We start from the raw sequence: 110907 nt of genomic DNA on the forward strand, positions 1-110907 counted from the left end.
CTTGTTTTACATTTATTTCCTTGCATACTAAAAAAATAAAAAGGGATATATTTACACTGGTGTTATGGTATTTTCATTTCACAAAAGTAGAAATCGGACTCTTTTCCAATCCACCACACGCTAAGGTGAAATGACAGCACGGAAATGAAGCAAGCAAGGTGTCTCATCCAAATCACTCAAAGAAGCAAAATGTTTCCGCCTGCATAACAACATTGATTGCTACAAACTGATCCCCACCCCACCCCCCACTTACAAAAGATCTTGACAAACTTGAACAATGGGCCCTATCCAACAAAATGAATTTTAATGTGGAGAAAAGCAAAGTTTTACATTTAGGCAGGAAAAATCAAAGGTACAGATTAGACGAGACCTGGCTCAAAAACAGTAACTGTGAGACGGACTTTGGGATCCTAGTGGATGATCACTTGAATATGAGCCAGCAGTGTGCGGCAGTGTTCTAACTTATGCTTCCCAAGAGCATGAAGCAAACTTCTGGTCCCGACAAAAACCCCTTCTATTAATCTACTGTGAATTCTGTTCATTCACATCCAGCAAATTATTTCAAGGGAGGATTCATGGAGAGCTGACAGGCCAATATCTGCAAAACTTGGCAAGGAGTCTCGGAGAGTCACAAACCAATTAAGTGAACTAATTGTCTCCTACAAACTCCACTCCCCTTTTGCTCCTCTTTTATTTCCTCTGTGAGGGGCCATTCATCATCCACCTGTGGCCTTACTCCCAAGTCGACCACTGTTCTTTAGCTGTTCCCTTCATGTGGCAACTCTGTGCAGGCGCACACTGGGAACAGGCTCCAGCTGTTCATCTGCCTCACTGATGTCTGACTCTGGCCACTGGCGGGCCACAACAGGCAGCAGCCAAAAAAAACTAATACAATCCTGGGTTGTATAAACTGAGGCATAGAATCAAGATCATGTGAAGTATTAGTACCACTTTATAAAGCCTTAGTAAAACCACACCTGGAATACTGCAACCAATTTTGGTCACCATACTATAAAAAAGATGTTAAAACCTTGGAAAAAGTTCAGAGAAGAGCAACTAAGATGACCAAAGGCCTGGAGACTAAAACATATGAAAAACGGCTGCAGGATTTGGGTCTGGCTAGTCTAAAGAAAAGAAGAATTAAGGACGACATGGTAGCAGTATTCCAGTATTTGAGGGGCTGCCTTCAATGTGTGGTTGGATCTGCACTCCCTCACCCCACAAATTTAGGAAAGGCCCTAAGACTGGCAGTATGGATCTTATAAGGTCACAACCATAAGGGAAAGGCAATATTTAAGATACAGGGATTTTTTAAAAAAATGATTCAGATTGCTTCGGGGTACAAACACAGCACCTGCTTGCAACCCCTGAAACCTTGTACAACTTCTCCCGTGATCATGTAACAACTGCAGAGGACAGCCCCCCCCCCCCCCCCCCCAATCCCAGGAACAGATTTAAGGAGTTGTAGACAGAGGCTCCATCCGTACTCTTGCATATATTACAGCAACTTTTTACTTTGGATCTAAAGACTTTAAAAAAAACTTTACTATTTACACGCGTGACGGTTAAGCAGGCAAACAAGATGCAGTTTCGAATATTTAAAAAGCTGAAGAGCTTACAACAGCAGGAAGATTTGAACTAAGCCTAGCATCGCTTCTTCAACAAGCCATGGTTGACAGAAATAAAGGTTTGGTATAGTAACTGATTTCAAAGAGAGTTTACTATTCGGTTGCCTGACAGTGCAATACTTATTGCAGTTTGACATTTCCATATTGCTTAGTGAGACTCTGCTTCTGAATAAGTTTGTGTTCATACGTGTGGTCTTAATCTCTGGAGTTAGCATAGCAACAATGGTAACGAATATCAAATTATAATCGCAAGGGAGGCAAAATGGTGAATTTGAATAACTAGGAATTCTGCTGGTTGTCAACCACAGAAGTGAGGTTCAGTGTCAGGTTTTTTTCTTACAGGGAGTTGTTTGTGCCTGCTGAAGCCTGTAGCATCTGAAACTCTCCAGCACGAAGCTGCTCTGCAAATATAATTTTCCTATCAACTTCGACAAGGAAAAATTGCTCAATGGTTCCCACTTCTGCCATCAGCGCTCTTGACAATGTTTTAACAGGAAAAAGTGTTTTGATATGTTTGCTTTAGGTAAGAGATACAAATTGGCAGGAGCCAATGGCAGCAAGAGCTGCCAACAACGAAGTTGGTATAGTTAATTCCAAAGTCATAAAGTTAAAAAATAATGGAAACATCCAGTGGTCCTGACCTTGTGGGGTGGGAGGAGGAAGAGGAAGAGGAGAAGGAAGAGAAAGAGGAGGAGGAGAAATAATTTGTTAATAAGCCTTTCTAATCATACTTCCTGATTCATCAAAAGAGTTGCATGGCACTGCAAGAGTTTTAAAATAGATTTTAAACAAAATAAAAAAGGACTCAATCCCACACATGCTCACTTGGAATAGGTCCTACTGGATTCAAGTTAAGTTACTACAGAAGAAATCTGCATTGGATTACTGTGTTAAATTATGATTGGGTTCAAACATCCCACTAAGTCACAATGTTGCTTATTTGACTGTGGTTTCATATATTCTGCAAATTCAGCCAATTGGGGCTTATTCAATAAAACCATTGTTAAAAACTATGCCTGAAAGCAACGTGCAAAATACAAAAACAGTCATAACTCAGAGACCTACAAACAGGAATAGTTCCAGAGTCACTCCATGTTTTCTCTTAAGAAGAATATTTACGGGCAATGTTCTATCATCCTCGTCTTTTTTTCTTCTATTTATGCTTCCTACTGTAACCTGGAGAATAGTGGGATAATATTTTTTCCTCCATTACAATCCTGAAAACAACCCCTTCTTAGATATTGCTATATCTGTATCATGAAATACATTATCCACCAACACCAACAATTTCTTCCTCCAAATCAAATATCAGCAATAGAACAGAGGGAAATTTCTTCTGAGCTATATTATAGGAGGAAACATTGTCTCCAGCATTAACACTTTGAAAAACCCTGTACCTGCTATATAAAATTGCTTCTAGTCCCTTAATTGGCTTATTAAGACTCCCAAGCTCATCCCCAGTAGCTGCCCTTAGACGTAGCTGCTAGATTCACAATAAAGTTGATTGAGAAATAAACCGATCATATTCTCATCTAATCTAGCATGATATGCAAGCCAAAACTATGTTGCATAATAGCAATAGCGACAGCATTTAGACCCATCATGGCGAACCTAAGGCACGCGTGACGCAGATGGCACGCAGAGCCCCTCTCTGCGGGCAGGCCAGCCGTCACTCCAGCTCAGCTCCACCGCACATGCGCGTGTGCCTCCCACTGGCCTGCTGGTATTTGGGTCTCTGCAATGCATGCACAGGGGGCAGGGCGCATGCAGGGGAGGTACGCACGCATGCGCAGGGGGTGGGACATGCGGGGGGCATGTGTTGCATTTTGGGGCCTTGCACAGCGCCCCTGTGCCTTGTTTTGGGCCTGGAAAGCCTCCTTCACCAACCTGGAAGCCAAAAATGAGCAAGGGGGGGCAGGGGGCATGTGCAGGGGGCAGGGGAGTACAGTGGGGGGTCCCACACACATGCACAGGGGTGGGTTGATTGCAGGGGGCGTGCGTGCATTAGCGGCGGGGTGTGCGGGGGAGTGTACATGCATTGCATTATGGGTGCAAGACCGCTTTTGGCAGACAGGAAAAAGAGCTGCAGTCTATACAACCTGGATGTAAAAGATGTCTCAGCTCCACAGAAGGGAGAATAGCAATGAGAAACATTTCAAAAATATCCATCCCTAGTTTTCCAGAGAGTGAAAGGAAAGGAGGAGTGAAATAGGTTCAGTCTTGCAAGATTCTGTTAATGTGAACTTGCAATAAAGATATAGCTAGTAGGCTATGCTTCTTGTCTGAACTATCTCAGAAGTGTAAACCTTATGGCTCCATGTATCATATGAATCCAGGCACCGGACTAACTGAGTAAATGGTTACATAAACCATGGGTATCTTTGTTTTGCAATGCTGATTGTGATAGGTAGTCCTCAACTTATGACCATTTGTTCAGTGACCATTTGAAGTGATAAAGGTAAAGGTTCCCCTCGCACATATGTGCTAGTCGTTCCCGACTCTAGGGGGCGGTGCTCATCTCCATTTCAAAGCCGAAGAGCCAGCACTGTCTGAAGATGACTCTGTGGTCATGTGGCCGGCATGACTAAATGCCGAAGGGGCACAGAACGTTGTTATCTTCCCACCAAATGTGGTTCCTATTTTTCTACTTGCATTTTTACATGCTTTCAAACTGCTAGGTTGGCAGAAGCTGGGACAAGTAATGGGAGCTCACTCCGTTACGCGGCAATAGGGATTTGAACCGCGAACTGCCGACCTTTGTGATCGACAAGCTCAGCGTCTTAGCCACTGAGCCACCATGTCCCTTTTGAAAAGATGATAGTGCTGAAAAAAATGGAGCGATGACCTGTATCTGAAATTATGACCCTGCAGTCACATGATCAAAATGCTGGGGCAACCGCAAGGGCACTTCAACTCCCTCTGCCTACTTATATCCCCCCCTCCTCATCTAAGCCCTTTTGGCCAGCTTAAATAAATAAATTACAGCCAAGGAGGAGAAGAGAGAACTTCAGATGTATCACTCATCCAGAGCAAAAGAAGCTCCTAGTCCAAAAGGAGAAAAGACTTGCCAGGATTTCCCCCCCACCCTCCTGCTTTCTGTTTTTGATGTGGTTTGCAATTTCCCTTCCAAAATGTTAGAGAAGATTAGCCGGGGCAAAAGCAACAAGAAATAAAGAAGAAGAGTTACCAGCCAGCAACAACTTGGTACAGAACAGCTGTAAGTCAGCAATGGAACATATGCTCTGCATGCAGAAATCCAAAGTTCGATCTGGGACAAATGCAAAATGTGGCTCGTGCTATATTCCTTTCAGGGCTGAGACTTTGGGCAATCTGGAATGAGAAGGGTGGTATGCTCAATAGGCATACTTTCAAGGCATGAGCTAGTTGTTTGTGTTCCCTGCTCCAGAGTTATAATATCCACTTTTATAACATTAACCGAATTCTGCAGTCCAAGGGGTTTAGGCCCATCTGATCTGCAATATCTTAGGGAGTAAAAAATATCTTGATTTGTAGCTATGCACCTGCTTGCAAAGCTATGCTAATGCTTGTTCAGATGGGTATTTCTAGATCTTCTTCCTGAAGCTGATCCAGTACTATTTTAAAGCTGCATGAACCGCTGGGGCCGCCTTCCTCCCATCCTTCTCAAATATCGATAGTGAGCTAATAATATTAACAGACAAACTCTCTTTATTCTCGTTTGGCTTCGGCTCCCATTTTCTGCAGGCTTGACACTTCTGTCTTCAGCTCTGCTATCTAGGAATGTGTCCACCACCACTTCTTTGGATTCAAACGCAGGCCCACACTGCCTCTTACCAACACTTTGCCGATATGCTTAACCTCAGGTAATTAAAAAGAGGCAACCCGAATCATAAAATATGTCGATCCTTCAGTTGCCAAATTCCAGCCAGGATGGACATCAGTAATGAATGCTGTGAACGGTAATTTGGCAGTATTTGGAAAGCTCTAGGTTTCCCCATCCCTCCCCAGGCTCTGGAGGCTTTTCTCGAGCCTCTGGAAGGGTGAAAACTGCCTCCCCCAGGCTCTGAGGCTGGAAACAGACTTCCTCCAGTAGGCCCATCCCCCCCCCACCGCCCCCCACGAGCCTCTGCGTGGGCCCTGCACTTACCTGGCATGATGAACAGGCTGCGTGGAGACTTCTGGGAGGGGAGGGGAGGGCGTGGCCAGCCAGAGGTGGCATTTGGGGGTTCGCCAAACTGGGCAGAATCCTAGCTAGAGGATCGCCCAAACCCATGCAAACCTCCAGCAGCCCACCCCTGCCCATAAAGCTATGGCTTTTCAAACTGCTCTTCAGTAGGAACATGATAAATAAAAGGCAGCATCCACTGAATTTAAGACATGAGCCTGAAGCAACAACCAAAGCAAAATGTTATAGCTACAGGAGACGTAGGAGGTGTTGAAAATGTCAAATGTTTTATGATCCATAACACTGCTTAAGTCCAATCCAATATTTTTTGGGCAATTATATATAATGAAATCTTAAAAAGTGAAAAATTATTATGTGCTTGTGCACTTTCAACCCTTTGTTCCTTCCCCAGTTATTTCCTCCCTGCTGGAGTCAAAGCAATTATATCTTTGATTGCCCTGATCAAGCTTCTTTTTATTCCCTCTTAGCAATACGACACTCAAAGGAGATGTGAATTCCCCAGTCTCAGCGACATATGCAATCTCCATCTATCTATCTCTGTGACAGAAGCCATGCATACCAAGATGTTATAATATCCCTGGTTTCAAAACAGAAACTGTGATTATAACTCAAGTATGTAAGTACACTGGTATACCTAAGGAGAAAAATAGTTTCACGATGACAGGTTGCAGAGTGCATCATGTGAATTAAGAGTGAGACAGATGCCAGGACACTTGGCTAAAATACTAGTATAGGTCCATCCTTGGTCTCCATATTCTAAATCCATATTCTACAGCGGATTACATGCCAATTTCACATGTAGAAAACAGTAATGGTTGACCATGAATAATACTAAATAGTACTAAATGTGATTATTCCCATCCTCCCTCCTCCAATGTGGTGTCCATCAGCTGTATGTTGAGTTGTAAGTCTTGCATAGCAAGGTCAAGATTTACATTGGTTGGGAATCAGAGAAATTATATTCTAATGCATCTAAGCATCCCCCTCCTTACATCACTGATAAAGTCTCAAATCAGTTGTCCTGGAAGATTTTGTCTAAAATAGAAGTGGACAAATTTTAATTAGCAAAATGAGTTCTGACCAATGAAAGTGGCAGTCAGTCTAATTTTGGACCAGAGGTGGTTATTCAGCAGGTTCTGACCAGTTCTGGAGAACCAGTAGCGGAAATTTTGAGTAGTTCAGAGAACCGGTAAATACCACCTCTGACTGGTCTCCCCATCTATTCTCTGCCTCCCAAACCCCAGCTGATCAGGAGGAAATGGGGATCTTGCAGTAACCTTCCCCTGGAATGGGGAGGGAATGGGGATTTTACAGTATCCTTCCCCTGCTGTGCCCACCAAGCCACACCCACCAAGCCATGCCATGCCTACCATACCACGCCCACAGAACCAGTAGTAAAAAAAGTTGAATCCCATCACTGTTTTGGACCAACTATGATGGAAGCTTTCGCTTTTACTAGGCTCTACTTTGAGGGAGGGACAGCTTGCTGAAAAGCTGTCTGCAAGGATTCCCCAAACGGATGATTTGGGTAAGATGCTTTTGGACATCTAGGTATAGATCTGAGCACAAGCAATAGGTCTGGAGGAAGATTAGCTTCATATAGAGAACCTAATATATTTAAATGATTGGAGGAAGGGATGTTAAGTAGCTTTTTTCTATATTCATTCTGGATTACCATTCACTGTGCTTAGCTGGGAGGAAATGTAGGTTCCTAATAAACCTACTACTGATAACAACAGTTGTAGATGCAACCATTTTTTTTTTGCTTCATCCCTGCTCTGTACAACTAGGAAAAATGGTGTGTGTGTGTGTGTTTTGTCATTTTGCTTTAACTCAATTTTCCTGTTCTACAGGATCATTGTATCAAGATAATAATACTAGCTGTTCTTGTAGAGATATATTCAGTGTTGCTGAGAATTGTGTAAGCTATTGCTAAACATCCTCCCCTACTGGCAAATGTAGGTCTTACTGAGGAACTATATTCTTCTAAAAGGGCTTTCCTTCTGAAGATCAAAAAAAATAATATGTATGTTGTTCTTCACTGAAATAACACTTCCTCCAATATCCTCAAAAATACTGATACTGGTCATCTTCAGTTTTACATAGCAAACCCTATAGAGTATGGACACTTTATGCGTTTGTGTGGGTTTGTGGGTTTGTCTGTGTAAAAGAGGGAGGGAGAAACAGAAAAACGTAAGAATATAAGCACCAAGAGTTTAAAAAATAAAAACCAGCAGAATCAGAGAAGCTTGATGTTCTGCCAGTTCTCATACCAATGGACCCAATCTGTACCCAGAAAGAAGTTAATCATCAGATTTTGCACTTCCCCCAATTTTGTGCTATATTGCTCAGCTCTATCCCAAATATGTAAATGCACAGTAAGCTCTGCAAATGAGGGTATGTATTTAGAATATGCAATATGTATAGAAATTTGCATTTCATGAGAAAATACACTGAATATAGACTGTAAAAAGTACTTATGTGTTAATTTTCAGTAGATATTTTGACAAATTGTGAATTAATGCAGAAATAGAACAGATTCAGGAATAAACAACTGTGAAACCGATTAAAAAAATACGATAGCTATTCAACTATACTGTTAGATATTAGCATATATCGTAGTAAGTCTCCCCTCTGGTCCGCTGCTACAGCGGGAAACAGATATCGTTCTGATTGGTCGAGGGGCGTACCCGATCCCTATAAAAGGGGAACCCTCCGACCACAGAGCAAGCTGGATCATTACTACTACTAATAAAGAGCTGTTAAGTCACTACGTGTCCGCAGTCTGTCTCTCGTTGCCCAGATCTAACATTGGCGACGAAGGTGGGATCGAGGGGCAGATAGGACGAAGAACGCTACCTCCAGAATCTCCGGATTTGATCCAGCCCAGGAATTCGGCAGAAATTCCGGCAGCCATCTCAGATCACCGCAGCGCGGCAAATTCAAACAGAGAAGATGGCGATGCATGCTCCCCCCGCTCCTTTCGACCCAGCAAACGACGAATGGGAAGCCTTCATGATTCGTTTCGAGTGTTTCCTCGAAGCAAACGAATACACGGGGATCACCGACGCGAGGAAGAAAAACATCTTCCTCGGCTACTGTGGAAAGGAAGTCTTCAATACGGCCAGAGACCTCACCGCGCCTACTCCAATACAGGCAGTATCGTGGACGGCGTTGCAACAGGCCCTGCAAACTCATTACGCGCCAAAACCTTCCAGCCATGTCTGCCGCAAGGAATTCAACACGAGGAACCAGAAGGCGGGAGAATCCATCAATCAATATGTTGCAGCCCTACGAAAAGCAGCAACTCACTGCGAGTTCAGGGATCTGGACGAGCACATCTTAGCGCAGCTCATCTGTGGGTTAAGAGACATTTCTCTACAAAAGAAGCTGTTGGCAAACCCGAATTTAACCCTACAGATAGCGCTGAACGAAGCAAGAGCGTCAGAGTCAGCAGAGAAATCATCGGTGACCATACAACGAGGGGCCAACGTAATCCAGCCAGCACCGAGGCAAACCAGAGTACACTACGAGGACACAAGCCCCGACTACGAGAATCCCGAGTTCGAGGACAGTCACATGATGCGGAGCAGTCACATGAGGCCTGGGGGGAGACCCGGATCCCGCTTGCCGCCCTGCGCAAGTTGCGGAGGGAATCACCCCAGGTCTACTTGTAGGTTCAGGAACGTTGTTTGTTCGCACTGCAACAAACTTGGGCACATCGCACGAGTGTGCCGGAGCGGAGTCCCTGCCTCATGGCAGCCACCCATGTACCGCCAACAGAAGCCCAACTCAGGGGCTTGGCGGAATCAGAAAGGGCGCCCAGAGAGAAATCCACAAGTGTATACCCAGAGAGAAAATTCCCAAAGAGCTGAGCGAGCGTATCCCCAGAGAGATTACTCACAAGGAGCTGAGCGAGCGTATCCCCAGAGAGAATACACACAAAGAGCTGAAAGAGCGTTCTATCAAGACGCTCAACGAGAGTATTTTCAGGATGAAGACGATGAGATAGAGTTGACCCAGAGAGAGGAGTTGCGAACGTATCTCACCACAATACATCAGGTCCGCCCTAAGCGACCAAAAAGGCTGAGAGTCACAGTCCTCTTGGAGGGCTCACCCTGCGAGCTAGAAGTTGACACAGGATCAACCCTGACGATTATTTCATGGGCATCCATGAAACAGGCTATCCCTAGCCTCAGAAAGAGCCAACTCCGCGCTCCAGACGTCCTACTGCGAGACTACCAGGGGAACCAAGTCCCCATCGTGGGCCAAGGCACATTCCACATCCGTTTCAAGGACATCGAAGCCCAGCTGCCCGTGACCATCGCCAGCGCGCCATTACAGAACCTTCTGGGGCTTGATTGGTTTGAAGCCTTGGGGTTAGAAGTCACCGGAATCAACGCCGTGAGAAACAGCAGCGCTGATCAGATTTTTAAGGAGTTCGAGGACGTGTTCAGCCCCGGTCTTGGTAAGTATGTGGGTAAACCAATATCATTCAATTTAGACCCCAAAGTGGCGCCAATCCGACTTAAACCGAGGCGAGTGCCTTTTGCACTCCGCCCAAAAATAGATAAGGAAATAGATAAGTTAGTGGAGCAAGGAATCCTTGAGCCGGTGGATCACGCGCGCTGGGAAACACCCATCGTGACCCCAGTCAAACCAGACGGATCAGTCCGCATCTGCGCGGACTATAAATGCACAATTAATGTCGCACTACAACAAAGCGCATATCCTGTGCCTGTAGTACAGCACTTATTGCACTCGTTGGGGCCAGGAAAGGTATTTGCTAAGTTAGACATGGCACAAGCTTACCAGCAACTGCCAGTTGATAGCGCCACAGCGGAGGCCCAAACTATAGTGACGCATAGAGGAGCATTCAAATGCAACCGGCTACAATTCGGCGTGAGCATTGCCCCAGGATTGTTCCAGAGCGTCATGGAACGACTTTTGCAAGGGATACCGGGAGTCGTCCCCTATTTTGACGACATCTTGGTGTCCGCTGCAAACGAGGAGCAATTAAATAAAAGAGTCAGAACTGTTTTGGCCAGAATCAGAGAAAAGGGTCTCCGCCTTAAAAAAGAAAAATGCCAAATTAACGTGCCTAGCGTAGAATTCCTGGGTTATAGAATCGATGGTCAGGGAATACACCCCACTTCAAAGAAAATTAAGGCGATCCAGGACGCCCCCACACCACGAAATCAGACCGAGTTGCAGGCCTTCCTCGGATTACTTAATTTCTACAGCGTTTTTCTGAGGCAGAAGGCGACCGTTGCTGAGCCACTACACCGTCTACTCCAGAGGAACGCACCATGGAAATGGGGACGATCCGAAGCTGCAGCTTTCGCCGGGGTAAAGCGCCTGCTCACCACTGACTCACTGCTTGTCCAATACAGCCAGACCCTACCGCTGGTATTGACCTGCGACGCATCACCCTTCGGAGTTGGAGCAGTCCTCAGCCACAGGATGCCCGACGGAAAAGAAGCACCCATCGCCTTCTACTCCAGAACTCTTTCATCGGCCGAAAGGAATTACAGCCAAATGGACCGGGAAGCGCTGGCTGCTGTAGCTGGAGTAAAGCGTTTCCACGAATACCTCTACGGCCGCGATTTTGAACTAATTACAGATCACAAACCGTTGTTGGGACTTTTGGCAGGAAACCGCCCCACCCCGATCTCCCTTTCTCCACGCATGACCAGGTGGACTGTTTTCCTGGCTGCGTATTCATACAAATTGATTCATCGACCGGGCTCCACTCTCGGACACGCAGACGCACTCAGCCGTTGCCCATTACCTGACATTCTGCCAGACCCCACTCCAGAAGTACCGGTATTGCTCATTGACTGTTTGGACTCTGGACCGGTTTCTTCATACGACGTTGCAAGATTCTCCTCTAAAGACAATGTAATAAAGCAAGTTCAAACTTGGGTTTGGAGGGGGTGGCCGAAAGGAAACGTGGGCCCGGAATTCAAAATGTTTTGGTCAAAACGGGACGAACTCTCAGTGTTACAAGGTTGTTTATTGTGGGGGGATCGAGTTGTTATTCCGTATGTTTTACGTAGAAATGTATTAGAGGCTTTACATGTGGGTCATCCGGGGATTGTTAGAATGAAGGCGTTAGCAAGAAGTTACGTTTGGTGGCCAAACATGGACAAAGAAATAGAGGAGTGGGTGGCCACTTGCGACCCATGCCAGGAATCGAGACCAGCACCCCCGGAAGCGCCCGCCACAGAATGGGAGAAACCTAAAGCACCCTGGTCGCGAATACACATCGACTTCGCAGGGCCATTCCAAGGTCAGACTTTCCTTATAGTTGTGGATGCATACTCAAAATGGCTAGATGTAGTCCTAATGACTTCAACCACGGCAGAGGCAGTCATTAAGGTTCTACGGCGACTTTTCGCCACTCATGGCCTGCCCGACCTCCTAGTCTACGATAACGGGCCCCAATTCACGGCCATGCATTTCGAAACGTTTTTAGCAGGTCAGGGAATTCGGCATGCCCTCGTCGCACCATTCCATCCGGCATCAAACGGACAGGCGGAGAGAATGGTGCGATTCGCAAAAGAGGCCCTCGCTAGGATGGGTCCAGGTGATTGGCAAACACGCATTGACCATTACCTCCTAATTCAGCATATTACCCCAAGCGCAACGACGGGTAGGAGTCCTGCTGAACTACTCATGGGCCGCCGTCTACGGTCTCACCTGGACCGTCTTCACCCAAATTACTCTGCCACAGCTCCCCCAGACTCCACAAGTAAAATTCGGTCTTTCAGCATAGGGGATTCAGTATACGCCCACAACTATGCAGGGGGAACATTGTGGATGCCGGCAAAGGTCATTGGCATCACGGGTCCACGATCGTATTTGCTGGAACTAGAAGATGGGCGGAACTGGAAAAGGCACATCGATCAACTTCGGGGTCGCCTAGCACACTCAGACCTTCGAAACGAAGATGAGATTTCCCTGCCTACAGAAAGTCAACCACGCGAGAGCCCCATCATAGAAAACTACGACACCTGCGAACCAAGCTTGGAACAAGAAAACACGCACGAAGCAGAGCGAACCCCAGACAACGCAACCGAGCAGACTCCAGAACGCCTTAGCAACGAAGGCACAAAACCTCCCGAACGTGAAACAGGAAAAGCACCCGATCCTGCAACCACTTCTAACCAGCCCGAACTACGACGCTCCTCCCGAGCAAGACAAACACCCACATACCTAAAAGACTATGTTACCTACCGCAACGTTCCATCTAGGAGGGGAGGGGTGTTAGATATTAGCATATATCGTAGTAAGTCTCCCCTCTGGTCCGCTGCTACAGCGGGAAACAGGTATCGTTCTGATTGGTCGAGGGGCGTACCCGATCCCTATAAAAGGGGAACCCTCCGACCACAGAGCAAGCTGGATCATTACTACTACTAATAAAGAGCTGTTAAGTCACTACGTGTCCGCAGTCTGTCTCTCGTTGCCCAGATCTAACATATACCTTGAATTTTAAGTGGGTTTTCACAATTCACAGGGTTTTTTTTTCTGTTGTATGTAAATGTTATAAATGCATCTGTTATTTGGACATTTAATAAGACTGCTAATAAGAGTCAGTGGAAGGGAGCCATTATTCAATCCAATATTCTCTCATTCAGGGTAAATTTTAATAGGCACTGCACCCAAATCTAACTCCCTGGAGGTTTTATTTCTGAACAAAAGAACTTTTCCCAAGGTTCCTTAGAAGCCCTTTGTGATGATTTTGAATGCACTTTACTTTTTAAAAGAAATGCTGCTAGTACTATTCGGATCTGTTATGTATCTGTCCTCCACAATCTCCAAGGATACATAACTTGCTTCTTGAACTGAGGAAGCCCCCTGAGGCATGCGTGAAGTCCTTTCCCTACATCTTCACTTTCGGTCTAATGGAAACACAGGAAGACTATAGGAGCCTTGACTAAATAATTAAAAACAGGATATTCATTCACATAACATGTTCCATGAACATCCGACAAGTTTTTTTTTAATCTCACTAGTAAGGCCATTTTTCATACGTGATCATTCCCCCCCCCCCCCCGACCAATGAGAACCAGCTCTGATTCAATTTGAAATGGAGATGTAATATTCAAACAGGATGGGGTTCGTTTCCATTTGAGTTTATACTTCCGCATTCAAAGCAATCCAATTAGATTTGAACGGGGGGGAAAAAGATGTATTCAAAGGTACAAAAGAAAACATCTGCAGATGCTTTGTTTTTTGACAGGATGGAAGGAAAGTAAGCGGGGGGGGGTGAATCTTTTAGATAACATTAAACTGCTTTTTTTTAGTCAGATACTGCAAAAGTTTCGTTATAATAATGTGTCACTTCTCTTAATACAAAGACAGGAGGACCTCAGAGAAACTTCGAAACTATTCAGCAAAGAGACCAAGTTATTTTTAGTGAGACAGAGCAGAAAGTATACAATATAAAAATAGAGCTCTTAAAAACTAGAGTTATGCTAGCGAGCTATATATAAATGTTGTTCTAATTATGAGGTATGGTTATTCCTATTACTATCTTCTATCATCTGGAATTTTTAGATTAGGAGGTACAAATATGATTTATATAAATAGATAGATACTTATTTTCCCATTTAAAGACTTAGTAAGAATGAATGCCCATTCACTTCCTATGTGTGGGGCTTAATTTAATTTCATGTAGTTTAGTTCAGCTTAATTTAATTTAATTTGTTCAATTTAGATACCGACCGATTCCAGACTGACTCTAAGTGGCTCACAATAAAGCCAAACAAGGAAGAATATACCATATAAAATAAATAGAGTAATAATAAAGAACAAGATGAAGAGTCTGGCCAAAAATACCCACATATGCAAACATACCAAACAGCAGCCCCAACCCATCATAACCTACAGCTTGGGAGAACAGCCAGGCCTTTTAGGCTTTCCAGAATGTCAATCAGGATGGGAGTCACATGGATATCAGGGGGAAACTCCATCCCAGAAGGCAGGCACTGCCACAGGGGGGGCACACTTCCTGAAGTTCAATAAATAACAGTTTCATCGAAGAGACTTGGAACCTGCTGGCTTATACTGGTTGGGCACTGGGCAGACATCACAGGAAATAACCAGTCCAGAGGTGGTATTCAGCAGGTTCTGACCAGTTCTGGAGAACCGGTAGCAGAAATTTTGAATAGTTCAGAAAACCGGTAAATACCACCTCTGACTGGCCCCGGCCCCATCTATTCTTTGCCTCCCGAGTCCCAGTTGATTGGGAAGGAATGGGGATTTTGCAGTAACCTTCCCCTGCAATGCCCACCGAGCCACGCCCACCAAGCCACATCACGCCCACCAAGCCATGCCCACAGAACTGGTAGTAAAAAAATTTGAATCCCACCACTGAACCACTCCCTTGGATAACCTGGCTCTGTGACATGTAAGGCTTTACAGGTGATGACCAGTACCTTGAATTGCACTTTGAAGCACACTGGCAGCTAGCAGGAAAGCTCTCTGTGTCTGTGTGTGTGTGTGTGTGTGTGTTGCATTCTGGGCTACTTGAAACTTGAAGGAGTCTTCAAAGGCATCCACATGTAGAATTGTGCAAAGGCCTTCTTTGGCTGCTGGCTTTTGGTATGTGTCAGGCCAGTGATATTTGAGACAAGTTCATGGTTGCTATGATAGTCACAAACCTCCGAGCTACTCCAGATACAATAGCACAAAGTGACAAATTTAAGCCTTGGGTATTCCAACATCAGCCCAGCTCAGGTAGAGAAGTCACTGGGTAGCAGAGAGGACAATACTTCCAGAGCAAACACAACTTCAACCAGAATATCTCACATCAGGTTTTCCATGCAGCAGAACCTCCAAAAGCCTTCAAAGAGTAATGGATGATAACATCCTCTCTGCTCCAGCCCCAGGTCTCAGTCGAGGAAGCACTTAAAACTTGCTTTGTTGCTTATGATTATTGTATTTTGAAGGGCTTGTAATGGAAGTTGAGGTATTCTCTGTATATGTGAGCATTTCTGAGAGGGAATCTGATCTAAACAATTCGTCGTCATCATCATTGTTAGGGATGTAACCCTAGGCTTGGCTTGGCAATGTATATAAGCTATGATTACTTTACTGTTACTTTAAATGCTTAACAGATGTAATTGGCTTGTTACCTCAAGCAGCCATAAGAGGCAGCCAGAATGGTTGTTAGCTTTCTCTCTCTCTGTTTTGTTAGAAGCTGATTGGTGTATTACTGAGGTATTGTGGTTTGTTACTGTTAGTTACTTTGTGGGTTAAACTGAGAATATTGATAACTGACTGACTGAACCGTGTATGACTTGGACTGTAAACTAAACTCTGAATACTTCTATATTTCTACATAGTAAACTACTATATTTTTATACTATTCAGTGTCTCTGTATGCTGTTTTGTGCGTGTTATTCCATATCACTCTCATTACGCTTCTCTGCATACTTGCTCTCCTAATGGGAAGCTTAATTACTTAACAATCATATCATCGGCATCACCAGGACTTGCTATTACATTTTTACCAATCCCAGACTGTGAATCGAATTGAAGTTTAAATCTTTAATAATAACAGAAGAGAAAGAACTGGAGAAGATAACAAAATACAAAGACCTACAAGACTGTGGCAAAGGCAAGCAAGGATAGTACCAATAGTAATAGGTGCCTTGGATGCAGTCCCAAAACAACTGGAGCACCCCTTGAACTCCATTGGCATTGACAAATTCGCCATCAATCAATTGCAAAAGGCGGCTTTACTTGGGGACAGCTTCCATTCTGCAACAATGTCTGTAACACCATCAAACATTGTGATCTGTCTATCCCAGGTCCTTGGTAAGGACTCGATAGGTAGAATGCCAAACCCAATCTGAACATCTGGCTGACTGTGCAATGATCAATAATAATAATGACAGAAAGATTACAAGAACTAAATTATAAGAATAAGTAAAGGCTAGAATTTTGCTACTACATTCAGATAATAGGCATACACAGATGGAGCAGATAAGAAGTCTGGCCCACCTTCAGAAGGAACAGTCACAGTTTTGTTCCTTACACTATGAACCTTGTGATCTATAAAGCTTCCTCTTTCTGTTATGTATTTAAGTTAGACAGTGAATAATATTTATATGTATTTATATGTTAGGGTGTAGGTATATTCATATGCATGTATATAGCACCTCTATATGTTTGTTATGTATGTGTACACTTTTGAGAGCAGGCAAGAGAATTTCATTGTTAATGTGTGCCAGTGTGCCCACATAGAAAAATGACAATAAAGGTTATCTTATCTTATTTATCTTATCTAACCTCATTAGTTGATATGGAGGGGTGTGCAGTCTTGGTAGGGCACCATAGCAAAGCTTGGTATATGCAGGATGTGACTATGACAGAGTTAAGGCTTAATAACAATACTCTATGGGCTTTCCCTCATGTGCTTTCTACCAGTCTTCAAGTTGGCCAACATAAATTATCTTGAGTTTCATTCTGTCCTGACAAATTTAATGTGGGCCGAGTTCTGGGAAGGGATTAGGGGATTCCAGCAGTGCTTAGTACTTGAAATGGCAGCTTAAGGCACCTTTCAAGTTGCAGAGTGACAGGCCGCAGGCATAGGGAGAGATGGAAGATGAACCAGGAGGAATTATCCTGGTGCAACAGGGATGCTTTCTGTCACTCATGCAGCACTTCTCTGTGAGTGTGACCTGTTGGTCAGGCTATTTCTAAACACCCGTTAAATGCTCTTCTAGAGGTGACAAATCTCAGTGGTCTGCTATTCACATTATTGTCGGAACGTCTATCACTCCTCTTAACCCCCAACCCAGTCTTCTGATACTGCAAAATTGCACAATTCCCGGGGAAAAACCAAAAAGTTGGGAATTCTGCAAAGTGCTTTGCTGTCATCTACTGTATTAAAGTACATATCTGCTGCCATTTATGAATGCTTCAGTGCAGTGATTTGACTGAAACTTGATTGAACAAAAGCACCTCTTCAAAGCTTCTATTCTATTCTTTTTTTTTAAATTCTTTTCTATTCTATGCCATGCCATGCCATCCAGCTGAATGGCTTAAGAAACATGGACTTAAGAAACAAGGCTTTGGTGCTGCTTTGATTTTAACGGAAGGCATTGCCCAAATCTCATAGGTTCCCACTTAATCTAGATCTTGCACAAATATTACCCATTCTCCTTCTCTAGACTCTCTCCTTCATATAACATGAACCCACTCCAACTATCACTTCCAGTTTTTCTGTTCCAACTGCACAGTAGCCAACCTCTGCTGAAGTGGGATCTGCACCGGGGCCTTCTTTAAACAGAAAGGAGAGCCTGCTGCAAACAATTCAATTTCTCCCACTCAGCACCCAGTCTACTGCGATTTTCTGATACATTTTTAGGTCAACAGGACACCAAATAAGAAACAAATCATTTCTGGAAGGGAGGAAAAGATAGGAGGGATGAGGAAAATAACAAAGATCAGGCTAAATTTACTACTGGGCTTTTCTCTGGAAAGATCACTGGGATTATTGAAGTGGTGGGAACTGTTCATTAAAATAAAACCTCAAGCAGCAAGTTGTCAAATGCTAGTGTTAGCTGTAAGCAACGGCACGGTTTAGCTTGCAATAGAGCCCTCAACTTGCACGAGGAGCTGCTTAATCAAAGCCGCAATAGTATTGAAGCAACGTTTAAGCTGTAAACTGACTTTGTTTGATTCACAGATGCTACATACAGTGTTTTTTGCGTGGATGGCCTGTGGTAGGATTCCTTTTACTGACTAAAGAGCAACTGAGTGTTATGAGGCCCTACATCAGAAATCCTCAATGTGGTGCACATGAGCAACATGTGCCTGAAGGTATCTATTTTGCCACCTTGTAATTCAAATCCCATCTGGCATGAGACTAGCCAGGCCACCCTAGGAGAATGTGATTTTGGGAATGGATCAACTCTATCTCCACAGAACCTACACCATGCTCTCACCTTCTGAATGAACCCATTGATCAAATAACCTTTTATCTACCTATATTAATGAAAGAAGCCCTCTGAAGTCTAGAAAGGGGAACTATCCGAGTGCTTAGCCCTCTCTCTGCCAGCTTTCTTAAACCCATGCAGATTTCTTTAATTGCATATTTACACTGACAGAAATCTTCAATGGGAAAATAACTGCATGATAGAGCTACAGCAACTTTGACCAATTTAGCCAACTTTCCTGCCGCCTACAAATTCTGAAAGTTGCAATTTCCAACCTTAGGAAAACTAGACTAAACAGACATATAAATCTGACCTTTTCAAAAACTGCAATTTATTTTTCATAGACAGGTCCCCATGACGTACATTCACATTTCATGTATAAATCCCTTGGTTACCTTCTTTGCTGAATCAAGAACAAACTGAATCATCATTCATTGATAACGCTTTATTCTGGATATCGGCACTTAGCACAAACTTTGCCTTGTGGGCCTAAATAGCCCTTTCCAAATCTATGACAAAGATGTATTTTTGTCTCTACGAATCTGCCCAATAAAGAATGGGAGGATGAGGCTAGAACTCAGACGATATTATTGGATGACTTACAGCCATTATATCTGAAGAAGACTCTAATGTTGGGAAAGGTGGAAGGAAAGAGAAGAGGGTGACCAACAGCAAGGTGCATGAACTCATTTGCAGTGGTGATAAGTGCAGTTTTGGAAGACCAGAAAGATCAGATTAGAGGCAAATTGTCATAGAGAAAATCTATGTGATCACTAAGACTCACCCAGAATTTGATGGCACATAATCAATCAATTTATCAATCGATCTTGTTAAGAGCTGAAGGCTATTTAGATGCTGAAAGTTGGAAGCTGAAGGACAGTCAATAACACTTTCCCAACCTGGCTTCCAGTATCTGTACCAGTCCTAATCAATCCTGAGGCTTTATATTGTCTACAAGTCAGAGGCTGATTTTGGGAGCCAGCATTCCATCCTGCATCTGAAAAGAGTGTTGGGACCTGAACACAGCTAGTTTCCCAGCTATCTCCAGGCCGCCAACTACACATTTTTCGTTCAGGCTCCCCAGAGTATTTTGCAAACAGTATTTTTTCTTAGACATACAGAATGCTGGAACTTATCATCCTCCTCAATCTAGTGACCTCTGAGACTCTGGGATTTAGCCTGGAAACTCCAGGCACAGCAGATGGTTTAGAGAGCTGCTGTGCTCAGCATTTTCTCCCGTCTCTGAAATTATTGACATGCCCTATTTTACAGCTAGAGATGCAGATAGCCACTGAGACGTTTGCAAGTTAAGCAGACTCATGATGTAACTAACAGCAGACAACAACAAAACTACTACTTCTGCTTCTTTGACGGGGGAGGAAATTAAATTGAAACAGATGCCTAGCATAATTATCTCTGGTCGTTAGGGGCATTTTCAGATGGATGGCTGCTAACCTTAACTGGTCAAAAGACAAGGTGCAGCAATTCAATTTCTTTATTCTTTGGAATAATGGAAAATTAAGCAGCAATAGAAAAAATGGAAGGGTTTCAAGTAGAGGCCCCTCATAAAATTCAGTGAATCAGGCAGGGCGATAGTGCAATGAACACCTTACTTAGAAGCACTCTAAGCATTTAATCTTATTAGCAAAAAGCACAAATAGCACATTGACTGAAAGGTTGTGAGCTTAAAAACCAGGAGAGGAAAAGCCAAGGCTGAGGAATGATTGCATGCTCTCCATATTACTAGTCTAGGGAAAGGTGAGAAAACATATGCTGGCAGGATAGTTTTTTTAAAAAAACTATTGCACATCAATGATTACGTAGAAAGCTTATCTGTCTGGCTTCAGTCCCAGTTTCCCATAAAGAATATCCCTTTGATAACCTTCTGTGGGATGATGAGGACAGGAGAACTAGATCTCACTGATCTTCCTGGACTTCCCAGTTAGTTTTACATCCTTTGGGACCAGGATTTTAGGGATAGGAATGAAAGGATCCTTTCCCCACAAATTCTTATCTGCATAATAAGTTCTAGAAAAGGATGACTTAGGGACTTCAGCTCTGTGGGTGTTGACTCATGTTTATCTCTTTAACATGGCGCCCCGCCATACAATGAGTTTTTCATGTATTTTGAACATGCAACTTTCATGGCTCAAGACATTACCAGCTGACCTCTGGAAAACTTTCAAATTATCTGTTTCCTCCTCCTCCTCCTTGCAAAAGGAAGGCTTTGCACCTCCATTCACCCCACTTCAGGAATAGATGGCAACATTTCATTGGCTCCTGTTTCCAAAGATGTGGATGCTCCCACCAGAGAAAACACAATTTATTTTCCTGGCCTCTTGGCAGTGAACCACCATGCTTGACTCGGTCCTGGAAAAACTGCTTTTCTGGCATGAAACTCTTCCTGGGTTGGTTACAATTTGTAATGTAGCCCACCAGCAGAGCTGCTGTGGCATTACATAGAGAAGGCTTTATGGGCTTCTCCATAGATTTCCTTGATTGCTTTAAAAAAAAAAACACTTTCACCTCAGGTGCTTTTTGCCAATTACCAGCTTAATATACTCATGCACATAAAGTGATAAATTCATGAGTGATGTACATGAAGGAAAGAGGATGCTGGACACTGTGAAGGGAAGGGGAAAGATTGTTGTGCATTTTTGAAGATTTAAAACTTGGAATGAGGGCAGGAGACATTAAATTCTACATCTGGCAAGCTAGACCGCATTAAAGCTGATGTCCTTGCATTCTACATTCAGCTACTGGGTAGCTTCAACAGAAACGTTGATGGCTGAAGGGACCTTTGCAGGATCAAGTGTTGCAACCAACTCAAGGGTTTTCGTTGCATGGTTTTTATGTTATCTTGATTGTTTAATGTCTATAATTTTACATGTTTTTGTTTTAACTTAAGAGCAAGAGTTTAGTTTACTGTATATGTTTCTACCTGCATTGAGGAAAGTCTGAAGTCATTCCCTTTTTTCTTGTCATTTTTTTCACTTTTTGCCTTTTTTGATCCTATCTCCTCCCCAATTTTCCCCTTTTTATTTTGTATTTTATATATTTTTTTTGAAATGTAATAAGGTTAGGAAAAAAGACTTGCGAGTATTCAGGCAACCCCTTTTTTGAATATTTTTCTTCTCTAGATGATCAGCCCCTTCTTGAGAAATGGGCAGTCTAGAAACAAGCAAGTGTAAAGGGGGCGGGGAAAAGTAAAGTAGCAAAAACCCCACACAATTCCAAATATTTCCTTGTTAGAGATTTGCTGTGACTTATAGCATTACCCTGCCATTGCTGTGGCAACAAATCACTAATGAAGACAGGCTTTATATCATCACAGCATGGCTAGGTGACACTACACTATAAATCATTACCGAGGAAATGATCTCTTGTAATAATGGTGAATAAATAAGGGCAAAGAAATTAAAACAACCCAGTGTGATCCTCCAGATGTTGGACTGGAGTAGAGGGTTTCTTTTATTGAGGAATGGGTAAGTTGCCTCACAAGGCTAGCTCTTTGTCTCTTATCCTCTAATCATGCACCTTAGAGGGGCTCCTAGACTTAGTTGTGCACCAAAACTCAGTTTTTCATCTTGCTAACCTTGTTTCACAATCTTGATATTAGATCATTTCAGTGATCTATATAGGGCTGCCTTTCAAGATGGTTTGGGAACAAAAATTAATTCAAAACTAATTGGTCTTGCATTGAAAAGATTCGACATGAACTGTTCTTCTTTGGCATGTTCATCATATAAAATTTAGGAAATATTTTCTATAACTCCTTGCAGCCTGCTGAATATGTAATATTGGCTATGTAAAGATCAATGCTTGCAAACTGAATATTACTGCATAACACTTATTCCCCAACCTAATATCATTCAGAAGCCTGGATTATGATTCCCAATATTTATAACTAGCATGATAGGCATGTTGTCTGCGGACAATTACTGCCCCAAAATTGGGAATCCCTTTTATACTGAATGGAACATGCTACTGTTAATTAGAAAACATCCAGGCAAAATATATTTTTATCCATGTCCTAGTTTCCAAACCATTTCCAAAAAGTGCCAGCTCTACTCTTTATATGTTTAAAAGGTAGGCCTAAGTTCTCCTTCCCAAAAATGAAAATAAAAAATCTTACTATGTCATTTGAAAATATATAGCTGCTTGTTTCAGAGTCAAAGAGGATTCCTGTCACTCTAAATCTTGCTGTCCCTATAGCATGCTTTTGCCATGCATCTCAAGTGGGACTCTGTTGTGCCATTGTTCCTTCAGCTGTACCACACAATGCTGAAAGAACAACATTGTTGCATTCCCCTGGCTGAAATTCAGATATCACCAACTGCAGGAAAAGCCACTACCAACTGCCACATTATGCCAGAGCTATTCGTATTGTCTGGACACTCTATCCAATATCTTTTTTAATATCCCCCCCTTCCCCAACCTATTGACCGAATGAACACTAAGATGGCCAGAAAGGGTTTATATATTTTGACTGCAACCTAATAATGTGAGAACCCATGTGAATCTGTGGAGTGTTCTTGCAAATATCAACAAAATTTTCAACTGTTTTATTAGTTGACTTGTTGACCACAAGATGGCACCAAACGTTGGTGTTTGCATCACTTTACTGCCATCTAGTGATCACTTGTGCAGCTGCTGGGTAAAGTGCTGAAGAGCTTTACAGTAGTTGTCAAAGGAGCTTTTTTCCTATTTTTCATACCGACGCCTAGTATTTCTTTAAGTATTACTTTTTATTGCTGTAGCTATATTTGCAAATAAAATTACTATTAAAAGAAATCAAACCATCTCTTCCTTTGTGGTACACAGTCTGCTTGGAATGTCCTGTGCCAAGATATCCACTCTGAAACAACTAAAGTCATCTTTGGACGGCCTTGGTAGATGGCTGAAGATGAGACAGAGGCAACGTTGTGAGGGCACATCCTTTGGTAATCTGAGAAGCAACTCCACACCAGGACCAAGAGGCTGAATGCCAGGATAAAAAAAAATTAAATATTGTGTATATGTATGTGTATATTGTGTTTGTGTGTATAGACACATACAAATTACTTAAATTATAAATCGTAATACAGATACATATATTTAAATTATAATACACATACACACACACAGATATACATACACACTTGACTTTTATACAGAAGCTTATGAGGAAAGATAAGCTTAAAAGAAGTGATTGACTCAGTCATCCACTGAGTTTCTCCAAAGTCCAATATTTCAACCATTGCATTGTTAATTGTCGGGATTTCTGCATTATGTGTTTATCATCGTTTTTTTAAAAAGTTCTGTTTTTTTGTTTCAAGTTGAAAGGGGGTCTCGTAAATATTTTAAATAAATTCTCCACAAATGTGTGATTTAATATTAAGCGTTGATTTTATTACTATCACCAACTTTAAAATTCCTGGAGGATAAGGCAATCATTTTCATTACTCCTAATGCCTTATGCTACTTCCAATATCAGAAACTTACCTGTGATTAATTATTGAGAAAACATGTATGTAACCACATTATCCTACATCTTGTGTACTGGCTTTATTGGACCACTTTGAAAAAAATACTATACAAGGTAAGCCTTTACCGTGGTCCAAGAGAAGCAGCAAATTATGCAGATTTTTGTATTATATAACAGGTACAATTAGAATATAATACAATAAAGGGAAACTGATGTACAAGGTTCAGTCTGCTTCCTAATTTCCAACTAGTTAAATTTGTGCTATTGTGTATTAGAAGAATAAAGATATAACATGCACCTGAGCCCCTGGGATTGTGCAAAGAAGGAAATGCAACATTTGTTTTGAAGCTAATGCAGACAGACCTTAAAATTGTTACTATTAATCTTTGGAGTTGGACAAAACATACATCTTTCAAAAGCATATATTTTATATATTTAGCTGAAGGCGGCCTCATTTCATCTCAACTTTTTAGAAGCTTTTGCCGTTTGAGTAGAGTGCATCACTTTTGCACAGCCATATTTTGGGAAAATAAGGCACAAGCTTGTTATGGCCTGGATGACTGCTGCCCTCTATAGGTTTTACTGCATAGACTGCAACAGTGAAAATCTAAAATAATACAAAAAGCAGACGTCTGCCTATGCATGCACATATACTATAGATGTTTTGAAAGACTGAATAACAAATACCAAAAATGTTATGGATGGAAGCAGAATGCTAAACACATAGTAGAGAGGAGCATTCAGTAACCTAAATTTGTACCTAAATATGTATACAGGTTGTCCTTGACATACAACCACAATTGAGACCAGAATTTCCATTGCTAAGCAAAGCAGTTGTTAAGTAAGTTGTACCCAACTTTATGACCTATTGGACAGAGCGGAATCTTACACAATAGATATCATATTCCCCATCCAAAACAGCACCGTTGCATAAAACATGGGGTGGGCAAATATGTCCATCTAGGAAAAAATAAATGAAAAATTAATACTAGTATAACATACTAGTTACTGATTTTTTTCTATAGATTTTTAAAATAATATCTTATATCAGTATTAGGACATTGGTGGAGCCATTACAGTAAAAATAACCAAAAACCTTACATATACAGTAATCCTTGTGGAATTCAGAGGAAGATACACAAATTTACTTCACACTTCAACCAGAATCTCTAAACTCAAATATCAGCTAGTAGGGTGAATTCAGAACTTTCACGGGTATGTTAACCTCATTTCAGAGGTGTCAGTCCTCTGTCAATACTGCTATTGAAAAAGAACAAATTGGGGGAACAAACGGACTAGAAGCCCTGAGTGTGGTCTGTGTCAGCCAAGACAAAATAGGCATACGACAAAGCCCAGCCATCAGAAAAGGAGACACATCAGAATTAGGTGGCCAATTAGAGCTGGACAGACCTCTGATTGTATTATTCTCATTCCCATATCCATTGTAGATGGGTTTTATGGCAAGACTTGGGCCAGGAAAACAAAACACACCATTTTAACAATGGAACTAAACATGATTTCAAGCTACTTCAGATTACCGGGCTGATAGGTTACCAAAGTATTTTTGGAAATCCGTGGAACATGAGGACAAGTCCATAGAGTCTACACTCTTAGTAAGGAAAAGTAGATGGAATATGTTTAAGTGTGTCATGGCTAGGAGGGAGTAGGTGCATTATTTATCTCATCCTACAAAATTAAGTAAACAATACTTGGGTTTATCTGAATAGTTTGGTTTGGTAATTTCTTATGCCAAAACATATAATTTTTGAAATATAAAATTATAACTAACCATAAGCATAAATAGCAATTCAAGGCTCTCTTCATAGAATTCCAAAAAAATCCAACCTCTTACTGGTCTCTTCTGGGGCTTTTTATAAAACAAAATATTTCTCTGCCTTTGCAAGCAACAAGAAAAATTCTTCAGAGCAGCTGAAAGGCTTGTCTACATTCCCTCAACCTTGAGGTCATGAGGCATGGCAAGAATGCTGCAGGGGCAGTAGATCTTGTGGCTCATCAACCTCACCCATCTCATTATATACTTTGGCACACCCTCTTCCAAAAAAGAGAACTTCCTAATTTGGGAAGCACCAACTTGGGTGGTTGACAGAGAGCAGGAGGGAGATCCCTTGCCCTCCCCAGCTCCCAACTGGGGCCTTGTGGACTTGTAAAGTAGAACCAAATAATCTAGTCCCTAGATGTTGTTCTTAATCTAAAAGATTACGTTTATAGTGTTTCTGGAATTTTATCATACGTGTATCTTGCGTATTCAGAATATTTACCTATCTATCTATCTATCTGTCTATCCATACATCCATCTATCCATTCCTCCATCCTAAATCCAAAGAATTTTTCTACACTATCCTAATAAAGTGAGGACAGTTTAGAACTATAATTGTTTAGACTTAACATTGGCAGCCAGTCTTTATTTATGTATCCATATAGCCACTATCAGTTAGATTTCTATTAAGTTTGCATAAATAAATCATATATGTATTTATACAGTGAAATTATACAGTGAAAATGGATTCTTCCGTGCCCTTATTATACCTAAAAGACTAATATTGCAACATTGGAAAGATAAATGTATAGCCCCATTCACTCAATGGATTGAAGACCTGATTACACTTACTATCTATGAGAAGACTGCCTACAGATATAGATTTGGACAAACATAAGGAAATGAGACTCATTTATACAAAGTACTGAATGTTAAAAAAAAAGCATGATAGTCATATAAGTGTATTAGAAACACACACACTCTTTCATACTGTTTGCATTAGATAATTATATATATAATTGTAACTGTATATTGTTCTAATAACATTAAAATATTTTTTCTCTCTTGTATCTTATTTCACTTATTTTTAAGTACGAGAATGTATTTTTAATTTCTTTTTGTGTTTGTTCTTTTTCCTTTCTGTTATTATTTTAAAAGTAATATTTTTAAAAAATAAATCAGCAGACGTGCACATAATTATCCAGACCCTAGCCAAACAGTATATTCTATCAGCATTTCGGCATGTTTATTATGTTAAATAAAACACATACATATGCTGTACAAAATGAAATAGCCTGCATTCCTGAAGAATAATCTTGTTACTATCCATCCCACCAGCGTCCCAATGACCTCCAACATACCAAAATGTAGAACTATAGCTTTAGAAACTCCTGTTGAGTGTCAAGAGATGGAAATAAATGTGTACTGACATTTCAGTTAAGACTTGCAAGACAAACCCAAAATTAAAAGTGAGATAACACAAAATAGTTAACAACACTTTAACAGCAATAGCCACTATACAAATTAAACCTAAATCATTTCAAGTTTGTTTAAAACAAAAGGTGATACAACGTTGCATTTATCCAATCCATAATAGTGCAGTGCTCTAGATTCTTATAAGGTATCCAGTCATTTCCATTTTGTGCAGTTGAATAGAGAAATCTGATTTAGAACTTAAGTGTTTTTGTCCCATTGCTGGGAATGTTTCAGTCAACAGCATCTTCAAATTGGCCGTCCTCTGTCACAGCTTTTAAGTGAATCAAAGTCAACGGTGCTACGTGGTGTAAACTTGGGTCATACAGAGGTTCTTCTTGAACTGAATAGGATGCCTGTCCATTGCCATCCCAGAAACTTCCACAATAGATAATATCATCTAAATCTAAAGAGGCAATTTGGGAACAATGTAAAAATGCACTATATATATTGTTGTACAATGCTGAAGTTAATATATATGTAGATTGCAAAATTACTCAAGCTAAGGTTCTATTAACTTATGAAGAAATGCTTTATTATAAATATTACTATGCTCATTTATATTCAGCCCTTCCTCCCAGGAGCTTAAGCTAATGGCGCTGGGAATGTGCTGTTTTCTCTGTTAAAAGAAAGAATAAACAAAATGTGTTCTTCGACCAATATGATTAGAAAGCTCAGTTAACACACGGAAGTAAATATTACAGCAGCTATAAAGAAAACCTATTTTCTAAGATTCAATAATCCTCTTCATCCAGTTAAGCCAGGAACAGAAGTCATAAAATTTTCGTGTTACAGAAAAATGTAACTAAATTAACTTTACAAAAAAATGTTTTTAATTTCAATATACTGTAAACACTACACATGCTTTTACCGTATTTTTCAGAGTATAAGACATACCTTTTTCCTCCCAAAAAAGAGGGTGAAGATTTGGGTGCATCTTATACACCAAATGTAGCCCCACCCCACCCCACCAGAGGCCAAAAACGTGAGGCATGGAGGCAGCATGGTCTGTGGCAATCCCTGCAGCCCGGAACAGCTGATTGGGGGTATTCAGGCAGTCTGATCCACCCGCCAATCAGCTGTGCTGAATCAGGCTGCAATAAGTGCTGAAGCTGACCTAGCTGGTCAGAGATTGCAGCAGCAATCACATTCAGAAAGCACAGTAACTGATTCAGCAGGATTCAAAATAACAATAATAATATAATACAATGCATTACCAAAAGCAGGTTTTCCAAGGTAGTAGTAAATACAAGCAAAACACAAGCAATTTCACTTTCAGTTCTAGGCTAAGCCAGGCTCCTTCCTATCTCCTTGTTGCTCACACAGCAAATTTCTGAGTCCAAATGGCCCTCATTGACAGACTTAGTTGCTATGCCTATTCATTAGCTGACCTTGTTACCATTTTTTTCCTTTTTATTTTCCGCCCAAAAAACTAAGGTGCATCTTATACTCCGGAACATCTTATACTCCGAAAAATACTGGCCATATTTTATGAAGGGCTACTAATTGACACACTGTGAAATCTTGCAATAGTTAATAGCTTATTTCCTTTCCTTCTCCAATTCATACTTGCTGCCAAAAAACTTCAGCAAGTTCTCTTAAGAAAAAAAGGATCTATGTTTGCTAGCATAAGACTCAGAAAAATAATGCTAGAGACAAGAAAGAAAAAAATGTACATTCCTTAAATGGTAATATGCAACTCTTCTCCACATCACACCAGTAATTTAATATTTTACATAAATGAAGAAAAACGGCAATTAAAAGAAGAAAAATCTTTACCATTTAGAAAAAAATATGTATTTCATCCTTGTTACATTACCTTTAGGCAAATCTTTCTGATAATTATATAAAATTCAGATTAAATTTCTGACCTCTACAAAATTATTGAAAACACAGGATTGTTCTTTAAAATATTAAGAAATAAGACAAATCAAGATCAAAGGAACACAAAAATAATAAGAATAAAAGTATCTGAGACAGTTTGTTCTTTTGCAAATTGAGCCAAAGGATAAAAATGGCACTACAAATAATCCTTGTTTAACAATCACTTGTACATTGACCATTCAAAGTAAATGATGGTGCTAAACAAGTGGTACAAGTGGTACTAACAACAGATCCTCAAAGCTTCAGCCATTTCACCACTCCCAGGGTCATATGATCACAATCTAAGTGTTTGACAACTGGTTTGAAATAAATAGATGCATTATGTCTATCAGTGTGTATTGTTTAAAATGGCTCCCTCTGATCACACAATCAAGGGCTTTCCCAAGAGCATTGGTAAGCTGGAGGATGGCAGCAAGTGACAGTCATGCATGTCAATAAGCAAAGAAACATGGTTGAAAATACTATTTTCTTGCAGGTGAAGTCTTCAGCCTACTTTTTATATTTAATATATGGTTTTTTTTAAATTACTGAATAATCCAGTAGAACAGCATCCCGTGAATCCCAGAGGACCTTTCTTTTTTTAATGGCAGTTGCATTTTTTGTTTTTGAGTCAACCAGACAAATAGGTAGCCCTATAAACTTGAATAAATGCATATATCTCAATATCTACGTAAAATAAATATGTAAGCAGGCATGTTTAAAATAATACACAGAATTATTATTGTTATTATGTTTTTTATACTGTTGGCTTTTTGTATTGCAAATTTTTGAATTGTATGCTAGCTGCCAGAAATCACTATTGCAAGACAGGTAGCCATATAAATATATTAAATTAATTAATTAGTCTATAATACCATAATTTTACATAGTTGACATAACCATTAAATAATAGACAGAACAGGTGGTTAATGAACTATTATGGTTGTCTTCAAAAGAGAGGCAGAGACATTACTCTATATTTCTTATAGAGCACTATATTTCTTACCTGGGGGAAGCAACCTGGGTAAAACACAGAATAAGTTATATTTTTGAAAATATCCTAAATAACTTAAAATAGAATGCCTACCACACATCCTATTTGGAAAAGTGGAACCTTTTGTTTCTATCATGATGACAGTTAAGAGTGAGAATTAGTATTCACTAGGACACAGCCCAATGATAACTGTATTACAGAAATATTGGGATCCTAAATTTAGCAGATTATTGGATATCAGTTTTAACACTTGATGTTATCCTTTTATAAAGCTAGATCAGAAACATAAACATTAAGAGCATATATTTAGAAAGAGGGTTGTATCCTATTACTGTATAACAAGCTAACTTGTTAAGTGCAAAAATACAGTAAATTCCTAGCAATCATTTTTCTCTCCTTTTAAAGGGAGGCAATTCATTACATGTGCAGCAGTTGCTCTAAACATTTACTTATAATTTTAAAGTATCATATATACTTCTGTCTGTTAATTTTTACATTCATAAAATGAGAGTGTACATGTACTAATGCTTTATAGAGTTTCGTGGCAATAATCCTGTATATTTTTCACTATCAAATGCTATTCTTCCGCTTCGAAGAATAAGTTAGTATATTACTATCCTAAAATTATTGTAGATATTGTATTTACATTACATGATTAACAGAAAGAAGGATGGTTTGTATCTTGAATAAATGATTTTTTAATTCAAAACAATTATAAAACTAAAGTTACAGTTCTGGTTAAAAAGAATTTGTGTTTTCAAATAGGGTTTTGCAGAGAACTGTTCTTCACTGAAACTACACAACTAGTCTAAACTTACAGCCCAACTGTGTATATTTAAGAGAAAGTTACTGAAGGATTACTATGGAATCATCATCAATAATTAAAATGGCAATGAAATTAAACTATCAGGGGGGCAGATATTTGTAAAATGTGCAAAGGAAAGAAACTAAGGAAGCACTATAAATATTTGGAAAAAAACTTCACAATTAATGAAAAACCTCAAAAGTAATGAATAAAAAAAGGAGGAGAATGTGGAATTGGCTAAATGGGAAAGACTTTGGATACTCAATCAGAAATTAACAATGGCCACGGCTTATAAGGAAAATTTGTACAAGATGTTTTACAGATGGCATCTTCCCCCGGCACAGCTCTCCAAAATGTTTAAAAATTTGGCCCCAAATTGTTGGAAGTGCAAAAAAAACCCACCAGGTACCTTTTTCCATATGTGGACATGCAATGAGACAAAAAGATATTGGAGAATGATACAATCATGGCTGGAACAAATTGTAGGAGATCAAATTCTATTCAAACCAGAAATTTTCCTCCTAGGCATAATACCGGAGGGGTATAAGAAAGATGTGCTCTATTTAATTATTCATGTATTAACTGCGGCGCAAATAACCTATGCGCAGTATTGGAAAAAAGAAAGTATCCCATCAGTTAGACATAATTAGGAAAATTTTGGCCTGTGCAGAAGCAGACAGGCTCACTCTAGAATTAAAAAATAAAGGGGAGTCAGAATATTATGAAGTTTGGAACAGATTTTATTATTGGTATAAGACAAGGTGACAAGACTGGAACAAATTGTAAATAATGTGACTGGATAGAAGGATAGATAATGTATTAAGTAGGCTGAGAGCTAATGGATCAGATTATGTGTATATAATATGATTGTATGGCCATAATGGCTTCGCAGCACATGTATGTATGTATGTATGTATGTATGTATGTATGTATGTATGTATGTATATTTAAAAGGAGATGTAGCTGCTATACCAGTTATTTACTAGCAAATGACTAGCCTTTCTACTTAGGAGTTTATATTATTTAATCCCAGGCTAGAGTGCAATTTTAAGAATTAATATATTTATATTCTAATAATACAGCTTCCATCAAATTAACGATAGTGGAAGTGCTTAGTTGCAATTCTCTCCTATCTTCTCTCTTAACAAGTTCCCAGGTAGTCTACTGCACCTAAGAATTGTCTCTCCTATAACATGACAATTATTTAGAACCAGAAAGAAGGTAACCTGGATATCTTGCAGGAAGCCACACTTACATACAATTAGATTTCTTCAATAGATATAACTCTATGCACATTTAACCTGAATATACATAAAAAAGGTAAAGTTTCCCCTATCAACCATATCTGACTCTAGGGAGCAGTGCTCATCTCTGACACTCAGCCAAAGAGCCAGCTTGAATAATGCTATAAGCCTTATTTGTATCAGAGATCAGTAACATGCTAGTATCTATTTAAAATTTAGATGCAGTCTAGAACCACACTCCTGAAACATATGACAGATACAACTGTGTTCTACATTTTCACATACAAAGTACCAAGAAATCCATGTATCAGTGCTTTCATTTTTCCAGAGGAGTCTGACAAATATATGATGTATTTTTCCCAGTCATTAAGTTTCCTAACATTTGAAAAAAAATCATAAATAAGCATTCCCTTACCATAAGAGTTTTTATTGTTTTCAGAGTCTTCCATCTCCTTATCCCAGTCCTCTTCTTCATATTGGGAAACTGTTGTCATTTCAGGAAAAACAGTTTGGGTAGCTACATTGCAATCTTCATCATCTGATTTCCAGTCTTCATTTTCTGATTGAAAGTCTTCAAAATCATCAGAGTCCTCAAGATTATTTAATTTTGCCTCCACTTTTTCTGTTAGCTCTACAAAGAAAGTAGCCAGTATTTAAAGTATGGGGGGGAAAACAATCGTAAGGATTTCAAACCCAGAAAAGGCCCAAGCCATGTATAAACATCTTAGACATATTATCTTTCAGCCACTATTAGTTAATGCTAATGCAACATGCTAAGGGAACATTTGCCTGTACTGCTCAGAAACCCAGGTATGATATACTATATATGATAATGCAGGTTTAGTAACAGTTTTTAAAACCTACCAAGTGAGCACTTCATGTTAATCAATTAGCTGCTCACAAAAAGCTTTAGAAAAAATTAACTGAAAGGGGAAAAAACAACAAGAAGCCTTTGCCCAAGAAATGTGATTTTTTTTTCAGGCTGTGGAAAGGAATACTTTCCTATTTTGGAAGCTAATTGTTTACTTGTTATATAAGAGGAACCAATATTCAAAGGCTAGGATTTCAGATGCTAGATGGAAAGAGACTGCCTTTTCTTTTCTAGATACCACATATTTCTTCACTCCATCTCTACTACTGTTTTTCCATTCAGAGATTCTTAAACAAATTGACCAATTATAAAGCAGGAAAGTGCCTAACAGTGATCTAATATCACCTAAACTGCTAAAGGGAATTGCTGCTTTATAGGTCCGTCTTGATGTCCCTTTTTAAACACATCAATAAAAAACTTCAAACATTTGATGACTAAAGTTCTGTAACCATTCTCCTTCTCTAAATTGACGAAAATCGAAATCCTTCACAGTTAGCCTACAAAAAGAGCTTAAAACACATGCTTATTTCCTCGTTATGAGTTTTTGGATTGAGTATGAGTATATCAAGCTAAATTTCTAGCAGAACCTAAGGAAGGTGTGCCAATTTACAATTTCTAACAGAAAAATATAAATGTGAGCAAAGTCACCCTTTATACAGTCTTTATTTAAAACAATTCTTTAGTTTTATTTCAGGGAACAGATTCTAATGAAAAATGTCTCATTCATTGACCAGTGGCCACTCACTCTAATAATGATACAGTATAAACACACCATCACCAAGTCAGATGAGAATAGAGCTGGCTATCTTACTGCAGATGTTCCAATCCACTGAGGCACAAAATAGGGTTGCATTCTAGCACCCTGTGGTTCAATATTTATGTGGACCTCAATGCTAGTTGCTCCAACTATCCTAAATTCCATCTAAATTCAGTGACAGACATTTGACAATGCCGCTGTATGCCAATGAACCAATTATTCTTTTGCTTCCTAGGTAGCCTTTAAGAGAAGCTTAGGGCTTTAGTAAAATAATAACAGCAGGATATAAAATAAAGAAATATTGTAAAAAGGGAGGTCTTATAAGCAACTATTTCTAAAACCAAGATTTAATCTTCCTGGGAAAGAAAATCCTTTCAGATATCTATGGCAAATAAGAAATAATAAAAATGAACATGTTCCAGATTTTAAATAGCTTGGCATAATTTTTTAAGCTTCCAGAAGTTGAAGGGAATAAATTAGATCCATTGCTGCCAAAGCTAACAATAGTGCCAAGGCAATTCTGGGCTTTTTCCATTCTAAAGAGAGTAGTTCAGTAATTGCTACCATCAAGCTTTTAAAAGCTAAAAGTTATTTCATAACTTGTCCAGTTCACAGGTATGTGCCTACAATGATCAAGTGCCTTTAAGTACTATCTAATCCACAATAGTGATGATATCTGGATTTACTGATTAATACAGGCAGAACAATGAAGAGAACCACATTATATATGTTTATATCTGAGGTAAGAAAATCAGATGTGGCTTCCTTAACTATATTCTTGTTTTCTTTTTCTATTCATCCTAATATTGAAGCAGAGACATTGTGAATATTTTCCTGTTCTATTTTTATTTGCTATGTTCTATTCTATTTCAGTTTATCTTATTTAAGATTTCTTTTTAATTCCAATTTTTGTGACTAATTCACTGCTTCCATTTTATGTGTGGCTATTTCTTCTGTGCTTCATCTTGCCAGTAAAAGACTTAAATTAAGAACAAAATTTAGAAAATCCAACAGTAAGCCTAAATAGTTTGGTAAAATAACCATAATAATGCCAGATTGCATTTCACATGGGAGCCTAGACATGCGTAAAAAGGCTGCCAGCAAATCAGTCACACAATGCAAACCATCTCTCACTAACTTGTTCAGTAACTAATAGCAATAGCATTTAGACTTATATACAGCTTCATAGTGCTTTATAGCCCTAAGCGGTTTACAGAATCAACATATTGTCCCCAACAATCTAGGTCCTCATTTTCCTCATGCAACACAACACAACAGCTGAACAAGGCCTATGATTTAGTCCAATATGCAAATCCACTCATGTAGTGTATGTATTCTACAACCTGGCTACTGTTTCCTCTTCTAGAAATGCAGTTACTTTTTTCTAAGTACCTTTCCCAGGTCTCCAAATGAATGCCTTTGCCTTCTTTACTTCAACTTCCTCGTGTTCAGCAATGGAGGATCCATTAACTTCAATCTGCAAGGCAGAAATGCTTATTTTAATAAAAATAAATAAATTATTTCTATCTCCTATTGTTTTCATATAAATGCTCCCGAAATTACTGGATAACAAATATAATTCTTGAAAATTGGGTTAAATCTGTGTTTTTGAAAAAGGTTGGCCTTATATTATTAAAATATGGAATTTTAAATGTATTTTAATGTTGCCTTCATAGTAAGAATATAAAACTTTAACTTGTTAGTTAACAATGACTTCAACTATCTTCTTGAAAAACAAATCTTGTGAAGCTTGTATGACCAATCCTTCTATTTGTCATAAAGAAGCAGGGGCAGTTGCCATAAGAATACTTTAATATTCTGTTTCCTCAGTTCAGAATTGCAAATAATGTAATCATGAATTCTGAAACAGAAATTCTGCTTTTAATATATAATGTATGCTTCCCAAACCTGGATAAATAATATTGGGTAAAAGTGGGGGGGGGGGGGTAATGACCACAAAACCATTATACCAGGGGTGTCAAACTCAATTTCATTGAGGGCCACATCAGGGTTGTCTTTGACCTCGGGGTGGGGGGGCATGGACAGAGTGGGCATGGCCAGCTGATGTCATTCGTGTTAGGGCCACCTGTGGCAGCCTGAGTGCTCCGTCAGTGAAAATGGGCTCCTGAGCTCCTTTTTTGGCTGTGACTGCCTCCTGCAGTCCTCTGCTAGCTCTGTTTTCACTGGCAGAGGCACCCTGGGCCAGTCCTTTGCTGTTTCCAGGGAGGCCCACAGGCCAGATCTAAGTATCACATGGGCCGAATCAATCCCCGGGCCTTGAGTTTGACATCCCTGCACAACACAATCACAACAGAGATGTTTAAATACTTTCTGATAAGTAATTTTGGATAATGAAGGCAATGGCTGTGAAGCACTGATCCAAAGTAAGAAAAACAAGAAAAACAAACACTTCTCTACCCAGATAGTTTGAACCTGACCAAGTGACAATGCTGTCTAATTTTTAGGAATAACACAGAAATCCATGATTAAAATGTAAATATTTTTTCAAGGAATAAAAAAAATCTACAGAAAATAGATGATTTCTCCAGACCAGGCAACTTTTTGGACTGCCTGGCATGTTTTAGAATTTTAAAAGGGTATTATGTCCATCTACAAAATGCCGGCCATTGATGGATTGTCTCTTCACAAAATGGTTTTTGCGTGCATCTAGCTATTCACAAAACCTATATCTATCAGAAGAAAAACTGCGATTTCTACCAAGAAATCTTATATATATTATATTATAGCCAAAGGATGCTCTCTCTATGAATTCAGAGTAGCTTTCTCTTTTTTTTCTAGATAGGACAGCATTGAGCTGACTTTCTAAAAGTGCTCATGGGTCTGATTCACGGTCCATAAGCAATCATGTAAACAAATTTGATTTGGAAATTAAGGCTTCATCTGCCATGTGGGTATCTCCCATGTATTTATTTAAAAATTTTAAAAAGTTAAGAAAAGAGAGCATGGCTAAAGGAGGCACCATTTCCTACTATTCCCCAAAATATGAATGCCCATATAAAGGAACAGTGTCTAATTCAATACAGTGACTACTTGTTGGCTATAGCTCTCCAAAATCCAATCTCCTAAAACCTAAAACATTAATGCGTTAAGAATCATGATAAGACCAGATATCTCTGAAAGTACTAGCACATTAGAGTGTTCATATACACAATCTAAAACATTAAACAGAAGGCATACATTTAAAAAATATTTTGTTAAATATAAGACAGCTAACCTGTAGAACATGAAGAACAGTTCTACAATTTAATTTAAAGTAATTGCTGCCAGGGATAAAAACTGTTCTCAAGAATAAAAACATTTTAATTATATAGCATGTTCAAGTAATTTTTGAAGGATGGCAGTTTGATTTTCACTGGGTTTCTCCCACTAGCAGCTAGAATTCAAAAATTGACAGTAATAATCCCTGATGTCCATCTGATTTCTTTTTTAAAAATACTGACAATTTTCAGTAAAGGTTCTTTTCCTAGCAATTTGCAAAGGAATTATTTGCTTGTAAACATACTTGAGTTTCCATACTATAAGATTTCAGTTGACTGCATTTTCATATTTCATTTTATGGGCATGAGATGGGGGGAATGATGACATGACACAATGCCATGACTTAAGCAACCATATCAGGCTTTGTAATGCAACTACATTATATTTTACAATAGCACTGTCTGTCATGAAGACATTATTGTAGTTTGTTACAAACACCATATACTCCAACCTAGTACCCTTTGTAAATTTTTTGAGTTTTCAGCAAATCTTAAAACTGCTTGCCTAAGCATATTAGAGAAGTTCTTAAAGGAGCAATAAATACCAGCAGAAAGCTTACAGCCTAGGAAAAAGCTGGTTTATCAACTCAAACTACTGTATAAAATGCATGGTCCTTGTTTCTAAAGCCTTGTTCTTATTTGTTACCAATTAATTGTGCTACAATTGAAGTCACAATTAGCAAAACTGTCTGTAAATCTAGATTTAAAACCTAGAATCTTTTAAACTTGTAACATCCAATTATTCTACTCTGAGTCCTTTTATTTCCCCTTACCACATCTTTTTTTCAACATATCACCATCATGTTATTTCTTGGGAACCAGTTTTACCCTACAGGTAGTCCTTGACTAGACAGTTCATTTAGTGATCGTTCGAAGTTACAATGGCACTGAAAAAAGTGACTTATGACTGTTTTTCACCCTTACAACATTGCAGTATCCCCATATGATGAAAATTCAGATGCTTGGCAACACATTCATATTTATGATGGTTGCATTATCCCAGGATCATGTGCTCCCCTTTTGCAATCTTCTGACAAGCAAAGTTAATGGGAAAGCCAAATTCACTTAATTGTGTAACTAAATAATTGCAGGGATTCACTTAACAACTGAGGCAATAAAGGTCGTAAGATGGAACAAAATTCACTTAACAAACATTTCGCTTAGCAACAGACATTTGGGGATCAATTGTGGTTGTAAGTCATGGACTACCTGTACTTTCATCTCTTACCTTCCCTTGCATATATTCTTAAACTTAGTATTACTTCTTTAGAAACATTTAGTTTCTAAATATATTCTAAAAATATATTTCATATTTCTAAGCTACCCATCTCCCTCAAAGATGAACGACACCGCTATTTAAATGTCTCCTTGTCTATTCTCACATCATTCTCCCTCAGGATACTATTAAACCTTCTTCCATTCTTCCAGCTTTTTGATTCTCTACCTTTCTGTACCTATGACCTTTGCCCAGTTCTTTCAAAATATCCAATTCTATTGCCTAGGGTCCATGAGAGATTTAATTACACACCAAAATGATTTTTTTTTTTAAAAATCTGGGCTGTAAGTATTCTGACAACTCTGCTTTTCCAAGAATTTTAAATCTTACACACGCTGCCTACCATTATCGTTCTTCAGTCAATCTGTGTCTGATGCTTCATCACACAAGGATACTTTGCATTGCAGAAAAACGTGATGCACCAAATAAATGCCAAAACTGTTCAAACAGATATCAAACTGGAAGTTAGATGCAATGCTAAATCGGTCACTAGGAAGCCTACCAGTATGTGTGTTTTATATGTCAGAATTTTAAATTAAGAGTAGTGAGGCAGAGATCCTTTTAGCTAATTGGAATGCATGAGGTAATTTCCACTGATATGGCAACACACCACTATATATCCAGTTTCATGTATTACTATAGCCTTATGATCAAAAAAGAATCAGAATGGGTTTAAATCTCTCTAAAGAAACTGTGAAAGAGAAAAGTATGAAGAAAAACCATCCTTAAACTCCAAACTAATTTGATACAAAGATCCATATGATTAGAATATGATGCCACACAGAGTATGGCAGTGTTTCTTCAGCCACTGCTTGGAAGTAGGATGCTCTGATCCCTTAATGCATATTTTTCAACCCGATGCCTTCCTGGTGACAGACCCATGAGAGTTGTAGTCCAACATAGGTGGAGACTGTACCAGAATGGGGAAAGTTTTCCTTAAATCTTTTTTTTTTTACCTCAGGAAAGATACATGGCTGCCTAATCTTATTCAATAAAGTTCACGCAGCATTTCCACTGCATTTAAAAACAACCACCTCCTAGTGAAATAAGCGTGCTTCGAATTTAATTCCACTCGTCACGGATAGCGTTAAACGGTCGCCTGACACATATACAAACACCCCAGTAACGCTCTATTTTAATTTCAATCATTGTGCTTCGTTACCTAGCAAGAAGCGGGAATATATAACGCATATTCCAGAGTTTGACAACGACCTAACTGCTTTTTTTTAAAAAAAAAAAAAACCTCGTCAGTACAGAAGCATCAACTCGAAAGCACGAGTTTGAAATGCCACCAAACCGAGTCTCGTGTCTCGTGGGTAAATAGCTGCATTATCTACGCAGCTTCCCAGTTCAAGGGCGCTATAAAAAGCGGCCTCGCCGTTCTCCATTGAAGGATAAGTATTTCATTTTGAACCGGTTTCTAAAACGTGTTTCCTAACTCTTTGGAAGCAAAGCTCTTCTCCTCCCCCCACCCCCACCCCAAGGGCGGCTAAATGTTCCCTCAAGACTTGCAACTCCGCTCATCGGCTGCCATCGACAAATCCTCCGCCGCGCTGCCCGGCCCTCGCGCCCATGAAACGGGTCCGTCCGTCCCCTCCCCAGTTCACGCGGGCTCCCGCCTCACCCTGCAATCTAGGCTACGGCCCTGAGGAGCGGCCGTCTCCATGCCCGGCCGACGGGGCTGTCCCGATGCCCCCGTCAGTCCACCTTAAGCAGACCTTCCTCCTTCTCCTCCCACCCCACGAGAAAACTCGGGCAAGGCGAGGCTCCCGTAACCAGCCCAAGCTCTGCACCCCGTCCGTCGGCCGGGTCTATTTGACTTGCCGCAGCCCATTTATTTATTTATTTAAATCCCGCCTCCTCCTCCTCCTCCTCCTCCTCCCCCCCCTTTCTTTCGTACACAACTCATAGACGGCCCAACGTGCAGTACCAATCAAAAGAATTAGAAGATTTAACGACCGCAATTTATGAGCCCAGAATGTATGGGGCTAAAGTGAGAAAATGGTTTGAGTGAGTTTTGTCCCGTTTTTTTACAACTTTTCCTTGCCACGTTTGTTAAGGGAATGGCTGCCAGTTGTGTAAATTGGTTTAACAAGGTAGTTCAGTGAATCTGGCTTCCCATCCTGACTTTGCTTGTCAAGGGCGCAAAAGGTGGTCACGGGACCCTGGGACGCTGCAACCGTTGTAAATATGAATCGGTTGTCCGAATGTAAATTATGTGACCTTAAGGATACTGCACTGGTCGTACATGTGAAAAATGGGCATGTCATTTTTTTCAGTGCTGTTGTAACTTTGAACAGTCAGTAAACAAACTGTTGTAAGTCCAGGACTACCTGTAGTAGGTCCTACTCCTATTTCCCCCACAACCCTGTCAGCTGAGGTGGACTGAGAGGTCAACTCTGGCCATTGAAGTCTCTGTATCTGCCAAAGTAGAACAATCGTGGTCTATGGATGCATTCAAAAACTTAATGGTTGAGAGGATTTCAGGAGGAAAGGCTTTTGTTAATTGAAACCCCCTCTTCTAAACAACGAATACAGGCAAAGGAATTCTATCATCCCCTGAATTTCGATGGCTGATCATGCCAACATTGTAAACCTGCCTTTTAAAATTGCCAATATTGGAAAGCTATGAGAATGTGTGTGTGTGTGAAAGCTAAGCCAGATTTGTGCTGTTGGAGAAAAGCAGGAAAGTGAATTGAACTTAATTTTATGCATCACCATCTTTCCATTACTTATGGGAGAATACCTTGGCTAAAGAGAAAATGTTAGTTTTGATAAAAATCCCAATTCCTTGGTGTTACCTATAAGATAAAGATCCATCCAGGGATCTTTGATTTGAAGATGAAACATGTCCAATAAAATAGCTGGTGCCAGCTGTGCTTCCTCAAATATGACAACAACAAAAATGGCCTTTTATGTACTCTCGGGTGCTAGGCTAGGACAATTGTATCTCTGCTGGGTGCCTGATATTTGATTCATGTGGGGACCACATTCATCTTTTGCTTGCTGTTTATGCAAATAGTTATTTGTATATTTCCTTGTATTGTAAGCTGCCCAAAGTCAATCTGGAGTTCAGAGGCACGATGTTGAATAAATTATTTAATACTCAGAAATGTTCATTTTTCAAAGATGAACCCTGACATTGAAAACAAGCTTCTGATGTTAACATTCTGAAGTCTTCCCCCAATGTAAAAAATAGGTTTTCAGAGCTTCCTGGCCCAAATCCTCGTTTTGATAGCCATTTACCTCACAAACAAACATCTCAGTTTAACAATCTTGATTACTTATTTCAAATAATCACAAATAATTGATCAGGGGTAGAAATCAAGAGTGGGAAAATAATTCAAGGAGCTGCACATCAAGAGATTCAGAAATTTTAGGCAAGAATTGTATTTATTTCTTAGCAATAAAGCATATTCTCATATATAGGTATCTTTGACTAGATTGTTTATGACTTCAGTCAACTAGAGTTTATAATTCAGGTCACAAAATATCAGAGTATAAGCCCAACTGCTTCTAAGGGTCATTTGACTTCTCAGATCAAGGTTATATGCTACTATAAGTCTATCCCGAAAGAAACTACCTGCAGCTCTTTCAAATGCATAAAAGGGGTTATATTTAACTTGAATTCATCCATCATGCTACAGTAAAAGGTGATTTTTGGTGTTATTTCACAAATTAGTTATTTTGTGGGGTTTTAGACTTCAAGCTTAGCCAAAGTATGAACTCAGTCACTAAATTACAAACTGGATTAAGCCACAATGGATTTGATTCTTGCTTTGTGACGTGTGAATCCAGTTAAATAAAACACTGTAGGTTTGATAATCTAAATCAAGGGTGTCAAACTTGCGGCCCGCAGGCCAGATGCATCATGTGCTGGCTCCGCCCCAGCCCGGTTTAGCAAAGGGGAAAGTCCTGATATGTCACATGACAACATGAGTTTGACACCCTGATCTACATACTACTCAAGCTCTTGTCATGACCTTTAACTGGATGAAACAGTGCATCACGAGGAAGTGATTTTTGTACTTCAAATGGGCTAATTTACAGAATGTGTCCAAAATATGAGACCCATGACTCCTAAGAGAATGAAATTTAGGGAAGCTATGACTGTTTCAGTCCTACTGACTGTTGCTGCATTGCTGCTGTGGATCACTTGATCTCCATTTTCCATTAATAGTTTCCCAAGAAAAAATGCCCCCTGTCTGATTCCCAACAAAGAAATTCAGAGAGGAAGTCACACTGGCTCCCATTGCTTTTTTGTCTACTCTTGTGTCATTCTGTTTGTGTTTGGATAAGGAAATACCTCTGAAACAAGGATGCAATGGGGCATGGGTTTTCTAGTACTGATCATTCACTAATTGCCTGAGGACAACAACTTGTAAAGATTGTTCATTGATTTTTTTAAAGTGCTTAAATCATTTTGATTCGGTTGTAAAGAAAAAGAAAACACTGGAACCAGCATGTTCTTTATGTTATCAGTTGGAAGAAGACATCTCTCAAATTTCACATTATTAATGTCAGCCAGAAGGAATATCTGAGTGTTCACATTATATGAAATGGATGTTTAAATGGGTGACTTTAACTGATTACCACTTTCCGTATTTCTTCCAGGTTACTATCTACTAAATTCACTCCAGATCTTAGTCACAGCAATTGGACTGCGTTCAGATGATGATCTCTTTTAATTCTAGGTAGATTCTGAATATTTAAAAGAACTTCTGAGAGTTCAGGAGAAAAATTTAGACCCACTTTTTAGTCATCCTTTATAGCAGGGGTGTCAAACCCATGGCATCACGGTGGCATCACATGACACATCAGGACTTTTTTCCCTTTTGCTAAACTGGGCGGGGGCAAAGCCAGCACATGATGCATCTGGCCCGTGGGCTGCGATTTTGACACCCCTGCTTTATAGCATCTTCTTACTAAATATTTTCTACAGATAGCTACTCTTGCTTAGGCAATTTTTCTCCATTTTCTTTTGCAGTATCTTTCACAGATCCCCTTGCATGCCTTTGAGACTTTCCTTCAGTCTTAATAATAGTTAAGCCTGGCAACCATGGAAGACCTTTCCAGAACCTTTATATTCATTTTCTATAAGGCTTTGCTGTTTGTTTTGGAAGTTTCAGATTGTTGTATGGCTGAAATGTCCAACCTAGAAGAAGAAATGATGACCACACTTTTACACTTGAAATATTCAGATTTTTATTTTGAATCTGTACATAATGAATATGCATTGGGTTTTTTAAAAAAAATGTGTCTAACTTGATACAAATTAGCCTAACTTCAGTAAGGCTTTTTGTTGTTCTATCTTCCTCCTGAAATGCACCAAAATACTTTTGTCTAAAACAACTATATTTCAGTTTGCATCTGGACCAAGTATGCATGTTTTGCTTTCCACACAAACCACCCAAAACTACATGTTCCTGGAACAATCTATATGTGATTATTTACATTTGTTTGGCAGACAACTAATTTCTATTCACTAGCCAGAATGAAATCCAGTTCTATCACAATAATATAAAATATAAACAGGTCCTATCACAAAACAGTAGCAAAATAAACTCAAAATTAAGTTTGTTCTTCCACTTTCCTTGAAAGTATATTTATATGTATTTTAATTAAAATCTAAAACTTACATTTCTGTTAACTCCAGTAGTGTGGAGAGAATATGGATGTTAGGCAATTATTTAGGAGCAAGTAATTTATCCAGGGAACATTTATTATACACTTGACTCAACTAAAAGCCAAGAGTTTCCACAGTTGTTAGATTAGCAAACAGGATAATTTGCCATTAGAATAAAAAATAATTTCTCACAGGTGCCCAGCTTGCAGTAATGTATACTTTGAAATAAATGTTTCCACTTGTTCTCCCTGCAATATTTTCATAGCTCTCCAGTGAATACTGCCACAATTCTCTGGTTTGCCTTGAGAATGATTCAGCTCTTCTTTGATATAATCCAGCCAAAGATCTTCAATTTAAAAAAAAATCATAGTTACAACTATAATAAAGAAAATGCTACAAAAGAGGCGATTCCCCAGGGCGAAAAACACATTACCTATGTATTTGATTGGAATGTTGCAACTACACTGTATTCTGTAGAATGATCCTGGATGGATCAGAGATAATGACTGGTGACTTATGGTTGATCAGAAGCATATGAATTACAATAAGGGACAGTTAACAGAGGGTTTTGAAATTTGGCTGCTTTTTTATCTGTTAACTATGTTTCCATATAGTAGATAGATGTCAGGCCAAGTGTGTTGTAAATTGTAGACATTTATAAATGGTGTGTCTGTTTCACAAAGGGGGAGGAGTTATCTCTGAAATATATCAATATTCAACGGGGGGGGGGGGCAACTTATGTATATGTATTGGAGTTTTTCATGCACATTTTTATGTAGTCTTGTTTTGCTTTGCTTTTGTATTTTTCCTTTTATTGTATTTTAATGTTTTGAATAGAATAAAAAAAATGATGGAATGTTTCAACTACACAGTATTCTGTAGAATTCCAAGACAGACAGAAAGGAAAATCAGCAAATGCCACAATAAGCTCTGCTTGGTTCATTGGGAGACTTGGTATCTTTTAGCAGAAAGAATTAGGTGATTGCCACAGTTATAACAGAAAGACAACTGAGAATAGTCTTAGAAACCAACAAGTAAAAATTCTTACCGGGTTCTGTAGCACCAAATTCTCTCAAGGCACGTTCATAATATTCTCGGATATTAAATATTTTACTGGATTCCTTTAAAAAATGGTGGGTAGTTACCATGCTGAACTTAACACATGCTGAACTTAACGATAAAATGACTGGAATAAAATACATTTGTCATGCAATCTCAATCATCTTTTGAAACTTTAAGCAGCCTTGATACATAAATCTTTTTGGGGCATTCCTTCCCACTTTCCTGGAGCAGTTTGCATGCAAACAATCCAGGCCAATTGTGGGTTGCTAACCGGTTTACTACTGCTTGGTTCGCATGCGCAGAAGTGTCTGGGTGGATGGGGGAGCCTCCCGCCGCCACTACCAGTTCAGTTGAACCAGGTTGAACCGGGAGCAACCCACCTCTACAACGATGGATTTTCAAAAAACTGGGCATGTACCAGTAATCTGCCTGTAACATTAAGGATTACTATTTCCAGGTGGCTTTTAAAATCAGCTCAAGTATTTTACTGTGGCCCAGTCCTAGCAGAGCATGCTTTACAGAATAAAAAAAATACCAATTCCATTAGAAACCTCACATTAGTAAATACTTCTGCAAATATTGCACATCATTCATTCATTCGTGCTATCAAATTGGTAAATTTTACACAAATATCACTGTTATTCATTCATTTGATTTGTTTAGCTACCCATCTCGTGAGATGAGGTGGTAAACAAATTTAAAATAAAAATGCAACCATACATAAATTGAAACACATGGTACCTGAGAAAATAATATATTTCATAATGACTAACACAACCAAGAAACAGATCCCTGCACTCGTTTATAATACTTCTTTACTTACTTGTTCTTTTTCGATCTGAATCATTTTTTTGAAAAACTGGAGTGAAAATGGGCGGCATTCCTGCAGCCTAAGAGAGAAGTAATGGGGTAAGGCACTTGATTGTAATAACAAATGGGGGTGGAGTAGTATAAAAAAGAGTGATTGAATAATGCTTTCAAAAGGAAATGTCCTAACCTGGTGAAGACTTGCTTTGCTTTCTTATAGCCACCGGTCCTATGAGCCCATTCAAGGTACTTTTCTTTCAGGGCTATGGAGTCAGCAGGAAGTGTGGCAAGGAAAGATCTCTGCCGGTTAAATATAAATGATTTTGAAGTCCATTAAATGATACAAACCTTTTAAGCATCCACAGTGGACTTTGAAGCTGAAGTCAAGAATATTGGTTACTTTGTTCCTTGTGATAATTACCCACACCAAATTGGATCTATTGACTTGGGTAAAAGATATACATAGGCTGGCAATCTCCTATTCATTCAGTTTAGTAAACCTACTCTGGAGACTCTACAAACAGCCCTTGCTTAACAACCACTCATTCAGTGACCTTTTGAAGTTATAATGGTGCAAAATGAGGGGAACGTAGGGTAGGTCCTCGTAGCTGCAGCTGTCTCAGATTCTTGCGGTCATATGATTGAGATCCAGGTTCTTGACAATCAGATGGCAATTAGAATGTTGCAGCATTTCATGGTCAAGTGATTGCCATTTGCAACTTTCATTACCAGTTTCCAACAAGCAAAATCAATGGGGAAGCCAGCAGGTCCCAAGCGGCAATCACGAGACACCGCACTTAAACAATGGCTTGGGATTCATTTAACAACAGTGACCGGAAATGATGGAACTGAATCATTAAGTGCATGGTCATGTAACATTGTGCTTTACCATTGTGTTGCTTAGCAATAGAAATTCTGGTCCTAATTACCCTTGTTAACTTAAGACAACCAATATTTCTGAAACAATTCATATGTAAATAAAAACTGTGCTTCAATATGTTTATGTTACTCCATTTCAGGATACCATTTAAGATCTTATAGCAATAGCACTTAAACTTATATACCGCTTCACAGTGCTTTACAAGTGGTTTACAGAATGAGCATATTTCCCCCAACAAACAAGGCCCTCATTTTACCGACCTCAGAAGGATGAAATGAAAGGCTGAGTCAACCTTGAGCCCAGTGAGATTGGATCTGCCAAATTGCAGGCAGCCGGCAATCAGAAGAAGCAGCCTGCAGTACTGCATTCTAACCACTGCACCACCACAGCTGTATATATTTTCAGCAAAATGTTTTCAGCATTACAACAGCCTCTTTGACTACAGATGATTTTATATGATAGTTTTATATCCTGCAATATATTCATTTTTAATGCACAGGACATCATTAGTTCTAAAATTAATTTTTGAAATAATGATGGAACCATTCTTACTCTCCCAAATTAATCTCACAGTATGATTCATTTTTAATGGGAAATATGATACCTGATAGAGGGCTTCAGTCTCTGCTTTGCTGCTTGCACCTTCACTCCATTCTAGCCATAAAGTCCAAAGTGGCAAGGTGTCCTACAAGGAGGAATAATAATTTTTAAAAAAACAGGAGAAGAAAATATTGGATATGAGTTGTATAAAATACCTGTAATAATGTGAGACTGGAGAATGGCTGGCAAATTTAGTGGCAGGCAAATTAAAAGGCACCAAAATTCCTGAAGTATAGGTAGTCCTTAAATTATGACTACAATTAAGCCCAAAATCTATGTTGCCAAGTGAAACATTTATTAAATGAGTTTTGACCCATTATACAACTTTCCTTGCCACAGTTGTTAAGTGAATCATTGCAGCTGGTAAGTTAGTAATACAGTTGTTAAGTGAATCTGGCTTTCCCATTGACTTTGCTTGTCAGAAGGTCACAAAAAACATTTATTTATTTATTTATTTATTATTCGTATTTATAGACCGCCCCCTCTCCCGAAAGGGACTCGGGGCGGTGTACAGTCACTAAAATGCGTTATAAAATACATACATAAAACAGTTAAATAATTAAATACGTAGGTGGAGGAGGTTGCAAGACTGTATATAGAATAATAAATATAGTATATTAAAAGCTCTAATAACCCAGGAGTTAAAATATTACCCAAAATTACCCATTAAAATATATCCACCGGGAGGTAAAAACTAAGAATGTGCCAGGCCAGCTAATCGAAACAGGTGAGTCTTTAATTTTTGACGGAAGGAACGGAAGTCAGTGGTAGTTCTAATGTCACTCTAGGACACTGCAACAGTCATAAATATGAGTTGCCAAGCATCTAAATTTTGATCATGTGACCATGGAGATGTTGCAATGGTTGTAAGCATGGAAAACAGGCATAAGTCACATTTTTCAGTGCCGCTGTAACTTTGGAAGGTCATAAAATGAATTGTTGTAAACTGAGGGCTACCTGTAGTCTAGCAGAAAATATAGTGATGAAATTAAGGAGCCTATCCTATTAAAAAGGACCAGACCAAATAAGTGAAGTCCTCCATTACACAGGCTATGCAAAAAGCTTTCAAAGGAACAAAAGGGGAACTCAGAAAATGAGCTGTGTTATTAGCTTATTTCCATGGTTTCTCTCTGGGATCTTTAAAAGATAAGAGGTGTGGGGAATGCAATTGGAATAGTACTGGAAGGTGTTGCCACAATGGAACGCCATGGCCTTGATGAAAGCAGGTACTCATACAGGCCACTAGGGACAGTGGGACAGCCCACTATTAGGTGCAAGAAGCCAATGAAAAAAGCTCTTTCATTGACCTCTACCAGGAGCACCACCAATGCATCTTTCCTTAGAAGGTGGTAAAATGTGACTTTTTGGCAATGCCACTGTCAAAAGTTAATCTTATGAATGGAGAGAGCATTTCAGATCACCAAGCAGATTCTGCAAATGTGCTAGTTACTTCATTTGAGACAATACAGACAGTCCTTGTTTACTGACCACAATTGGGAGTGCCAACTCTATCACCAAGCACAGGAAATTATATGACCACGATGGCTTATGACCTTACTTCATATTTGGTCTTTATGCAAATCGCACAGGTCATTAAGTGAGCTATCACATGAGCACCACTTGCAATTTCACTTCCACATTCTCCATTAATTTTTTGGGTTGGAAGCCAGTTGGAGAGTGCATGAATGACAATCACATGACAGCAGGATACCAAAGATGTGTGGACTAGTTGAAAATATTTTTTTCCCCCCAACTACCATATCTTTGAACAATCACTAAATGAGGCAGTCAATAAGTGAGGACTATTTGCATGCATTTTTACTTGTAGTATTTTAGAATTGCAGAGTTTATTACTACATTTATTTTAGTAACTTGTGCTGCACTTTTATTAATAAGACTCCTTGCTATGATGGTAATCTCACCCAATTGATTTGACTTTGGTGTTGTATATTTGGTAAACTTTGCTCAATAAATGACTCAATAAATGTTACTGTTATGGCTAGTTTCAGATGACTTTCATTTGTGAGCAAGGACTCCCAGGCTCCAAGTATTCCTTCCTACAACTCAAGGGCAGAAGAGAGCTCCTACCTTCGCTTTAACCACTTTGAAAGCCTCCTGGGCACAAGCAGCCACTTCACTGCTCTTCAGTTTCAGCAGCAACTGCAGCCTCATTTCCCACATATCCACCAATTGGCTGAAACGGTTTGTGGCTGCCACAGCCACCTCTCTGGCCTTGTCTTCATGACTGAGTTCCAGCAGGAGCTGAATCTGAAAAGACGCCACACCAAAATAAGCACCGAAGGGTTGCTTCCAGGAATGGATTTCTAAGCTCCAAACCCACCCTTTCCGGTTTATGTGAGTAGGAGCTTTTCAAGGGCAAGGACCACATCCTTCCTTACCCACTGTTTATAGAGGGAAGCTGGCAGCAATTGTGATTCATGAGCTCGGCTGAAAACACTCTGTACCCTTTCCAGTCTCTGAAACAAGATGGACAGAATAAAAACACTTTTACTGCAGTACAAATGAGTCTTCATAAAATATCACAGAGCTTTTGAAGTCATGATGCTGAGTACTCATGGCTAAATTTTCCGGAACCAATCATTTTGTAGTCAAAATGATATTATTTATGGCACCAAAGTAAAAAATGGCGGGTTTGAGAGAATTTCAAGAACTGGACAAATACCAACAAAAGGTTTTAAAAATTAAGGAGAAAAAAATCTTCCCCCCACCAGGCTGATCAAATCAGTCTCTTTAGGGAACAATGAATCTTGAACTGATTTGATGGGTAGAGAAGGGAAAAACCGAAAGGATGAAAATTTGGAGATCCTGAAAACTGGCTTATCTGGCTGCTGCTCAAACGCTGTAGAGTAGGGGTGTCAAACTCAAGGCTGGATCTGGCGTGCGCGGTGCTTAAATCTGGCCCGCAGGGTCACCCTGGAAACAGTGAAGGACCAGCCCTCAGTGCCAGCAAAAAACAGACGGCCCCCATGGGCAGCCCTCTCGAGCACCGTTTTTGCTGGCAGAGGGTTTCAGGAGGCCATTGCAGCTAAAAAGAGAGCCCAGGAGCCCGTTTTCACTGGCAGAGCGCTCAGCCCCCCAAAGGCGCCCCCCACCATGGGTGATGTCGAGCTGGCCACGCCCACCCGGCCCCCCAACGACAAACACAACCCTGATATGGCCCTCAATGAAATCAAGTTTGACACCCCTGCTGTAGAGCATACCATTGTAAGATTTTGCCACAGGAGCTACGTAGCCCACAATCTTTCAGTTGCTCTTCTGCAGCCCTCTGCTGTGTCTTCTCAATGCAAATTCTCTTCCTCACTACTCCATACTCCCTTGAACTTGAGAAGTGGAGGTGCAGTACTGGGCATGAATCTATGGCCAGGTTAATAGCCAACTACAGTATGTATTATTAAATGTGGCCCTCAGGGCTGAAAAGATTGTTCAGCCTTTCTGCAAAGCAGCCAACAACTGAATACTTAGATGTTACATCTATGATTGCATCACAAGTTGAACTAAAAACAGGAGAATCCAAGTCTACTTTAATATCCTTGCATCATTTTTTAAAGTTCCCAGCACTTGTAAAATGTTGTAATGAATAGGCATAAATATTATTTGTTTCATTTGTACCATTTATTTTTACAAATAAGGTGGCAAACATACCTAATGTTCCTTCCTCCTCTTGTTTTCCCCATAACAACAACCCCCTGAGGCTGATTGGGCTGAGAGTGAGTGACTAGCTCAAAGTCACTCAGCTGGCTTTCATGGCTAAGGCAGGATTTGAACTCAGTCTCCCACATTCTAACCGGCTGCCTTAACCACTACCAAACCGTCTCTCATTAGCTTAGCTTAATTATAATAAATATTACTGTATATCACAAGATTCTTCACAAAAGCTTCCTTTAAAAAAAAAACCCCACCAACTAGCCATTCGTCATTAAAGGCATATATCGAAAATTTTACTTGCTTTTGATTTTAGAGCAAAATAGCCATTTTGCAGTCCAACCTTAGAAATTAGGAGCCAACCAGATAAGCTCTCAAGATGAGGCTAGGTGTCTCTTTGTTTAAGTGAAGTACTATATTACTGAGTCATCAGAATAGGGAAGGTAGGTCAGAATATGCCTGTGTAGGCATATTGTATAGACCAGTGATGGCGAACCTATGGCACGCGTGCCACAAATGGCATGCAGAGCCATTTGTCAGGGCACGCGAGGCGCTGCCGTGTCAGCTGGCCAGCGCGCATGCGCGCACTGGCCAGCTAAGTTCACCTTTTTAAAAACCATTTTTCGCCCTCCCCAGGCTCCAGAGGCTTTATAGGAGCCTGGGGAGGGCGAAAAGAGCCTCCCCCCCCCCGAGGTCCTCCGGAGGCTTCAGGGACCATCCAGAGGCTTCCCTGAAGCCTTCAGAACGCTTAAAACCACCCTCCGAGCAAACCGGAAGTCACTTCCGGTTTGCTTGGAGGACCCTTTTGAGCACTCGGAAGGCTTCAGGGAAGCCTCCGGACGGTCCCTGAAGCCTCCGGAGGGCCTCCGGGGGGGCGGGGGAGGCTCTTTTCTCCCTCCCCAGGCTCCTATAAAGCCTCTGGAGCCTGGGGAGGGCGAAAAAAGCATGTAAAAATGGGGGGGGGGGGTTCACGCGTTGTGCGTGCATGCACACTGGGGGGGGCGCGTTGCATTATGGGTGTGGCACGCCCGCACACAACCCCCCACGCTCCCCCCACTTGTGGCACGCGAGCCAAAAAAGGTTCGCCATCGCTGGTATAGACATTGGATGGCAATTCTGACCATGCCTCACTAAAATCGTAAGAACAGATAAACACAGGCAAACTATACAAATCGAAACCACACACATTTCAAATCATTATTTACTTCACTGAAGTCTGTCTCTCCTAATCAAGCCTTAATATTCTATTTAATAAATCAATTTTATAAAAGCTTTTTCAGGCTGGCAACTGAGGGACTTCCCAGTGAAATCCCTCCAGGGGAAATAGCAGCACCAGTAACAGAAGAAACCTGTAGTAATCCAAAGGCAAAGCATTTACCTTTTGCCTTAATTCTTCACTGTTGGTCTTCCGATTACATCTCTCCAAGGTAAAAGTGACATAACACTTCCACATTTCCTCTGTGGAATTCAAAATACTTGTTATTTCTTCTGAAAACAAAAGTCAAATATACTTGCATTTACGAAGCAGAGTCTAACTTTTGAATAATCTGTTTCAAGTCCGCCATCAGTTCTGCTAATTCATCATAAGTCTCTTTTCCTCCTTCAGCAGATGTGGCATTGCCACATTAAGCCTCAAGGGGGTGCTATGGCGCTCTGCATCTTCCTCATAAGTCAGCATACAAAGCCCACTGGGCTTCCTTGTAGAAACCGCATGCAATTGACTTACAGAGACAAGTACCAAAGTATGACAAGGGAACTGTTAAGGGCGCAAACTGCCATATCCTCCTCATGTTCCTTCTCATTTCACTGCAAGAGTACATTAGAAACGAGTACTAGAAGATTTGAATGCGTGGACTTTAGGAAGAAAAAAAGGCCTTTGCTAGAGAGGCTCTATAGGTACAAAATTGAAATAAAGCCACTTGCAGGCTTAATGACAGGAAGAGCCAGTCTGCAAAAAGTAGCCCATAGGACAGGGGTGTCCAAACTTGGGAACTTTAAGACTTGTGGACTTCAACTCCCAGAATTCCCCAGCCAGCATGGCTGGCTGGGGAATTCTGGGAGTTGAAGTCCACAAGTCTTAAAGTTCCCAGGTTTGGACACCCCTGCCATAGGAGAAAAAGAGGTGTAGAAAGTATTTAGGAAAGGACGCTCCCTAGTTTTCTGAAAAATAACAATTAAGGGAGAGGAGAGATGTTTTCAGACATGCAGGAATCTGTTACCTAAGCCTTACAATAAAGCTGGTGTTTGTATTCATAGTTTGTGCTTCTTCCCTGGACTACCTCAAAGGACTCACAGTGGGGGACCCAGAGAAACAGAGTTTGTGGACACACAAAGATGGAAAGTGCTTATCCACCATCCTTCTTAGGTAAGTGCTCACAGGTATTAACATCTGCTGAAATTCCAGCTTAGTTCCCAAACAGACAGTGAAGGGGAGCTGACATCATTTTGCACTACAGGTAGCCCTCGACTTACAACCACAACTGAGCCCAAAACGACTAATGCTAAGTGAGACAGTTCTTAAGTGAGTTTTGCCCCACTACACGGTATGTCCTTCCTTGCCGTAGTTGTTAAGTGCATCGCTGCAGTTGCTAAGTTAGTAAAACGGTTGCTAAGGGAATCTAGCTTCCCCAGTTGACTTTGCTTGTCAGAAGGCTACAAAAAGGGGATCCCATGACTCCAGGACACTGCAACCGTCATAGATGGGAGTCAGTTGCCAAGGGCCCGAATGTAAATCACGTGACCATGAGAATGCGGCAATGGTCGTAAGTGTGAAAAATGGTCATAAGTCACTTTTTAGTGCCGCTGTCACTTTGAACGGTCACTAAATGAACTGTTGTAAGTCGAGGACTACCTACATTTGCTGTTCTCAAGTCCATAGCTTCAGAATGAAGCCAGAAACTCAGTTATAAAAAATTTGGGGGGGGGCTGGGGAGGGAGGGGTAGAGAAAGAGGAGAAACAAACAAGTTTTAATATCTAGCGGGGGGGGAGTCTAACCAGTGGGAAGGTGTTTGATTGCCTCCTCAAATACAACGCAACACCGTTCTTCTTTGTGGGCAACCTCTAAAGCCTTGGACTGTTTCGACTTCGGTTGTTCTGAAGGAGGCAGGGATTCCATCTCCAGTTCCCGCCGTGCCATGAAATCCCACACAAGAGGATCATTGTCATACGTTGCCTGCAAGCTAAAAGAAAAGTTGCATTATGCAGCATTAGCTGTGAGCGACTCCCTTCCTAGAAAGCTCTGGCATAATTGCGAGTGCTTTTGTTCCATAAAAGGTAAGCAACCATAAGCGGGAACATTTTGCTTATGCTAACAGAACTCACACAGCGTGCACAGAAACAGGAAAAGGCCTTCAGCTAGAAGTACTTTGGATATTCTGAAGACAGGGAAACTACCACGCGCTCTACACAAGCCGAGCGGAGTGATCTGGGAAGGACATGTTCCTCCTTCTGTGTTCTACCTTAGAATTACATCCCTTCAGACGGCAGCAGTCCCATTGACATGCTAAATACGCACATATCTCCTAGAACAGGGGTGGTGGGCCGCTATGGCCCCTTTATGACCTGTGGACTTCAACTCTGAGGATTGATGGCTGGCTCAGGAATTCTGGGAGTTGAAATCCACTGGTCGTAAAGGGGCCATAGCTGCCCACCCATCCTAGAAAACGGGAAACTTGGCACAGCAAGAAATGGGTTAGAGAGCACATTTTCTTTTCCCATGCTAGAAGCCTAAAAGGAATTTGTACACAAGTATTAAAAAAACGGTTATCTCCTAACCAAAGCCTCTGTAGACACAACATAGTTATGAAGATCAAGGACATTTTTTTTAGTGCAAGGGAGATTCATACCACAAATCCAAACAGATTTAGGCTTATCAGTTGTTTATACTCAATTGTACTCACAGCTAAGATGATGGACCCAGAATGAAAAGATTCGGGAGGCCCATCTGACCACAGAACATATTTGATAATTTTATCTACTTTCTGTCTCAGCCCAACAAATCTCACCATCATACTGTTGTAAGAATAAGCAAAGTAAGCTAGGGCACATTGAGCTACCAGGTGAATGTCAGGATGCCAACAAAAATAAATACAAATAGATAAAAATGGGGGGGGGGGTTTGAAGAGAGAGACATGCTCTTTTCTGAACAGCAGCTCCTAAATTAAGTTGTTTCTTACTATTATTTTTATTTTAATTCACTTAATTCACACAGGTACATAAGGCAAATCCAGACAATTAAATGGGCAAATAAATATTTTCACACCGTTGATCATGGCCTGAAGAGTCTGCTGTTTGTGGATATAAATGGCAGATGCTGTCCATTTTGGATAGCAAGATGGGCAGTATATATGTAGTATGTACAAAAATAAATAAAACAAATTACATCGGCTGTTAGATACCTGTTTAAAAGGAAGGCTGTGCTAATAAATGCCTAGACTTGAAGACATTTTCCTTTCTTACGGTATGCTAAACCTGTCTTCCTTTCCAAGGATTGGAAAGCAGCTGATATTTAAAAAGCTGCATTAGAAAACATTCACAATAATCAATATCAACATATATTCACCAGAATATCAAAGGTATAGTTAAAAACAACTGAGAACCATGACTGGTAATAGAATATTTCAAAGCACAGTCACTTTTAACCTGTTTTCCCCTAGAAGGGAGCAAGGCTGATGCTGCAGTTCTCAAAGCTGAGTTTTTCAGGGAAAAAGGGAATTTAAAAAATGGCTACAGCCTAAGAAATGAAAATCTGCCCAAATGTAAACCACTGCCAAGGACTCAATAATTTTACTTTCTAAACACATATTAAAATCTTATAAATTAAAAGCAGAGCCAAGATAATAACAACACTTGCATTTTTGCACTGGAGCATCATAGTTGAAGAGAAACAGGATTTGTTTTTGCTACAGCCGAACCAAAAATGAGACCAGGTTTATGCAATTAATCTAATCCTGACTTCTGGAATATGGTGAAATAATTTTAAATCTTAAACATGTAGAATTGACTAACACATGATAGAATAATGGCTGCTGAATGGTAAGAGGGTGCAAACCGCACCCAGAACTTACTTTTCAAGAATTTCTTTCTGAAGATCTTGTGTAAAATCAAAACGTTTTGCAATTGACAAAAGCGATAGTGCAAATTCTGCCCCTATAATGAAGGAGGATAGATTAATCAGGGCTCTCTAAGCATCATAATCAGAATTGCAGCTCCCCTAATTGAAGCCCTCCCTCCTTGGGTATTCCCAGGCTCCTGGCCCCATTTAACATAAATGGGGTTGCTGGCATGTTGCAAAATATACTCCCTGTGCCGTACTGCCAAGAAAATATTCAGGCCCTGTGATTTTTATCTAGGGCAATGATGGCGAACCTTTTTGTCCTCGCGTGCTAAAAGCACGCGTGTGACAGCGTACACGTGCCTGCCCACGCCCATAATGCAATGCACCCCATCCCCTGCACATGCGCCCCCCCCCCTGTGGCCCATTTGGGCCTAGCAGCCTCCATGAAGCCTCCTGGGACCAAAAACCGGGTGCAGGGGGGGACACCGCACCCCTTTGCGCTCCCCCCGTGCATATGTGCACGTCTCACACATGTGCAGCAGAGACCCCAAAATCAGCTGGCTGGTGGAAGATGCGCATGCATGCACGGAGGAGCTGAGCTGGGCGACGGCTCATGTGCCTGCAGAGAGGGCCCCGCATGCCACCTGTGGCATGCGTGCCATAGGTTCGCCATCACGGATCTAGGGTATGTTTGCTGTCTACATTTTGCCCGGGTACATTCGTGTTTTTCTCTTACTTATATGCAAATCAAGTGTTAGTAACTAGATTTTCTTTGAAATGAATATTCTGTTGCAATTTGTGACATCAAATATGCAGGTTATTCTGCAGCGCGCATAACCTATGCACAGTATTGGAAAAACGAAAATACACCATCAGAGCTAGACATAATCAGAAAAGTGTTGGCCTGTGCAGAAGCAGATAGGCTCACTCTTGAACTTAAAAATAAAGGGGAATCAGAATATTTTGAAGTATGGAATAGATTTTATGATTGGTATAAGACAAGATGACAAGACTGGAACAAATGTATATATTGTGATTGGACAGAAGGATAGACAATGTATTAAGTAGGCTAATAGTTAATGGTTGAAACTAGCTGTACATAATGTGAATGTATGGTCACTCTGACTCCGCGGTATTGCATTGTTTTAAATGTAAAAATAATAAAAATATATTTTAAAAAAATATGCAGGTTATTATTCTCAGACTCTGACTTTTCCTCCTATTCATTTTCTTAGCCAATTACCTGTCTCCAAGTCTCATCAGCATTAGCCACTTTGTTAACCAACCAAAGACACACGCTTAAAATTCCAGATATGCTTATTGGCCCCAAGAACATCAACGTTTTTTAAAAATTGAAGCATGTCTACCCTAAACCCACAAAAGGAAGAAAGAGCATTTTTACCCTAAATGAATATTGCGTAGAGAAAAGGTATCTCCCCAGTGCTTGAAGAAAATACAGGTAGTCCTCGAGTTATGACCACAATTCAGCCCAAAATGTCTGTTGCTACGTGAGACAGATGTTAAATGAGCTTTGCCCCATTTTATGGCTTTTCTTGACTCAGTTGTTAAGTGAATCACTGCAGTGGTTAAGTTAGCAATCCAGTTGTTAAGTGAATCTGGCTTCCCCATTGCCTTTGCTTGCCAGAAGGTCGTAAAAGGTGTTCACTTGACCCTGGGACACTGGCATCGTCATAAATATGAGTCTGTTGCCAAGGGTCTGAATTGTAATCATATGACCGTGGGGATGCTGCAACAGACGTAAGTGTGAAAAATGGTCATAAGTCACTTTTTTCCCCAGTGATGTTTGTAACTTGTAACAGTCACTAAATGAACTGCTGCAAGTCGAAGACTACCTGTATTTGCTCACTTATACATTATGGGGAGATCGAGGTTCTCCCATATAACACCTCTCCTGCGCGAGCTGCACTGGCTTCCTGTGGCCTACCGGGTGCGCTTCAAGGTATTAGTTACCATCTTCAAAGCGCTCCATGGCACAGGGCCTAGTTATCTGCGGGATCGTGTCCTGCCCCATACATCCCTGCGACCCATTCGCTCACACAGAGAGGGACTCCTCCGGGTGCCGTCCTCCAGAGAGTGTCAGAGGGCGGTGCCCAGGAGTAGGGCCTTCTCTGTGGTGGGCCCTACCCTTTGGAATGACCTCCCCCCAGACATTAGGACAACAAATGACCTCCGCTCCTTCCGTATGAAATTGAAGACCCACCTGTTTCGACTAGCCGGCCTGGCATAACTCTACAGCTTCTCCACCCCTTGGTCATTTTTAACTGTTAATTTTAGTTTTTAAATTTTTACTTTATTGGGGTTTTAACTTTTTCTAAGCACTGTAATTTATTTATTTATTTTTACCTCCTCTATATGATACTGTCTTGCTTGTTGCTTTTGTACGTCGCCCCGAGTCCCTGTAGGGAGAGGGGGCGACTAACAAGTTCAAATAAATAAATAAATAAATAAATAAATAAATAATTTCTGCATTTTTAGGACTCATAGACTAGCTAATTTGTCTAACCAACCATTCTGAGTGACCAGATTTCAATGGATCAAGAAGGTACCATTGAGCTGTTTGGTGTAGTGGTTAAGACACCGGGTTAAAAACTGGGAGACTGAGTTCCAATCCCGCCTTAGACAGGAAACCAGCTGGGTGATCTTGGGCCAGTCACTCTCTCTCAGCCCTAGGGAGAAGGCAATGGCAAACCACTTTTGAAATCTTACTAAGGAAACTGCAGGGACCAATCCAGGAAGTTGCCAGGAGTCAAAAATGACTTGAAGTGACCAAATATTTAAAAAAATTGAGATGAACTATACTCATTTTGAAAAGTAAAAGAACAACAACACAACGTACAAGTGGGTATGATTACAAGTTAAAGAGTAATAGGTTACCTTTGATTTTTTCAACTGCATTTCGGTAGACAATTCTAGCCAGTTCACCATTAAGGATGTCCTCAGAAAAACTGAACTCACCCTACAAATCAAGAGAAAACGGCTCTTTTATGATTAACATTTTTTTCTTGGATTTTTCCAGAGAAACCTTTACAGCATTATCTGCAAACATGAACACAATCATCCTACAGGTAACCCACAAATGTAAGACAACTTCGGATTTCAAAAACCCTCAGCTATCTTCTGGAATGAGGCCAGAATGGTTGCTGGGAGAAGTGGGGGGAGGTGGGGGGGAACACAAGTGAGAAGCACTATCCCAGGCCCCCACTAACCTCAAGTTCTTGGGTCATGGGAATCCCAACGCTCCCATCTAGGATGAGCATATACACAGACCAGTTCTACTGGAGAAAGCAATGGACCTCAAGGCCAAGCCATTTAGGGTTCTCTAAAGGTCAAACCCAACATTCTAGATGATGCCAATAACCCCAGTGACAATGCCTGCAGTGGAATTGGGAGGAATTGCTCTTATGTATCAGCAGGCCAGCCATTGCTTTCTGTACCAGCTGTGGCTTCTGAGTAGTTATTTTTCATACTGAACGTTCTCTGCTGTGGAAAATATAACTTTATCTATCTATCATCTATCATCTATCTATCTATCTATCTATCTATCTATCTATCTATCTATCATCTATCTATCTATCTATCATCTATCTATCTATCTATCATCTATCTATCTATCTATCTATCATCTATCTATCTATCTATCTATCATCTATCTATCTATCAACTATCTATCTATCTATCTATCTATCTATCTATCTACCTATCTACCTATCTATCATCTATCTATCTATCATCTATCTATCTATCTATCTATCTATCATCTATCTATCTATCTATCTATCATCTATCTATCTATCTATCTATCTATCTATCATCTATCTATCTATCTATCTATCATCTATCTATCTATCTATCTATCTATCTATCTATCTATCTATCATCTATCTATCTATCAACTATCTATCTATCTATCTATCTATCTATCTACCTATCTATCATCTATCTATCTATCATCTATCTATCTATCATCTATCTATCTATCTGTCGGGAAGACCATCATACAAAACAATTAACTGAGCTCAGAACTGAAGAGAATATTCCAAACTGATTACATATGTTGAAAATTGGCACAGCCATTTTCTTTCCTTTGTCTTTTTTTAAATAAAGGTGATTTGGCAGAATTAAACCATGCGTCATAATCCACAAAAGGCTTTCTTCTTTAGTAGAAAGCCTTGTGGCATTCTGATCTTTCTATCATACTCTGTCAAACTTGATCTATCCTTCTTAATAAAAAGCAAATGGTGGTACAGAATCTTGAACTCTAATATTCAAGTAGCTCCTAATCAATCCCATCTTTCAGTGAGATTCAGATCAAGGCATCATATTCTTCTTTCCCTGATATTAATTAGCATTGCCATATGTACCTCCAAAAAACCATGCCTGGAATTAGGGGGAGATTACAGTGTTTCCATGAGAAATCAATTGCAATTGATTGGGGGCCATTGTTAAGAAAAATGAGTATCTCTTCTTTAAACAATATCTCTAACGTAGCCCAACAACAGCATTACCACATCTAATTTTAAGTCATGGTTTTACCTTTCTGGTGCAGCTGCTTTCAAAAAGCAACTGAAGGGTAGAAAAAAGGCTTTAAAAACAAAGGCCTATCACAAAACTCCAGCCCTTGCTAAGGATCAGACCCACACATCTTTTACAAACAATGTAAAACATTTTTTTCTCATTGGTTTTTGGTGCTTAGGCATTGGAAAGGCCGTACTGTTAACCTGCTACAAAATCTTTCAATTGGAATCGGTTTTAATTCAATGAAAGAAGGATCTAAAAGAGATTTAAAAAAACAACAACACCTGGTACATGTTTATACACCTTATGATCTCTAGACGTGCAAATGGAAGCAATGAAATTTTGTGATATCATTTGCACCCCACCTTTGATAACAACCACTGCCTACGGATAAAAGTCCTTCCACTGTTTATCTACTGTGTTTTCACATTCCTGATTTAGCAATGGAAGGACATCAACATTGGGCAAGAGAAGAATGTGGGAGAGTTTCTTCTTAGTCAGGCAATCTGCTTTGAAGCCCAGGTGCCAGTGGTGGGTTTCAAATTTTTTTGGAACCTACTCTGTGGGTGTGGCCTGCTTTGTGGGAGTGGCTTGCCTGCCATGTGAGCAGGTGGGAGTGGCTTGCCAGCCATGTGACCGGGTGGGAGTGGCTTGCTGGCCGTGTGACCGGGTGGGAGTGGGATGTTAGAAGATCCCAAATGAAGTTAGAAAGGCTGGGTCCCAAACCCAGCTGGCTTAACTGGGATAGGGTGAATAGGGGGTAGAGGTTCACAAATCACCAAGGACCCTCCTCTCCTTTCCCCCCAAAAGCAGAGGGCGTCAGTATTTAGAGGGAAGTCCCCCAACTTCCCCCCTTGGTGTGTCACTCTTTCTCTCTCTCTCTTCCCCCCCCCCGTTTCTCTCCCCCCTTTCCTTCCTCCTCCTTTTCCTCTGTTCCCCCCAGTTTTTCAAGCTGAGCCATTGGGGGAGGTCAGAGGGAGAGAGAGACGGATTGAAGGGTGCAAAGAGATGGGCTTCCCATTTTGAGAAGCCTCCCTTAGCAAAAGATCGCTGACAGGAGGAAAGGGAGGATTCCCCACCCCACTTTTCCCTTCCCTTTCCACCTCTCAGCGATCTTTTGGGAAGGGAAAAGTGGGGTGGGGAATCCTCCCTTTCCTCCTCTCAGCGATCATTTGGGAAGGGAAAAGTGGGGTGGGGAATCCTCAGATCGCTGAGAGGAGGAAAGGGAGGATTCCCCACCCCACTTTTCCCTTCCCAAAAGATCGCTGAGAGGAGGAATGGGAGGATTCCCCACCCCACTTTTCCCTTCCCAAATGATCGCTGAGAGGAGGAAAGGGAGGATTCCCCACCCCACTTTTCCCTTCCCAAAAGATCGCTGAGAGGAGGAAAGGGAGGATTCCCCACCCCACTTTTCCCTTCCCAAAAGATCGCTGAGAGGAGGAATGGGAGGATTCCCCACCCCACTTTTCCCTTCCCAAAAGATCGCTGAGAGGAGGAAAGGGAGGATTCCCCACCCCACTTTTCCCTTCCCAAAAGATCGCTGAGAGGAGGAAAGGGAGGATTCCCCACCCCACTTTTCCCTTCCCTTTCCACCTCTCAGCGATCTTTTGGGAAGGGAAAAGTGGGGTGGGGAATCCTCCCTTTCCTCCTCTCAGCGATCTGAGGATTCCCCACCCCACTTTTCCCTTCCCAAATGATCGCTGAGAGGAGGAATGGGAGGATTCCCCACCCCACTTTTCCCTTCCCTTTCCACCTCTCAGCGATCTTTTGGGAAGGGAAAAGTGGGGTGGGGAATCCTCCCATTCCTCCTCTCAGCGATCTTTTGGGAAGGGAAAAGTGGGGTGGGGAATCCTCCCATTCCTCCTCTCAGCCATCTTTTGGGAAGGGAAAAGTGGGGTGGGGAATCCTCAGATCGCTGAGAGGGGGAAAGGGAGGATTCCCCACCCCACTTTTCCCTTCCCAAAAGATCGCTGAGAGGAGGAATGGGAGGATTCCCCACCCCACTTTTCCCTTCCCTTTCCTCCTCTCAGCGATCTTTTGGGAAGGGAAAAGTGGGGTGGGGAATCCTCCCTTTCCTCCTCTCAGCGATCATTTGGGAAGGGAAAAGTGGGGTGGGGAATCCTCAGATCGCTGAGAGGAGGAAAGGGAGGATTCCCCACCCCACTTTTCCCTTCCCAAAAGATCACTGAGAGGAGGAAAGGGAGGATTCCCCACCCCACTTTTCCCTTCCCTTTCCTCCTCTCAGCGATCTTTTGGGAAGGGAAAAGTGGGGTGGGGAATCCTCCCTTTCCTCCTCTCAGCGATCATTTGGGAAGGGAAAAGTGGGGTGGGGAATCCTCAGATCGCTGAGAGGAGGAAAGGGAGGATTCCCCACCCCACTTTTCCCTTCCCAAAAGATCGCTGAGAGGAGGAATGGGAGGATTCCCCACCCCACTTTTCCCTTCCCAAATGATCGCTGAGAGGAGGAAAGGGAGGATTCCCCACCCCACTTTTCCCTTCCCAAAAGATCGCTGAGAGGAGGAAAGGGAGGATTCCCCACCCCACTTTTCCCTTCCCAAAAGATCGCTGAGAGGAGGAATGGGAGGATTCCCCACCCCACTTTTCCCTTCCCAAAAGATCGCTGAGAGGAGGAAAGGGAGGATTCCCCACCCCACTTTTCCCTTCCCAAAAGATCGCTGAGAGGAGGAAAGGGAGGATTCCCCACCCCACTTTTCCCTTCCCTTTCCACCTCTCAGCGATCTTTTGGGAAGGGAAAAGTGGGGTGGGGAATCCTCCCTTTCCTCCTCTCAGCGATCTGAGGATTCCCCACCCCACTTTTCCCTTCCCAAATGATCGCTGAGAGGAGGAATGGGAGGATTCCCCACCCCACTTTTCCCTTCCCTTTCCACCTCTCAGCGATCTTTTGGGAAGGGAAAAGTGGGGTGGGGAATCCTCCCATTCCTCCTCTCAGCGATCTTTTGGGAAGGGAAAAGTGGGGTGGGGAATCCTCCCATTCCTCCTCTCAGCCATCTTTTGGGAAGGGAAAAGTGGGGTGGGGAATCCTCAGATCGCTGAGAGGGGGAAAGGGAGGATTCCCCACCCCACTTTTCCCTTCCCAAAAGATCGCTGAGAGGAGGAATGGGAGGATTCCCCACCCCACTTTTCCCTTCCCTTTCCTCCTCTCAGCGATCTTTTGGGAAGGGAAAAGTGGGGTGGGGAATCCTCCCTTTCCTCCTCTCAGCGATCATTTGGGAAGGGAAAAGTGGGGTGGGGAATCCTCAGATCGCTGAGAGGAGGAAAGGGAGGATTCCCCACCCCACTTTTCCCTTCCCAAAAGATCACTGAGAGGAGGAAAGGGAGGATTCCCCACCCCACTTTTCCCTTCCCTTTCCTCCTCTCAGCGATCTTTTGGGAAGGGAAAAGTGGGGTGGGGAATCCTCCCTTTCCTCCTCTCAGCGATCATTTGGGAAGGGAAAAGTGGGGTGGGGAATCCTCAGATCGCTGAGAGGAGGAAAGGGAGGATTCCCCACCCCACTTTTCCCTTCCCAAAAGATGGCTGAGAGGAGGAATGGGAGGATTCCCCACCCCACTTTTCCCTTCCCAAAAGATCGCTGAGAGGAGGAAAGGGAGGATTCCCCACCCCACTTTTCCCTTCCCAAAAGATCGCTGAGAGGAGGAAAGGGAAGGGAAAAGGGGGGTGGGGAATCCTCCCATTCCTCCTCTCAGCGATCTTTTGGGAAGGGAAAAGTGGGGTGGGGAATCCTCCCATTCCTCCTCTCAGCCATCTTTTGGGAAGGGAAAAGTGGGGTGGGGAATCCTCAGATCGCTGAGAGGGGGAAAGGGAGGATTCCCCACCCCACTTTTCCCTTCCCAAAAGATCACTGAGAGGAGGAAAGGGAGGATTCCCCACCCCACTTTTCCCTTCCCATTCCTCCTCTCAGCCATCTTTTGGGAAGGGAAAAGTGGGGTGGGGAATCCTCCCTTTCCTCCTCTCAGCGATCTTTTGGGAAGGGAAAAGTGGGGTGGGGAATCCTCAGATCGCTGAGAGGAGGAACGGGAGAAAGGGGGGTGAGCGAGCAATGGAGTGGCTTCTGAACCGGCAGGGGTGAGCAAGTGAGTGATAGGGGCGGGGCAGGAACTTACTTCCGGGTTCATTGTCCAACAGGTTCGCCAGAACCGGTGCGAACCGGTAGAAACCCACCACTGCCAGGTGCCCACAATAGATAGGCGTTGTTGGATTCCTTTATTAAACTATAGCAAGTGCAGGAAAGCATTGCACAAATCTGCAATAATTATTCTCACCATAAACTGAATGCTTCCACTTGACAATTTAAATTAATAAGTAACACGGAGAGAGAGAAATATTTCCAATAACAATGATTTCTTACTAAATCTATGTTTGCTTGCTCAAATTCTTTCTTCTCTTTCCTTTGCTTTTCCACATGCATCAGCTCCATTCTAAAATACTAGGAAAGGAAAGGAAAAAGGGAGGGGAAAGAAAAGGAAAATGGGGAAGGGGAAGAGAATTAATAATGTATCAAGATATTCAACAATTACAAAGAACACAATCACAGCTTCCTGGTTAAAAAGCAGCCCTTATTAATACTGTGCTTAAAGCACTGTTAAATAGTTTATGCTACAGGATAGTTTTATCCTGTAACTAACCAAGTCACATCCTTTAAGGACTCAAAATTAAGGTTTAAGGTTTAAGGTTTATTGAATTTATAGACTGCCCCCTCTCCCCGTAGGGACTCGGGGCGGTGTACAGACCGTTCATGTTCAAGACAACAAAATATAACATAAGACATCAAACAAAACAACGCACACATACCGTCTGTGTATAAAACCCCAAAACCAATTTAAATAATTAAAACAATTTTAAAACCCATTTAAAACCCCAATTTAAAATTTAAAAAGCCATCCAGGAAGGTTAGTAATAGATGTTCCCTGTAAATACAATTACGATTACAAATAGGCCAGGCCGGCTAATCGAAAAATTATATATGCACCCCAGCAACACTTTTGTCTTGATTAATTATGTCACTTTTGTGGACTGCCTCTCTTTCTCCAACGACGGTCATTTAACCAGAAAAAGGCTTCAGAAAAAAATAATATCATAATTGAAAGATAGGAATACATCGTTGGAATTTACCGCTGCCAATAGCCTGCCATATGTAGACAGTGTAGATGGCGTTCAAATGTTAAGAGCACGAAGACAACCTGGTAGTATAACTCCAAATGCAATTGTGTCTTCTTTTGGCTGGTGGGATTTTTTTTAAAAAAGCTAACATTTCTTCTGCATTTCCATTAGGCAAAGAAAAACATGGTTTTCTTATTTTGGCTAAAAATATATATTTTTCCATTATACGTACAGCAGCTACTAGCGTTACCTAACCATTGCTGAGGCAATATAATGTGTGGGTCTCTATCAGTACTATATTGGAAGAGACAATGATTGGATAATTGTCAAAAATACTCTCAAGCTGCTGGTTAAAAATGGCACTGAAAACCATCTGGGTGACTTTGGGCCAATCCCTTTCTCTCAACCCCAACTCACAGCACAGACTTGTTGCTGTGGGGAAAATAGGAGAAGGGAGGTGGACTGTTATATTTGCCGCCTTGAGTTGCAGAAGAGAAAAAAAAGTGGGGTGAAAATCTTTTTTTTTTTTTTAAATCTACCCCCTTTTTTTCCTGAAACATATGAGCATAGAGCAGGGGTGTCCAAACCTGGGAACTTTAAGACTTGTGGACTTCAACTCCCAGAATTCCCCAGCTGGGGAATTCTGGGAGTTGAAGTCCACAAGTCTTAAAGTTCCCAGGTTTGGACACCCCTGGCATAGAGGAAGTCCTCCTTAGTGACTGCAACTGGTACTGGCAACTCTACCATGAAATGATGTGGGTTGCTAAGCAAAACATCATGTGACCATGACCACCTTGCCACATTACTTATGCCGTGATTGTTAAAACAAATCACCCACAGTTGTTAAGGAAATATCACATTACCACAACTTGTGTTTTTACTGCCATTGGCTTTACTTGTCAGAAGACATTTGTGAAATACACCAATAGTGCTCAGGTGACCATGGGACACTGTGATGGTGGTAAATGCCCACCACTTGTGAAGTGCCTGAACCTTGGTCACATGACCACAGGGACGCTGAAACGGTCATGGATGTGAGGTCATAAAGTTGCTTTTTCAGTGCTGTGGTAACTTTGAACAGTTGCTAAACAAGGCAGTTAAGCAAGGTCTACCTGTACACCCAAGAACACCTTATAGCAGTGATGGCGAACCTATGGCACATGTGCCACAGGTGGCACGTGGAGCCATTTGTCAGGGCACGGAGGCGCTGCCCTGTCAGCTGGCCAGCGCGCATGCTGGCCCCCGTAGGGCGAACTGGAAGTTCGGGAATGGACTTCCTGTTTGCTCAGAGGGTCGTTTTGAGCATTCCGAAGGCTTCAGGGAAGCCTCTTGAAGGTCCCTGAAGCCTTCGGAGAGCTTAAAACGACCCTCCGAGCAAACCGGAAGTGACTTCCGTTTTGCTCGGAGGGTCATTTTGACTGCTTCGGAGGCTTCAGGGAAGCCTCCTGAAGGTCCCTGAAGCCTCCGGAGGGCTTCGGGGGGGGGGGGGGGGGGAGGCTGTTTTCACCCTCCCCATGCTCCGATAAAGCCTATGGAGCCTGGGGAGGGCGAAAAGAGCATGCAAAAATGGGGGGGGGGGGGGTGTCGCGCCTGTAGTGCACGTATTTGCACTGGGTGTCACGCATTGCATTATGGGTGCGGCACGCCTGCACACGACCCCCCCTGTGCTCCCCCACTTATGGCACGCGAGCTAAAAAACATTTGCCATTCCTGCCTTATAATCTATAACTCAAAAATAAAATTTCCCAGCAACAATGAACAACCCTGATGATATTTTATTCTTCGTGACAAGGAACAGATCATCTGTATTTGTCCTATAAGTTACTGCAGAGAGAGAAGGGAGGGAGAATCACCTGCCTACCTCTTGATAAAGTTTAGGAGAGTCAGGATGGAAACGCAATGCACGAAGGAACAACTGCCGAGCACTTTCTGATGACAGGCGGTCTTCCATCTCCCATTTTGCAGCCATGATCCACAAAGCTGATCAAAGAGACAGAAAAGGTTATATAAGACAGCCAATACAAGAATGGGGCATCAAATTAGATGTCACCCCAAAAAGAAACGCTTAATCTTTGCTATTTACAACAGCCAAGCCAGCATGGCCAAGGAAGAGGAAAGTTGTAACTCAGCAATGTGGGAAAGTCAAAGGCTCCTATTCCTTGCTAGATAACGTTACTATGATTCCTAGTCAAAATGATGCTTTGTACATCCAATGTCATATTTCAGCATGAGTCATGTCTTTCATTTCTGTAACACTTGAAATTCATTCATGTCAAACCACTTCCGCAAAAGCCAGAATTATCAAAAATTCCCATTATGTGTGTGCCTGTATGTGTGTAAAAAATGTGAAATTAAACCACATTTAAAACAATACAGGTAGTCCTTGACTTATGGCTGGTCACTTAGCAAAAGTTACAATGGACCACCCCAAAAGATACTTACAATCCAGTTCCAAAATTTCCAGCATCCCACGATCACATGGCTATAAATTACCGCAGATTTGCCAAAAACTAGTGTTTACTTCCAGTTTGCAGCAAATAAAAAGCCCCATGGCAAACAATACATTTTGCTTAATGACCACAGCATTCACTTAACAAAACTGCCACAAAAACACATTATAACATTGGGTCTAGTTCCATAATCTGCTTTATAACCATCACAGCCATAATAGGTAGGCTTCTTTATGGTTACAAGTTGAGGCCTACCTGTAATTAAAATCATATCAGAAAAACCTCTCAGATACCCTCAACTTCATCAGCCAAATTCTGTTTAAATTCTGTTAATTAAAAAGATTTGTGCTTCTTGCAAAAATTATGGACATGAAGATAACCCAGGTACCTGGTTTGTTGGGATGAAGGGCTAACATGGAAGAAAACACCTTGCTCAACTGTATTTTCTTGTTCTATAAGGAAACAGAAACCTGATTGTAGTTACGCATTTCAATATGAAATCAAATCATTTTCACTGCAGAGGACTTGAATTTTCTTGATCTAACAAGAGTAGAGACAGATGCAAGCCTTCGAAGGATTGAAGCAGGATTGAACTCACTATATCTACATTTTCCATAATTAAGATTGGGAACTGTTGGGAATAATTAAATAGCACTAAATTTGGAAAGTAAATGAAACAATATCCCTATTCACCCAGAAATGCACATATTCTCTTACTTCTTGGCAGATTGTATGGGTTAATCGACTTAGCTTAATTAACAAACAAACCAATTTTGATTCTACAATTTTCATATGGCAAAGACTCTCCGGCAATACTTGATATAATTCCCAGAAGAGAAAAAGGAATACTTCACTAACAGCGGAAGTCCCACAAATGGGAGTATCAAAATTAAGTATCTTGTCCTAAATGACTATTTTGCCCACACCTGATGGTTTTGCTTCCTGCCCTTAACTAATTCCTCTGGAGAGCCAAAACATTTTATACTGCAAATGCTACATTCAAGCTGCATATTCCAATAAATGGGACAGTGCACCACTGTATAAAAAAATTAAAAGGGGGAAGCTCAGTTCAAATGATAAAACACAAGCTGATTACAAGAACATTATATCCACTCACCCATTCCTTGCAAAATGCAATATGAGATAGCCACAGCTGAAGGTCATCCTGTTGGAGTGAGAGAAAGGAAAAAGGAATCAGCTGAGAACTCATGACCACTCCTTCATTCCAATGCTCTCTAGATCACTGGGAGGAAAAGAAGCAAACCAAGCAAGCATTTAGAAATGGGAGGTGTCTATGCTCAGTTTACATCCATTTGTTCAGGGACCATTCAAAATTACAGGGGTGCTGAAAAAATGAACGCATGATCAATATTCAAAGCTCCAGCCCCTGCTATCACACAATCACGATCCAGGCATTATAGCACCCTGCTTGTGATTATAACCTCACAGGGAACTGTGTGATCACCATTTGCAACCTTCCCTGCCAGCTTCTGATAAGCAAAGTCAATAGAGAAGCCAACAGGAAAAGTCACAAATCCTTCTGGTAAGTCTGTGTGGCCTGCAGTAGGTCTCCCAAACCCTTCGCCAGCCTCCCTTGACCCACGGGCAGCCTATGCTGGGCTTCTCCAGTCCTTCACCAATATCCCTTGACTCCTGTGTGGCCTGTGCTGTGCCTCCCAAATTCACTCCACCTTCTCGCAATCCTTACCTGGGACTCCCGCCACTTTCTTTGCACCCTAGGAGAAGAAAACGTGCCGCTACCTAGGATTGAACTCTTAACCTTCCAAATGGGAGGTGGGAGTCTTCACCATTAGGCCACTACACCGCTCATGGAAAATGTCTAACAATGTTTAGAATCTATATAGAAGTTGCTGTACTTTTAAGGCTTCTCTTCCATGCTTCACCCAGGTCTTGCTGGAAGGCAACCAATGTCATGTAACACTCTACAAAACTTCTAGATGCGATTAAACTGCAGTTTCCATCGCTCCTGTCATTCTGGAGGCGGAGAGGAGAATATGGCAATTGGGACCAGGATTGACCATACTAAGTGATGTAATCTAGGAAGTCCCAGTTGTCATTGTCACCCCAAGACATACAGGGTGTTAAGCGGAAAGCAGTGGGAATCCCAGGTAAGAAACATGGGAACGCCCCCCCCAACCCAGGTGGGGGAGGTCCTATGTTGGTCTCATGTAAATTGGGGAAGGGGGATGCTACAGTGGTGCACAAGCACAAGGAGGCCAAGGGAGGAAATGTGAGATCTGCACTAATGCATGGAGGCCAATGTAAAGAGGGCATAGCAGAATGCGCAAGAAAGCAAAGGGGGAATTGCCAGAGCAACTTGCAAATTTTCCTGTCCACCTTCCCATTGATTTTGCTTGTGGGAAACTGGCAGGGAAGGTTGCAAATGGTGATCATATGACTGCAGGGCACTGCATCTATTATAAGCACGATTTGATTGAAAATACCTGGACCAGTCACAAATACCACTTGTTCATTCACAACTTTAAACAGTCATTGAATGAGTGACTGGTAAGCAAGGACTAGCTGTATTATCCCATGTCATATATATTTATAATGAAAAATAAGAAATTCAGTACTAAAAACTAGATACAGCCATTTAGCAGCTACCTTGTTTAGCAATTGTTCACAACTACAATGGTAATAACAAAAAAATAATCATTTTGCTGACCAATGAGCGTACTTACTTCCTGACCAAATTTCATGCGTCTGCCAATAACACACACTGGTGAGCTGTACAAGAAAACTTTATCTAAATGAGACCTCAAGAACCAGCCTTTGCAGCCTCTCTTTTTCTCCGCAACGTATTCGCTTAACAACAATTTTGTTTCTGAGATAAGAAATAAATTTCAATCACTAAGCATGGAGAGAGTGCACATGCTAAATTTTGATGTAGGTATCCGATTCATACATAAAGAGATGACCCTATTTGTTTATTTTTAATAGCATCCAAAAATTAGAAAAAAGCAATTTCTGCAATAGCAATAGGTTTACCTTCCATTTTGTTGTAGCGCGCTTGAAAATGCCATGGATTCTTTGCACAATGGAATATTCAATCTCTTCTTTCTTAAACGAATATCCAATGCGCTAAAGGAAAAGAACAGAGCTGTCATGGGTACAGATTTTAAAATCTCCACAAGCTTTTTCAAATGATCAGTCCCTGGGTAACTTACCAGTCTTCGTGTCTTAATCAGTTCCAAGAGGTTGATTTCATACTGCGAGAAAAAAAGATCAACAATAATTCAAGGATTACCGTGCTGAATAGATTGTCACTGCCAAGCTTTACATTTTTAGCATTTCTTGAACACATAACAGCTACAAGTGAAGCATATTGCCAATAACACAAGCGATTAATCAAGAATTACTCTAATCCCCCAATCCAATAAATTAATAGCAAAGTCACTTCCAGTTTGCTAGGAGGGTCGTTTTAAGCGTTCCGAAGGCGTCAGGTAAGCCTCCGGATGGTCCCTGAAGCCTTCGGAGCGCTCAAAACAACCCTCCGAGCAAACTGGAAGTCCGTTCCTGAATTTCCGGTTTGCCCGTAGGGCCGGTTTTTTATGCTCCGGAGGCTTCACGGAAGCTCATGAAGCCTCCAGAGTGCCTCCAGGGAGGGTGGGGGGGCGCTCTTTTCGCTCTCCCCAGGTTCCTATAAAGCCTCTGGAGCCTGCGGAGGGCGAAAAATGGCTTTTAAGGGTGAACTCAGCTGGCCAGCACACACATGCGCACTGGCCAGCTGATAGGGCAGCGCCTCGCGTGCCCTGACAAATGGCTCCGCGTGCTGTCCTAGTTTCTAACCTGATGCTTTAACCACTGCACCAAAGTAGATCCATTTGCTTACTGATTATACTATAAACCTGCTGGCCACTGATACATGCAATCAATATTTTGTAAGCATTTAAAATCTTTTTTGGTTTTTGCAATTTGAAATTATGATGGAAGAAAAAATAAAAAGAAACGTGTTATGTAAAAAAGCATTGAGACAGACCCTTCTCTCATATTTCCTCATGCTTTCTTTCCTTTTCTAGATGCATTATGAATTTAATTTAACTTATTAAACCTGTTTTGGAGGAAGGAGGGAAATTAAACCTTGGCAGGAGAGTGCTCCTTCCTGAGCTGGGGGCTCTGAGGGCCAGGGCCAGTCAGCTACCAATGCAAAGGTAAGGAAGGATTGTTGCCTTCCTTCTGTCCCAAGCTCTCCCAGGCATAAATTAGCTGCTTTGGCTTAACTCAGCACTGATGCTTGCTTGGTGCTACTGCAGCACAGACTGAATCCCTGCTCAGTCCCTGGCAGTACCAAACAACCTCGCAGATGTCTTAAGCCGAGGCAATAAGTTTGTACAGGACTCGTTGCAAGTTCAGAGTTTTACATGCCTAATTATTATGATTCTTCAAATGTTGTGTGCCCTCCACTTTTACTATGTATATGTATTTCCTTAGTGTGCATGTGCATGCAGGCACACCTTGGAGGGAACAAAGTTGGTGGTGATGAATATTATGAAAATAAAGTTCAAAACATTGGGGGGGGGGGGGGGGCTCGACAGGTTTGGGAAATTATTTTACTGCTCTAAACCTGCATTGAAGATATAGAACAGGGGTGGCGAACAAGTTCGACAAAAAGAGCCAAAATTTTAAACTGTGAGAGTCAGAGAGCCACACCACGCAGTGACCTGCCAAAACAGACCCGGAAGCAATGTTCCCTCTAATTTTTTTTCGATGTGAGCAGAAAAGTATAGTGTTTGAGCGGCACATTTTCATGCCTGAGCACCCGAATTTTTTTCACAGATGTCACCTAAGACAACAACGAAATCAGTATTATTTGAAACTCAAAGTTATGTTTCTTCAAGGTACCCGCTTAATTCAAAGTGTTATATAATATCAGTATCACTTAACAACGCTCCTGCTTAGCAACCAAAATGTTGGCTCAGAAACTCTGGCATTTGAAGCACGCAACTCTTAAAGCTGTCAAGTTACAAGACCCTTGCACCCCTAACCCTTTAGGGAAAAAAACCCCCAGGGGTCTTCAAACCTGACAGCTTTAAGATTTATGGACTTCAACTCCCAGAATTTCTCCTCCAGTCCTGTTGGCTCAGGAACTCTGGCATTTGAAGCATGGAAGTCTTAAAGCTGTCAAGTTACAAGACCCTTCCACCCCTAGAAAAAAAATGCAGAGGTCTTCAAACCTGACAGCTTTAACACTTGTGGACTTCAACTCCCAGAATTCCTCCTCCAGTCATGTTGCAGCGACGTCATCTGCGTGGATCTGCTCCATCTTTGCTTTCTTCATTGTGGGCAGGGCTTCTGCTGAAGATGCCGACGAGTACGAGTTGCCACCAGAATAACTGCTGCTACCTCCTCCTCCTCCTCCTCCTCCAATCACCAGATTTGCTCCTGAGCTCAGCGCTGGGTTACCTCTGCCCCCTCCCCCTCCTCCGTGCTTTTGAGGAGCCATGAGGCTTTTTTTCCCCTGCTCCCCCCCACCGCCTTCCTACTGGCTCCTGCAGCCTCATGGCTCCTCAAAAGCACGGCGGAGGAGGAGGAGGGGGCAGGGGTAACCCAGCACTGACTGAGCTCAGCTGCTCCGAGCGGAGGGGAGGCGCCGCTGCCACGCGCGGAGATGCCGGCTGGAGCTTTGGCGGCTTCATCTCAGCCGCAGCGCCGGGCGGCAAATCCGGCAGTGCTGCCTGTTAGAGGAGGAGGAGGAGGAGGTGGCAGCAGTTCTTCCGGTGGCGGTGGGGGCTTTGGGGCTTCACAACTAGCCTCAGTCGCCCCGTGCTCCTCAAAGCAAGTCTGGGGAAGTCCTTTGCAGGCGGCCCGTTCTAGCTGCCTGCAAAGGACCTCCCCAGCTTCCGAAAGGGAGCGCGCGATCCGAGCCACAGTATACAAAATAATGATAAGAGGCAAAGAGCCTCATTCATTTTGGCCGGGAGCCGCATGCGGCTCGAGAGCCGCGTGTTCGCCACCCCTGATATAGAACTTTGTTGCAGCAAAGATCAGCAAAGTTATGAATACCACAAAATTGAGATTGGGGTCATTTGCCTTAACATCGTAATGACAGGATGCAATAGAATTCTGAAATAGGTCAGAACAAACAGATATTGCAGATTATGCAAAAAAACAAAAACCCATCTAAATCTAGAGCTGACAATTCAGGATATAGTGTCTCCTGCTTGAGCAGGTGGTTGGACTAGAAGACCCCAAGGTCCCTTCTATATCCGTTATTCTGTTATTGATATAGGCAGTCCTCAACTCACAACCATTTATTTAATGACCATTCAAAGTTACAATGGCAGTGCAAAAAGTGAAATTTTTACACTTACAACTGTATTCAGCAGCATTCCCAAGTTCACGTGATCAAAATTCAGGTGTCTGGCAACTGGCATGTATTTATAATAGTTGCACAGGTCATGTGATAAACATTAATCTTCCCAGCCAGCTTTGGACAAGCAAAATCAATGGGGAAAGCCAGATTTGCTTGATGGCCACATGATTCTCTTAACAACTGCAGTGACTTGCTTAACAACTGTGACCAAAAAAAGTTCTAAAATGAGGTACAACTTACTTAACACCTTCTTTGCTTAGGAAAATAAATACTGGGCGCAATTAATCACTGACAATTAATCAGTGGAACAGCTTGCCTCCAGAAGTTGTGAATTTCCCAACACTGGAAGTCTTTAAGAAGATGTTGGATAGCCATTTGTCTGGAACAGTATAGGGTTTCCTGCCTAGGCAGGGGGTTGGACTAGAAGACCTCCAAGGTCCCTTCCAACTCTGCTATTGTATTGTATTAATTGGGGTCATAAATTGAGGACTACCTGTATGCATTCTCCCTAATGATCTCCAAACTTCTAACTTTAAAAAAAAGTCATGCAAAATAGTCTGAATTTACAATAGTTCCTAATTTTCCTAAAATCTCATGAAATGTAATTGATTTCAATTATGTTTTCTATTTTCAAAAATTTAAATGCTTTGGGAGGTTCCTGTGGCATCATCTGAACTAATGGAAAGTTTACCGTTCCCCTAAGTAACATTTTATCGCATCCCATTGCAGGTTCACTTTAAGAAAGAAACAATTTGAAGTAGTTAGTGGCAGAATAAACAATGTATCATAGATGCATTCATATCAACAGATAAAAATACACAGAAAAAGATATGTGTGATAAAACTACCTGTATATAACTAATGAAGTCTTTCTTGTGAAGTGCTCTCCGCTGTATCTTATATTCAAGAGCTGAGACCTTCTTAATGACAGCCCTGCAAAAATGAAGGCAGAATCCTTTCGTAAATTCTGATTCATATTAATAGCAGTTTTAACTGTTCTCTCGTGTCCGATTTTTGGCAATTTTATAGGCAAATGCTCTCCATGCTACCCTGTCAAGCACAGCTTCTTTCAATTGTTGGAGCTGATGGATATTTTTTTTATGCCACCAATTACCCTAGACAAGTTGTGGCATAACATAGGTGGAAGATGGAAGGGTACCCACATATAAATACAGGCAGTCCTTGACTTACAACAGTTCATTTTGTGACTGTTCAAAGTTACAATAGCACTGAAAAAAGTGGCATGACTGTTCACCCTTACAACCATTGCAATCTCCCCATACTCATGTGATTCAAGTACTTGGCAACTGGTTCATATGTATGACCTTTTCAGGGGACACTGTGACGATCTTTTGTGACCTTCTGACAAGCTAAGTCCCTGGGGAAGCCAGATTCACTTAACAACTGTGTTGCTAACTTAACAACTGCCGTGACTCCCTTAACAATTGTGGCAAGCAAGGTCATAAAATGGGGCAAAACTCACTTAACAAGTGTCTTATTTAGCAACATACATTTGGGGTTCAACTGTGGCCCTAAGTCGAGAACCACCTGTATATAGAGGACTTTTAGGATGTCCAGCAAGAAGCCTTCCTTAAAGTGATCTTATGCCTTTGCATTGGGACTAAAAGAAATGACAATCCACCTGGAAGACACAAGATTGGAGAAGGGGGTATAAAGCCATCCTTGTGATGGTTTATTCTTAATCAGAAAGATTCCACCCCTTCTCCGCTCCCCCCAAATTATGCTTTCTTCCCACCCTTCCCTAGCTATTGTGAACGCCCCGCTTCTACAGACCTCTGCTTTTTACCTGACTTCCTTACGAGTGAACAGCCCGACTCTCTCCAACTGCTCTAGCTCCGGGATTCGATCCTCGATGCGTTCTTCGATCCTCTCAGCCATAATCAGCAAGGAGCGAGCTGCGTAGCGCTACACAGAACCAAAACCCACGTGGACCCCTCGCCCTCCGCTTCCTGTAGCGACCGGCCAGCTACCTCGAAGGGCCGGGCCGCTCCTCTCCCTTCCGTCTAAAAGCGGCGCGGGATCTCCGGTGCTTCCACCTTGCGGCTCCTGGAATAATTGCAGCCTTTCTGGTTTCGGACGGGGCGAGGGAAATATCAGAGATACGCCGTCCGTGCTGCATGTCTGGCTATATAAGTTATTAGGAAAAAGAAAAATACTTGTTGCAAAGAATGGCAGTAAAATTCGAAATGGGAACAACCCAGCTTTACCTTCCCGGGTCTGTTATCTGTTTGGGATGGAGATTTTCGCGGTCCCACCAGTAGGGTTGCCAGGTCTGCTTCCAAAAAATAGCGGACAAGCGGGGGGGGGGGGACACGTGGGGGGGTGTTTAAGTAGTAATTTTTTTAAAAAAAAATACAATTAAATTTTATATTATCTTACAAATATTTTAACACGTATTAAAATAATCACTTCAAAACTTTACTTAAAATTCAAAACATCAAATATATTGTAATAATATGTAAAATATTAAATTACATTTATTTAGATTTAATTCAAATTTAACAGTGAATTCACGAATTCGTAGAATTTGCTAAATTCACTGAAGCTATGTATTTGTGTTTTATACTGAGAACTGATTTAACTGATGGCTATTACTAAAGATTAACTTAATATTACTTACATGGTGATTTAATTAGAACACTGCAAAATAGTATTTACATAAAAACAATGATTAACTTTTATGTTTATAATGCTTCAACTAAATCTTTGGTTTGACAAATTTGCGCTCTACATATTGAGGCTAGTACTCATTGAACCTCAAATGATGATATGTTATTGAGTGTTCCAAAACATACCTATCCAACTAAGAAAAAAGTATAATATAAAAATAATAGGTAAATGCGAGTTAAGAAAAATAGTATGTAAATAATTTTGTATACTTTTATTAAATGTCTTGTGAAACAATTGAGTATGATTAATAATTTTTTCAGAGAATTGAGTTCAATGGTTATTCGATCTTTGTCTCATTCTAACTTATGAGAAAAAAAGACAAAACGCGATTCTCCTATCCTTATTCTCTTGTACAGCTTTAGATTACGTACCACTTCATCATAAAGCTTTTGAATAAAAAAAATGTCCACTATTTTGTGAAAAAAAATAGTGAACATAATGTGAAAAAAGCGGACTGTCCGCTCAAATAGTGGACACCTGGCAACCCTACCCACCAGGGCTTGAATTTGAGACTTTCTCTGTACTATTAATAGAATTGACAGAGAGTGAAGGAATCAATCCTTAATGCTTTGCTTAGAAAACTCGCTTCCTTACAGGAAGAGAAAAATGGCATACTATTGAGATGTTTTCCACTTTCAGATTTGTATTTCTGAGTGTCAAAACACTGCTGGTTTTTACACTGCTGCAGTTCTAACCTAGGAGCAAACGTTGCGTCCATTGTAGTCAATTTATCAATTTATCTCATGACAGAGAGCATCCCTAAACTGTGTTTGTCACCCTTCTGCTTCAGTGGCAAAATCATAAGGAATGTTCAGCAGACAATGCTCTTTATTATTGCAAAACTCCAATTTCAGGATTCCCAGAAGTAATCCATGCCAGGTAAAGCCGAATAAAATCCATGTTGGTTGTCTGAAGTTGCTTGAGGAAGATAAGCAAGAGGCTTTCTGATCATATAAAACACAGATTAGAAAAAGTACTTGGACAAACCAATAGCCACATAATTTTAATACATTACAGATAGCCAGACTCACCACAATTGAGACCAAAATTTCCACGGCCAAGCCAGTCAATTGTCATGTGAATTTTGCCCCATTTTATGACCTTTCTTGCCACAGTTGTTAAGTGAATCACTGCAATTGTTAAGTTAGTAACACAGCTGTTAACTGAGTCCAGCTTCCCAAATGACTTCACTTGTCAGTTCACAAAAGGTGGTCACATGACTCTGGGACACTGCAACCACCATACATACACGCCAGTTGTCAAGCACCTGAATTTTGATCATGCAACCACAGGGAGTTGGTCTCTGACAGAAAATCACTTGAAGAAACTATAAGCATTTGAAATGTGGATTTACAGACGGCTGTTTTATATAAGCTGGATTGACAAAATCACAAATGAGGAGGTGATAAGCTACCTGGGAAAGCAAAGGGAAATCATCAAAACCATTAAAAAGTTATAACATTTTGGGTATGTGATGCAGCACCTAGAAAAATATGGCATACTTCACTTAATCCTCCAGAGAAAAATTGAAGGCAAATGAGGTCTACGCAGAAGAAGAACATCATGGCTTCAAAACCTAAGGGACTGGTTTGGACAAAACTCAGCAGCACTTATTCATGCAGCTGTTGACAAAAATAGGATTGCCAACATGATCGCCAATGTCCAATGACGGATATGGTACAAGAAAAAGAAAACCACAGGGATGCTGCAACAGTCTTAAGTGTAGATAAGTCACTTTTTTCAGTGCTGTTGTAACAGTCACTAAATGAATGGTTATAAGTCAAGGACTACCTATATATTTTCTCTGCTAGGGTTGTTTCACTGATTCAAGTGACCATATTACTTCCACAATAAGAAGTTATCCTTAATTACATGATTAACAAATATCCCAATTCAATAAACATGTTTCCATTATTTATTTACTCATAAGTTTTTGTAAGGCCAGATATGTATATGTTTTCTGTGTAATATTGTGCAACATGCTTCAGTAAATTTGTTTAATGGCTTATATTCATATATTTTCTATATTACAATACATTGCAATGTTGGCCAATTGGCTATTAAAACCATGTGTGAAAACCTGCCAGAATTTTAACAATTCCACAACTGGGGCATTGTTTCCATCATAGCAAAGCTGAAACCATTCTATATGATCCATAATTGTTAGAAAGAAAGCAATGCAATATGATCTTTAAAATGTTCTATTCTGGAAGTTCATAAATGCAAATTGCTAAAACAGAGATAATGAGCAACAACCAAGATGTTGAAAATGCTGGGACAAATATATGGATGATATTATACAACTTATCTAAGTGTACCTGAGAACTGGGAAGAATATTCTGCTTCTAATTATCTTAACACAATTAACATTACGACTGTCAAAAGTATTCAGAACTGAATAACAAATGCAGTGTACAGCAGGCAAGAAAGAACTTGATTTGTAAGAACCCTGTTCGGTAGATTTGGAATGCAAACTAAAATGCAACTTGACATGTCTTTTGTTCCTGCCTCCTTCAGAAAATCTCCTGTAAATGTTTCCCATGTGCCCTTAAGTTCACCATTTGAACGTATAACAAAAAATTAATAGGGTGAAGGATCTTTTTTTTTTAAGTAGCAGAGACTAAGGTCTTAGACAAAGAAATAATGAGTAGATGGCAGTAGCTGTTCTTCATTCATTATTGTCATTACAATGTTTTAACCACATATTAATTTTAGAATAGGGCTTTTTTTTACCTTAGGCAAATGTATCAGGACCTATGTGATATTTACAGTACAAATTTTTGTAAAGTACATCTGTCTACTACTCTAAGCTTTTACAAAAATATGGGTCCACAGTCAAATAAATAATATGAATTATCTATATTAATCTGCATCAGAATGATCACTTTAACCCATTTGAATGTAACATAAATTATTTCAAGATATCACATTTTATATTAAGAGAAATAAAATGTTAACTATTTTTCCGGTACAAGAATTAGTGGCCCAATATTCCTAAATAATCACATAAACAGAGTTCTGTTATGTCCAGTATATAAAATCTCCTTCTGCTTCAAGAAGCATCAGGTAATCTCTAGTCAAAACATGCTTCTCTATCAACAGCAGTTTCAAAGAGGCAACAGAAAAATACTCTAAAGCAGTAAATGTATGGGGAAAAATATTATAGAGAATGATGTGTCTTATTTAGTTAAATTAGCAAGCTTTGTGTTTATATCAGCAGCAGAAATCTATAACACACGTTTTTGAATTTCTATCCTGACAGGATAAAAGCTAGGTCCAAAAATTGTGGATTTTTCTCCTTTTGAACAGACTAGATTTCAGGAGATCTTACATAATATAATACTATATATTAACAACTTGAGCATGAATTTTTATGAGTCATCTTTCTTATTATTCATTCAGACCCAAAATTAACTGTGCCTTGGTTCCATCTGGAGGACAAGTACCGTATGTAGGCGAATCATTTTCTATAGGCTATGACGTCAATTTTCCCTTAAATACCAATCAAATATCATTCATGTATTAACTGCTGAAATACAGGATGTTATCTTATACCTATTTAAATGAGTGCAGTTTTCACTGAATTCAGTAAAATGTACTTGTAAGATTTTATCTCACATTAGCCACAAATGAATTAAGCCACTGAGACCTGTTATTTTATCTATTCATTAATATTAATATATATTAGAAAATTTCATGTTCTGTTAATCTACATGGAAACAGTAATTTTTCCCTCTTGCTCCTAAACCTTTAACTTAAATACTGTTGCCAATCCTATTCTTTTCACTATAATTCCCAATTAAGTATCTAAAATTAATCTTCCAATTCCAATAAAAGACCTGTTATGTAATCAAAATAAATAAATGTTTGGAACTATCCCAACATCTTAGAATTTCCATGGAAAACAAGTTTTTAGTATGAATACATAAGTTAGCTGATTGCAGTTTTTTTACATTGGAGAAAATGGAAATTTCTGAGTTACACTCTCATAATATCAAGTCAAGACAGCTGGTTTGCTGTACTGTGAGGGTTAAGACAACAGGATAAAAACTAGCATACAAAGCCAGCTGGATGACCTTGGGCAGTTCTCTCAGCCCTGGGAAGCAGATAAGGACTACCCACGTCTGAAAAATATTGGCAAGAAAACTAGCCCAGGAATTAAAAACTGTCTCAATGGCACACACATTAAAAAAGAAAAAGAAACTCATTGTGAAGAATCATCTTCCCTATACTTGGTTTCTAAAATGGATGGTAAAAATGTTCCGAATCAAGCAGATGGCATATTTATTTCTTGGAAATCTATCCCACCTTTCTCTGAGAGCTCAGTGACACACACTGTACCTCCTACACTAATTTTCTTTACAAGTCAGTGAGGTAAATTAGGATGAAACAAATTGATTGTCGGAAGACTCAGCGATTCCCTCAGGCAAGCATGGGCTGTAGTCCAGCCTCTTAAAAACTAGACAATGATAGGTGACATTTATTGTATTACAAGCTTGACCAAAACCGTTTGCTGCTTTTATTTCTTATCATGTATTAATTAGCTGCAGAATCACTCCAGGTAAGAGGTCCGTAGAACACGCCAAATTTATTAAAGACCACAGTAAAAACATCTGAATGTTTATTTATTATGCAGGTATCCAAAAGCTCAATCCTGTTGACAAAATTAATTTCATAAACATAATGAGCAATCACATCTCTTCCATGGAATTTCACTATGACAAACTCAAAGCATATAGTATAGTATAGTATGGTATGGTATGATATGGTATCACCGCCCCGAGTCCCTTTGGGGAGAGGGGGCGGTATAAAAGTCTAAATAAAAGTAAAAGTAAAGTAAAGGTATGGGTAAGGGTATGAGTATTAGTATAGCCTTTATTGTCAATATATAAAATAAATACAACGAAATTAGTTTTAGACTCACTGGTGCAATCCATGACAACAAATACAAACATAAATAGTATAAAGAATAATACCAATGCAAGTAATTAGGGTAAAAGAAAAAATAACAAAAAGGAAAACTAGTCATACATTTCTGTGTGTGCGTGGAGTGATTGTGGTTGTTTTAAGAGTCTGATGGCCCAAGGGTAGAAACTATTTTTAAACCTATTTGTTCGGCCAGCTATGCTTTGAGATGTTCTGCCCTATGGTAGAAGTGCAAAGAGATACTGACCAAGATGTGAATCATATCCTACATTTGTAATACTTTTTATTTTTATATTTATTCTTCCAATGTGTTTGTTTTATACTCTAAAAAAAACAGCTACCTTATGGTAGTTTGAGCATTATCAATAGTTCACCTGCACCAGACAGAAATTACATCCTTTAATCATTTTGTGGCATGTAATTGCTTTATTTAAGCTTGCATTTTGGTCGTGTCTCAGAGATCTTGTGAGGAGAAACATTTTGCACCTTTCAAGCTTCGTAGCATCAATGCTAAGGAGTAACGTTTACATATAATGTCCATCACTTTTGAAGGTTAAAGACGACTTTTTTCCCCTCAGCGTATTTTTTTCCCACCAGACAATGGAAGGATAGATGCGTTAAACGGTATCCTGAAACTAGAATATGTGCGCAACAAGGAGTGGAAGGGGGTAAAAAAAGGATAATCGATCGTTCCCAACGAGACATTAATTTCTACTGGTAGAATTTGACCAAGAGATAAGATCTCAAAGATGGCACCCCAAACTACCCTCCGCAGCACGTGTGGGACCAGCTCTACTAGCGCGCGATGGCTTTTCCGCGCGCTCAGATTTTCAAAACCGTTCCGCGAGACACGGACGGAATGTTCACGCCGCCGTTGCCGCCGCGTCTCTTAGCCATCCGACACGCGCCGCTGGTTCGAAGAAGAGCAAACCCAGATCTCCCAGTTGCGTTCTTTTCCCATCATGCACTCCGGGTGGGGGGGGGGTGGAGGAAGGAAGAGACGAAGCAGCAACAGCTTCTTTTTCCCGCGAATTCAGTTCAAAGGAAGAGCGAGGGGGAGGGGAAAAGGGAAGCTCCCGGCGGTGAAGCGCGCGGTCCAACCAAACTCTTGCAGAATCATTCTGCCGTCATGGCTGGGTGGGATCTCCGTCGGCCAATAAAGCGGGACGGCGCCATCGCGGGAGCCAGTAGGAAGGCGGCGGAGGGGGCGGGAGCGGCGCCGTCGGGTTTGGCTGGGCAGAGAGGGCGCTTGAGGAGAGACCGAGCGGGGCTGCTCCGAAAGAGTTGAAGCGCTTCCACTTCCTCCTCGCCACCTCACCTTCGCCAGCGCTCCGGCGCCCTTTTCTCCTCCCGCGGTCGGTCCGCACCTGCCGTCTAGCTCCCGCCCCGAAGAAAAAAAAAGGCCTCATGGCTCCTCAAAAGCACGGCGGCGGCGGAGGAGGAGGCGGCGGCGGGGGCAACGCGGGGCCCAGCTCAGGTGCTCCGAGCGGAGGGGGAGGCGCCGCCGCCGCTGCCACCGCCACGGGCGGAGGCGCCGGCGGGAGCTTCGGCGGCTTCACCTCAGCCGCAGCGCCGGGCGGCAAATCCGGCGGTGCTGTTGGAGGAGGAGGCGGCGGTGGTGGAGGAGGAGGCGGAGGCAGTTATTCCGGTGGCGGCGGGGGCTCGTCGGCATCTTCGGCGGCGGCCGGTTCGGCGGCGGCCCTGCCCCCGGTGAAAAAACCGAAGATGGAGCAGATCCAGGCTGACCACGAGCTCTTCCTTCAGGCCTTCGAGAGTGAGCGTGGGCTCTGGTGCGGGTGGGTGGTGGAGTGGGGGGGGGAATGAAGGGCCACGGCAACCGCCGCTTCCCCCCCCCCACTCCCGCCGCCGGGAGCGCGGGGCAAGGCGGGCTGGTGGCAGCCGCGGCGTTTGGCTCTCCGCGACCCACCATCGGGCGGGAGTGTCCCCGAGGTGTTTTTCCACGAAGGCAACTGGACTTTCTTGCCTTTTGGAGAGGCACCTTTGGGGACAACGGCGATGTTGGATGTTTGGAGCTCCTGCGTGGACCTTTGGGCGGGAGGCGGTTGCTGGAGGAAAACGCTGCTGCGGCTCCTGTGTCTGGTTTGTCAGTCCGGGAGGAGGTCTCTTTAGGGGAAACTCGTGCCGTGCTAATCGTTTTCGTTAATGAGCCAGCGGCACGCACGCACGCCCACTCCGGGACCCGTGGGATTGCGCACCGCGGTGTAGAGTTGCGTTTGGGGTCCCCCCCTTTCTCTCTCAAAGGGATGGAGCTGAGGGGGTGTTGTATGGGCGACACTTGTGTTGTTTCCAGTATCGTCTTCCCACCCTCGAGAATATTCCTTAAGAAATAGAAATATAGGTATCTTTGTACAGTAAATCGATTTCATGTACGAAATGCAGCCTTATAACAGTTCGTTTGTAACGTGCTCTAATTAAGGTTATAGTCCACTTCATGGGAAGTGGATTGCAGAGGTTGATCCACACCTCTGAGCTAAACAAAAAAGAGTAACTTGTTAAAAGAGTATTGTAGCATGTTAAATAGATGGATGAGTATCCACTGTATGATACCTTATAACATTGACATATAGTAGCCAAAATATGGAAAGATTGGTATTTTTAGTTGACTGGTTTTTAGACCTAAACAATTCCAGCTATTTAATAGAACAATTGACAGCTTTGATTAGTTTGTAAATAATACACTAGGTGATTTGTGCAAACTACAGTACCATGCTGCTATGCATAATGTGATCTATGAACCCAGCTTGGGTTTTGAAAAGTTTAAAATGCTTAAAATTGTTGTTAGAATCGTTGTTTTCTTCCTTATGCTCATTACTTGGCTCATCTAGCTGTTGTTGTACCACAGGTTCCAATATACAAGGTGGTATATGCTCTTATTTCCATCTAAATCCTACTGTGTGTGTTAAGGTCCCTGATTGTCTGCTGTACAGTAGGATATTTACCAACTGGTAGTTTTCTGTGACCTGTCCCAAAGTTTTTTTTTCCCAAAAGCCAACTGGACTTTCGTGGGGTGTTTTTTTAAAAAAAAAAGTTTCGCTTCTCATCCCAGAACTTAGAATTGAAGAAACTTCTTGGATGAGAAGCGAAACTTTAAAAAAAAACCAAGGAAATCCAGTTGCCTCTTTTGGGGAAAAAACACCTTTGGGACAACCATGATTGGATGATTGAGAATCTCCAGACTTTCTTTGAACTTTGCAACAAAGTGATATTGATATTTATATCCATATCACTTTGTTGCAAAGTGATATCCATGGATGACCATGTAACAGCCGTGGCAAGGGGGGCGTTCCATCAGGTTCGCCTGATGCGCCAATTGCGCCCCTTATTGGACCGGGATGCCCTACGCACAGTCACCCATGCGCTGGTGACGTCTCGCCTGGACTACTGCAATGCTCTCTACATGGGGCTTCCTTTGAGATGCACTCGGAGACTACAGTTGGTCCATAACGCGGCCGCGCGGGTGATCATGGGGAGGACTAGATTCTCCCCTGTAACACCTCTCCTGCGCGAGCTGCACTGGCTTCCTGTGGTCTTCCGAGTGCGTTTCAAGGTCTTGATTATGATCTTTAAAGCGCTCCATGGCACAGGGCCTAGTTACATGCAGGATCGCATCCTGCCCCACACATCCCTACGACCAATCCGCTCTCACAGAGAGGGACTTCTCCGGGTGCCGACCGCCAAACAGTGTCGGGGGGCGACACCCAGGAGCAGAGCCTTCTCTGTGATGGGCCCAGCCCTGTGGAATGACCTCCCCCGGGACATCAGGATTACTTCCGATCTCCGCTCCTTCCGTGTACAACTGAAAACCCACCTCTTCCAACTATCTGGCCTGGCTCAACCGTAATTTTCTCGTACTCCTCCTGACTGTCTGTTTTTTAACATTTTGAATTTGGACTGTACATGGGGTTTTGTAATTAGGGTATTTTAATGGTTTTTAATTGTCTATGTATTGTATCTGTTAACCTCCTCCGAACATGTGTGTCTTTGTACTTATGTATGTCATGGATTTATGTAAATGTTATATGTTTTTTACTCCATTGTACGCCGCCCCGAGTCCTTTTCGGAAAGGGAGCGGCTAATAAATTTAAATTATTATTATTATTATTATTATTATTAGGTTACCATTTGAAAACACCTATCCAGCTCATATTTGAAGTCTGTATGAACACAGGTTTGATATGAGTGAGAATGTTTTATGTATGACTTTGTAGTGCTTGTACAAAAGCTACTGAAGTCTCAGATTAGCAGCTTTGAGTAAAGAATATTTCATTTTTTTCCTCACAGAACCAACACAAATATATAGATTTCTACGTACCCGCAATCTTATAGCTGTGAGTAACTATTCATCTTTGTCTTTAACTTTATAGATTCTCTCATGTCAACATTGAATTGATTTTTTTTCCGTTTTCTGTTGCAGCCAATATTCTTGCATAGAACTCTCACTTATATGTCTCACAGAAATTCCCGAACAAATATTAAAAGGTAACTTAAGCAGTAATTAAAACTTTGTTTTCCAATAAGTGACAAAATAGTATATGTGTCTTGTCAATAACTATCATTGAAGCTGAAACTAAAATTTTTCTGACATGATGAGATGAACTTGATATAGGCATTTATCCAGAGGAAATTTGATATTTATTGTTTGTTTGAAGTGCCATATTTTATGTGATAGTTTTGGGAATTTTGTCTCAGTGATTTATTTATAAATTAATACAATTCCAGTAATCAAGACACGTAATTCAAAAAGCTTGCTGAATAACAAAAATGTTGTGCATTAATTCTTTTTTTGCATATTTATAACACTAGTTTCTGCTGTTTTATTGTGGCTGATTTTTAAACATCTTAAAGTTTATCTGCCTATTTTAAAGTAAGCATTTCTAACTTTGTTTTTAACGGGTTTAATGTATTTTAATGGGTTTAATTTTCTTTAGATTCTTTGCAGTTTGGTATTAGTAAGAAGCTACAGATATTTTGCAACTTACATGGCATTGATGATGCAGTGCCATTTAAATAAAATAAGGTAACATGTTAGGCAATGATGAAAAACATATAGGGATTATAATGTAAGAAGACACAGTCTGAAGTAATGGGATATATTTAGTAGGGAAAAAGCTACAGTGTGAATTCTTCAAACATGTAATAGACAGGTGTCAGTGATTAAAACTATTTCTGGCAATTTAAAATTAATACTTTCACACTATTGTTACTGGACAAAATTAGGTAGACACATTGGAGCATGACTTAATGGCTGCTTGTGCAAGTTAGTATACGATGACTGATTAATTCTGAGATTTTTTTGGATTAATTTCTAATATTCAATGTAACTGAAACTTTGTTAGTGACTGCTGTTGTTGGATTGTAAAAGAAGAAAAATGTATGACTTTAATTTTTCTTCTGAATCTTTGTTTTTATGCTTAGAGACTTAGTTTTTGGAATTTTTTTCTCAATATTGAGACTTTTTTATTGAGCCATAATTGTAACTTTTTTGTTTTGAATCTGTGCCATATGTGATGTATAGATTAATATAATTATCAGTCTTGAAAGTTTTGGAAGTATTTTAAAAAGCATGACTAATGAGTGTTGATATATATAAAGTCTGTATCCAGCTTGTACTGCTGTACCACAATTATTTCACTCTGCTTTAAAAGTGCATCATGATTAATATACCTCTCCTTCTATTGTGTGGTATACTCTGAAAGTATTTGTTAGGGAGAATCATAAATTATTTCAATCCAAGGGTCTCTACTCTGGTTTAAAATATATTTTTAAGTAATTATTTGATCTACAAGCAATCAAATCAAAGATGCTAGTTAGTGAAGCTTTTATAAATTTAATAACTTTTATTAAATTATTTTTAATAGAATAAAAGACAAATGAAAACAGAAAAAAGTGCAGGAACAATGGAAAGAAAATAAATAGAGGAATATATAAAGTTCTTTATATAAACTTCAATAAACAGAACTTATTTTCAAAAGATAATTACAATATTATCTGTCCCTCCCCTTTTAGATGATATACAAATTCCTTCAGCTCTTCATTTTATTCAAGTCCACTTTAATCTTCAAATCCATGAATCATCATTTCATTTCTTCTTCTCTCAGCAAAAAGTCCATATAAGGTTTCCAATCTTTCAAAAAAAAAAAATTCCCTCTGATCAAACAAATCAGCGTTGCCATTTCTGCGAATTCTGACATTTTCACAATCTCTTTCTTCACTTTGAGGAGTTCATTATTTTTTCATTGTTCTTCATATAATGATCTTGCTGCAGTTACCATATACAAAACCTGTCTACTTTAAGTCTTTTCTAATTCATTGTCCATAAATCCCAATAAAATGTCTTTTTTCATAAACCAAAAAAATTGATACCATAGGTACCCTGATGAATTTTTGAAAGCTATTTATTGACAAACTCTTTAAAAGTGTTTTTAAATAGTTATGGGAGATACAACACAAAATAATGCAATAAGCATCTGTATTGAAAAATGATTAGTTTAACTAGTCATGTTCTTTTAAAATAAAATATTCATAAATGATTTTTGTCCTGTAAATTATTTTTATTCTGTCAAACGTAAGATGATGCTTCATGATTAATGAATTAATACGAAGTGATTATTACCAAAATAAAATTAGAAGACCCTCACTGAAATAAAATTTCCTTTATAAATGACAAATTGGAAATGAACTTTCCCTATATATTCCTATAGGGAAATATTATATACATTTTGAACACTGTGGTTAGAAGATCAATTCAACTTATCTTAAATAACAGAGAAACAGAAGACCTTGACTCATAGAATGGGTTTTGATAGGATTTCAATGCTTTTTGGTACTACATTTTAGGATTTAAGTTAGCACCTTTCAACCTAGAAATTGGCAAGTACTGTATAACAGATGAAAAAGAGATGATCTCTTGGCTTCTGCTGGAACATATCATTCTAGTTTTTGGAGTGATTGCACAATAGCCCATTATAATGACCTAACCTGATCATGACCAAAATATGTCAGGTAATCGTATGACTCCTGCCATAGCTCGATTACCATTATATATGTGAAAGAATCCTTACCTTAGCTTTTTCCCGAGTGTTTGATCTAGAGCCCATTTTCAGGCTATAAATGTTTAGTTGAAATATATTCTTATGCAGAATAAGTTATTTCCAGATTCCTTTAACAAAATTCTACCTTATGTGAAATATATCTTAATTTATTTTCACTTATTCCCAAGCATTGGTTTAGCCTTCCACTATTGTGCTGGGATCAAAAAATGGTACATGAAATATATTCAGGTATTCAAATAATTGTGGTACTGATCTAGCTGTTGGAATTATCTCATCCAGGAATTTGTTCTAGTTATTAACAGTATGGGAGGCCAAATTGCATCACATAAATCAAAGCCTACCTTTAAATAGATAGTACATCTGTTGCAAAGCAGTACATTCTAGACCTACCTTGGACCCAAATAACAGCAGGTTTGATGTTTTTCCAAGTCAGTTGGTTTTTGATATGAACAAAATTGAGTAAGATGTTTTCAAAAGATATTTCCAACCGTTTTAATACTATCAGAATCTCAGTCATTCTCAAATACAAATTTTCCACTGTAATTTAATTTGAGTGGTTTTATAATCTAGTATTCAAAAAAAGTATATGGGGATATTCTGCCACAAAACTGTACACCCATTGTTAGATTGTACAAGTTTACCCTGGATTCTCTTCAGATAGTATAAATCTTTCATTATTTTACATGTTTAGATGTATTGGGGGGGACAACATTAATGTTACTCAAGACCAGCTATAAAATATGTGCTATTGATCGCAAAGAAGAGGGAGTCAAACTATTCTCCAAGGCACCTGAGGGTAGAACAAGAAGCAATGGGTGGAAACTAATCAAGGAGAGAAGCAACTTAGAACTGAGGAGAAATTTCTTGACAGTTAGAACAATTAATCAGTGGAACAGCTTGCCTCCAGAGGTTGTGAATGCCCCAACAGTGGAAGTCTTTAAGAAGATGTTAGATAGCCATTTGTCTGAAACGGTGTAGGGTTTCTTGCCTAGGCAGGGGGTTGGACTAGAAGACCTCCAAGGTCCCTTCCAACTCTGGTATTGTATTGTATTGTATTGATCAAAATGAATGTGAACAATTGTACTAATGAACTAGACACTGAGAATACTATTTATTTTCCTTTTGGCTAGGCTGTAAGCAGCCTTTAAATAGATACAGTGTGATCAAAGTAAAACTAATTCCCAGACCTTGATCAGGACATAGATCGGAAACCATAACTTGTAAGTAGTCTGATTCAGGCAGTCTCCCACCGTTTGACTAAGGCTAAGCTTGGTAGCTAAGTTTGGCTACTGATAGAGAGGATTGTTTGTACATGCTGTAGAAAGCTGAAAGCTCTCCCCATGCTAGGATTCCCAAAAGCTAATCATGTTCTTGAGTGGGTTTCTCAGTGGATCTCTGCAATTCAGAGGCAAGACTATATTTTTAGTTTTCACACTGTGCAGGACAGTTGCTTGAAGGGATTGTCAAAGGAACCACTATCTAATTCTAGCATTTCTAAATCAAACTTTTCTTACCCAGAACATAAAGCCAGATTTAACTATTCTGTTCACATTATTGTAGTAATGAATTCTTCAGCAACTTCTGATGTGCACCATTCAAATTCCTCAAGACAAAGTAAGGTAGATTGACCTCCATGAGCCAGAAGAGGAGAAGGATGATTAATGTACTATCTTAACTTACTTGGCTTTTCTCTTTGTTTTTTAATCTATGGTTTCTATTTTTATGTTTGTTAAAAGAATTGCAAGCTGTGTTCTGAGGGCATTATATCATGAAAAGGCAGTTGCTGTTTTTCAACAATAAAGCCTGTTCTCCATTTTCCCAGATAATAATGACCTATCATCTCTCTTCATGAAACACATTCAGAACTAGCAACCAAAAAGCAGTTTACAGATCTATAACAGCAGCCTAAGACATAAAAAGACAGTGACTAAGAAAAGCTAGAATTTCTCAAGTGTTTCAAAAATGCCAGTAAACTCAGATATAACTTTATTAGTATCAAGTAATATATATTTTTAAGAAGATTTAAGCAATAACATAACAGTGGCTCTATATGAAACTTATAACATTCAGCAGCAAAGCTATATAAACATTTAAGGAACGAGAAATTTTTCACAACTGCATCTCAAAACAGTGGCCACAGTATGATATATTAGATTTTTTTTTAATATCCTGTACATGATAAAAATATTTTAGGTTAAAAATTATTGATTTAATGTCATCAGTTCTGATAAGATGTGAAATGTTGCCACTTTGTTGCTGGGAATTTCCTGAATATAAGGAGGCTGTTTGGAACATTTTCTACTCCTTTTTAGTATTGTTTTGTGTGAATATTTTTAAACTCAAATATTTCTTCTATCGGTTTTCAAATTCAGCTTGATTATATCATTTATAGAACAAAGATAATAGAAAAAGTAAAACCGGAAAGGAAGTTACAGCATTGCTTTCTATGTTGGTTCTTTGTTTTATAGATGAGCCAATGTTTCTCAGTTTTTGGTGACTCGCCATTGGCATCAGTCTCCCAAATAATGTAGCATGGTTTCCAAGAATTTTCCTGTGGTAATTAATGCTAAGATTAATGGATTATGTTGCTTACTTAAGGAAATATAGTTGTCTGCAGTTATTTATATGTACTTCAAAATTTGGAGGGGGGGCTGTTGGGGGCTATTCAAAATGGGGGGGATTGGTAGATAATAATGTAAAATGGTGTAAAGGCATCAATGCAAAACTGAATTTTAGTTGTAACTTTAGCTATGTTCAGAGATCTCTCTAACTTTGGATTAAAATCTTGTAAATGTTTTATACTCCTGATATTTTAATTGCATTCAAAAAATAATATATAAAAATTAAAATAACAGGGATTGCTGGGATGCTCCTCATAAATTCAGTATGATTTTGAAAAAAAATGTCAGAGACTTGGTTCCTGAAGGATGGTGCTTTTTTGGAAGAATTTTTTAATGTACAACAAAATTGTACTACATAATGGAAATCAGTGCAATTTCAAAAGCCAACTTTTATTGCAGGAAAACTTTCAGAGTAGACGGGATGCTGATGAAAGTAGAGAAAACAAAGGGAGAACACGACTTGCAAAGGTAACATTTGTTTTATCAACCAATGTGTTTCAGTAGCAATGTTTCAACTGCAATGAATACATGATAGATTAAATAATGTGTCAATACAATTTATGCAGAAATGGAAGTGAAATGTGATGTAGATGAAGATAATTTGCATCGGCTTCTCCCACCTTAAAATATCAATAAATTAATTCTGTTAAAGAGTTGTATATGTTTTGTACTTTGATAGTGTGTTGTCCCAGTTAACACTAAATTATATATAATGTTGCATCTGCAGAAGGAGACTTCTGTTGACATTTATTTTTGGGTAGTACATAGGCTGGATCCATTGATTGATTTTTTTGAAATTTCATTGATTTCCATTATGTAGTCCAATTTCCACTTACTCTGCATTCCGCTATGGATTGGGATACATATGTTATATTGCAAATGATGATACACTTCTCCATTTTTTTTGCTGCAGATCTTTAATTGCTACAACACCTTATGCAAGAGTTACTGGAGCTAATAAATATGCCAAAATGCTAGGAAGTTTTCTAAAACTGACCATACATTTGCTAGCATGGTTTTGTGGCAAATTGGTTTTCTTTTTATGCAGGCTGATCGTTAAACTTAATGTAAAGTCCCAAACTCACTTAAAATTTAAATCTAACTATTATTCTTTCTGCATTATCCTTAAATTGTGAGTTAATTTGTGAGAAGGCTACTAAATCAAAAAGTAAACAGATTGTGTCTGCTCTTGGTTCTTAGACCCATTTGTGGAAGCTACATTGTTTTTCTAAAAATGTGTATTTTAATCATACCTTTTGAGGAAATTGAACTCTCCTGCTAAAACTAGCATTGTCCATAGATGCCCAGGTGATAACAATTATAGCTATAGTCACTTTTGTTTAGCTTATGTTTATCTTGCACGATTTGTATCTGTTCCTCAAAAAGATAAACCTGAGAATGATAATAACAAGTCTCAATTACATCACACCTGCATGTCCGCTATGTACTCTTTTTGGCTGCCTTTAAATGTTCAAAAAAATTGTGACATCGCAGATAAAATGTTCAGCAGCATATTACATCATACTGAAATAGCTATATTAGCTGACTTCTGGGGCCAGTTCAACGTGCTACTTTATTACCCACAGTACATTGACATAGTTTTGGACTTCCATATTTCAAAAAGGGTTTGGATGTGATCCTGCTGAAATAATACAGTATTTGAAAAACTCTTATATAATCAGAAATTCAGTTTATTGGAAGTGCAGAAGGAGTCTGTTGAGTGGCCTATTTGTCTTTCAGAAATTAGTCTGACTTCTCTGGGTTCTTGGCACAGCATGAATTATTTTTTTTAGGAAGGCAATACATTTTGAGATTGATAGGTATACACTGCTATGGCATTTGCTGTTTCTTTTAAGGAATTTTATTTACTTCAATAATCTCTTTATACATTTTTTAATTTGGGTTTGTCAGCTTAAGAAAAAAACCCAGATAAAGGTAGTTCTTGCTTAATGATGCTAATGGGATTAGAAAGTCTTATTCAGCAATATTGTTATAAATAAAAAATTATGTGACTGTGCTGCTTAGCTAAGTTGTCATTGTTAAGCAAGGACCTCATGTAACTACAATCTCTGACTTCCTGCCGGCTTCACTTCGCAGCAAAATGGTTCACTTGAAGAAATGGTTGTGAAATAAACACCACCTGTTGTATATATTTTTATTATCTTTTATTGAATTGTTTTTAGAAATTTGAATTTAATTCAAAATAACATCATTTCTTTATGTAGTGAAAAAAATATGGCAAATGAAGGATAGGCTATCAGGATTGTACAAACCTATAATAGTGATGAAAATTGCTTCTATTCTGTGAAATTTATTTCCCAAGAATGCCTAAATTGCTGCTTTTTAGGGAGTAAAAAAATGCAGGAAAGAGCCATGTACTTTTATGTACAGAATATGTTTTCAAACTTTGCTTATAGGCAGATTAGATTACATTGAAGCTAAGCAGTACAGTGTTTTGAATTCTAAGACAAAAAGATACTCCATTATATGCAGAGGTGCAACCATAGACTTGTCTTTCATTTCTCAAGCCAAATGCATTTTTCTTAGGTAGGGCTGTAAATTGGTTTTCTAATGAAATAATTTTATTTTCCAATTTCCATGAATCCACCGCCAGTTCAATTTTCCTGGATGACATAGGATGACATACACATAATAATGTAAAATAAAACCCTTCAAGTGAAGAATTGCTTAAACAACTTATGATCCTAATGCCTTTTCTTAATGAGTTTATTTGTTTTTAGGAACTGATGTTAGTTTCCTATTTGTCCTTCTGAAATAAAATTTTCAACCAGATTGTTATATGCTTTAAAGTATAAACATTCTTTAAAATATTAAAGCACTAAGATGTTAAATTTGTAAGTTTTAGATGCCAGTGATTAAATTTCAGTGAACAAGATATCATATTTGTTAAAATGGTTCTTGAAGTGGTTTATCCTGAAATCACCAACATTGGTATTATAGTATATGTGAAAGGGTCAAGCTTTGATGAGTACTGTAAGGAAAGAAAAACTAATCATTGTGTAGTAAATTCTGACAATGCTTTTCTCCCAGTTTATCCTAATTCAGTAAACAAGACTTTCAATCATTAATACTTCATATCTAGGAAGTGTTATATACTTCTTTTAAAAAGAAATCAAAGCAAACCTAATAAATCATATAATTACCAGCCAATTTAAAACTCTGCATTATTAAAAATTATTTGCAGTGCATTCTTATTAGTATACAACATAGTCATTTTAATGGCTAGGGTAAAATTACTTCCACCATATAACTTTCATGTAATTACTGCCCAACTCGTCACCTGTTTTTACAAGGTGTATCATCTCATGGAATGCCTTGAAGTTGACTCCCCTCCAGTGGTTTTGTACTTGTTAAGGGTCATTTGATTTCAGCAGGCTGTTGAAGCTAATGTTTTGACTAGGATACTATTGATTCTGTCTCCTTATTCAGCAACTTTACTATTGTATAGCCTTTACAAAACTGAATTTTAAAACACTGTGAGATACTTTGAGTGGTGATCCACATAACTAGAAATGTTTATAAATATTTTAACAAAATACCAAGCACGTTGAATTGGACCCAGAATACTTTTGGCACTTATGAAGTAAATACAGGTCATAATTAGTAAAGTACACTTTCAAGCATGAGAAATTCTTAATTTAAGCATTCTAATGTAGAATACAATATTAATCCAGACAATTAGGGAATTAAAGACTAATGCTAGGTCAGTTCGTGAGGAAGTGCCAACTTGCAGCTAACTAAGCATACCTGAAACAGTAATTAAAACTAGATTCTAGAGGAAATGTGCAATCTCATTCAGAACTATCTGTACATCTAATCTCAACTACTTGAAATGCCCAGTGAATAATATTAGCAAAGGAGCCGAAATGATTACTTAAAACACTTGCTGTGTTTCATATAAGTAGTTGTATAGGGGTACGTGTGTTATTTGTAAATGTGGTGGTATAGTGGATAAAATGTAATTTTTTATGTTTGCATAAACTATTTAAATAAAGATTTTAAAATGTCACATCTTCATATCAGTAAATTTTTATTTTCTCAATTTAGCTTGTCTGCTCATCTACATTTAACCTTTACTGGTTTCTTCCATAAAAATGGTAAGTAGTTTTTCTCTTTTCCCCTTGTGGTGCTGTTCTCTCAATTGACAAATTGCATTTGTTATAGAATTGGGGAATAAAACTAAAGACAATAAAAATAATTTTTAAAATTGACTAATACAACACTATTGTGTTCTGCAAAATATGGGTTATGTCCAATCTGTCAGACAAATTAATTGGCTTTAAAGCTTGAAGTTAATGGCAATCTTAATGATTTTATTTCTGTACATTAGTGTGGAGTACTAAACATTTGTTATAGTCCTCGTCTTACAACCATCCATTTAGTGACCATCCGGAGTTACAATGGCACAGTGAAAGGTGACTTATGATCTATTTTTACACTTAGGACTATTGCAGCATCCCCATGATTAAAATTCAGACGCTTGACAACTGGCATGTATTTTTGACAGTTGCTGCATCCTGGAGTCGTGTGATCACCAATTGTAACCTTCCCAGCTGGCTTCCGACAAGTAAAGCCAATGGGGGGAAGCGAGATTCACTTAACAAACACACGAGTTGCTTAACGACTGAAGTTACTCATATTCAAAGAAGGTTATAAAATGTGGCACAACTAATTTACTGTCTTGTTTAGCAATGGAAATTTGGGGCTCTATTGTGTTAAGTTAAGGCCTACCTGTACCCTAAATCTGAAGCCTCTGGGCCTTTGTGTTTCAATTGTATTTAGTTGGTGAGTATTGTAGATTTCATTGGACTTTGTTTCAGTATTTTAAAATATAAAAGTTTGTATCTCTGAGTGATGGAAAACAAGTGCAGCTCTATTTACAGGTAATAAATGGATGTTTATCCATTTAGGAGAAAGGTCTGGCTTTGCAACTAAGGCAGTTAAAAATAATATGCTTTTTTGTCAAGCTTAAATATAGAATGTATACTAACGGACATCACTAGACAAATGCTTTTCTGTTTGCCTAATTCTGCATTTTTTAAACAATGTGTCGAGAAATTCCTCTGCAAAAAAATGGCAGTTACATTAGGCAATTCCTTCTGTTAGGGATGAGTGGGCATTTCTAAGGCATCCAGCATCTTATTTCTTACAATATCTTATTGTAAATATATCTTGGCCATGCAGAGTTCAATTCTTAATCTTTTCAGGATTTTAAATCTTTCTCTTTCTATATTGACTGTCTAGATAAGCCATTGCAAAATTCAGAAAATGAACAAAGTTCTGTAACTCTGGAAGTATTGCTCGTAAAAGTTTGCCACAAAAAACGAAAAGTAAGTACTAGAAGGCAAATGTTAAAATAACAGAAAAAATAGAAAAGACAATTATGTGTGCAAAATGATAGCAAAGGAAGAGTGTGTTATTAAAACTAGGCCGTTTCTTATGAGAAGCTGTAAATTATCCAAATAAGTAAGCCATTTGTTTGCTTTATCAAGTTTCTCTTTTACTGTTGTTTTATTCGTGTATCTCATTTAAGGACTGGGTTTTCTTACGTTTTACTGCCAGATGAAATAGTAAGTTCTAATTAGGTCTTACTTTCTTCAGTTTGTTTAGTTGAATTATAAGGAGAAGGAGCATTTTGCCTGAAACTCTTGAGTTTAATATACAATATAAAGACTTAATTTAAAAACTTTGAACTTAACATTTTCGATGGATGGCCTTTTCTCTTTGTTGATTTTTTTTTAATGTAGCTTAAGGTTTTACAATTTGTTAAAAAAACTGCTTGCTTTGCAATCTCAAAAATGTCAATGATTTAATATTTTTAAAAAGGCTGTTTGAACAAAAGATCAAAAATGAGAGAAGGGCCAAAACCTCCTTGTTAGTCTTTGTGGCTCTTTAGAACCCTTGACACATTGGAAACGGGTTGTTAGAAACTGCCACCTAATTTTTAACACTGGAATAATGATGAGACTTGATGAGCAACTAAGTGATGATTTTCACCAGATTCTCTACCTTTACACTTGGAAGGAATGTAAAAAAGATAACATTTTGACTAATCTGAAAGAACATGGTTTTCTGCTTTTTAAAGTTAATTAGAATTTCAGCAAGATTATTATGTAACAGAATTTCAGGCATAGCGCTACAACTTTACATTTAAAATGAAAGATATAATTAAGTTAGGAAAATGTTTTGTTAAAAATTTTAGTTGAAGCTAAATTGTGAAATGTGTGAACTTAATAACTTTATTTTGGTCATTTATATTTTGTAAATGATACAAAACCTGTCAATGGATCCTAGCTCAGCCTCAGGTGCTGTTTTACAAATCAGAGTTTCGTTTCTTCTTTCTCCTTTTTATCTTGAATATTGTGAATATGCTGTCGGTGTATTATTTCATCCTTGTTCTGCTTAGAAACATGAAATGTTAATATAGTTCAGGGTCAGAATGCAATATATATATATAGATAGATAGATTGCAGGAGCCTCTTTTTAGCTAAAATGAAATATATTTTCTGATAGTGTAAAAGATGGGGCTGTATTGCTAATTAGTGTTTGACATATATAGAAGTAGTCCTCAGGCTTCCATATAAAAATTGTTTGTTTATCTATTACAATGAATTTTAGATGCAGTGCATCTCTAATATTACTCTTCTGGATCTGTTGGGAAAGTTGCAAACATGAGCTAGCTCAAATTAAGTGATGTAAAAATAATGATCTTTAGAGTCTGTAAAAATGTTTTCATTTTTCTATTTGACCTGACCACTGTTAACTACAAAAAATATTGTTCAAAGTAAGATTCTTCCTGTCGGGTTCAAACGTTTAGAGGGAGAAGGTAAAGAAAATGTAAGCCTTTTTGATAATAGCCTCTACACTCTGGAATTCGCTGCCACTGGAGGTACTGTTCAGTATCTTCTGTCCTTTTGGAGAGTCCTGAAAAACAATCTTTCTTGGCCCATAGTGGGTTGTTCTAGAACACCACAGTTATTGCTTTGTTTTAATGTGGGTTGGAGGTAATGTGCACCACTCAGATTATGCATTGGGGCAATATATAAAATCCTGTAAAATAAATAAATGGGTAGCCTTGGGTTTTGCTCTGTTGTGTTCAGCAAATCATCTTATCTTGCTTGCAGGATGTTAGCTGTCCCATAAGACAAGTACCTACAGGGAAAAAGCAGGTACCTTTGAATCCAGACACCAACCAAATAAAGCCAGGCAACTTTCCATCATTGGCTGTTTCCAGCAATGAATTTGAACCCAGTAACAGCCACATGGTGAAGTCTTATTCATTATTATTCAGAGTAACTCGTCCAGGAAGAAGAGAATTTAATGGGATGATAAATGGTGAAACAAATGAAAATATTGGTAAGAGTGTAGTCCATTTCATTTTCAGTTCTTGAATATGTAGACATTCATTGCATAAGATTTCATGCATGTCTTTTATCTGCCTAGGTTCAGTTTTGGCTCAGCCCCATGTGTCCTTGAGTAAGGTTTTCTTTTTCAGGAAGGATTGTAAAAGATTCTCACATCACTATTTATTCCTATCTTTCATTCTCCAAAGGAGCCTAAATTCGTTGCTATAGCTATCCAATAGAATATCAACATATTTTTTAAACCCTATTACTTGCATAACTTCGCTTTTTGGCCTTGGCCTTGTGTATTATAAATCTAAACAGGAGAGAACAGCAACTTGGAAAAAGAGATAAATGGAGAATAATCCACTTCCTGAGGGCAAGGTTTTCAGTTCTTGATGCAATCATTTTATTGCAGGTAGTTTGAGAAAGTTTAACATACTGCTATAATAAATACAATTCAGTTAAGTAGTTTGGGAGCATATGCAATTGAGAACAGTGAATTGTTTTAATAAAATCATCATCTTCATATTAAAACTTCGCTGCCTAGAAAGGATTTCTATACCAAAGAAGGGGTATGGTTTTAGTTTTTTATTGCTTTCTATTTTTACTATTTATCTGTAAACAGCTATTTATGAGCAAGCTCAACGACACGAGTAGTGAATTATATTAGTTAATATGTATTAACTAATATTACTATTTAATTACAGATGTTAATGAAGAGCTTCCAGCTCGAAGAAAACGAAATTCTTCCAACCGTGAAGATGAAGAAAAGACTTTTGTAGCACAAATGACTGTATTTGATAAAAATAGGTAATGTGTTCTTAAAAATGAGGTTTTTTTCCTGGCATATGTTTCTATTAGCCTTTTAAATGTGGATTTTATTTTAGCCTGAGGTTCCCTATGAAATTTAATTTTAATACCTTTAAAATAGGGTCCTTTATTGGACTTCAAGGGTTATCTTTTTGCCAGAATTCTGTTAACCACAATTTACAATGGTAGCTATGGCAACTAAATAGACTGAAAAGTAGTTATATCTGCGACAAGATATGTTAAACTGTGTGTATTATTTTAGGACCAAACAAAGCATATGTACGGTATATTTTGAAATGTCACATTTTTTTCTATTTTTTAAACAATATAATTCATCCAAATGGACCAAACATGAGAAGTAAATCTATGGTTGTAAGGGTGGGAAGAAGCAGGAAAAGGCTGAACATGGGTGGGTGGCTGTGTATGTCAATCATCTGGGAGCAAATTTAAAGAGCAGACAAACTTGATACAAGAGATAATAGAAGCAATAATATATACAGATGATCATCAACCTACAACCATTCATTTAGTGACTGTTCTAAGTTACAATGGTACTGGAAAATATCCTCCATTGAATTTGTTTCCAACAAAGCAGAGTCAGTGGGGCAAGCCAGATTTGCTTAATGACTGTATGGTTCACTTAACAACTGCAGTGGTTCGCTTAACAACTGTGACAAAAAGGTTGCAAAATGGGCCGAAACTCACTTAACAACTGTCCTAGCCTCAGTTGTGGTCATAAGTTGAAGCCTATCTGTATTTGCCAATCCTAAAATAGATCAAGAATCCTTTACACTATTAGGGTCCAGCCTCTTTTTATTAAGCCAAATCATAAGTCAGTTCAGAATATATAGTTAACACAGCAGAGGTCAGTGTACTAAAGAATCAGCATTTTTTCCTTCTAAAACAGAAAGTTATTTTATATCAATCATCTTCACAGACAAAAGGCATTTAGCATGCAGTTCACATTTCTAGCACTAAATCTTTAAAAAAATGTTTATGATATTTCTGATACAGGAATTCTGCCAGTCTGAAAAAGGCCAAACACTTGGAGATGAAAAGTAACAATAGGCCAGCTAATACTTCAGTATACTATATTTCTTCCAAATAACATAGAAACATGATTAACAGTTGAATTATAATATAATGATATATGAATTCCTTAAACGGATTTTAGTTTTGGAAATAGCTGAATGATTTTGTTCACATTAAGATCAGGGTTTTTCATCCTTTATCCTAATATGTATGATTTGACATTTTACTTTTCTTATCCTTTTCTTGTTCCAATTATAATTGTTTATTACCTTTCCACATTAAGAAATTTGTATTTATTTGACAACATTAACATGGATAATTTAGAGATAATGAAAAAATCAATAAACTTCATAAAAATTAAAATCAAGCTGTGTGACCATAATTAAATATTGAATAATAACATGTTTTGTAACAGACGGTTGCAGCTTCTTGATGGAGAATATGAAGTAGCCATGCAAGAAATGGAAGAATGTCCCATCAGCAAGAAAAGAGCAACATGGGAAACAATACTTGATGGGAAGGTAAGAACCACTAGTGCCACCAGAAATCCTCTAAAAAGTTTCACAAAGTTGATCAATTCCTTATCTTTTGATGTTAGTGACTTGAAATTTCATTAATAGGACAAGTGACTAGAAGGGAAAATAACAGTTTAGTTCTGTAATTCAGCAATGCTCCAAATGAAATATTTTGAAATAAATACTTCTTTAGAGGATTACGCTACAATGACTGACCAGTACTGGTGTGTTGGGATCACATTTGAAATGTCTTGCTGGCTGAAAGTGAACAGTTAAAGGGGAAATCAAATTTACAAATTGTTACATGAGAATATAATTAGATGTAAAGTATGGTATGTTTTCACTATAAGTCTGCAGTACATAAGCCTATACTATTGCAGTATTGCAGTGAAGGTTATTTGGCTCTTAACAACAGTTTAACAGTGATCTTTTCTCAATATTATTTTTAATGGATGATTTGTTTCACCTTATGAAACACTCCTTTGGAAAATTCTTTAAAATATTCCTTTTATTTTTATTTCAGAGGCTTCCACCATTTGAAACATTTTCTCAGGGACCAACACTTCAGTTTACGCTTCGATGGACAGGAGAAACAAATGATAAACCTGCCACTCCTATAGCTAAGCCCCTTTCAACACGGAATTCAGAGAGTCTCCCTCAAGAAAATAAGTCAAGTTCTGTTAAACCTACACAGACTATAGGTAGGTGAATATTTGAAACAGAATTTACTAGTTAAGTTGTGCTGCTTGCATGCTGTAAATTTGCCAGAATAATTTTTAAAACTGTCTTTTATTTCAAGTAAATGTAAAATATTACATGAGTCATATTGAGATTAAACTAAAAGAAAAATATAAATAAGTTGTTTCTGATCTTCTTTACAGCAGTTTTAAATATTGTACATTTATGTTATCCTCTCTCTCTGTAAGGTTACGTAATGGCTCCCTTCCACATTATACCCTTTCTAACCATAAAATTCGGAAATCACAAGTTTATCTTTTTTATTTGTTCATTTTCAGCAAAAAGTCCATTCAGAGTTTCTAATCACTATCAAATGTAGACTTTTCCCTAATAAATAAATTTTTGCCATCTCTGCTCTATCGTCTATCATTCTATCAAATTCACCAAACATTCCTCCATTGTAGGTATTCCACATTTTTTTTACATCACAGTCTAGCTGGAATCATGGGAGCTGCCATTAAAATACTGATCAGGATGAACCCTTCTTAGATTTGTAGCCTAAAGAAAATCAGCCAGGTGCTGATTATTTTTGTCTTAGTTAAAGCATCTCTTTGTGAAATAAAAATTTAACTAAATCGTTCAGTTACTGATCGCTTTAATTGGCATGTGTGGCAAAAATGGCCTTCAAAAAACTTCAGTCTTGTACATTGTATTAAGACTATTTATATAGTCATTGACTATTCAGGTTCTGTTTCAGCTGTGAAGGAATCTTTGCCATCAGATCTACAAACAAGAAAAGAGAGAGATGTTACAAATGAGCCTCGCCAGAAACTGAGAATATTTTATCAGGTATTGACTATCTAATATTTCTGCTTGTTATGGGTCATTGTTTTACTTTACCTATCTGTCTATTAGAGTTTTATTCTATTTTTGTTACTTTGTAAGTAGCTCAAGGCAGCAAACATACCTAATACTTGTTCCTCCCCCTATTTTCTCCACAACAACCACCCAGTGAGATGTATTGGGCTGATAGAAAGTGACTGGCCCAAAGTCACCTAGCCAGCTTTGATGCCTAAGGTGGGACTGGCACTCATCATCTCCTGATTTTTAGTTTGGTGCTTTAATCACTAGGCAAAACTGGCTTGTAATCATTTTCCCCTGTTCTTTATGAAAGAAGGAACTAGCTATCACTTCTTGGTTTTCAGTAGACATATGCACTGATTCATAAAATGCATACTGGAAAGAAAATGAATTGCAATGTAGGTTTTTTTAAAAAAAACTCATGGTAACATAATCTCTTTTTTTTTAGTTTCTTTATAATAACAACACAAGGCAACAGACTGAAGCTAGAGATGACTTGCATTGCCCATGGTGCACGTTGAACTGTCGCAAGCTTTACAGCTTACTTAAACATCTCAAGCTTTGTCACAGCCGGTTTATTTTCAATTATGTGGTAAGTATTCTAGTAAAATCACTTTGAATTTAATATTTTATTTCCACTGGTGTCTTAGTGGAAGAGTATTCTATTATAGAAAGCTACGTTGTAAATAGAGGCCAGAAGGTAAGTGAACAAATTTAATACTTTTTATTCAATACTACTCAGCAATAGTAGCTACAACAGCGAAAAATCTACATTAAGTGCTGTCATCCTTCTTAATGTACCCAGTAACTCAGAATAAAAAAAAATAGTGGCTAAAAGTTGATTTGGAATCTTTGTGCAGCAAGATTTAGAAAACTCATTCTTTTATTTATTACAGTATCATCCAAAAGGTGCTAGGATAGATGTTTCTATCAATGAGTGTTATGATGGCTCCTATGCAGGAAACCCTCAGGATATTCATCGTCAGCCTGGGTTTGCCTTCAGTCGTAACGGACCAGTCAAGCGAACTCCAATAACACATATCCTTGTATGCAGGTCAGTAGAAAATGGAGTTCGTCTGCAGATGTATATGAGTAAAAATCACATCTGTGATGCTCTCATTAGAGAAAGTAATTATGATATTATGAGAGCTTACTGTTTTGATATGTTGGTATTTTTAAATGAACTTTACAACAATAATTGATAATCTGGATATATTGCTGCCAGGAAACAACTACCGGTAGGTTTCTAGGCTTCATTCAGTCCTCAAGTGGTCTTTGTAGGGTTGCAGTACTGTTCAGATGTTTAAATACCTGGTTGAAAAAAAATTAACACTTCGTTTTTCAGACCAAAGCGTACAAAAGCCAGCATGTCGGAATTTCTTGAATCTGAAGATGGAGAAGTAGAACAGCAAAGAACGTATAGCAGTGGCCATAATCGATTATACTTTCACAGTGATACTTGTCTACCTCTACGCCCACAAGAAATGGAAGTTGATAGTGAAGATGAAAAAGATCCCGAATGGCTACGGGAGAAAACTATAACGGTAACTGAGTGTATCACAGCAGACAGTGATGCCTTCTCTTAATCTGCTAATATTATTAGTAGATAGGATTGGTACAATTGTTGATGTAAATAGCAATGAGCTGGATTATGTACAGAACAGGAAATTATTATTGTCAGTCAGATTCTGAAATGTTTCTTCTATATTAATTTAATTACTATGGAAGGAAAATATATATATAATGTAGGGAAGAGAACCTTTCATGTTCAAGTTGGATGCTGGTCATACGATTTCCATATTTTACAACTAGGGGCTCATAGATGGCAAATATACTCAGGTATTTGATACAAAATGAGGCCATACATTTATTTTTCAAATGTAATATCAGGGGGTTTTGCCATAGCAAGGGCCCAGCAAATCTATTTATATTGTCCAATTGTTAAATTTTATATAAGTGTATATTTCAAGAGAATGTTATCCTTTGAAAGTTTTAGCTTTTGTCGCACTCATGTTTATGTAGTCTATTTTCTTTCAAAATTTGTTATGTGTAGGACACTGTAAAAACGTGTGTTTTAAAGAAACATTATCTTTATTACATCTCCAACAAAATGCTGTCTTAAACCATCCTTTTTTGTACAAGCGTAAACAGGAGTCCAATAAATTCTAAATATTTTTTGTTGAATGAGTCAGGGGTCCCTAACACCAAGTCCATGGACCAGAACCGGTCTACGGCATGCCAGAAACTGATCCATATAAACAAGTGAACCCCATTCATGCGATGCAGGCAGCACACGAAATAACAGCCCATCCAGTCCACAGAAAAACCTCTTCACAGAACCGGTCCCTGCATCCCCAAAGGTTGAGGGCTGCTGGCTTAAGTCGTAATTCTAGGTCTACTGACACTCTTGCTATAGAAGTTAAGACACACTTTCATTTGTCTAGGCAATATAGGTACCCAATAATTATTTATTCCACTTTTTCTTAGCATCTGCATATCACTGATTTATTGATAATAAATATCTATAAAAACCAATGCCAGTAATAGTGGGGTTTTTTTTTTTTTGTTTTATTTTAAAGGATTTAACTGATGGTTCTAGAAAATGCTACTGGTCCCAATAGTGTTGTTAAAAATGTAACTGTAAATATTGCTGTTGGGTCACATCAGATAGATGTTATTTATCTTTTAACATAGCATATTTTAAAATTTTAAAAATATTTTATCATCTGTTAATTGGTCCAAAGTCAAAATATCTCCACTTCCATCCAATTTTCTATATTACATCTTTTCCCCCAATTTTTAAAATTGGGTTTCCCCATAAAATCAATTTAGCATGCTGAAAGGGGTCTTTTTTTATTAGATATTACATTCTATAACTTTCTGATGTGATTGTTTCCAGAGATGCTAGAGTTTTTAATACTTAGACCCCAATGTTGGCCATCCAACCAAGTGTTGTGGCATCCTTATAATTATTATTTCCTTTGCTTTAACTAACTTTCAATGATTGTCTCACTGTAGCAAATTGAAGAGTTTTCTGATGTTAATGAAGGAGAAAAAGAAGTCATGAAATTATGGAATCTACATGTTATGAAACATGGGTATGTGTTCCATTTTAAATCTAAAATGGATGAGAACAACAGAAATATGGCTGAAAATTTATTCATATTTTCAATTCAAATTTTAAAAAATATTTTAATATTTTTAATATTAAATATTTTGCTGTCCTTATTTTAACGTACTGAGAATTTTAAAAAAATTTAAATGTTGGCAGTTGTGGCAACATGGGCAAGAATATTTCTAAGCAAGATTCTTTTAAAACTTGCATCTTTTGAGAATTCCGAGCAATCCAAATTTTGTTTTTCAGCTGTGACTATGAGCCCAACTAAATAGTACTAATTTATTTTATGTTTTAATGTTAACAGATTTATTGCTGACAATCAAATGAATCATGCCTGTATGCTGTTTGTGGAAAATTATGGACACAAAATTATTAAGAAGAACTTGTGTCGGAATTTTATGCTTCATCTAGTCAGCATGCACGACTTTAATCTTATAAGCATTATGTCAATAGACAAAGCCGTTACTAAGCTCCGAGAAATGCAACAGAAATTAGAAAAAGGAGAGTCCATTACAGCCACCTCATCTGAGGAGTTTACAGAAGAACAGACGGGTGCAACTAATGGCTATAGCGATGCTAATTCTAAGGAACGGTCTTCAGAAATAGATAATACATCTTGTATGACAAAACAGAATAGAAAACAGAAGATCTGAAAAGACCAGCCGACAAAAAAAATGAAGTGATATTCTAAGATGCATGAACTCTATAAGGAATTTAATAAGATACACAGATTTTTAACAGGCACTGCTGGAAACAAAGGATTTCATCACAGATAGTGTTGATATGGCTCCTATGAAATAATTACGCAAGAGCAACATGTATATCAGTTCTAGTGATGTAATGACAATACTCAAAGTTTGAGCATGAAGAGCAATACAATTTTTGGAAATTTTAATTATGAGATGTACTGAATTTACATAACTTAAGTATATGTAAACCAGTTTTTATATAAAGATTTTTGCATCAGTAATGGTCGACTTTCCTACCACGGAGTTAAAAATGAGAAGAGATCGGAACAGTTTATAATTTGTACTTAAAAATTCTGTTTCCTTTTTGTAGAAAATAATGTATCATTTAAATTTGATCCTTTGTTTTTATTCTATCAAATTAGAAGACTGCAGTTTTTAAATACATTTTTAAACATTCAAGTGTAATATTGCACTTCTATAATGTCCATATAGGGGGAAAATTGCTTTATCTATTGCAAACACAGGGATATACTATATTAATTGTGCCAGTAGCCTAAAAGAATTTGTTGATATCATCTGGTATATGAGATCAGACTGTTTAGGTTGGATGAAGATGACAATATGCTGCTTTAACGCCTTCAGGTGATGGTGGGCGTTTCTGCCTATATTTGCATGTATACAGACTGCAGAATCAAAGCACAGTTAACCTGGGACTTTTAGATGCTACTTTTAAGGGGGAAAATACACTGTCAAATTGGTCCAGAAAATGTGTTGCACTTCTTTTGCAAGTATTCTGTGATGTATTGCATTCAATACAGATGCTAACTAAAGGTCTGGTGCAGTCTTGCACTGCTCGTTAACATTAAAGCATATGTTTACAGATTTTCTTTTTTTCCAATGGAAAGTAGCTTCACTACTGGTACAGTATCAGCACCAAGGGTTTGTTCCAGCAAGCACTGTGGTTGAGTGACATCACCTCATTTTTTTAAAAAAAGAAACTTAAATAGTTCATTTTTCATATTCCTTATTTATAAAGGATTAGTTATGTAAATACAATTTACATTTGTTTTTATTTCATTCCATCATCGTAAGGAGGCAGTTCCCTGTTTTGGATTTTGGCTTTGGAATGAGTGGGGAAGAAGCTTCCTAATGGAGATTTTCAAAACTTTATAAAAACTGTAAATACTGACTTTGGTCCCTAAAGGTGTGTTTAACTGTGAGACTATTTAACTAATGGTGTGGATGTGATTTGTCATCCAGTATTAAGTTCTTAGTCACAGATTTGTGTCAATAGCAAAGAGGGAGACTACAGTTTTCATTAGATGTCTTTTGTCTGCTCTGAGTTGTAGCAAACTCTAATTACACCTTTGAATAGCCGGCAAGCATTTCTCTTGGGCTTTAATTTGCTAAAGCTGTGCACATATGTAAAGAAATATTTTAGGAGAGACATAGATGTAGAGTTATTGCTTATGTCACTTAAGCAGTCGCGCTCTCAATGCTTAAAAGGAGGCTAGCATTCTTTGCACAAAAAGTTGATGACCCCCAAAAATAGTAATCAAATTACTTCTGTCAAGTAAACTTTGTATGTCATGTCCATTTATAATAAAAGCTGAGAATCCCTTTGTTTCTATTTATAATAAAGATGGATTTTCTATATGTACTCTTAATGAGACTGAAGAAATCATGTAAACTGGATGAACATTTGAATGGTACAGTAGATAAAGAATTGTTTAATGAACCTTTTGTTTTTACATTAAATGTTTATTTGAAATTGAATTTTGTACATAAAGTTCAATATGTAAAATCTGCCAAGGTGTCATGTTGAATCTTTTCATATATATGCCAAAGTGAATTCAGAACCAGGCAAATTTAGTTTGGGTGGGGGGTGATGCTGTATTTGCATTTGGACTAATTGTGATCTGTGGTAGAACTTGAAATGGATGGCCTTTTTCTGTCTACATTCTGGATATAATGCTTTTTTAAAAGCCCCCCCCCCTTTTTTTTTTTTAAAGACTTGCAGTTAAAACAAGTGTAATCAAGATAAAACATACCAATAGTATCACAAAGATAAAGTCTGTTGCCATGATTGACCACGAAGGGATTAAATGTTCAGATAGGGAACAAAGTTTTTTTTCCCCTGTCTGCCAATCCGTAAGATACAAAAGCAAAATTATTTTTTATAACATTAATTTCAAGTAGAAAAATTTTGGAAAATTAAGATGGTAAAAAACATACTTCCAAATGTATGTCTCTGATCTACACAAATTCAACCAGGGCCATAAGTGCAGACCCTCTGAAATCAGAGTAATAGGTAGTCTTCAACTGAGAGCACAATAGGGACCCAAACTTCCCTTGCTAAGTGATGCGGTCATTGAATCTCATCATTTATTTGACTTTTTTTTTTACCAAGATAATTTGCCTGGGTCACTGCAACAGGTGACCTACGGACACTGCAGTAGTCACTTTTTTTCAGCACCATTGTTACTTTTGAACAGTTGTTAAATGGTTTTAAGTTGAGGACCACCTATTTTGCAATTTTTTCTAATGGGAATTCAGCAAATGGTTCTAGCACTTTAGTTCAGCTGCTATTAGCAATGTGCTGAATTCAAAGCATAAAATGTAATTGCTTAAAAACTTCTTGATATTGGTCTGCTCAATAGTTCATACTTCTTCCTTCTCTAGCTTAGCTATATAGAGATAATGCCCTTTCATCATTTACCTATCGTTTTAAATTGTTCATAGTGAAAATCAATTGCAGTGATAATGTTAGCAGGAGCCAGAGAGGATGGGAGCTCACCCCCAGTTATGTAGCACTCAGGTCTCGAACCTGAGCTGCTGGCTTTCCAGCTGACAAGATCACCACCTTAATCGCTGAACCACCAAACTGCCCTACTTTAAGGAGGGGTGATCAGCTATTTCCAAGAGCAATTTTTCTCTGTTAAATATAAGTTGGCAGATATATGTATACCTCTTGTTCATACTTTTACTGAACTGATGTTCCATTATGAGCTGATGCAATGTTCAAGCACAAAGTTTCTGGGGAATAAAACTGCTAAACCCTCAAGGCTTATTCTGTGTATTGCTACTCTGGTATCTTGTTTTAGTACTAAAGGTAAGGAACATTTTCTTCAGTATTCAAACTTTGAATAAAATAAGGAAATTATTATTTAAATTTCTTTGCTATTTTTAAACTTTTAGTCGGATGGCAGATGTCTACCTGACTTCCATTGAAAGCAAGACTAATAGTTTTGAACAATGGCTCCTAATTTTCTGTAGTTTCAATCAGCCATTTTCAAAGAATTTGGGTCCTAGCACAACAGAAACAAAATACACTCTCATTTTTTTCTGTTGCTGTATTTACTAATTACCAAAAATATTAAAAACATCACTGATTTACTCTGTATCCCAACTTTTGACACTGTACAACTACTTGAAAATTTCTGGATATGAGGGCAATGACACCATCACTTTCTAAAATGTAGGGTTTCGAAAATAATAAATTTAGAACCAAATTTTCTTGCAAAAAAACCTTTCCTAGGCTTTCTACATCATAATTTTAAGGTTTTATCTTCTATTTGCCTTCATCTCCTGATATTTCTCTTGAAGATCAACAGAGAAAAGACCCAAAGGATTTTAAAGGCAGCTGGACTTTCTGATTTAAATCAGAAACTCCAGTTGTCTTTAAAATAAAAGCACCTTTGGAGCAACCATGACCTAGAGCAGGGGTGGGGAACCATGGCTCTTTTGCGACTTGTGGACTTCAACTCCCAGAATTCCAGAACCAACATGGCTGCCTCAGGAATTCTGGGAGTTGAAGTCCCCCAGTCATAAAGGGGCCA

General features: G+C 39.4%; 3 protein-coding genes across 4 annotated transcripts; 1 reads left to right on the plus strand and 2 right to left on the minus strand.

The window, feature by feature from the left end:
• Positions 1-23548: 23548 nt before the first annotated feature.
• On the minus strand, positions 23549-40372 carry COPRS (coordinator of PRMT5 and differentiation stimulator). Of its 2 annotated transcripts, none has more exons than XM_081937414.1 (4): positions 40176-40372; positions 35390-35474; positions 32785-33000; positions 23549-23726 (listed from the first exon to the last, which is right to left on the minus strand). In XM_081937414.1, the coding sequence occupies exons 1-4, from the start codon at positions 40215-40217 to the stop codon at positions 23620-23622; spliced, it is 450 nt and encodes a 149-aa protein (XP_081793540.1). In that variant the 5' UTR covers positions 40218-40372; the 3' UTR covers positions 23549-23619. The 2 variants fall into 2 exon arrangements, with proteins under 2 accessions (XP_081793540.1, XP_081793539.1); XM_081937413.1 differs by lacking the exon at positions 23549-23726 and adding an exon at positions 26971-27869.
• A 3359-nt stretch (positions 40373-43731) lies between these two features.
• Positions 43732-76695, minus strand: UTP6 (UTP6 small subunit processome component). The gene is made up of 19 exons (XM_081933238.1): positions 76495-76695; positions 75536-75620; positions 71543-71584; positions 71364-71456; positions 69469-69516; positions 68740-68803; positions 67763-67881; positions 65150-65227; positions 59142-59223; positions 56257-56338; positions 54185-54369; positions 52568-52647; positions 49926-50003; positions 49615-49794; positions 47531-47611; positions 46237-46346; positions 46063-46129; positions 45226-45298; positions 43732-44523 (listed from the first exon to the last, which is right to left on the minus strand). Exons 1-19 carry the CDS (start codon positions 76584-76586, stop codon positions 44366-44368), a joined length of 1797 nt encoding a protein of 598 aa, XP_081789364.1. The 5' UTR covers positions 76587-76695; the 3' UTR covers positions 43732-44365.
• Positions 76696-83524: 6829 nt separating this feature from the next.
• Positions 83525-108876, plus strand: SUZ12 (SUZ12 polycomb repressive complex 2 subunit). Its single transcript, XM_081956334.1, has 16 exons — positions 83525-84078; positions 86607-86653; positions 86740-86804; positions 92398-92466; positions 96067-96116; positions 97264-97349; positions 99144-99375; positions 100073-100175; positions 101623-101728; positions 102246-102423; positions 103158-103249; positions 103710-103853; positions 104158-104315; positions 104607-104805; positions 106280-106359; positions 106684-108876. Exons 1-16 carry the CDS (start codon positions 83712-83714, stop codon positions 107030-107032), a joined length of 2325 nt encoding a protein of 774 aa, XP_081812460.1. The 5' UTR covers positions 83525-83711; the 3' UTR covers positions 107033-108876.
• The last annotated feature ends 2031 nt before the right edge of the window (positions 108877-110907 follow it).

The sequence above is a fragment of the Natrix helvetica genome (genome assembly GCF_964273705.1).
Source record: "Natrix helvetica genome assembly, chromosome: 1".
Classification (NCBI taxonomy): Eukaryota; Metazoa; Chordata; class Lepidosauria; order Squamata; family Natricidae; genus Natrix; species Natrix helvetica.

What these genes read in the sequence shown, in the direction of transcription:
- SUZ12 (XM_081956334.1), top strand. Translation starts at nt 83,712, where the DNA reads ATGGCTCCTCAAAAGCACGGCGGCGGCGGAGGAGGAGGCGGCGGCGGG. An exon ending in AAACAATACTTGATGGGAAG is followed by an intron (nt 101,729 to 102,245) that starts GTAAGAACCACT and finishes TTTTTATTTCAG; the next exon opens with AGGCTTCCACCATTTGAAAC. An exon ending in GGTTTATTTTCAATTATGTG is followed by an intron (nt 103,854 to 104,157) that starts GTAAGTATTCTA and finishes TATTTATTACAG; the next exon opens with TATCATCCAAAAGGTGCTAG.
- COPRS (XM_081937413.1), bottom strand. Translation starts at nt 40,217, where the DNA reads ATGGAGACGGCCGCTCCTCAGGGCCGTAGCCTAGATTGCAGG. An exon ending in GCCGTAGCCTAGATTGCAGG is followed by an intron (nt 35,475 to 40,175) that starts GTGAGGCGGGAG and finishes TCTGCCTTGCAG; the next exon opens with ATTGAAGTTAATGGATCCTC. An exon ending in AAACAATAAAAACTCTTATG is followed by an intron (nt 27,870 to 32,784) that starts GTAAGGGAATGC and finishes TTGCCTCTTTAG; the next exon opens with ATTTAGATGATATTATCTAT.
- UTP6 (XM_081933238.1), bottom strand. Translation starts at nt 76,586, where the DNA reads ATGGCTGAGAGGATCGAAGAACGCATCGAGGATCGAATCCCGGAGCTA. An exon ending in AGACTGAAGCCCTCTATCAG is followed by an intron (nt 46,347 to 47,530) that starts GTATCATATTTC and finishes TTTAACCGGCAG; the next exon opens with AGATCTTTCCTTGCCACACT. An exon ending in TTCAGATCGAAAAAGAACAA is followed by an intron (nt 45,299 to 46,062) that starts GTAAGTAAAGAA and finishes CATTTTTTAAAG; the next exon opens with GAATCCAGTAAAATATTTAA.